This window comes from Phyllostomus hastatus, unplaced genomic scaffold (assembly GCF_019186645.2).
Source record: "Phyllostomus hastatus isolate PE091 unplaced genomic scaffold, TTU_PhHast_1.1 phas_scaffold_39, whole genome shotgun sequence".
Classification (NCBI taxonomy): domain Eukaryota; kingdom Metazoa; phylum Chordata; class Mammalia; order Chiroptera; family Phyllostomidae; genus Phyllostomus; species Phyllostomus hastatus.
The window spans coordinates 27675677-27793352 of record NW_025334028.1 but is presented as its reverse complement, the minus strand read 5'-3'; the positions used below and the strand labels follow the sequence as shown (position 1 = coordinate 27793352).

The window sequence follows — 117676 nt, the reverse complement described above, 5'->3', positions numbered from 1 at the left end:
AAACTACCTTAAACATGTCTCTTATTACAAGCACTTATACCAAATAAAGCTGGAGTTAAAATTTAGTAGGTTATGTTATCTTTATTTTTATTGTTGTCTTATCTTCTTTTCTAAAGAATACCTACTGACTGACCCTATAGGAACTTTGCTTCCCCAAGAATACTCTTCTGTGTGTTGAAATGCCTTCCTAACAGTGGAAGAGGAGCCGCTGCACATCTTGCATCTGCAGACCCACCCTGGGGTGGCAGGCGGAGCAGCCTGAGGCACTGCAAAGGTCGTGTGCAGCACAGCCAGGAGGAGGGCACTTTGGCTCTCTCCTTCCTGGCTGTACGATCTAAGACATTCATTTGAATCACGCTGGACCTCAGTTTCTGTTATCAGTAAAGTGGGTTTAATAATTATGTGTGCTTCACAGGGTTACAGTGAAGACAAATGAGATAGTAGTAATTTAATAAAGTACCTGGCACACAGGAAAGACTCAGTACGTAGGGTAGCTAGCATTGCTAATAATGTAAGATGCCCCGTGCCCAAGTGGGTGTATGCTTTTTCTACATCCTCCCACCATTGAAATGCAAGCAATGGTGAAATTGGGCAAGCAAGATTTTTGGCTGGTAGAGGTAGCTTGCTTTGTTCATGGTGTCTATGGGCCAAGGACGGGATAGGGAATACAAAGAAGATGGAAAAACAGCCAGCAATGCCCTGGAGGAATTAGAACATGGCCAGGCAGAAGCAAGTGTCAGTACAGCCGGTATAGAGAACACTAGCTGGGTTTTCTGGGACGGCAGGGAGACCCTTTCACTGAAGCCTAATGAGGGGTAGAAGTTTTATTCCAGTGGGTAGAATAGGAGGGCATTGCAGGTAGAAGAAAAAGGATCCCTAGCAGCTCGGAGATGAGGGAATGTGGGAGCCCGTGGGAGGTCAAATGGGGGAAGCAGTGGGGAATGCAGGAGGGGAAATCTGCCTGCTTCTACTACTTCCCAGGCTTGTGCAAGAGCACAGATGAAGGCACTGTGTGCAGACCAAAACCCAGCATCTGGATTCCTGGACTGGGGTTACAAGCTCAAGTTGGGCACATCCCCCTGATCCCAAGGCATGGCCAGAAGAGGACTGGGGCTGTGTAGGGTATGGACTGTAGTATGGAGTAAAACCCAGAGCAGGTGGCATTGAAGAATTCTGAACACCAGCATGATCTGATCAATGGTAAATGTTAGGCACGCCACTCTTACAGCACAGAAGAGGGTTGAGTGGAGGAGGAAAGACTTGGGGGCAGGGAGCCCACTAAGGTTCTATCATTGTGGGGGAGGGGCATGGAGAAGGGAATGCGGAGCGTGCGGGGAGCTCGTGTCTGAGCAAGAGAAAGAATAACAGGGATGGAAATGGAAGGACAGAGACAGAACATCTGAAGGATGTAGAGTCAACAGGACTTAGTGCTTTTTTAAATGACTGTGTATGGGAGTGAAGGGACACAAAGGAAGACAGAGATGTCTTAGTTGGAGGGGTTTAGAGGAGACTGGGTTTAGCTCTGGACTTGAGCTGCCTGCAGAAGCCAAAATGGAGTCGTTTGAAGGGAGTTGAATATGTGAGCTGAGGGCTCGGTAGCAACCTGGAGTGGACGTGCAGGCTTGGATGCTCCGTGTGGCGGACTGGCCTCCTCCCAATGGAGGCTGGCTTCCAGAAAGAAGCATTTCAAGTGGCCAGGGCCTTCTGGGAGCCACCTTGACAATGAGGACCAGGACCACATGAATGGCAGGGCAGAGACATGGAAGGATGAAGCCTCCCAACCCTAAATGCCCACCACTGAGGGTCTTGTGGCAACAGAAATAAATGTCTCCTTTACTCAACCGTTGTTTTGGTTTCTTCAGTCCTTCTGTAATATTCAGCCAAACCTAAACCTAATCTTTGTACAACCAGTGAATAAGAAGCAAGCAGAACTTGTGGCTTTACTCTAGCAAAGAAAAGCAGTGAGGCTCCATCAGTGTTTCTCATTGCTACAGACAAATGTCCCCTTGTTGTGCATACACTTGACTCTGAACAACATGGGTTTGAACTGCATGGGTCCACTTATGTTATATAACACATATAACACAAAATGCATGTCAATTGATTGTTTATGTTGTCAGTGAGGCTTTCAGGTAATAGTAAGCTATCAATAGTTAAGATTCAGGGAGTCAAATTCATATATGGATTTTCTGTTGCATGGGGAGTCAATACCCCTAACCCCATATTGTGTGAGGGTCATTTATATTTTGTAACACCTATTTTACTCACCTGAAATTAAAATGAGAGGTATTATTGCATCAATAATTAAACATACACACTATATATGTGTGTATGTATGTATGTATATATGTATATATAGGCTTAACTAGCATAAAAATGGTAAATAAGAGTAAAGCAGCTCATAATAAAATATCATATATTTCAACACATAAACGCTGAAGCAGGACCACATTAGAAGACCTGAAGCTTGTCAGGTGCTTGCACCTACATATAATAAATAAGCTTGGGTTTCAGAAAGGTAAAAGTACATAGCACTTACATGAACATCACACAGAACACTGCGAAGGCACGTGGGGGCGAGTTGCAGACTGCCCCACACATGAAGGACATCAGACATTTCTGTCCATCAGTTGTCACAACCAGAACTGCCCCAGAGATTTCCAAAATGGGGCCGCTGGTAGCCACTCCTGTTTGAGAACCTATGCTCTAAGCTAGTCAGGAACACCTAGGCTCCCTCCTTAGCACAAAGCACCCAAGGGTGCTGCCTCGACTATGCTCACTGCCTTCCTGCCTGCCTGCCACTGAGGGCCCTTGCTTTCCTCTTCTCCTCCTTTAACATCCAGAGCAGCGGTAGTGAAGGCTCTCACAGTCAGGGGTGCCAGATTTAGCAAATAAAAATACAGAATGCCCAGGTAAATTTGAATTTCAGATAAATGACAAATAATTGTCTTAGTATAAGTATATTCCAAAAAATGCATGGGACATATGATGCTAAAAATTTATTTGTTTTCCCGAAAATTGAATTTAATCAGACATCCTGTATTTTACCTATCAGTCTTACTTCCAGTGCACCTTATGGCTGGGTCTCAGGCTAATCTGCCCTAAAGGGAACTGACCCAGGTCAGAGACTGTAAGAACTAGGTACATACTACAGTAAGCCCCAAAGGGAATTCCATGGAGCATTACTTCTACAAAATGCTCGAGGGTAAAAAAAAAAAAAAAAGGCTATCATACCTCTTCTTGGAGATTCAGAGTACACATCTCATACTAAAGCTTAAAGAGGTCTTACCACAAAGGTATCCATTTAAGGACTAACCTGGTATTTCACAACCTTGTTTCCCTAGCATCTCCCAGCTCAAGGCAGCTCTAATGCCAGAGCCCTAGGTAGCCCCAGGGGGCCACACTCCAGCTACGTGCTCACACTGATGTGCTGGGCCTCATTTCTGGAAAGGAGGAGTTGAATGAGATTAACTTCAAGATTCCTAGAGTTCGTCAAAGCTGGACAATCCAGCTTTCACACACTTCTTTTCCCAGAGCTCTGCTCTTGTCCCATTGTTGCCAAGTCACCTCCAGCCAAACTCAAAAGTTGGAAGAAAGCAAAAGATTAAACTTCGCCCTGTGGACGAGCTGTCTCCAGCAACCTGGCTTCCCCATCCAAACTTCAGCTGCGATCCATCTCAGGCCCAGCAGGTGCCATGGTGTTGATCTCTGTGACTCACGGGGACGCACGGGAAACCCAAATCTAACAGCAGTAATTCAACAGCTAGCAAATGCCAGATATAATTTGAGCTTCCCCCATAACCTGATGAATGATGAATGTATGAGAGCAAAGGAATGTTCACCTATGACAGAAGACCTTTAGCACATTACTGGAATCTCTCATTTGCAGCAAGTTGACTTCCATCTGGAAGGTAACTTGGTTTGTGTGTTCTCACAACACATTTTCCACAGAAATGTTTGACATGGTTCAGGCTCACTCGAAGACCCCTGGATCCCAGCCCACTTGATACAAGATGAAACTATAGGTGTACCTTGTTTCACTGCACTTCACAGATATTGTGGTTTTACAATTAGAGGCAATATCCTCCACCAGCAAAAAGATTACAACCCACTTTATTGTGACACTCTGCTATGGTGGTCTGGAACCAAACCTCAACCTCTGCCTGTAGTTCCTCTCCGCGGTGCACAGCTTCTCTTATCTCACCTTCCAGAACTCTGGTCCAGCAGTAACTTATCAGTTAACCAAGGAGGGAAAAAAATGTGCTATCTGCATGTAGAATGATTTCTGTCATCAGAGGGAGAAGGCCACACAATTGTTCTTTAGCACTGAAGGGAGCCTCACTCCCGGAGTGGCGTTGGTCAGCAATTCATATACAAGGAATGTGCAGATTGGAAGTTCCTAAATCAAATCCTAAGTTGCCACAATGCACACAAGTAATGCCTGTTTTTAAAGCGAACCTTTAAAAGTATTGTCTCATTTTCTGTGATTGTAATGGAAGTGCCAGCTTGAACCTAAAGTGGGTCCTCTGCTGGGATACGCACACATCTAGGCACGCCCATCCTGTCTGGACAGGGGACCTGGGGCAGCGCAGTGCCGATCTAGACAAGGGCTCTTGAAAAGTGGTCCCCAGACCAGCAGCATCAGCATCCCCTGGGAACATGGTAGAAATGTAAAGCCTTGAGGCCCACTGCAAATGTACCTAATCGGACTTACTGAAACCTTCTGTGTTTGAACAAAGCCTTCATGTGACTATGACAAGCATTAAAGTTTGAGAAGCACTGGTCTAGAACAGGTCTGAACAAAAATTCAGAACTGGCCTGAATTTTTATCTGGACTGCAAGAAAAGAGTGGGCTCCAAGCAGTCACGAAAGAAATGTTCTTATGAAGTTATGCACGACCTGACAGCTTGATCCTGCCTACTGAGGAGGCAAAAGTGACAGAATGAGGGGGACAGGTAGCCTCTGCCCAGTGAGAGCTCCTGAAGTGCAGCACCTCCTCAGTACCTTGCTGATCTGGCCATAGGAAGAAGGTGACCCTCCTGGTGTGAACAGCTGGACTGTCAAGGGGACTGCTGGAGCTGATCAGAGGTGAGGAGAAGCACAGCCACCCTCAGGGGTCTTCTCCCTCCCCAGCCAGGGAGCCCTGAACAGAAGAGCATAAAAGGGATGTTCCAGAGGTTGCATGAAGCCCCCCTGGATATCCAAAAGTGAGTGAGAATTCAATGGAGCACGAGTCTCCGGGCCATGAAGCTGGGGGAAAAGGCTGTGATGTTTAGATTATTACCATTAACTTAATCCTGTTAGGCGAGTGAGGTCCGGGGGAGCATGCATTACAGGAGGAATGGGAATTCATTCTTAGTGCAGGATTTAGCTCGTAGAAAACTTTCATGCCTTAATCTCTCTCTGTGGTATAAACGCTAAGGAGAGAAAAATCTTGGCCTGGATTTAAACACACAAAGGGGCCATCCTTCCCCTTACGCCCCGCCTCCAGCACACACATTCACACACGCTCACACACACACACACACAAACACACACACACACACGTGGTTCTGGACGGCACAGGGCGGTGGGTAATTACCGAGGGTTTCCTGGCTGACAATGAAAGTCTGCCTGCTTGGACATCAGTCAGATCCACAGCTTCCCCTGACAATTACCCCATCAACTTCAGCCCCCGTAAAATAAATGAGCCATTCAAAGGTTTCTGGAAGCTTCAGTTCAAGCAATGTCTCCTGGGATACAGTGGTTTGGCAATTGGGGTCGCCTAGGCTCTCGCAAAAAGGGTGTCACATTTCTGACCACTTTTCCTGTGGTCAGACTTACTCCTCCTTCTTTGAAGGTCGTTAACTTTTAAAATGTTGGCCTCTCCCTTTTTTCCCCTACTTGTTTGCCCTCTTATAACTTAAAGGCAGTGAAGCCCAAAAGTCACGGAAATTGTGAACTGCGCCCTTCAGTTTCACTGAAGGAAAGAGCTGGCGAGGCCTTTGGCTGGGGCTGCCGGGAGACTCGCAGCCGACTTGTGTGGCAGAGCCTGGCTGGAGCCCCCACCAAACCTCAGCTCCTCTTAGGGAGCTGCCCCCTTCCCAGGATGTCAGCTTAATGTTGAATACTGCTACTTTTTAAGCTATGGGTCTCTGGGAATTTCATTCTCCAGAACGTTTTTCTAGAAAATTAACTTTGAGGAGTATCATGTTTTCACTAATTCACCCCAGACACCCTTAACTTGGAAGTGAAATCTCCAGGCATTCTGTCAACACTGGTTGCTAGTGAGGGTATCACCTCCCCCAGGGCAGCGAGAGATCAGACCCACAGAAAGAGACAAAGATACTAACATTCTTGGCAATGGCTCCATGCCCACTATTTCATGTCCCATGTGGCTTTGTGCCACTGGGTCCTGTAATACAAGCCTCATCTTGCCTGCTATCTTTCCTTATCAGCATTTAACTGAACTTCCTACACCAGGTAGCAGGAAAGTCAAAACACAAATCTTTTCTAGGCCTGTCAGCCCAAAGGACCTACCTCATTCCAGAGGGCCCTCTCCAACTGCCCACCTCCCAGAAAACCCAAAGCAAAAATTCTCTCTGTCATCTGCCCTTCAGTCGTTGCAGTGAGGGGAACTTAATGCTGGAAAAGAGACTCAAGGAAATGGTGGCAGAGGGAGAGAGTAAGTGAGCACCGAGTTGCAAACGCCACAGTGAACTTCTGAAGACGCCAGAGCTACAGTGTCCAGCGAAGGCCACCCCGGTGGACGTGACCACCGCCCAGTGTGTATCGGAGACTCACCAGAGCCCCGCCCCCAAGCCAGCCGGCAGAGTGCGTGTGCTCTCCCGGTCCCTCCATGTCTGCACAGAATGCTTTAGTTCTGCCGTGGAAATAAATTGCTAAACTGGGATCAGGTGACTGCTGTCGAAGCCAAAACAGAGTTGGTAACAATGGCTTCTTTGGTGTTCTGGAAAGGCAAGGCTCCTGCACACTCCCCCGCATCCCTTTGTGAGGGACGCAGCTCCGTCTTCCCCGTTTCCCCTTCCTCCTGCCCTGGTACTCTCTGATAAACAAACCAACCGGTGTCATCCGTTTCACCTGGAATGAGCCCTCTTATCCTCCCGTATCGATGTCACTGACATTCGATTCTCAGGTACAGCGATAGATGATAAACAACTTTGCCTTTTACAGAGGATCTAAGAAGAAAGGATCATAAGAATAAGCGGGCTCATTGTTGACAGAGAGGCGGCCTATTCACCAGGACGCTTCTCCTTCCCGACAAAGGCCTCACTAATCTGGCAGAGCGCAGTGATAGAAGGGCCTGGTGGCCCACGAGGGGAGCTAGGTATCCTCCAATTCGAGAGACTTTATTTAAATTGGCTGAGGTGCTGCCCCTCCGTTGAAAGGTTTTCTGGCCTGGTGTCAATAGTAGTAATGTTAATTAATGGGCCAGGTTCCCTTTCCATGTTTCTCCTCCTAATCAACCTTAATCATATTTTACTCATTCATGATCTCATATAACCGAGTGGTGAAATAGACAACATCCCCTTTGTTTTCAGACTAATAGTGGAAATAGTTATCAAGTAATAGATATTTCCAGTTATGGCTTCCCTCACCCCATCTGTTGGAAATCAGTCCAGTCTCTCCCTGGGACCAAAATCTTGCCCTCATAAAGAAGTGTGCCCTGGGCCCAAGAGATGCCATGGTTCCTATCCTCTGAACTAACTGTTGGACCAGGGGGTCTTGTCGGGTCAGAGGAAGGACCTGGGCTCCAGCATTAGCCAGCGGGTCTCTCCACGCACTGACTCTGTGACTTAGGGCAAGTCAGTAGACCTCTTCGAAAGGTAGTTTCCCCACCCACAAAATAGAGACAATAACCCCATCTTGTGAAGATTTAATAACCTGATTTAGGATGAATATCAGACACTCACCATTCATTATACTTCCTAGACCTTAATTCTGCTCTCTGTACTCTTCCCTGTTTCACATTTTAAATTCAGTTTTGTCAACGAGCACTGAACAGGCAGGACAGCTATGTGCTTAGAAACGTTTTTCACACAACCCCTCAGGTTAGGGGAGAGGATGGCTGAAGACACCTGCCCCTCCCCAAATTGAATTCTTTTCTTGTCCATTTGCTATCAGCTGATTCCTGAGTATACACTTCCAAACGAAACCTATCATTTAAAAGCCAGCCTCAGTATATCCAATAGTCTCTTTGACATCTCAAATGACCGTCTAATTGGCATCTCAAACTTAAATATCCAATGAAGAAGCTTTCGGTCTCCCCTGTTAAACCTGCTCCTCACACGGCGTTCCCATATCTGTTAGTGGCAGCCATATCCCTCATTGCTCGGTTCTAAAATCTCACACTCATTCTGGCTGCCTGTCTTTCTCTCACACCACACAGGCAGTCCATCAGCAAGTACTTCTGGCTCTCCTTTCACAGTATTCCAGAGTCTAATGACCTCTCACACCCCGACTGCCCCCGTGGTATTTCAGCCACCTCCATCCTGTCGCCGGATGGGCACCTCCTAGCAGGTCTTTCTGCTTTCACACCCTGCAGTCTGCTGTCCACACCACAGCCAGAGGAGTCCTGCTAAAGTCTGAGCCACATCGTGGCACTCCAAATGACTGTCCTCCTCACTCACAGTAAAAGCCAAATCGCCCTCAATGTCCTATTTCACGTGGCCCCTCAGTGTGGCTCATTCTGCTCCAGCTGACGCTAATGTTCTAGCAGTTTCTCCAAGCTCACCAGATACGCTCGCGTCTCAGAACCCTTGCACATCCGATTTCATCTCCCTGCAATATTTACATGCCTATTTACAAATACCTCCACACCTCACTTCTTCACCTCCTTTACATTCAAACACTGACTTTTTATTCAGACCTTCCCTATACATTCCATTTAAAATTGTAAACTCTCCCCCATTCTGAAGCCCTTCTCATACCCTTCCCTACTTCATTTTCTTTTTAGACAGCCTTCATTACCATGTGAGGACTATATATTTGGTTTGTCTATCTGTCTCTTCCCATTAGAATGTTAGCTTCATGGAGCAAGAATATTTTGTTCAATCCTATGTCACCATTACATATTTGGCATTTGGTAAAAATGTTTTAAACAAATGACTTCATGAATGAAACCCCCATGATTTCTTCCTTTTTCACTCCATATACCTTTTTCTCGTCCCATGTTCTAATTCCCCACCAGGCTTCTGCTTCTGGCCGAAGTGGAATAACAAGATCCTGATTTATCCTTACATCTTATAATAGGTTGGATACCATCCACCAAAGATATCAAGTCCTAAATCTTGGACTAGCAAACAGGACCTCACTTAGAAAAAGGGCTCTTGCCAACGTAATTAGGTTGATGATTTTGAGATGAGGAGATTGCCTTGGATTCTCTGGAGGGGCCAAAATGTCACAAGTATCCTTAAAAGGGAGAAGAAAAAGGAGTTAACAGAGTCACACAGAGGAAAAGACTATAGGGAGATACTGAAGTGATGTGGCCACAGACCGGCGGTGCTACCTCAAAGGCCACCAGAAGCTGGAAGAGGTGGGTTTGGATCCTCCAGCAGATGCATCAGGGGGAGTGGGGTCGGGCAGACAACTGGACTTCAGAGCCTGGCTTCCAGAATGGTAGGAAAACACACTGCTGTTGTTTTGAGTTGTTTCAAGCCACCCCGTTTGTGGTGATTTGTTACAGCAGCCCTAAGAAACTAATACACACCTCAAACAACTAAACAACTGGACAAAATAGGTGAAAAAATGGTTTTCAGATATTGATTGACAGACAAGGCAGGACACTGATCACAGACAGAAGGGAAAAAAATCACCCCAAAGTACTTCCTAAAGAGCATCCAGGCTGCAACACAGGGAGAAGAAACAGACAGTCCATGGTCTCCCTGAGTTGCAGAGACAGAATATTCACAGGGCAGAAAACAAGAGAGGGCCCCACACAGAGAGAACTCAGCCGAGCCTTCAGCTGAGTACTGATCAGCACATACCAGAACACTGCAAGAGGCCGGGAGGGGAAAGCACCGGAAAGAAGCAGGTGGCACAATCCCCAGAGCTCATAAGGGCCGGTGGACAAACCTCATAACAAGTGGGGCCTCGAGCAGAGTACTCAGAAAGTTGTCACTTCAGTCATAGAGCCAAATGGTCCTGAGAAGAAATAATTTCCCCTAATTAAGTGTTCTCTTCAGTAAGTGATTATAGAGAAAGTGAGGGTGAAAATTTCTTCTCTCAGGTGGCCGAGAAGGTGGAGGGGCCGCTGCAGCCGCATGGGGAGCCATGCCCTAGGCTCTGTGCCCTGTGCGGCTCTGCTGGGCGTGCGCTCAGGGAGGAGCCATGGTCCTCAGGGCCAAAGGAAATGCAACCATGAGAAAAGATTTGAAAGCTTGGGAAACACTGCTGTTGCCCCATCGAGGGATGCTCTAGAAGCCCAGACAAACCCTCTTCTTAATGCAACCATGAGAAAAGATTTGAAAGCTTGGGAAACACTGCTGTTGCCCCATCGAGGGATGCTCTAGAAGCCCAGACAAACCCTCTTCTTTTATAAAACTGCCCTTTGTGAAAATGCATGCTGGCTGGGATGGAGCACCAATGTCCTAACCGGATATGGGGCTGGATGGGACTTGAACCACTTCGGAGCATTATGGCAAGACCTTCCAGTATACACGTGGCTGTCCTGGGGCCAGTGGAGCCACATGACAGTCACACATCTTATGAAAAGGGGTGGAGTCCCTGCAGAACTCAAGGATCAGCCTAGAAAGGAAAAGAAATTGGGAAGCTCCGACCACAACCAGAAATTGTGAAATCAGACATTATCTTGTCATGTGATCTCCATGGTCAGACATTGGATAATCTAAGTCTGCTCTGACATGAATGCTGGACCAGCACACAGCAACCATCTGAACCAACAGAATCCCAGGATTCACTTTTATATCAAAGAGTTCTTCTCAGCCTCCAGAAATCCAAACTCAAACTGGAAAGCACAGTTCACAGCACGAACACAGAACTAGCTCTGGAATCACAGGACATAGGAACCCTGACTCACTTACCTGCATGTGTCTCAGTCCTAGAGCTTTAGACGAAGGCCTAAAGTCCTGGACCTAGAAACGTTTGATGCGCAGCACAGACAGGTCTAAACCCCTGGGAGACAACTACCCCTTCTCTGCCTCTGGGACATATTCGGAAACACTTTGGCTTTCTTGTGAGTGCTGATTCGTCTGACACAGAAACAAAGAAGGAATCACCACTGCCAGACACATCTGCTCTAGAAAGCAAGGTTCAATGGACACAAACACAATGAGTGCTGGTTGTGCAAACTTGGGGAGTTTGTTCTTCACCATCAGTAAAACCCCAGCAATGGATGACTCCCTTTTGTCCAACTTTATCTCGAACATGCTGGCATCTCAGTTCTCTAGAAGCTCAGACATGTGCGGATTACCTGCAGTTCTAGCTTCTAAATGTCAAGGTCACCTATGTGATGACATTTACAATTTTCCCCTAAAATTGAAAAATAGAGAACAGGGCCAACATGGTTATCTATATTGAACATAGTTGATTTATGGTTGCTTTGATTCTTTGTGGTTCTTTGCCTTTTGTGCTTGTAAACATGAAAGTTGTATGTAAATGTGTGTTCTGAAGTGTAAGATGCATATTTTAAAAGGTTTCCAATTGGAATAATTCTGGTATCCAATCACCAGTGCCTGCAAATTTCTATCCCCTAAGACTAAGGAAGCCCTGAGATCCTTAATGACTGCAATAAAAAATGCACAGCACACGCTAAAGGCAGCCACCTAACACTCATTTATTTTAGTTTCTTGTGTGTTATATTATATGAAATGTAGGACAGGAGGACACTCAAGGTGCATCTTGGGTTTTATTCCCAATCTGCACCAATAAGAAGCCAAAACACAGTCTCTCAAGCAACCCTCCCCTGGGGACACTGGTTAATGTTTCTCTAGAAACAATCACCTTCATTTCAGAAACACACAGGCTTTCTAGTCTACACCAGCTCCCACCTGTTCACTTTGTTCACAAGCAACTGGTTATCGCAGAGGAAAATCTTCCCTGCAGTGCTCCGGGGCTTTCTCAGAGTTTGAGCCGGATTATCTGAGGTCTCCGGAAAGAGGCCGTTCTTGGTTATAGTAAAACCTGAGTGTCCAAAGGTCTTGAATTTAGAGATAAATTAGACACCTAACAGAGGCTCTTTGAGAAAGCTTTTCTCTTTGGCAGTCCATTAGAAAATAATTTTATTAACGATTTACTCTACAGGCCACTGTTTGTTCAGAAGGACATAAATTGTTTTACATGTTTTATATACAGAAACTTGGATAGAACACAAATGTAAAATTAACAAATAATTATAAAACAAATACCCCTGTAACATCTCCCAGGTCAAGTCACAGAACATTGCTAGACCCCAGAAGTTCTGGTGTGTTCTTTCCCTCCCCACTATTCTGACATTTATGATAATTACTTCTTTGGTTTTTGTTATATCCCCACTGCCTATGTATTTAGACATCCCTAAAATCATAATTTAGTTTCATTTAGTTTTGAACTCTATATAAATGCAAGCACACAATATGTATTATTTTGAATTTACTTCTTTTGTACATTGTATTTAAAAAATTTACATTGCTGCTTAAAACTATATTTTTTTTCTGTAAACATTTGGGTTGGTTCCAGCCTTGCATAATTATAAACACTACTGCTTTGAACATTCTCATATATATATGTTCTAGGCATGAAATTCACTAGAAGGGGGACTGCTGGGATACATGCAAAATATATCTTCACCTCTACCATACAGTCCATTTTCCAGAGGAATTTGTACCAATCTACACTTCCCATGGCTGTGGCTGAGGGCACCATGGCTCTGCAGCCTCCCAACCATGCTATGTAGCACCTTTCCAGCCTCAGATTTGATTTTCCCAAAAGCTTCCACCTTAACTTTTAATGAAACAAGACTGTGAAGCTTCATGTGATATCCTCACTGCATACCCTCTCTGCATAGCCTAAAAGAACAAACACCTGCATTAGTGCCATTGCCTCTTTTCATACAAGTGACAGAATCGCCCAGAGTCTGATTTCATTTAATGTAGTTCCAAGGTTCTTCACAGTATACTTCACTTAGTTCAAATTTCTCTGTTAGAAAGTTATTCCCAGAGCTGACTATTGTCCTCCCCTACTAATTGAATACATGTAGAGAATCAGGGTTCAGGAGAAATTGTTCTGAAGCATCATAAAGCCGCGTCAAGAGGAAGGCCACCCGCCAAGAGAGCAGAAGTGGAAGCAGAAACAAGCTATGGTACCACCAGTCCTTGCACGGTGAACTCAATCTGATCACTTCACTATCATGAAATTCTAGGTTTTCCCTTTCAGATGGACAAAAAAGTAATAGAACTGCTAGTGAAGAAAGCTAGAAATACTCAGAAAACTACTAACATCTGTTGCTTTCACTTGTGAGGACTTGCTCTGCCTGCCACTCACCTACTCCGAAGAGGAGGAGGAGAGCATCCTTTGTAGAACTGTTCAGGCTTCAGTCAGAGTGCAATCACGTTCTTCAGACAATCACACCTAAGATACTGTGGGTGAGAGTCAAGAAATCACTGGAGAGTTAATAGGAAGCATTCATTTGAAGCTGGAAATGCAGATAGAAAAATAAGCGTATCTCAAGTGTCCTAAAATAGGAAATTATGATTGTTCATTGAGTACATACAAATTGCTGGGCGCTCTATTAAGCTATTCATATACATTATCATACTTTGCCTTCCCAACAATCTGAGACCTGAATACTCTTTCCTCCCCCTGTTTCTTCACACCCCTTCCAACTGGATCACTCCTACTCATGGTTCAGTGTTCATCTTAAAAGTTTCTCTTCCAGGGAGCCTCCTCTGAACCCCCAAGCCCAGGCTGACTCTAACTCCCATGCGTTCCCATTGGCCTTGTACTTCTCCATCTGAGAACTTCAAGTACAATATTGTGATCTTTTTTTTTTTTTTGGTCTCTGTTTCTCTACCAGATTGTAATTTCTGAGATAATGGAGACTATTATGTTTAAGGTTGTAACTCAGCATTATCTCAGCATACATGGTCCCAAGTGAAGGCCGAAAAGCGTATGTGGAATACATGAATGAGTATCCCCTTTTTAGAGAGAAAGTGAAAACTAAGGCCAGGTTGGAGTCCTGGTCGGCCTGCACTCTCAAGCCTGGGTCCATATCCGGCACTGGGTCCTGTTTCCCAGGAAGCACCTTCTCCCGCTGTGACAGGCAGGGTGCTGGGCTGGGCACTTTTCACATCGTGGCTCTCCTAACCCCCACACTGACTCTGGAACACAGCTCTCCCCCACCACCTTTTTACAAATGAGGAAACTGAGGCATGAGGGATTTAAATAATACCTTTGATACCATTCAGTCTGCTGCCAGGAGGTGAACTTCATAAGCGGCCCCACCATCCCCTCCTCCATGCCACCTCCAGCATGTCTCTCTGGTGGTGGTTGCACCAAGTTTGGCTTTTGGAAAGAGACCAGTGTTTGTGCAGTGGAGGGAGGACGTGCTTCAGAATAGTGGCTGGATTTACCCTCAAATTCTTTTTTTCCCATTTACTAATAACTCTTAGATCAAATACATCAACTGAGCAATCTTCTACTTAACAATAGATCAGAAACATGATGGACTCAGACTGGGGCTCTCCAGTCAGCTGGTCTGCCCGGAACACAACCCTACGCCTCCACAGCTGTGTAACCTGGGCGTGCTCCTCGACCTCCCAAGGCTGCTGTTCCTTCCTAGTTTCCAACTGAGGATGACAATGGCACATGTGTCCTGGGGTTGTGTGAGGCCTGAATGAAGTAATACACATGAAGCCGAAACACAGTGCCTGAAGCACACTTGGGTTCATTAAATGTGGGTGGAGTCGTTAGGCCGGTTTTGATGCCAGTAACAGAAAACCTTGATTCAACTAGTCTAAACAACGGAAAGTACTAGGTCAAATACTATGACAAAAGCTCAGGTGGCTCCGTAGTTATTTCAGGTTAATTCCTCAAGGGCTTCGTGGCTCCTACCTGTCCAGCCTCCACCATGATCCCTGCTACTTCAGTACTTCCTCACAGAGCTTACACCCCACCCCACCCCTATATTCTGAATAGTTCTGGATGGACCTAGGTCCAGGATTTGACTTTACCACAAGGCCAGAGACATACTTCACCTACACAGGACCCATTATCACTGTAAGACTACACACAGACCAATTGCTGAGGCAGCTGCAGGTCCCGGAGGAGTCCTGCTGCTAGTGGCTCAGCCATCCTTGCCCCCATCACTGAGATCAGGCCCCGGAAAACACTGTATTGCTCTTCCTACCGCCCTTTTCCATCTCCTTCCTTCTAAGATCCTTCTCAGGCCCCACCTGGAAGTTCTGTCCTCCCTGAGAGCGGCCCCTGTACCTTGGGGCAAATGTGAGTTTTCTTCAGGGGCCTGCTCTCCATTTTTCCAGGTGAAAGTAGGTCTGATGAGGGAATGTGAGCATGGGGTTTAGTGGTGCTGCGCCATGGACTCGTGCCTTTTGAAGTAGATTTTATCCAAAAAGCGGTAATGGGAGAAATTCCAGACACAGAAAAATCAGTGGGGTGAACATTTTAGCACTGGTAACTCAGCTTTTTCTGGAGAGTGTCTATTTTTTTTCCCTTTTCTATTGATTTTTAATTCTGGTTTCAAAAGCAAAATCTCAAACCAAAAAATTTAAAGATACAGAGAAACAGAAACAAGCATAAAAATATACACAGTTCCACATTATTTATTTTATTTATATATGCATATATACATATATACATGTTAGTGCTATTTGCTATCCAAATACTTTTTTATTAAAGCAGAAAATCTTACCCTATATCAGTTTGGTGAATGCTTTTCTGATTAAGTAATATAGCATGAATATCTTTTATATTAATTGACATAGGTCTACAAAATAGATTTTAATGGCTGCTGAGTATTCTCCTGCATGGGTGCACCATGCTGTGTTTTAGAAATCCAAAATGGGGGAGAACAGTTTGTCATTACAGACAGCATCTCAGTATATGCTTGGGCAGTTGCATCCTTGGGTTTGTTTCTTAATTCTTTATATAAATGAGTACTTACATTTCCAGCTGACTTTGGGTAAGGAATTTCTTCTCACTGACACCCATTTTGCTAATCTTAAAATGGAAGTGAACCTTACTGCTCAGTTACAGGATTAATACAAAGAAAGGAATATAAAAAGCTACAGAGTATTCTAGAAAGAAGCTGATATTATTATGGTTACTCCTGCTATGTTAGAATACAAATTAAGGTGACAAACCCTGAGGATCACTCTGCTTTGTGTTAACTTTTAACATTAGTGGGATGGCATTCCACTTCATCTGGGTAAGTGGGTTTGCTGTATTTTAAAGGCATCTTTATCCTGTGGTTTCTCTCGTCTTTCCAGTGTCTCAGGTCCAAGAAATCTCCTTTCTAGGCCCAGACTGTGTTCTAAGGCCAGGCTCATGGCTGATGCCCTTTTCCTCCAGAAATCTCAGTGTGTGAGCTGACTGGTGTGCCCTGGACTAATGTTTAACCCAGCACTACAAGCTGTAAGTCATTGTCAGGGCCTGGGGGGATTGATCTGGAATGTAAAGTTTATTTATTTACTGGCTCCCTAACGTGCAGGTTATGTTACAAATGGTGTTATCTTGCCATGCAGGAAATGTGCACACTCTTTGGGGCCAAGGCTTAAGTCAGGGCCATATTATTCTGACCCCCGTGAATGGTGATTTTCCACAGCAGCAAAAAGGCTTTAAAGATACAGTAGCAGCAGAAGTGCTGGCTTTCTGAGCCAGGAGCTAGGGCAGGGCAGAGCAGAGCCTCAAACATTACATTTTGTCTTCACTCCCTGAGCTGCCTCCACACATACGCGCGCGCGCGCGCACACACACACACACACACACACACACACACACACTCCCCAAATCCTTCTCTTTAAGGACCACCTGAAGCCCATCTTTAGGGAAGCTCTCCTGACCTCTTCAACCCTCTCAGATATCCCAGTTTTCTAAATTCTGGCGGCACTTCACAGCCCATGCCCTCTGCATCAGCACTGAACTGTGAGCTGCCCCCTTCACCATTCCGTGTGCACCGGGTTTGTCTCTGTAGACAAACTCCCTGAGCTGAGGGCCAGGCACACTTCTACTTCTACCCCCAGCAAGAGTAAAGCACAGAGGTAGTGCTCAAGCAAATTTTTTGGTGGATTCATCCAGACGGCTTTTCTCTTCTTGCTTAAATGCCATTGAGCCAACATTTGCAAAGGGTCCCCCAGTCCCCTGCTCCAGACAAGGCCTTCATGGCCGAGGGCAATCCCAACCACTTCTAAGTCCCTCTGAGAAAATGCCGTTGAATATTCACTATGCTAACCGTGCACAGTGAGCATGTAAGTGATTAAAACGGAAGCCTTTCCTGAGACCTGTTCTCTCATTTTACAAAGGAAGGTCTGACCCAGAGAAATTAAATCACCTGCTCAGGGTGACACATGTATTTTTTCCAGGCATCAAAATTCCAACCCTGTATGTAAAAAATTGTAAAACTTTTGCATTTCTCAATGATGAGTACTACAGAAAAATACACTGCTCAGTAAAATAGTTATATTTCAATATTCCATCATAATAATAGACTCCAAGCATTTAATTCCTCTAGTTGTATAGAACATTCTAATTCGTTAGAAGCTTGTCAAAAATTATTTTGAATATGGAAATTATGCATAGGGGAAGAAACCATGAAAAAATGTATACATTCACACAGCTTTCTCTGAGTGCCCCCCGCGGTGCTCAATGTGAAGGCCAGAATGACTCCAGTTGAGATCAACACCGTACAGCCGACGACTCTCACTTTGAACGTGCTCCCTGCCTGCAGCGCGGAGAGTGTGCTGGAGCCTGGGAGTGTGCTCAGACCTGCTGTGACAGGTTCGGGTCACAGCTCTGACTGTGAAAAAACATGTGTGTATCAAGGAGAACAAACTATATGTACAACAGCAACAACACAGGCTGGTTTCACAGCTGCAGTGAGTTCTGAATAATGAAAGAGTGTTGTTTTGCAAAAGTGTGTGTTATTGATTCACAATTCCTTTACTGAACACCTAGTCTGAGGGAGGCACGATGTTGGCAGAAGTGGGGGAAGCACAGACAAAGGCACATGGCAGCAGCCGGCCAGGACAGGGTCTGGGTTACAGGGCAGAAAACTGGAACCACAGACACTGGCCTGGCTCACAGAATTCAAAGGCCAAGGGAGAAGTCTGGCCTCGAGTGGGGCTCAGCCACGTCTCCAAGGACCTATATTTTTCCATCCTTCTCTCTATTTCCTGCAGGGTTACGTCTACTGTGAGGCCTCAAAGTTCTTGTGACAGCCTCAGATGTTCCCCTGATGGTGGCAAGCAACTGCCACTGCCACAAGACTGCCACCTTCACACACAGTGTCTGGGGAAGGGAAAGCTCATGCTAATTTCTTAGCAATCATTGAGAGGTCTGCTTGGTTTTGACTAGCTTGAGCTGCAGGCCCACATTTGTAGCCATCACTAGAGCAAGGGGTACGAGGTTTTCTGCTTTGGGGGATCTGTGTTATAGGCCTCCAACACTCACACTAATTGGTCAGCTTAAGCTGAGCAGAGTCTGCCTGGCCTGCAGCTAGGGTGGGGTCCACTCCATCCAAAGCCCTTGTCAAGGATGGGGACGGAGTGTTTTCACCTCAGTCACGTCAGGCCTCTGTAGTCTAGAAAAGGGGAAATGGGAAGTAGGGAAACAACCACCAAATGTCCTCTGACAGTTGCCCAGGAGTGAGCTCAGGTGAGGTGGATGGGAAGGTGCCCATGATCAGGACCTGTTCGTGGCACCTTAGGTGACATTTTCACTGACAGCCAGCAGTGCCGCATCAGCTGTGGCGAAGGTGTTCACTTGTGACAGGACTGCGTCAGCTTTCGTTTGGAGGGGCACTTTTGCTGAAAGGCAGCTATGCTGCAAATGCTGGTTTTTGCTCCAACCAAAGAGCAAGCTGCAGTCAGTCATCTGAAGAAAATCAGGTTTGGGGGCTACCATCAGCACCAAAGCCAGTCAATCTATGTCCCTAACACCTACCTCAGCAGCTATTTCTTCAACTCACAGTAACAACAAATTCACAAAATTGGCACTGAGGTCTACTGGCGAAAGGTGAGGTAACGTTTGTTCATCTCAGGGAGACAATAGGGCAGTAACGAGCGAAAGCTCTGAAATGGAAGCCGAAAGGTTTGGCTTCTGGCCTGGCCTGTGCCACTAATTCACGAGAGACACAGTCAACATGTGGGCTCTGGAGTCACTTGGCTTCACAGTTACTGTGTGACTTTGGGCAAATTACTTAACCTCTCTGATCTCAAATGTTCTCCTCTATAAAATAAGGCTAATAATACTCCTCATAGTTAGTGTAGAATCCTGCTATGTCTCAGTTTGCTCCCATGTGAACAAATGAAAGTTTTACCCAGCAGACTTTAATTGCCCAGTGGATATGAGAGAGGTGGTGTTATATCTGTGGAGCAGAAAATCATTGGGAAATGAATGTGGTTAACTGAGGCTCACTGGGCGCAGGGGGGTTAGAATTTGGAGGTGAACCTAAAACTGCTAATCCCATGCGCAGGTGAACCCGCCACTCTGCTGTCCCTGGGAGCATGGGACAGGATCCAGCAGTGCCGGGGTGAACTGAGGGGTCTCCTCATCATCATTTGAGGATTTGCTGTCTCATTAGTAGCCACCATTTCTACTCTAACAGGGTGAAAGTCAGAAGCATCAGCCCCTGTATAAAGCAAAACCTTGTCTTGGGAAATTTGTCAATCACCACAAGAAATCCTCCCAGGCTCTGGTCTCTTTCCTCCGCAGGCAGTTCTGGCCTCACTTAGGACATACCTACCCCTTGGAAACCAGCCTAGTGGTGCGGCCAGTCCTGCAGAACCACAGTTTGGGGTGCATTTCTGGTTCCACCACCCTGTGTCACTTTGGACTAGGCATCCACGCGTTTCCTCCTCTGTAGAAGAGAGTATGGGTACCAGTCCCTTGCAGGGCGGTTGTGAGGTCAGTTTGATGAAAAGTACTTGGCTCCACTCCCGGCACAGGGATCGGGGTGGGCTGTGTTTGCCAAAGCCCTAGAGGTGAGGTTTAACCGGAGATGTTTTGCTCATACAGGATCCTTGCTGTGTTTTGGAATGCAGGCTCTGACACCTATACTACCTTTTAAATAAGAAATGTATTTAAACAGTGAAATATTTAGTGTTGTTTTAAAAGTGCCAGCTGGTGAAAGTGCCTGGAATTATTTTGAAATATGGCTTGCGGGTTGGTGATGAGCCAAACATAAATGCCAGTGGAAACAAGGACCAAGAAAGCCATCGCAGGAGTTCTGAGGAGACAGTGTCCCAAGGAGTCATGCAGATGCCCTGCCCACAGGCTCCCTCCACGCCACGCAGTCCACATCGCCTCCATTATTTGCTTTAAACAGTGTGTCTGCCCATGGTACGACTGGCTGGAGAGGTAACGGTGCCGACAAGATAAATAGTGAAGAGGGACACAGTTTATTTGAAAGAGTGTGAGCACCAGAGTCCCACTGCTACTTACTAACTAGTGCAGCTCTGGCCAGGAGTTTAAACTCTCTGAGTCTCAGGTTGCTCATCTCCAGAATGGCAATAATGGTTTTTCTTTGAAGGATTGCTGAGAAGTTCAAATAAAACCATGTTTTTCAGCAGCTTGGCCCATAGCGAGCACTTAATAAACAACTGTTATTTTTTGTGTGCTTTTTTGGCTTTCTGATTTTTCTCTGGTTCTTTTCAAGTGTTGGGTAGACTACAGGGAGGCATTCGCACTGTCCCTATATTACCTTGACCAGGTTCACACAACATGAAAAATGTGTAACTCATCTCTAACACTCTGTCTTGTCCAATAGGTTAATTAATGATTTTAGTTAGTTTGGATGCCAAAGGTTTATGCTCTTCAGGAATCTGAGCCCCGCCCACCCAGATGGAGTTCGAATTCCCTGTGCCTTTTGACTCAGGGGTATCTAAGCTGACTGAGCACTCAACAGGCATTACTGGGTTATGATAAGAGACCGTGACAGTGAAGATAGTTGGAGCCTCCTGGGCCATAGGCCGGCAGAACCTGGGCAGCTGGATGAGGATGAGGCACCTCAGGGAGAGGCAAAGGAATGTACGGTTAGCGCCAATGGGGACAGGATTCTCTGCCTCCGCTTTCTCCTACTCCATCCACTCCTGCTCCTGAGATAAGCAAGCTCACAGGGCAGAGGGCTGGGCTGCAGAGAGTCAGTTGGAAATGGGTCCTGTGGGGCTGTAGCCACTGCCATGGTGACACTGTGGTGGTGACAGGGCCCAGCAATTCCGCCATTGCTCTGGATGCTTATGGAGACCCCACTGCAGCACCCAGGAAAAGATGCTTTGTTTCTGTGGTCTTGAGGCATCTCATTCAATAAACTGGCTTCCAACACCAAAGAGGAAATAATAAAGACTCATCTTTCCCTTCTCTGCCTGCCTGAGCAAGCTTGCTAAGCCCCATCCACGGCCAAATGCACAGGACTTTGGGAGTTTTTTCAGATGCATGCTTTGGGTAAAGCAAGACATTTTACGTCCTGTTTGGTCAGTTGGTTCTCTACATCATGCCGTTGGCCTTACCGCTTTCCTTGTCATAGAATCAAGGGCTTCCCCCCTCTCTATAAGGGAATCTTTGAATTCCAATATAAAAATATGTTCACCTCACTGGAGTCTGAGTGGCCCACATCATCACTTTCAATTTGGAGCACAGCAGTTTGGGGGCACATTGTCACTCCCGTCTCCAATACATGGAATCGCCCGATGGAAGCTCTGACTCAACACGGCGAGCCATAGGGGCCTGGCCAGCTATCCCGCCTGTCAGCATGCCTGACAAAGGGTGCCCACCTGTTGGGTCTCTTGAGCTGTGCCCTGGGCACTCGCCAGGCACATTTTTAGCAGGTTCCTTAAGCCTGGCATCCAGCCCAGAGTCTCCATTGAAACCTTGGCCGACCTCCTGTGATTTGGCTGGGAGCAGGAAGGACTAAACTTGGCCGACTGGCCCACATCCCAAGTGCCCTCATTCTCAGGACATCTGGCTCTTTGTCTGCCTTCCTGACCAGGCCTCATGAAGTTGTTTACAAGCTCTGCTGACCACTGAACTCCCCTTCGCTCTAGTCTCTCTTCCTTCAAGGTAAAGGGGAGAGGAGAGCCAGGTATGTCACACTTTATTAGTAGTTATGAACATTAATTCATAGCACTTTTTTCTCCTTGAGATGCAGAATAAACTGAAAAAGACCCAGTCATCAGTTAGAGAGCAAATACTAGTTGTATCACTTCTAAAGCAAATTTTGGGAAGGCAGCTTGGACTTGCAACCCAAATGGCTTCCTCCCCCTTTACTAAGAGATGTCCTTAGCCTGAGCAGCTAGACCGCTACAGGATTTCATACATTCCCTACCCAGGGGGCTTACAGGGTGGAGAAGGACACATGGAGACTGCAGGGAGGCACAGAGAGGCAGAAGGGAGGCTGGTGAGTTCCACCCAGTAAGGAATCATGGGTCGAAAGTATGGCCTGATACCAGTTCTCGCTTGTGGGGCCAAGGGGAGGGAGAGGAAAAGAGAGAGAATGCAGCAACTTTCTTGCTACCTCAGAAAACGCAAACGTCTCTAAATTCATGGGCTGGTAGGAACCCAGGGAAGGGGGACAGCTATCAGCCCAACCCCACTCCGAACCCCATCTCTACACACATCTGAGAGTTGTATGCACAAGCAACAAAGGATAAGACTCTTGAGGCAAGTGAAAATTACAAGGAAGAAAAAAGTGGCCAGAAAAGTGTAAGGCAATGTTAGAAATATGCAACATCCTGAAGAATAATTCAAGGATCCAAATATCTACTCTGTTCTAGACAGTTTTAAAATTACTACACATTATACATTATGACCTGAACACACTAAGTTTATAGAAAAGGAAAGAAAAAGAATGGTTGACCTCAAATAATAATCTGTTTACTCAAAAATGTACCTTGCATTAAGTTTTGCTGAGATTGGATTTTTTTTAATTTATTTATTTTTAGGGAGGGAAGGGGGGGAGGAGAGAGAGAGAGAGAGAGAGAGAGAGAAACATCAATGTGCAGTTGCTGGGGGTTATGGCCTGCAACCCAGGCATGTACCCTGGCTGGGAATCGAACCTGGGACACTTTGGTTCCCAGCCCACTCTCAATCCACTGAGCTACGCCAGCCAGGGCAAGATTGGATTTTTTTAATGACTGATACTTTTTATTAAAGTAGTTAAGAGCCTTATAGAATATAAACAGATCCTATCTTCATTACTCAATTCATTCAGGATTTTAAAATTACTAAAATAATGAGATTAACTCATTTTTCAATATGGTGCTATTTTCATCTCCTCTGACAATGCTGGGAGGTTAGAAGTGGCAGTGCCGGGTCAAAGGGAGGCCTGGCACCTTGGACAGAATAGCCAGTGATCTCATAGCAGAAGCTGCCAACCACTCCCAAGGAAATCCCAGATTTTGTATAATAGGAGAACAGGAGGTGGGAATCAAACCAGTGTTTAACTGTGGGGGTTAGCAGGCCTCCCAAGAGGTGTTCTAAGAAAGCCACACAAGCTTTGGAGCAAAAAGAACTTGTTTTGCACAGCTGGCCAATGTTCTTGCATAAATCAAGTTGGAAGCAACTTCGTAAGAATAGGAGTGAGCACTTGACAGAATTCCCCATTAATGCTATTTTTAAAAATACATAGAGACTTCACATTTTTAGCAGTTTGGTATTCTTTGCATACAAGTGTGACCTGTTAAAAGAGAAATTTATTGCAGCTCTGTTCCTCAGTGATCTCATAAATATATGACTAGAAAGACATTTGCTTTTGAATCTCGGGTAAAAGCCAGTACATCAAAGTGGAAAGAATTTTTGCAAAGTTTTCCTCCCAGGATTTAGCACAGCTCCTTGAACATTTGTTGTGTGCAGAAGGCCTGTCTTGTGATCTTAGAGGAGACAGAGGAAGAATTCAAGGTTGATGACTCTCATACAGGAACAATAGACACAAATCACATTTAAGCATATTAATAGGCAGTACTTAGGATACTCTTCGTGCATTACAAATCAGATTTAATCAAAGGGACCACTGGATGGTTCCATGTACATGATTACATGATTTTACGGCACAAGATTTCTGTACCCACCTGGGGTTTCCCTCTACTTTGCTGGCTTTAAGGAAGGAAGAATTCATCTGGGAGAGCCCTTGTGTCAGACACCTGGGGGAGGCCTCAAGCAATGGAGAGCTGCTTTGAGTCTCCAGCCTTTAGCCAGCAAGAAAAGGGGCCAGATGCCAGGAACTGAATTCTGCCCAGAGCTGGGAAGTGCTTCCGTCAATAGTCAAGCCTCGACTGGGCTCCCTGCCTTGTCAGACGCTGAAGCAGAGAACCCAGTCACACCGTGCCTAGACTTCTAACACACAGACACTGAGAGATAATAAATGTATGTTGTTTTAAGCTGTTAAGTTTGTGGAAATGTTGTTAGACATAGTAGAAAACTAATATAATCTCTCTTCTAGAGTGGAATGACTGTCAGTCATTGATGTCAGAGGACATCTTTAAAGTCCGTCAGAGGATCAAATGAGCAGATGGTGGTATGAATACCTTAAGTCAACTTTAGAGCAGTGCCAGAGTGTCTAACGCAAACCAGGACCTAGGACCCACATAGCCTGAGGAAGACTAGGCATTTGGAAGTTCTTTGTATTTTGAATGCCGTGTGTGCCTTGGAGACACAGAACGCCGTACTCCCTGAAGATCAGACAACAGACTCTCTGCAATATGTTCGTATCATGCTTCGAAGTGACCTTGGAGAAAGTTCACTTCCCACATAGTTTTTATTAGACCAAAAGGTACTTTTAAAATTTAACCACCATGCAAATGCAGCAACAGTAGGTACATCTTTTTCATTCCTGAAAACATAGAACAGACTTCATAAAAATAGAGGTTCAAAGGTCGTTATTTTTCTTTCTTAGCAACATAGTATGATGTGGGATGAAAAAGCTAAGTTAAGAAGAAAAAACTGCTCAAAGCAAATTTGCTTCACCCTATTTTGTTTTCTTCCTCTACAGTATGACTTCAGGTTGATGATGAGGCAGTAGGAGGTCCCATACAGCTGAAAACAGCTCTGACCGGCTGTCCAGGACCATGAGAAAGGGGAGCAGAGGCCCAGGGGACCCTCATCTCACATTACCCTGAGAGAGATCAGATAGCCAAGCTTTCTCCTAACCTGAGGGAAGATATATCACAAAGCTTGATTGCATTCAATTTCTAAATGGGAAGCAGGATCTTTCATTTGTAAAGCGACATCTCCTGTGCTTGGAGAAAATCAAACCGTATGTGATATGAGGAAGAATGAGGGAACTGACCAGGATCATCCTGAATTAAAAGTAATGCCAGAGCTCAGGACCAGGACCCCTAGCTCTTTGAAAGCCACAGCACCTTTTGGAGCGTTGTTTGGAAATGAAAGTACAAACTCTAGCTCCGGGATGGCTGACAGGTCTCGGTGTGTGATGCTAGCTTGAACTAGCTTGGGGAGGGCTGCTGAGTGCGGACTGAAGCCTGAAGGTGGGTCCCCCCGGATGGAGGAGTGAGACTGGCTGGTGTGCTTGGAGCCCAAAGGAGGAGGGAGCCGAGGTGCACAGGTATCACACACACACTCAGAGGAGAAGGCCTGACGACAGCTCACTACAGAGGCCTGATAGCAGGGGAACAAACTGCCTCCTGGATGAATTTAACCTGTGTTGACAATCCTTCTTTCGCTCAGTGAACACAGTCAAGGCTAAAAGTAGACCTTTTTCCATGCTAAATAAGGCAAGGTGTTTTGTTTTGTGTTTGTTTGTTTTGCTTATTTTGTTTTTGCATATTATTCAGAAGCCCCTGGACTTAGTGGCACTTTTATGAAAAATTCTCTTAGCATTTAATCCTAAGCAATCCAATTTTCATTAATGTCTAGTTGTTTAAATAGGTGTTGAAATAAAATGCCATTTAAAAGCAAAGCCAATGTAGAACACAGTATACTGTACCTTGCCTATCGGAAGGGCTGTACAGTCATTCAGAGGCACGACTGCAAGGTGCTCTTCCAGCACTGGTGCTGGTCTGGCTACAGGTTTGCTTGGTGTTCCACGTGCAATGCAGATGGCAGGCATTTTGCCTCCTGTATAGTAAGCTTCCAGAATGAAGCTGAATTATCCACAGAAGCATCTAAGGTTTGATGGTAGCCTCACTCTCATCCTGCTTTCATAACCAAAACCTTAGCAGAATGACCCCCTGAGTACAACCGCACACCCCGCACACCCCGCACACCTGCAAGCTTCAGTCACTGCCCATAGCTGAGGCCCCTTCAGGTGGCCTCAGCTGGGAGAGAGTGGCAAGGTTTGCTGCCTTTTTTCATACGTTGTTTTTCAATGAAATGTTTTCGGATCCAAAATGGAAAACACCTATTGGTCTGTTCCCCCTCTTATTTCTATTTCTAAAGGACTACCAACTGCTCAGCCTTGGCTTTTCTGGGAATCTAACCTCCTGCACTACACTCCAGGCCTCTAGGGAATGTTTCCGTGGTTCACTGGAGCAAGAAAAGACAAGGGAAGAGGCCAGTGACTAAACACGAAGTGAGAATCACTTCCTGCAGCATAATTAGGCTTCTGGAATGTCGAGGGGGACTGTCTGCAGAGGCAGTCCACAGCCCGAAGAAACAGCTCAGTAGAATACTGAGTAGAATACTGAGTATTCTAGTGAGTATTCCACTCAGTAGAATACTATGCAGCCATTCAAATGAGGTAGTAGAAATGTGTTCCACTTCAGGGAAAGGCCCTCATAAAGCAGTGTGAGCTCTATGCCTTCACCTGTAGGTTTGTAGAGCATAGGTATAGATTAATGAAAAGTGAGGGGACATGTGAACAAAGCAAGAGCCGTGACTATTTCCAGGTTGGGATAGAATAAGACTTCCTTTCTTCCCTTCCTCCCTCCCACTTTACTTCTTTTTAAATCTCCTCAATCGTCTACAATAGGCATTTATTACTTTTGGCATTTCCAAATGACCTTTGGGAATTTGGTTGTTCAGTGACCCTCAGTGACCCCTGTCTATAAAACGAGGAACCTAATCCTACATACACTCAAGCACTGTAGACACAGGAAAAATCACATATTATCAAATGCCAAATGAGAGGCTAAAGAGAAAAGTATCTGTGAACTGTAAACAGTGTGTAAATGTGAACTCTTATCATAAGCCAAAAAGGCCTGAGCCCAGTGTGGCCTTACAAGCAGGTGAGGGGTAGGTAGATGCAGATCATTCATTTTTGACAGAAATGCTCTTATCTAAACCAAATTTCCCTAGTTGTCTCAATGTCTTTCTCATTATTTTTTCCCAATCCAGTATTTTATAAAAAAAAAAAGTCCATCAGAAACAGTAGCTGTCACACAGGAGGAAAGTGGCACGCAGGTAGCCCAGTTTACGAAGTGGACTGGATGAAGCCACATGTGGCCACTGCCACAGAGTCTGAGAGTTACGGCGGCAGGGCACAGCGCAGGAGGAAACAGGCACTGTGAGAACCCCCACGGCTTCTCTGTAGGAGACTGGTGGCCTGCCTGAGGTGAGAGAGAGCACAACCATACTAATAACAACTGCAGCCCAGGATTGCCTTTGTGGCAGTGACCCCAGTGAACAAATGAATAAGTTTCACTGCCAAAGGAAAAAAAAGGGAAGCTACTTTCTTGTGTCTCATACCTGCTTTCCCACAGTGCAGGCATAGCTAGGTTCTTCTGTAAGTAGAAGCTGTTTGACAGAGTCCTAAACATGCGATGACAGGTAAGTGGCGTCTAATCTACTAGAACACACAGACAGATATTGATGGCCCTGTGGGTTTTGTTTTTTCCTAGAAAAGTTGCAGAAATTGTGCAATGAAATCTCATAAATCCACCTAGATTCACCAACTGTTTACTTTTGCTTCATTTGCTTTAACTCTTTCTATATATTCATATTTTATTGTTGTTGTTGAGCCTTTAGAGGGAAACTTGCGAATTTTATTTTTTATGGGTCTTTCTTTATGCATCCCAGTGCCTGAATTTTATTTCCCTAAAGGTAACAATTATTTAGAAGTTTTTAGCTTATTTGAAACTTTTCCATGTAACTTTTCAAATGGCTGGCAGAAGGTGACTTTGCTGTAGGACTTTTGGGTTCCAAGGCTAGCCCTGCCCCTTAATCTTTATTTTCCCTTTAAAAAGTCACTTAATCTTTCTTTTGCTCACTTTCTTCATCTGTTGAAGTAGGAGATTATATCCACATCCTGTATTGCAGTGAGGATTAAGTTAAATACCATGGAAAATGCTTTGTAAACTATAAATTTCATGTGTATATGCAAAATGTTATTATTCACAGTCCCAGTGAAATAACACCAACTCAGGTTCCCCTGATTAGGAATTAACCCTAACACCATGCTTAGCCCCTGTAGGTATCTGATGGTGCCTGCCGCAGTGCTCCTGTTCTGGGGCACTCCTCACCCACCAGAGAAGGCAGAGTTTGTGTCCACGGCTATGATGCAGAGCTGCCATCTCTAAAGCGATGCTTCTCCACAGAGGTGGGCATCAGGATAGCTACAGGGCTGTTACAACCCAGACTGCTGAGCCCCATCCCTGGAAGTTGATTCTGTAGGTCTGAGTGAGCCTGAGAATCTGCATTTCTAGCAAGTTCCCTGGTAATGCGGAAGCTGCTGGCTCTAGGACCACACTTTGAGAACCCACGGCTCTCAGGCAAGGTCAGGTCTGGCAGATGTGTTTCACAGGGGATAGATGTGGGAGAAAGCTAAGCTCTATAGGAAAGCTTTCTATGCTAAAGACAGGCTTTGCAAACCCTCACAGGCATCCAAGTCACCCAGGGACTATGGTTAGATGTGGACTTGACTTCATCAGGTTTGAGGTGGGCGCATGACTGTTTCTAGAAGTGCACAGGTGATGCATATGTTGCTGGTCTGCTGACTACACTGAGTAAAAGGGCCAAAAAGTTCAGCTCATGGCTACACATTTGATTTCTATTAAAAAAGAAAATGAAAAAAGCTGTTCCCTATTTATTTCTAAGAACCCCAAGCTTCCTGCTCTCTGCTGCTAGCCTGCTCTTCAGGTAACTTGGAGCGTGTGTTCAACTCTCCAGGAACCAAGGTATGTTTTGCTGCTTTGTCTTAATTATCTTATTTAATAACAGATTTGAAGGAGCTTACGAAAGTACAAACCATATGAAAAGATAACTGAAAAATATGCCCTAAACCCACAGCTCTTGCCTGCCACAGAGCCAAAACAATTTCATAAGGGACAGAGCAGTACTTTTCATTTATCAGTTAAAACGCCTTGGGAGATGAAATCCTCATTCCTCTCTCAACTTCAAGTAAAAAAGTCATCTCAAATATTTTTTATCTCTGATTGGTGTGAGACAGAAGAAGCAGCAGAACTATTTCAGAGGCAGAACTATTAGAATTTTTCAATGGTTTGAGTAACTAAAAAATAAAAATAAGTAAAAAATCAAATAGTAGCAAATTTCAAGGATTAATGGCTTTGATAAGTTATTGTTTTCATCCAGAGAAAGGGGAAATTAGCAAGGGAAACCGGTTTGAGGGGAAGGGAGAGGGGAGGATTAAAAATACACCGTAGTAATATAGTTTAGGATTTAGTGAGTTTGGAGCTTATGAGCTTGGGGGATTCTGCCAGTAATTGGTTGGAAACGTGGAGTGTGGCTCATGGAGGCAAGGGAGAAGAGAGTTTCAGGGAAGCGGGGCACACTCCCCACCCAGATGCTGCTGGTGTGATGGCATGTGTGCCTGGAAGAGTGGAATCATAGCCAAGATGACAAGCAGCCTTCAAAGAGCAATGTGGTCGAACGGCAGTGTTACTGTTCAGAGTTAAGGAGTGAGACAGTAGTGGCAGTAAGGCCCTGGAAGATTGGTCTTGTACAGGTCCTGCTAGAGAGTCAGTGGAAAACAAAGAGAGTAAGTAAGGAGATTTCATCTCAGACCCCCGCTTATCGGCATCACTTGGAGAGATTGTTGTACCCCAAGTTGCTGGGCTCTGCTGGAGTTTCTCACTCTCTAGGTCAGACATGGAGTCCAGGAATTTGTATTTCTAATATGTTCCCAGTGTTGATGCTGCTGGGTTGGGGGTCACTCTTTAGCAATCACTGATTCAGAATCATTGATTTTGATCAGGCTGTTTCACCCTCAGCACTATTGACGTTTGAGGCCACATAGTTCTTTGTTTCTCTGAGCCCTCCCGTGATTCATAGGATGTTTAGCAACATATCCACACTCTAACCAATAGGTACCAGTAGCACTCCCAAACTATGACAACTAGGAAGGTTTCTAGGCAATACCAAATGTCCCCTGAGGGTCAAAATTGTCCCCATACAGGAGCCATTGCTTTTAGATCATTCAACACAGCTGAAGAAACTGTAAGCAGATCCAAGACACCGAGGGGGCTTGGTCTGGAAAATGAAGATACAAATCAAATGGGCAGAGCCTGAAGGGTAGTAATCTGTGCTCCTCCGAATTCCATTTCCACTTTATGAGTGAAGGCCAGTATTTAGCTTTTAATGAATGGACCCAGAAAAAACTAACCACTGTAATTCCAAGTTGCTTTCAGGTCTCTGCCTCCTGCAGCCCTAAAAAGCATTTCTAGTAACTTATCTCCAGCTCATGAATGTCCCTTTGTCCTCCAGAATGTAGTCTTCCTGGGTCACTGCCTCGCTTACAGTTAAGTGTCCTCAATTATGACTTCCTCATTGATAAGGTCCTGCCATCTGTTAGACAAAGCGCCATTCTGTACCAGGTTAGCAAGTTTAAATAGCTCAAGCCCAAAAGTTGGGTTTTCTTATTTGCATCTTGTGGGCAGCATATAGTTGAATCTTTCTTTTCTATCCAGTCTGACATTCCCTTCCTTGTAGCTGGAGTGTCTAAGACCATTTAAAAACAATATTATTATTATTGTTAGAATTTGGTTTAAATCTACCACCTTGCTCTTTGTTTTCTATTTGCCTCATCTGTTTTCCTCTCTCTTCTGCCATATTATTGGACAATTTAAAAAATTCTATTAAGATGAAAGGCACCTGAATAATTACCGGTTTTGAAGGGAACAATTCAGTGGCATTTACTACACTCGAAATGTTGTGCAACCATGACTTCTGTCAAGTTCCAGCACATTTTCATCACCCAGAATAAACCCCACCCACACAGCAGTCATTCTCCATTCCCACTGTGGTCTCCAGCCATCTGCTTTCTATTTCCATCAACTTACCTATTGTGGATTTCCATATAAATGGAATAATTGAATATGTGGTTTTTTATCTCTTTTCCATGTTTATTCATTTATTGACAACTTGGAAGGCTTAGAGTTGAGAAGCTGCAGACTATGGGAGAGTGTGGAGGAACTGGGTGTGAAAGTGCTCTCTTCTCTCCAGCCACGCTGTCCTTTCTACCCATTTTTCACTGATACAAGATCTCCAAGTGCAACATCTATTTGCGACCTCTGTGACTGGCTGCAGGCAGCTTCCCCAGAGGGCAAAAGCACACAGACACTTTAAAACAAATTAATGAATACACAGCTATTACTTAAATTATAGAGAGTTTTAACAAACAGAAGGCACAGAAAATAATAAGCAGACACCCATATACCCAGGTGTAGATTTTTTTTTAAAGATTTTATTTATTTTTAGAGAGGGAAGGGAGGGAGATAGAGAGAGAGAGAGAGAGAGAGAGAGAGAGAGAGAGAGAGAGAGAGGGAGAGAAACATCAATGTGCGGTTGCTGGGGGTTCTGGCCTGCAACCCAGGAATGTACCCTGGCTGGGAATCGAACCTGGGACACTTTGGTTCCCAGCCTGCACTCAATCTACTGAGCTATGCCAGCCAGGGCCCAGGTGTAGATTTTAATGTTTTGCTTTTTCACCTGTGGTCTTCTATCTTTTTCCTTAAGAAATAAGATTTTATAGAGTTAGAGCCCTTCTTCAATTTAAGTTTTCCCACAGTTATTTTCACTGTGATTTCTTTTACATATGCTTACAATTTTTCTAATTTTTTGTATTTTTTCTTCTATTACAGTTACCCCAATTTTTCTCCCTTTGCCCCCCTCCATCCAGCCCACCCCTGTAGCCCATAGTCACTCCCCTCTCTGTCATCTCAGTCTATAGTCATTCACATGTGTTCCTTGACTAATCCCTTCGCCTGTCTTCCAGGGTTCCCCCAGTCCCTCCTTCCCTCCTGCAGCTGTCAGTCTGTTCCATGTTTCCATGCCTCTGCTTCTGTTTTCCTTGTTAGTTTTTTTTTTTTGTTCATTAGATCCCAGTTATAAGTGAGATCATGTGGTAATTGTCTTTCTCTGACTCACTTATCTCACTTAGCATAATGCTTTCCAGTTCCATCCATGCTGTCACGAAGGGTAGTAACTCCTTCTTTCTTTCTGCTGCATAGTATTCCATTGTGTAGATGAGAATATGTGATCTTTTGTGCCTGACTCCTTTCACTTGGCATAATGTTTTTGAGGCTCATCCACATTATCCACAACACAGTAATTTGTTCAATTTTATGACTAAATAATATTCCATTTATGGATGCACCATAACTGGCTTATCTATTCATCTGTTAATAAACATTGTAACTATTTACACCCTTTGCCTATTGCAGATAGTGGTGCTCTGAAATTTGTGTACAAGTATTTGTTCAATTAGTTGTTTTCAATATTTTAGGCATATACTTAGGAGTGAAATTTCTGGCTCATAGGGTAATTGAATATTTAACTTTTTGAGAACTTGCCAAACTGTTTTCCACAATGGCTGCACCATTTTATATTCCCACTTGCAGCATATCAACTGTCTACATCCTCACCTATACTCATTACTTTCTATTTTCTTGATTATTACCATCTTAGTGAGTGCTGAATGATACCACATTGTGGTTTTAATTTGCAGTTCCCCAATGACTTATTATGCTGAATATTTTTATGTGTTTTGACCATTTGTACAAAATTTTTTGAGAAATCTGCATTCAAATTCTTTACACACTTTTACAATTAAACATTGAATTGTAAAAGTTCTTTACATATTGTAGATATTAGAGCCTTATGAAATATACAATTTGCTTATATATTTTTTCCTTTCTACAGGTTGTCTTTATACACTCTTGATTGTCCTTTGCATGAAATGTTTTAATTTTTATGAGGTCCATTTTACCTGTCTTTTCTTTTATTACATATATTTTTGGTGTCATAGCTAATAATCCATTGCCAAATATGAAAGCCATGAAGATTTACTAGAATGCTTTATTCAAGTTTTATAGTTTCAGCTCTTATGTTTATGTTATGATTAATTTTGAGTTTTTATATATGATGTGAGGTATGGGCCCCACTTCATTCTTTTGCTTGTGAATATTGAGTTGTGCCAGCACCATTTATTGAAGAGGCGATCCCTAATTCATGAAGTGATCTTGAAAGCATGATAAATAAGTTCACCAGATGTATGAGTTTATCTTTGGGCTCTTCATTTTATTCCATTGCTCCATTTGTCTTTATGCCAGTACCACACTGGTTTGATTACTGCTGCTTTGTAGCAAGTTTTGAAAATGGGAAATGTGAATCCTCCAATGTTGCTCTTCTTGTTCAAGATTATTTTGCCTATTTGAGGCTCCTTTAAATTTCATATCAATTTGAGCATTGGTGTTCCAATATTTTCAAAACAGGTCATTGAAATTTTGATCAGGATTGAACTGAAAATGTAGATCCCTTTTGGTAGTACTGACATCTTAATACTATGTCTTTTAATTCATAAACATAGGCTGTCCCTCCATTTATTTAGGTCTTCTTAATATTCTTTCAGTAATGTCTTATAGCTTCCAATACACAAGTCTTTTATCTGCTTGGTTAATTTACTCTTAGTTATTTTATTCTTTTGGATGTTGCTGTAAATGACATTGTTTTCTCTATTTTGTGTGTGTTGTTCATTGGTGGTGCATAGGAAAACAACTGAGTTTTTCAAGGTATAATTGATGTATAGTTGACACATGACATTTATTGGTTTCAGGAGTAAAACATAATTTAATGTTTGTATATATTGTAAGGTGTTCACCAAAAGTCTAGTTAACATCTATCACCATACACAGTTGTAAAAATTATTCTCTCATGATGAGAAATTTTAAGATGTATTCTCCTAGCAACTTTCAACTATGCAACACAGTGTTATTAACTATAGTTACCATGCTGTATATTACATCCTCTGACTTGTTTATTCTATAATTAGAAGTTTGTACTTTTTGACTCCCTTCACTCATCCACCTACTCCTTACCTTCCCTTGATCTTTGGCAACCACCACTTTATTCTCTGTGTATGTGCTAGGGTTTCAGTTTTTTTTGGTTTTGCTTTTTTATTTTCTTTATATTGCACATATAAGTGAGATCATCTGGTATCTTTCTCTGTTTGACTTATTTCACTTACTGCCCTCAAGATCCATATATGTTGCCACAAATGACAATTTCATTCTTTCACATTTTCTTTATCCATTTATTTTCAATGGACACTGAGGTTGTTTCTGTGTCTTGGCTTTTGTAAATAATGCTACACTGGCTTTTGTAAATAATGCTACACTGTGGAGGATGCAGACAACTTTTCAAGTTATGTTTTCGTTTTCTTCAGATAAATACCCAGAAATGAAATTGCTGATCATATTACAGTTCTATTTTTTAAATTTTATTTCTTAATTATAGTTGACAGAGTAGTACATAAGTTTCAGGTGTACAACATGGCAATTAGACACTTAGAAACCTTATGAGGTGATCACTATGGTAAGTTTAGTACTTACATGGCACCTTACAGAGTAATTAGATTATTGAATGTACTCCCTAAGTTATATTTCACATCCCTGTGACTGTTTTTATACCTGGAAAGCTTTTTTTTTTATTCTCTTCAACTTGTTCAACCTACCCCCAAACCTACCTCCCATCTGGTCATCATCAATTTGCTCCCTATGAGTTTTTCTGCTCTGTTTGTTCATTTATGTCATTTATAGGATTCCACATCTAAGTTAAATTATACGGTATTTGTCTTAACTCCATCTGATTTATTTCACTTAACATAATATCCTCTAGGTCCATCTATGTTGTAAATGGCAAGATTTTATACTTTTCATGGCTAAGTTACAGTCCATTGTATATACATACCACAACTTCTTTATCCACTTGATGATTGATGGACCTTTGGTTGTTCCTTTATCTTGGCTATCGTAAATAATGCTGCAATAAACATAGATGTGAATGTATCTTTTCAAATTAGTGTTGTGGATTTTTTTGACTATATATACCCAGAAGTGGAATGTTGGGTCGTAAGTTAGTTCTATTTTTTTTTTTTTTTGCAGTTTCTCCTTACTGTTCTCCATCATAGTGGCCTCAATTTACAGTCCCACCAACAGTACACTGGGGTTGGTTCCCTTTTCTCTACAACTTCACCAACACTTGTTTGTTGATTTATTGATAACAGCCATCCTGACAAATGGTAGTATCTCACTGTGTTTTTAATATGCATTCCTGATGTCTAGAGACATCAAACTCTCTTCATACATTTCCCATTTATATATCCTCTTGGAAGAAATGTCTGTTCAGGTCCTCCTCACATTTGTAATTGGATTGTTTTGGTTCTTTTGGTGTTAAGGTGTCTATGTTTCTTATATACAATTCTTGTATACCAAGCTACATTTTCAGCAGTTCATTTTCAATATTATTATTTATTGGTTTCAGTGTACAGCATAGTGGTTAGACACAATTGCATACTGTACAAAGTGTTCCCCCTAATGTTTCTGGGACCCACCTGGCACCATGTGAGGTCTTCCCAGAAAGTATCCAGTCATGTAATATGAAAAACAGAGACATTTATTGAAGAAAATACAAAATGCAAGAAACATTGTACTTTCTTAACACACTCAGAAAATGAGTTTTCTAAAATCTCCTAGGAATGATTAAGAAGGACCTCTGAGATGAAGGGAACTGCAGCTTTTCTTTACCTTTTGCTTAATGTACATACTTACCCCAAACGTGTCCTAGCTGCTAGTGTTAGAAAGAAAAAAGCCATTAAGCATATGTTCTATAATTTTGTAGGACTAATTTTTAATCTTGCATGTCATTATTTTTTTAATTTAATCTTTATTGTATTTTTATAGTTGTTTGATTCATTAGAAAAGGTTATTGGAATCTGAATAAAACCTCATAAATTAACAAAATCAACACTAGTAAAAAAGGCTTTTCATTTATATCTATTTATATGCTTACCTATAGCTTATCCTGCATATCCATAAAAGAATTTGAGGTAAATGTTTACAACTAAGAGATAGAAGAAAACAAAAGCCACGCACAAAGGTGTGACATGTGTTACATGATCTGACCTTTCCCTGTCTGTGCTGAATCAACATCTCACATTCATGACCTAAGAAGCATAATAATGTGTGCAATATATTTGTCCCCAGTCAAGCATGCAGTATGTATTTCCTCAATTAAAAAAAGTCAAAATGAAAAGGAATAGACACCTGGTATTATTAACAGTGTTTTTATTTACAAAGAATTATTTTCATTTGGTTGTTTGGAAAACCACTAACATTTTTCACTTTAGAAAACATTAAATAATAAGCAAGATGTTATACAGTACTTTGGATAACTTCTTTCATCAGTTTAGTGCAATGTATTATTGGCACCTAAAAGTGAAATGTTCAATATTTCCCCCTTTCACCTTCAATTGTGCAGTTAATAAGACCAAAAAAGGTAACAAACCATTAAAAAGACTCTACAGCCATATTTTCTGGCCTCTATTCAAAGGTTCACTGATTTATACTCCCCTCCTGCCCCGCCTCCACCAAGTTCAATGACAAGAGGTATACTATTAAACCTATTTTTCTAAAAACATTACCATTGTGGAACCTGGGAGATTCAATTGATAAGAGAAACTGAATCGCACCAGCTGGGTGAGGGAGAGGGCCTGGGTCACACACTCGGCAGAGACACTGCTCCAGGAAAGAGGCTCTGTAAACTCTGTTATAGTCTTTTTAAAAATCTTAAGTATTGTCCACTGGGCAAGTGAAAGGGTTATACTTATTCAAGGAAAAAAAATAAACACCACCACATTAGGACACTGAGATCCTAAAACATCTGTTTATTATACTCTTTTTGGAATAAATACATATATATATGGTTTTTTCTTCTTTTTTTGTTTTAATACTGCTAGGTTTGCCATAAAGGGAGAGACATTTTAGTGAGCCTAGCATTTGGTGGATTTTCCCCTTTTTGATTCCTCTCCATCAGGAGCCAAAGAGGGAAATGCCTAAATTAAATCTTGGCCCATTCCAAGTGACCTAGTGCTGGCGATTTTCATTACGTGGTAATAGATCAAAATATCTTCTGGGAGGTTCTGTACTCTGTTACTCTACCTTGAACATCATTAACCACCTGATATAGACAAATTTTTATCCAATTTTTAAAAGCCTCAAAAAAGAGAGTGAGACAAAGTCACACTTCTTTATAAGGGATTCCAACTTAACAACTGGCCCCGCCAGAAAATGCTCCCTCGTTGCTGCAGTCTGAGCCTGCTTCCTCTCGTTCTGTTCTTGGTGTGGCAGAGAGCAGCTGGCCACCACCCTCTGTGAACCAGCCCTTGGACACTGGAACACCAGCAACGATTTGCCCCCAGTCTTCTCTTCTCCGGGACGAATAATCCCAGTTCCTTTCATTTTTCATCATAGATCATTTTCCCAACCCTTTAATCATCTTTGTGATTCCTGGCAAAAGTAGCAGAAAATATTTTGATTACTTAATCAGAAATGAGGAAAAGCCTCAGTAGTAAGTTGATTTTAAAAGTTATATACTATTCTTATAAAGTTAAAATACACAAGGAGGAAATATATTAGTTGAGGGTTCTTAAATCTTAGAATTCCAATCTTGTTCCATTGTTCTAGTGCGTAAGTGGATCCTGTCCCAACACATTCAATACCTCAAAGCATGAGACTTGCTTCCTGTCCCACCCTGGCACGAGAGAACCAAAGTTATCAGCTAGGCCTGCCTAAGTTTATACTGATTTAAAATTAGTAAGAAACTGTTCCAAAGGGGCTGTTCCCATGCTTCTCCTCACCCTGTTTCCTTAAACAGAATGTTTCCTCTGAAACAGCCAGAACGTTTACCAAGCTTCTTACAGTTACCAGAGAGGACCAGGCTCCTGGGGGGGAAGCTGTTGGTTTAAAAGTGTAACCAGAAACAGGTTCATATACTAACTTCTGCTTCTTGTCTACCTAAGTAAATGGTTTCTTATCCTTCGTAGGAATCTAATTCAAGGTCATTCAAACATTCATCCCTCCACTACCACAACCTGACACCGCTTCAAATTCCTCTTACTCCAATATAAGGTCACTGAACTGGGTACCATTTCACCATGTATTTTTTAATTCAAGAGATCACAAGCTGCCTTTTCTCTTGCAACTAGAGTCTGTAAATATTAGGAACACGTTAACTATTTAATATCAATAGCACATTTACACAAAACACAATACTACTAACAAGGAATTATGTGCCCACTTTACATAATTGTCTTTAAAAGAAAAATACAGATAACAAGAGTAAATGCATTTTGATATGTTGCACACCCTTCTTTTATAAAATGAATGGCAGGACAAGAGTTCAGGTCAGTCCAGGGAAGAGGAGAAACCAGTTTCACAAGCACATGGTACAACATGTCTTCGGGGAAGTCAATACTACTCAAGGTACAACACTGAACAGATAACAGAATGCCATTTGCACAAATTTCTTCTGAAAACGTCTCCCATAACTTGCTACAAGGAGCACCTTATAACCGGGATGAAGGCATAGGCCACACATGCTGAAGGCCAGTTCCTACGAGGTCACACCCAGAGATGGACTGCATGTGTCCGCAGGTGCCCCTCCCCTTTCAAGGAGAGTGTCACTTGTTCATTGGGATTGCACAAAAGCAGGCCGACAAGACGAGGGTCAGTGACCACTTTCTCTGACCCACTGACGCACTCTTCTCCTAGGCCTGATAAGAGGGAGGAGAAGACAGGAGGTGAAGATCAGAAAAAGAAGAGGGAGCAACATAGGAGTTCATCACTAGTTGTGGAGTCGCTCGCGTTCTTCAGAGCAGTGGCCTTTTCTCAAGCTCACATCATCCAATCCAATCTCCCCGGTGTGACCACGCCTTTTTTCACCTTTGAAGATGACCTAGGGAGAGAACGCACACACCGGTCAGGCCTCTACTGCCCTTCCCAATGCCTGCTTATTTAGCAGTATGAAGGCAAACTTCCCCAAAACTAAATAGTAAACTTACTTAACAGAAGGAAAGACTAGAGGACAGTTTGACCTGAGGCTTGCCATCTGGTAGAAACTTAAGTCAACTGTTATTACTCAGAATCAGTTTTCCTTTAAAAGCCATTCTAAACTATGGACTACTTCACTTTAGGAATGCTTATGATATAGACACTTCTGCCAAAGATCACCGAGGTCAGAAGCAAAGAGTGCGAGGGAGCGTGAGGGAGTGTGAAGGTGCAGAGGTTGAGACCCAGAGATCCAGAGGACACAGTCCTGCAGCCTGATGCTTTCCAGCTCCTCCACTGGGTTCACACAGCTTTGCAGCAACATGGAAGAGAATCAGACTCCATAATCTAACCATGGTGTTGTTTTCCTTGCATAAAGACCAAGGACTTTACCTATCCTTGCATTTTATCTTTTATAGCATCCTTGCTCCTTTGTGGGGGTTGGGGTGAGGTTAGGGGGTGGAGGGATCCAGCAGATAGGAAGAAGGACTCGTGGACATGGGCAACAGTGTGGTGACTGCTGGGGGGAGCAGGGACAGAGGGACTAAATGGTAATAGAAAAAATACAATAAAAAATGAAAGCTAAAAAATAAAAACAAAAGAAACCAGTCTCTTCTGTGATTTGAAATGATTTTATCTTGTTTTATTTCTCTAAAAATATGAATATTAAGAAAAATTTTAAGAAAAATAAGAGTAAAAAAACTTCAAGATTCTGATAAAAGCTGTAATAATGCAGGCTACTTTTTTTTCTAAAAGAGTTTCTAGAAACCATACCTATAGGCATAGATGGAGAATATACTAGTAGAAGTTTTTTATAGGCATCAACATAAATAAGACAGTTTTTCCAAATACATCATTTCAGTGAGGTGTTACGGATCTCCTGATTGGTACGTAACTTGGTTACTTAAGATAAAATGTATATATTTAATCAAAGCTTTTCCCACATGCTGTCTTACTTAATAAGGCAAAGAGGGAAAAATGGAATTCAAAGGAATATTTTGGTACAAAAAGCAGTTTAGGGTAACTCGTGGTCCGAGTTTGAAGTAGAAGGAATGAAGGGAGATACCCTTTGAAGTTCCTCTTAACATATTTACTTTTTCAGTTACTTTTTTTTTTTTTAACCAGAAGTAGGGGATCTACCCTAGGGTGGTGGGAGCGGTGGTCATGGGTTAAAATGAAGAGTTACAAAGACACTAAAAGTGATTAAAGAAAGAGGCAGGAATGGAGTTGTCATATCCAGAAAAACACTAACTTTTGTCTGAACCCGAGTTAACGAAGAGAACAAGACTTCTCCCAGCTCAGACCCCGGAGTTCTCCTGTAAAAGGGAAAGCTCCCAGTCTGCGTTCTACTTACGTTCTTGACATCGGCCCCTCGCAGTGTGATCTGCGTTTGCCTCCAGCCACGGCCCCCGTTTCTTCCCCACAGTGCTGCTCCGTGGGCACCGTGTTTTCTCACAAACACCTGGAGCGTGCCGGAGTGCAGCCCAGTTACCTTGTGCCTGAATGACAGGCACAGGTCCCCTGAGTGCATGAGGTGGCCGAGAGGCAGCACCAAGCGTGCAGCTTTCCCCCCTGGGCCCTTGGCGGCTGAGACGGTCAGGTACTGTCCACCTACAATGGGAAAGCAGGGCCGTGGGTGTACGCACAGACATCCCTTGAAGCACAAAAGTATGGACAGGAGTTGCACATTTTTTGTTTAAATAAACTTCAAACTGTGGCAGTCACTTGTGAAGAATTTCAGATTACTGAAGGAGAAAAGTATGACTTATTCTATGCCTGCCTCAAATTCCATAGTTTTGTGTTTACAGAAAACACACACTCACGTGCTGATGGAAAGGACGAGCCATGCCAGAGACACACAGCGATTAGGAACCCGAACACTGCCAGCACTGCCGGGGGGATATGATCAGACACACACAGGCATGCACAGACGCCCACCCGCCTTTGCCACCTCCCGATCCTCCCCGGGTGATGATTATGTTGTCAGGTCGGCTGGCCGCCTGGGCGGGTGACTCTGAGTTGCCCGGACAATTTTCTGTGTGGATAATTAACCTCCAGGCAGCAGGGCAGGTGGTAGTTTAAAGGGTCCTAAATCTGTTTATTATCTCTTCTGATTTTTTTGTAAATCTAGAGAAAACAGTCCTTTAAAAATGTGAGAGCTTGCTATGCCTCTCCCACTGAAAGCACCTCACCGCGGGAATAGGCAGAGGTGCTCTGGAAACCCTCCAGTTTCTGGGAGCATCAGTTTTATTTGAAGATAAGTAGTTTACAATGTTTTCATATTGTAACAATTATATAATACATAATGTAATATAATATACATGAACACAAAATGTTAACAAAACTGTCACTTCAGACAGGTCACCTTGTCCTCAGATCCTTTGGGCTACAGCGTTTGCCTTCCCCATTGTTAGATAAACTGCAATTAAGGGGAAGAACAGTTTGAGCAGCAGGGAGTGGGGGAAAGCTTTTTCTCAAGGGGGAAAGTTGTAGGTAGTATTCTGAAACTCAATCCAAGCACAAACAACATTCCTCTCAGGCTGTTTTACTGTAGCCAACCGAAAAACACCCTGTGTTTCAACACTGATTTAGCCACAGGAAAATGGGGTTGGAATGCTCAATGCATGCATCTGTTCTGGTAGTAACCCCATTTATTTGTCAATGAAAAGACAACCATTTTTTTTCCTATGTGTACTCTGTATCAGACATGATTGAGGTTTGGGATGTCCTCCCATTTTTCAAGTGAGGTCTCTTTTAAGTGCTCTCTGAGCAGCCAAAGGACCAAAGAGATGATTTCTGGCCACATTTCTGCACCAAGCAGCGCTGAGGGCTCCATGGTGGCATCCCATGGATGCTACTCACAAGCCTGTGGAGCGAAGGCTTTGAGGGGTGAAGTCACCCAGGGTGTGGATAAAGGTCTGAGTGCAGAGCTGACTGGGCCCCTATTCAGTACTTGCTACCCTCTGATTGGATCGCTGGTTTGCGTGCTCCTCTCCCCCCAGATGCGCACTCTTTGATGTCAGAACCAACTGTTCCCCCAAGCCACCCCATTACACTCCTGGCATATGGTAGGAGTTCAATGCCATTTGTTGAATAAATGATGTCCTAAGAATTCAGAAAACAAAACCCCCTGCAAGGAAATAGGTCCGTGAGTCATATACTTGAATCATCAACAACAAACACAATTTCTTATCATCATCCCACTACCCCCATCCTCCCAAATTAATCCAAATGGTATTTTAGGCCAAAATATTTAGATGGATTTTATATGTCTTCCCATAAGTTAGCTTTTGAATCATCACAGGTATTTTGGTTAAGACTAAGATATAAGGTTGTTACAGTTAACATGCAAGTTTGAAGAAAACAAGGATTATCTTAAGTCTCTGTGGAATGTATACTAATGTCACTGCCAGACGCTGCCTGTGAGTCAGGAAACCTAACAAACCAAGGCACCCTAACAAATGTCTACCCTAAAAGTGTAAAATGCGTGGTCAGTGAGGCCACAGTTGCTCTTCCTCCACAGACCTGCTCTGTGAATGTTTATTTGGTGTTATAACTAGCTTTTTTATAAATATTATCAGCCATTTTTTATGTCAACAAATAGACATTTTTCACAGCTTCAAGTATGCCATTGATAATTTAGCCATTTTTTGCTGAAGAATATTTGTTTCCAAATTCTCACTCCAAGATAACACTGTGAAGTAGTAAGACAAGCCAAAAAATATTTGCAACACATGAAAAAGGACTGTTTCCCTTTTACCCAGAAGTTACAAACCAACAGTAAAGAGAACACAAAAGACAAATACATAGCATCTCAGAAAAAATGACTTAAAATGTGAAAAGATGGTCACCTTTTCACAACAAAATAAATTAAAATGAGATGGCTTTTTACCAATAAGCTTGGCAAAGATTTTTGAAAGCAGTTGAATAAGATCTATTGTTGGGATGGCCCTTAAACATTTATTTGTGGGAGTCTAAACTGGTATAACCATCATGGAGGGCAATGTAGTGAAATCTATCAGAATTCAAATGCAAGTTCCCTTTGATTCGGTAACCCACCTCTAGGAGTTTATTCTACAGACGCATTCTATTTGAACGTACATGAAATGACACGTATATGAGGTTTCCATGGCAGTATTGTCCGAACTCCCAAAAGTCTGGAAACAACTGAGATGTTTTTCAGAGATGGCTGGCTAACTGCAAGGGCACATCTGAGGAATGATGGAGGGACAGTCATGGATAAGAGTGAGGGTGTTGACGTAGGACCGTCTTCAGCAGCAATGGCTGACATTATTTTAATGGTAACTCTGGAACAGGCACTGCTTTAAATGCTTTACATATGTTGAATAGGTACTTCTGATTATCTCCCTTTAAATGACTTGCTCAAAGTCAAAGCTAATGAGCAGTGGTGCTGGGTTTTGGCCCAGGCATTTTGGCTTTAATGTCCTTGTTCTTCATGTGAACTCTTACAATAATATCCTTAAGTGACAAAAGCAAGGTACGTAAGAGGGTGCTTTGCTGTCATATGGACAAATGCATCTCTAGGAAGATAACCATGGAAGTGGTTGCATCTGAGGTCAACTGAGAGCCAGGGCTGGAAGGAGGCATTTGTCTTCACTGTTGATTTTGCTTTCCACTCACAAGTGTTTCAAAATAATGCTGCTTATTGCTGCATCAGACATACTTGTATGTACACGCTGGCATACTTATTCTATATTTAAGTGAATTCCTTGTAACAAGCAGCAGGCAGGGCACTGAGTCACCTTTAACCACCGATCCCCAGTGATCAGGGTTCTAGGAACCGGGCCCAGGTCCAACCTCGACATCTACAGGAGAAGGGCATGTCTTCAGGGCCTCAGCATAGGCCTGCAGTGAATCTCTGCATCTGCTGGCAGCACAACTTCCCATTCTTCAGAGCAGGGGTCTGGGCTTGTTAGGGACAGGGCCCCATGGCAGGAGGTGAGCTTGAATGCAATGCTGTTGAATCAGCTGGAGACCATCCCCCACCTTCCAGTCTGTGGAAAAACTGTCTTCCATGAAACCGGTCCCTGGTGCCAAAAAGGTTGGGGACCACTGCTTTAGAGGAATGTATTAATTTCACTATCTCACAAGTAAGTTCAAGATTGAATGTGATAAACAGAACCCAGTGAGCACCCGGCAGGGCAGCTAGCAAAGGCAATTATTTATAGCTGTTTCTCAAATTTGTAAGTTTATTTAATTCTGGGTTTTCTCTTCTCAGAGATATTAGTATATAAGAATATTTGCATATTTGGATCTTGGATAAGAAATGCACATCAAAATCAGTCTTAACTGTGGAAATCCAAACATATGCCCCTTTACAAATGGTATAATCTAAATAGGAGCAAGTAATGAATTAGCTTGGTAATTAGATAATACACAGAAATAATTCATTAAATTGCTTATATTTATATACACATAACCTCACTTAAATGTCCTAGAAGGAAAATGGGCATTTTTCTTAAGAAGTTTTATGAGTATTTCTCCATCAGTATATGGTTGGAATTCCTCAACATACTCTAAAAAGCCCATCTGCAATTCCACCTTGATCTGTGGCGTGCCCTCCTACCCTCCTTCCAACTCTCTGCCCTCTTTCTGTCTTCCCTTCTACTCTCCAAGCTGGGGCCCTGCTGCTCACTGCTCTTCTGGGGATGACCTGGGGCATTCCATTCTGAGTCAGCAGCTCTCAGAGCTGGTGCAAGAGGATTTCTAGCCCAACACTAATCCAGTGCTCAAACCAACATCCTGCTGTCCAGTCACCTGCTCCACTGACAGAGAGCTCCTTACTTCGATGCCAGCCTGAGCTCTTTGCAAAACAGCTCTGACTCTTGGGAAGTTCTGTCTGAAAGTGAAGCAAAATCCATCTCTCTGTTGCTTCCACCTACTGAGCTGACATACATCCCTTTGTGATCACAGAACAAGGGTGATAGTTGTCAGTGAAATATTTGAAAAGCAGCCCTGATCCACTATTTATTCTCCAGGATAAACATGCTGGCCTCTTCCCCTGGCTGTGAGACACCTCTCCATCCAGGTCATTCTGCATGACCTGCACTTATCTCTATTCTTCTCAGACCAGAAAGAACCCACCAAAGTGGAGTTTCCATTCTGTAAAAAATAGCCTATTTCAGGGAAATGACCCAACTTTTTGGCAGCAACAACACAGGGCTCACTCACTGATTTTTTATCCACTAAAAACCTAGTCTTTCACACTTACTACCGAGGTACTTCTTCCCCTCACACGGCTGAGTAAGTGGTGTCCAGACCGTGAGCTATGCCGCGTGTTCACCCCCATTAGATTTCACCCTCTTAGATGAGGCCTGACGATCTGATCTGTGGAGCTGACTGTGTCAGCACTTTCTCCTCTGGCTTCGAGCCCTCCACAGTTGGAGGAGAATGCCTTAATAACCACAGCCAACATGCAGTTGATCCATGTCGCCGGTGAACACCCGGAGCAGCCCCTGGGAGAGCGGCCCTGGAACATTCACCAGGAGCTCTCCAGTCACATCCCAGCAGCCACCGCTTCCTTTCCCCATGTTCTTCATGGTCATGGCCAAATCACCACTTCTAACTTTTTTTTGCCTGACACTTTAATTTCCAATCCTCTTCTCTTTTTTTCCATCAGAGAGCAAGTGGGTCACAACAAATTTAAACATTCACAAATGAGATGAATAATAAAAAGAGTTGAAAAGTACTAAATCGGTCCTATAAAATAGTATGTGCATTCTATCTAAATAGTATGTAAAGTCAACTATTTCTCTGTCTACATAGACTTTTTACATAGATCTGTAGCAAATTCTTCTGAGTTGATTTAGCATGAATTACTCTCTTCAGTGTGCCTTACTTGAAAGGTTATTCATTATGACCATGAACGTGCATGGCTGCTCACGATTCTTCATTCGGTAGAAACTACTCCAGGCGAGCGGCCAGACAAGCCCACAGGGCTGAGACCTCCTAATCGGGTCACGCACTCTACCACAGGAGACGGGGGCCAGGCTGCGGGGGAGTGAACACCCCGAATCCTGCGGCAGGTGTCCTGGACACTGAACCGCCTGGGAGGCCATGAGCAGCCCAGGGAGGTCTGGGTGTGAAGTCTGCTCTTTTGCTCTGTGGCCTTAGGAAATGTATGTAAACTCTGGGCCTCAGTATTTCCTTTGTAAAATAAAAACAATACTACCCGCTTCACAGGATGGATAAGAGGATATTAAATAAAATTAATGAGATGATGAATGACTCAAGACTACAGTAGGTATTAAATAAATGTTGGTTTCTAATTCACAGATATATGTGACACTAATAATAATGTTGTCCCAATAGCCACAGGGATGTAAAGTACAACATAGGGAATACAGCCAATAATATTATAATAACTAGGTATGGTGCCAGGTGGGTACTTGAATTATCTAAGTGATCACTTTGTAAATTACATAGTCTACTGTTATGCTATACAGCTGAAACTAATGTAAAATAACATTGAATATCAGTTAATTAAAAAATAACATTTAATTCTATAACATTTAAAACTATATAGCCCTGGCTGGATAGCTCAGTTGGTTAAAGTGTCATCTGAATACTCCAAAGTTGTGGGTTTGATCCCTGGTCAGGGCACATACAAGAGGCAGCCAATGAGTGCATGAACTACGCACAACTCGGTGTTTCTCTCCCTCTGAAATCAATAACTACAGCCGTCTGTCACAGTAACAGCGTCCTGCTCACAGCGGCCCGCAGTGCACCAGAGCTGACAGCAGAGTGAGAGTGAGAGGGGCTGGCTGGCCTCTGTGCCTGCATGTCATTAACAATTATTGTACAGCTAAAAAAAAAAATCTAAAAAAAAATTTGAATCTGAAGAATATTCATATTTTTGAAAGCTTACCTCAAATTTTTATTTTAAAATATCTACTATTTTCAATCTTGGGGATCTAATGAAATATTTTGGTCTAATATTGTATTTTAATACCTTGCTGCTCAAAATGTTAATCAAGGGTCAGGAACACAGGCATCCCCAAGAAGCTTGTCAGAAATGCATCAAAACCTACATTTTAACCAGGCATCCAGATGAATTGTACAAATGCTGAAGTTTGAGAATAACTGGTTTAACAGAGCATATCCTCTCTCAAGTTAACTTTTGTGTTTTGTGTTCTTCTGTATAATACCTGGGATGGTATTAAGAACTAGGCTTTTCATTAACAGCATACTTTTTAGTTAACACTATACTTTTTCTTCACATCCAGTCTCTTTCATTCCTAATTTTAAAACCAGGAGTATAAAAAGGACAAAAACGAAACCAGACTCCTCATCCTTCCATGAGTTGACATCATCCATAAAAGATTTAATTACTTAGGGGAGGGAAAAAAACCAACAATATGTAGCTTTACTTTCTGGAACAAGAAAACAAAACAACTTACAAGTATTAAAACCTCAAAGTGTGAGATTGAAAAGCCTGTTAATTTTCCAAGGAACTATGTCTAAATCTACCTTATGAAGAACATTCTCTAGGAATAAGTAGTGGTACTTTATAACTAATTTTTCCAGCATCCAAGTTAGATTGAATTTTTTTTTCATAGAGGTATTCACAACTTCACAGAACCGTCAGTCTCCTTCAACTATGTCTCAAATCTTTAAAAAAAAAAAAAAGACACAAGTGGGAAAATAGCCAGCAGCTTCTACCATGGCTGATAAACTTCTTTTACATTTGGGAATGAGGCACTACAAGTAAGCTAGAATAGGTTAGAATAACTCCACTTGTTTTATTCACCAAGCTTTTTGAGAGGTACTTACTGGCCTTTTAATGAACTACTCATCTTCCCACAGTATAATTCTTATTGACAGCTAACATTTTTAGTTCCCTTAAAAAATGGGACATATGAAGGCTGGGCAAGTTGTTTCTTTACCCTCGTTACTGGGCAAACAGAGATGTGGCAGTACACTTGGTCAGCAGCACTAGGGTCTCCCATCAGATGGAGGTGTCCTTGAGTGACGTCACCCGTCTTACCTGCTGGGTCCCTCACTGGCTCCCAGTGCAGGTCACTGTCTTTTTCCCTGATCCACCCGCAGAGCCCATGGTCAAAACTGCAACTGTGTATGAGGACACCTGTGAGGAAAAGACCAGAAAGACAAGTAAACCACAGACTAACAACAGCATGTATTTGTTAACAAGGTTATCTGTACACGTGCTCCCTTCCATCCACACTTAACTAATCTACCAGAACTTCTCTCCCAGAGATCAAAAGGAAATCACATGCATCCTTCCTCAGCACAATTGTGCCTGCATGCTCAGCTGTAAAAACACAGCACACGAATGTTGCCAAATTATGACCTTGTTTCATCATCACTTATAAAATATGATTTCCTCCCCCGAGTTTCTATTAAATGCAGTTTAATATATTTTTAAAAAGATAAATAATGATGACTCGATTATCTGTGCCCAGCTGATTTAACTGCAGAGGAAATCAAGTTGTATAAAAAAAAAAAAAAGATCTAAAATTTTCCCAGGTGCAACCTCACAATTTACAATTTAAAAGTTAGTTTCATGAAAAAAAGGGAAATAATACAATGCCATTCTAATGGTACTAAGAATAGAAGTGTCTACCTGGATCATCCTTTGCTTCATCCTCTGCACTGACTCCTCTTTCAATTTCAAATATTTCAAACAAATCATTTGAAGGATGCCGTGGGACTGCAAGAGAGGGAGATGCTTTGTTTTGATGAAGTTTTCATAAGGAGACATTACCTTTAATGGCGGCAGGGGAGAAAAACCTGGGCATTCACTCATCTGGAAGAATGCAAAATAACTGCATTTCACATGAAGATTCACAAAGTTTGTTCAACAGTGATGTATACTGTAATATTTATCTAGGTACAAACAAAACATGGTTTTCAAAAGTTTCTAATCTCAACATAAAGTGTATTAAAAAGGATTTCATCTGGAAAATACACTTTAAAAGAGCCACCAATTACAAGTAAAATATTCATCTCTATGAAATTCAAAATTGCGTCTCTATGAAAGATGCACTTTGAACTCTAGATTAGGGATATTTTCCCCAAAATGCCTGGTTTGGCTTTTCAACCACAGCCTTGACCCCACTCCAGCAAGCACTGTGCACCGGTGCACACTGATCTGGATTTCTTACCTGGACCTGCCTTGCTTAAGCAGGTGCCCTGGCTCCTCTAAGATCAAATTCAAAGGCCTTGGTGCAGCATTTACAATCCCACCACTCCCACTCCCAACTGAATGTCACTCATGTTCAGTCTCTGACCCTGTCCCCAGTTTGAGATGCTCTTCCTGCTAATTAACCCACCAAACTTCTCTTCGTTCATGCCCCAGGCAAACATCACTGCCTGTGTGAATACTTTTGTGCCCAGGCAAATTAAATTCTTCCCCCTTTTAATTCATAGACTCCTGTATTCACACCTCTATTCCACTTTTTCATAGACTTGCACTTATTTACATACATGTGAGTCATACAGGTGGGTCCCTCTGCCAGTCCCTGAGGTCCCAGAGGGCAGCGGTCATGTCTTATTCACATGGCATTCCCAGGGTGTGACCTGGTGACAGGCACTCAATAAGTGTTCACTGAACAAAGGTGAAGATCTTGTCAAGAAACCCAAGGACTCTGGTCAACCCTTTTCCTCATGGAAACAAGTGGGGCAGAGCTTAAGTAGACACTTTTTAAAACCTGGATGAATTTAAATCATTAGCTTTTCATTCCTTTAATGTGTATTTGATTACCACTCATATGCCTGCACATTAACGGGAGGGGCAGGCATGAGCTGGAAGGTCAGTGAACACAATGATTCTGACTGTTGGCGAGGGCCGGGGAGGCAAACACCAGATGACGTTTGCCTCGATGGGCACTCACAGGGAGTGGCTAGGGTGAGACTGGGGAGTGCGGGAGCCGTGGTGGGGGTGGGGAATTCTTGGCCAAAGACCAGGGAATACTCCCTTTACTTTGACAGAACTTAAATGAATTATCTATTTTTATAAGGCAGAGAGTGAAAGATGTGTAGAACACCAAGCAACAGATATTAATCAAAAGGGTTCTTTTTTCGATGATGTTCCTATTATTTTTAGCAAGAATTTTTAAATGAACAATTTCATAATATTTACACGGATATTTTTAAAGCTTACTGCTCTGAAGTTTTTTCCTGCTTGTTTCAAAAGTCCAGCCAGTAAAGCCCCTCCCACACACTCACTTATTCTCAGCCTGTGAGGGACAGAGAAGAGAAGCCAGTTCAGACAGAAGCTCTAGGGCCACAACCTGATCCCAGATGCTCTAGGGCTGAGGCAACTGCCTTCCCTCTTTCACACCCAGATGACTGACAACAAAGACATCCAATTACAGCTTTTCTTTCTTTCTTTGGGCCTCTGAGAGGGTGACTGCCTTTTATCTACTAGAAATACTACAAAGTTGTAGGCAAGCATGCTTCATTTCTGATGACAAAGAAAGTTAGAAAAACTCTATAGAACCATCATTTTATTGTTTCCTTAATCTTGTAATTTATGCAGATTATCTCTGGATTGGAATAGCTCAAATCTTAAAGTGCCATATTTTAGGGACATTATGAGAGTTTGTTAGCTCCCTTTTTTCCACACAAAGAACTGTCAGAGGGCAAATAGTTCTCGGTGCAGGGAGATCAAGGAGGTCCTTTCTGAGGAAGCTCCTTTTGCATGGAGAGAGGAAGAACATGGAACCTTCCCAGCAAAGTGTTGGGATGGGGGAAGGGCGAGCGTCTTAGGCCTCTAAGGTAAGTAAAGTGCCCAGAACAGTTGGGGAAAGGTGTTCACAGTGGCTGGAGGATGTGGAGAAACAAAAAGCAGCCTAGGATGAAGCAGAAGGGAAAGGAAGGGAGGAGAGCACACGTTTGAAAACAGCAACCCAAAGAATTAGTCATCTAACAACTTGCCAAGTGTCAGCTGGTTCATTAGTCTTTTAAGCACTGGGATTCCAAGAATTATTTGATTCAGCAGCGGATGATCATACACACCTTTATTTTAATTCACTAGGAAGCACTGGGAGGCATTTAGAGACCTGAAATGCTCCACATCTATTGGTTCTTACAACCGGGTGCACTCTACTCTGTAAGAGTTAATTTAATTTTTTCCTCACACACACCAGTTTGGATTGCTAACAGCATCCCACTGCTGTGTCAGGAGAAAATACTAAGTGAAATAAGCAGTGGGAACAAAATCAAGCAGTATGATCTTCACTGGTACAAGAAAAACGAACAAACCAAACACTTGGACTAGAAAAAAGAATGGTAAAAAATTCACCAGTGTGCTGCCCCGGCTGGTGTGGCTCAGCTGGTTGAAGCACCGACCCGTAACCAAAGAGTAGTGGGTTCGATCCCTCAGGGCACATGCCTAGGTTGTGGGTTCAGTCTCCTGTACAGACACGCACCATCCCCAGTCCAGGCCTGGGCGAGCTCTAGTCTGGTGCGAGCGGGGCGGAGGACACTGGAGTGAGGGGTCGCGCAACGGTCTGTGCTTCCCTCCCTCACTGATGTCTCTCTCTCTCTCTCTCCCTTCTGCTCTCCCTCCTCGCTCTCCAAAAAGCAATGAAAAATGTCCTTGGGAGAGGATTAAATCAATAAATGTAAATCCACCAATATGCTAATAGTGGTAGTCTGATTTTTGGAAAGGAAAGTGATATTTTGTCATTTGGGGGGGTTGTGTTGTCTTTTATAATTCTAAATTTTAAAGATTGTTTATAAAAAGAATTTCTATTGTGGAAAAAACTTAACCTACAACGCTGAAAGCAAGGACAGCTCTGTCAGAACCTGCGTCCGTGCCCGCCCCCAGCAGCTGGGTCTGCTGCTTCTGTTGGGCTGCTCTGAGGGCTCTGGACGGCAAGTCTGATAGCAGTTGTTAAATATGAGGCTGTGAAGCGGCAATGTATTTGTGTAGCTTGAAAATATTCTTTAATCCAGAGAGCTAGTTGAGTCAATGCAGAAAGTTTTAGTTAAAATGACTAGCCATGCCCGAAAACACAAGTATAATCAGGATAGAGGCTGATTCCTGATTTTCCGCCTTATCCTCCCCAGCATCATATTTTGGCTGTAAGCACATTTAAATACATATATGTATATTTTATAAAAACAAATGCATATCAACTGTTCTCTGTAGTTGGACCATAATTTTCAGAATTAGCACAGTACAACTTCAGAGATTAAAAAAGGGTAAGAAATCTAACAATATGATTCCTCTCTTCAGCCATGCCCCTTGTTCTATCCACAGGCTACAGCAATCAATCAAGAAAGCGGTCATCCATTGCGTCCGGGGCCCTGGGCTAAGAACATGTTGTAAAGCAAAATGCATACTCTTGCCTTCATAGGATCTACATTCCAGACGTGAAGACAGATATCCAACCATTTCTCCAGGAAATGAATGCTTTAAACGTGGGGTGGAGGAAGCTATGAGAGCACAGGGGTGAGAAGAAAGGGGGCTGGCTGTCTGAGCTAGGAGGGGGAGGACGGAAGCCTGAAAACCTCTGTCAAGTGCTGCTTACTCCAGGGCGCGAGGGCAGGCGGGTCACTGCGCACTGGCACCCTGGTGGTTGAAGGGGTGTGGGGCTGAATCCTCACTGCAGGGGTGCAGCTCGCAGGAGAAGAAAGGCACCCAGTGACTGAGGACTGAGGCAGGCAGACCACTGGGCATTTAAGAGCCTCATAAAGATTTGGACTCTATTCTGGTAGAAACTGGAAGCGCCTGGAAGATTTTAACAGAAGAGTGCCAAGACGAGGTGCACTGGCTGTACTGGCTGTGACATGGAGAATGGATGGGAGGGAGAGGATGTCAGAGGACAGTTATGACCAACCTGAACTCAAGAATTAGTCTTGAAAACATGTATTGCCTACAGCTTTCCTTCCATTGGCCAATGTTTCCACTTACTAAAAATACCCCTTGCCCAGTGCTTCCTAGAACCCTCTGCATGAACTACAAGGGAGGGGGTGTACAGGCACTGAAGGAGTCAGCTGGATAAAAGTGGGGTGGGGTTGGGTTTAGGGACCTAGGATGCTTCCTAATGCCTGGGAGCCCTGGGGCCTGCAAGAAGAATCAGCCAAAGCAAATAAGCAGAAAACTTCTTAAAAGAAAGTCTGGCCCAGCACTTGCTATTAAATACATTTTCCCCATGAATATGGTCATATTAATACATGACCTGAGTTCATAAATGAGGTTTCCCAAATGGTCAGTTGTATATTTTACTTGAAAAGTGCTAAGAGTAAGCACAGCGAGGTGAATGTAAATATTATCACAGGCGCCTCCCACGGCCAGCCCGCTACCACAGGGCAACTAGGCGGATGGAAGCGCGGATGTTCCTGAAAGGCAGGCCTGCAAATCCTGTTCTGTTCTAGGTGACTCCCGTGACACGACCCAGGCCGGTTCTGGCATCTGCTGTTGAACTAAAAGGTTAAAGATAACAGTGTCCTAAATTCTCTGCTTCGAGGTTCAGTTCCTCCAAAGAGAATGACACATGTTCCTAATGTTCCCACGGCACGTCCTGGTGGCAAAACCTGGGGATTTTCAGAGACTACAGCACAAGGACAAACAACAAGGGTTTTACGAAGCAGCCTTGCCTCTCTCCCCCACTCCTTTCCCCTCTTCCCTTTTCCCACTTCCCTTTTCCCACTTCCGCCGCTCCTCTCTTCCCTGACCCAATTTTCCCTCTCAAGATGAAGAACATATGCATTACAGCTTTAAAAGACCAGAGAGAAGCAAACAAAAGGGACAGGAAAAGACTTTCTGAAATTTCCTTAACCACATTAGAGAAAATTCCTAGTTATCTGCTCATTACAAGCAAAAAGGAAAAGGTTGCTGAGCTCCACAGAAATAAGTCCTGTTTGTCAAAGCTTTCATCCCACAGTAGAGTCTAAAAAGTTCAAAAAACACCTTTGGGTAGAGGGTAAATAGCAGAGCTAGAAGAAATTACACCTCCAGTGAAAGGTGGCACACAGACACAGCCACTCAATAATAAACCCAGTTTTTGTGACTCTCCTATTTGTCCTTCAGTGAAGTTTCAGAACTACCTCAAGTACTGCCCAGGAGAACAGAACATCTAAAAGATGGTTCTTCTGCAGGTATGGCCATGGGGATGATAATGCAACTTGTCCAGATTAAGGGAGCACTGTCTCTCTTCTAAGCCAAAGGAACCTTAGAGGTTTGCTTCTGCCAGGACCGAGTCCTGCACACCAGAATGCAGGGGGCAAGCAGAAGCCAACGGGTCTGCTGGCACTGGGCACAGCGTGGTCACCGGGGGTGTTCCACAGTCTGCCTGTGGGCTGTCAGGGACAGGTGTCAGTGCCCTCAGGCCACTTTAAAGGAAGAATCACTTTAAGAAAGACTCACTTTAAAGGAAGAAAGGGGGCTTTGATTTCTGATATTTATCAGACCCATCATGTAACTGTCCCTTCTGGACATTATCTGAAAAGGCTGTTGTCACTATTTGCACAGCAGAGAAGCTGCTGTGATGGTGCCTCCAACATCACAGCTGTTCACATAGGTACTATAAACACCTAAACTAATAGGACAGCCCACTTATTTGATCATAAGAAAGGATACATGAACTTGCAGCTTTCTATTTTCATTTTGTCTGCTCACCTAATAGTTTGTACTTGCAAATCAGCTTGTTGCAAAAGAACCTGGTTAGCCAAAAATAACATTAAAATTTGAACAAACCATAATAAAAGCATCAGAAAAATACAAACATTTAGAATAACACAAAATAGGGCTGTATTTTTCTGAGGTAAGTAGGAAATGCTATCATTACCATTTAAGTGAATTCAACAACGTAAGTGGAAGAAGTAATAGCTAGAATGCACTGAGTTCTTATTATATGCCAAGCACTGGGGTAGGAGTTTTCCATGCACTCTCTCATATCTAATTTCACAACAGCCCAAAGAGGCAGAGACCATTCTTATCCCCACGTCCGGATGAGGAAACAAAGGTGTAGAAAGACTTAGTGACATGATTCGAATAGCAGAGTGACTATGAGCACAATACTTTTCATGACAACACTGTGGACAAATGTGCATACAACTTTAAAAAAATCTAATTTCTGCCTTTGGTCACATTCACCAAGAACTCAATTTATTTCCAGAGAGAACAATTACTTTCCAGAGAGAATTTTTTTTTTTTTGCCAGGCACTATAGGATCCAATTAAAATATAAATCAAAAATCTTGAAAATGTTCAGAATTCACAGCGCCAGATCCTGACCTGTAAGCATTGACAACTTACTCCTTCAAAACACTGGCAGAAATTTAATCTCCAGGGCGATGGCAGGCATCTTTCTGGGGTCTCTGCAGGCCTTGCTGTTTACTAGAAAGCAAACTAGTTTGAAGACCTCTTCAACCCTCAGCAGAAACAATCTTTTTACTCATCACCACCGAGAATCAGAAAAGAGACTGTATTTCCGTGACTAAGAACAATGTAATCAGCCACACCAGCCACAGACTCTTGTCAAATCTGTTGAAGGGCAATGAGAGACAGGACCTGTGGACAGCAGGCTTGCAACAAAGCAGCCACCAGTGAAGAGGAAACCACACTCTCCCTCCTGCATGGCACTTGGAATTCCAACCTGTCCTCCTGATTCAGAATAACGTAGCAACACTGAGTCTGGTGTCCCATAGGGCCACTCCTGAAAGCATCTGATACATATTACATTATATTCTATACATAACCTTTATCTGTAATACTTTCTCACTTTCTATGAGCCAGATGCCACATGCTACATTTTAGGAACAACTGCTACATTTAAAAACCTCACAGATGGCTAATTCTGTCTCCACTGAGGACCTGGTTCTACTGGGTCGGGCTACCATTATGGTTTTCACAGCCCTGCTATTCAAAATGTGGCGGGCAGGTCAGCAGTGGGACCTGTGAGCTTGTTAGACATGCGGAGTCACAGGTCGTACTACAGCCTCACTGGGTGGGAGGTTTCATTTTCACAAGTCCCACACAACAGAGACTGAGCAGTACTTCCCTAGACAGTCTGATGTAGTATATGTGTTGCAATGATTAGGAATCTACACTTCAGATCAGCAGTCCCCAACCTTCTGGGCACCAGGGACCGGTTTCGGGGAAGACAATTTTTCTGGGGAAGACAATTTTTCTGGGGAGGTGCTCTCGCCTGTGCTCACCTCTCCCAGTGGATGAGGGGGGTGGGGCGGGGGCAGGAGGAGGAAATCAGGCAAGGTTTTCCGCAGGTTCCCAACAAGCTGCTGACCCGTACTGCCCTGGGGCTGGGAACCCTGTTTCAGATAAGCATCCTAAATTACCGAGGTTCAAACAGGCTGTGACAACACTGACAAAAATCTGCTTCCTGGGCCAAGTGATACTATATTCCTTGCAGTAATCTGAGCTCCCCAGCTAAAACTGGGCACTCCTGACACTGGATTGTACAGAAAAATTTGAGAGGTTAAAAATAGAAGTTAATAAAACCTTTAATGAATTTTTATTTTTATTTATTTTTTGAACTCTAATCCTAGCAATAGCCCTTATGCTAATTTTGTTTCTTTTCCTTTTTTTTGAAATTGTTACTGAGGACATGCTCATTGATCCTAGAGAGAGGGGAAGGGAGAAGACAGAAAGGAGAGAAACACCGATGCTAGAGAAACACTGACTGGCTGCCTCTTGTGTGCCGGGCAACCTAGGTAGACCTGTGCCCTGACCAGGAATCAAACTTGTGACATTTGGTCTACAAACGATGCTGTAACCATCTGAGCCACAATGGCCAGGGCCTTTTATACATTTTTAAAACCAGTATGTTCTAAATACAATTAACAATGATTAAGAATTAGAATCTATTGGTATACTTTTTCAAAAAAAACACACAAACACACTGCTGGAGAGAGTGGAATTCAAGTACCACGAGCCTTTCTCCCAAGGAATTAGCACTGTACTGAATTACTGTGACTAATGACAGTGCAGATGGAAAAATTAAAAAAAATACCAACTCAGCATGAAGAAAATAGACAATGAAAATCACCCCAAATATCATAAACTGGATAGACCCATGGTTACCATTTTGGTCTCTTTTCTTCCAGACTTTCAAATTCATTCAGACATATGTAGGCCTGCATTTTATACAAAAATGGGGTCAAATGGTATTGTACAATTTTGTGTATTCTTTTCACCTAACATTTTTTACACCATGGGTATTTTTCCAACTCATTGTTTTTCAAAAAACATCACTGCATAGTATTTCATTATATTGCTAGCCTAGAATGCATTTTCCTCTATCTTCCTTTACTTCAGGTTCTGCAGTAAAGTGTTCCTTATTTTCTTTGCTCTGGGATAGACTCTACTTGTTCTGATACCAGATTTTTGTCTTTGGTTCTTGATTTCCACCTTTTTAGCAATTTACAGCATACCTCTGGTATCCAGACAGGCATACCATAAATTAGATCACATTTTCTTGCTCCGTCTGCCTACCACCTTCCTGCCCTCCCAACTCCACCCCTCCACCAGTGTCTTCCAGAGTCCAAGCCCAACCCACTGGTGCCAGAAACCATGCAAACGAAAGGTAATGGGAGAAGACTATTCAGTTTTATGCAGAGCGGTCTCTACACTTCTTAGTTCAGCTTAGCCTGACCTGACGTTGGTGACAATGAACTCTAATCCCACCAGTTAAATTATATACATGATATGCCACTCTGAGAGATTCACAATGATCATTAGCATATTAAGAAGTCCTACAGTTAACAAACCTATTAAGTTTACTAAACCTAGAATCTCTCAAATTGATTTGATCTCAGAACTTTGTTGGGCACACACTTGCATACTATCCAAGAGAAGCACTGTTTAACTAAACACACTTTGAGAAGTACTGGTTTGTCCCATAAGTGAAAGAACAAGAACTTCATGTTATCTGGGGACTTTAGAGTTGCTCAATCAGGCCTATGGTGCTAGCATTGCAAATACATGTGATTATAATTCTATTCACACAATTTTAAAGACCTAGGGTCCCTCAAGTTGGAACTATTTTTAAAAGACGTGCTTAATATTTCATATCACACATAAAAGCTTATTTCTTTCCTTAATCACATATTATTTCAATGTTCTCCAACATAGTTATTCCTATAAAATACAGTAATCTTTTATATTTCATAGTAATTAAAAATTCACAAACACTTTTACCTGTATTATGTTTGATCTTGGAAAGCACTCAATGCAAATGGAAAGCTAGAGATGTTACCTCCATTCTTACAGAGGAGAAAATGGAGGTGGAAAACACAGTAGTTTATCCAAAGTCACATAACTCATAAATAATAGGGGTGGGAATCAAACTAGATCTTTGGATTCAGGGTATTCCATCCTTAGCAGTAGTTTAAAATCCTCAGCTTCAAATGCCTCAAGCTTATTTGCACATTCCCTTTGAAGCCTCTTCACTATTACTCAACATGCTGTTTAAAATTTAGAGTTTGCTAGAGAATGCTTCTTTCAATGGCTGTATTAAACTGTATCAAGATAAGAGAAAGACCATAAGCTGAAATAACTATGATGATGTGAGGAGTGACTATCAAATGAACATGTTAAATTTAGCTAGTCTGGGCATATGAAGGGTTACTTAGAATTAAAAAAATTGAATCCAGTATGAAATTTCATTTCACTCCATTCAACAAATATTTTTCTGTGCCCACTGTGAATGTACTGGGCATTGTCTGCCTGTTTGAGGGGAAGTATCTGGGGGTTAAGCAGCTGCACTCCAACACACTGGGCAACAGAGAGTAATGATGTAGACCAAAAAATCAATTTCAAAAGATCCCCTTTGCAATCAATATTGGGTAAGATCTGACTATTCTGTATCTTTAGGCCGCAGAGTCTGGGACAGATTGAAAAACAAAGAATATTCAAAGAGCAAGCCAAAAAAGATTGCTAAGTGAGTTTTAAAAAAACAGTATTTCTAAGAAAAGCTTTATGAAACCAAAATTACTACACCCCATGAAAAAACAGGTAGTTTCCTGTGAGTGTTCCGAGACTACACTGAGTGTGGGGCTGGGTGACAGTGGCCAGCTGAGCCCCTGACAGTAACCAGGAGAACCGAGACAGAACTGCAGTTCATGACTTTGAATTGAATATATGTAAGAATACCCCAACAGTGCGATGAGTTATTGGAAGGGACTTTAGTCACCTTAGAGATCTGAATATAATTGGAACAATTTTTTTTAAACCTCATAAGAATATCACACTTGGGTAATTAATTGACGTTGATTTAGATAAAAGTTCTTAGGCTGTAAATTAAAATGCAAAAAGCTATTATAACCAAGCCATCTGTGCCATTTAAAGTTTAAACAACTTTTTTGCTGTTTTGAACTCCTTTCTTAAGCAGGAGTGGTGAAGACAAAAACTCTAGCTTCAATGATATTTTGTTTATGCCTACACAAAGCATTGTTTTAAAGGATAGTTTCTTAAATATTTCTTATATTTAAAAATGTGTGGGCCTTCACACATGCCAACTTTCACATAGTAAAAGCATAAGCAAAAATTAGGTCCTAGCTGGGTAGCTCAGTTGGTTAGACATCCCAATATACCAAGGTTGGGGGTTCGATCCCCAGTCAAAGCACATACAAGAATCAACCAATGAAGGCATAAATAAGTAGAACAACAAATCAGTATTTCTCTCTCTCTGAAAAAAATCAATAAATAAAAATTTTAAAAGTTATTTGAACTACTTTCAGAACCTAGGAAATAGATACTTTGAGACATTATCTCTGAATTGACATCATTTCCCTTCTCGTTAGCATCAAATTTGCAGATTTGATAATCCACTGATAGACTCTACATACAGAGATCAGACTGGCCCAGGGCAGGGGAGTTTGAGGGCTGGAGGAAAAGGTGAAGGGATTAAGAAGTACAATACAAACTGGTTGTTACAGAATAGTCACGAGTATATAAATCACAGCAGAGGGAATGCAGTCAATATCATGATAACTGTGTGTGCGGCCATTCACATACTTGATAGATCAGAGGGACTACTCTATGAAGTGCATGATTATGTAACCACTATGCTGCACACCCAAAACTAATACAGGATAATATTAAGTGTAAAATAAAAGTACTGATATCTATTTAAAAAAATCCACTGAATAGAATACCAATCTTCAAAAAGAAGGAAGAAAGAAAGAGAGTGAGGGAAAAAATGGTGGAAGCATAATTTAAAAAAAGCTCTCCATAGTATAAAAATAAGTAACAATCAGAAAAGAATATATGTTGTAATTCTTAAAAATAGATTAATGCATTATTATAATAAACTAGGTTTTATATGGAAAATATAATTATATGAAGACTATTTTATTTAAAAGGTTATGAGTGATCAGTCTATTCACTCATCTCTTGGTTCCACAAACAGTGTTTAAGTGCCAATCATGTGCCAGGAATTATTTGAGGTTTGGGAAATGTACCAATGAAGAAAATACACAGAGATCCCTGTCTCAAAAGCTTACATTCTAGTAAGGAAAGACAAAAATAGACATAAACAAGTAAGCAGTGCAGTATATTATAAAGTGATAAATACTATTTAAAAGAAAGAAAGAGTGAAGAGTAGTGAGTTCAGGTGTGCTGCTGGTGGTTAGGGAGGTTGCACTACTGAATGAGGCAGTGGTCAGGGTAGCCTCACTGATGAGCTGAGGTCTGTGTGAGGAGGTGAGAAAGCGAGCCAAGCCGATAGCTGAGGGGGAAGTGCTGAGCAAGAGGGAACAGCTGGAGTACAAGCCCTTAGCTGGGAGAAGTGCGAGGAGCGAGGAGCGGTGAGGAGGCTGGAGTGGCTGGAGTGAAATGAATAAGCAGATTGCTAGGAAGTGAGACCATTTAGGACTCTGAGACAACGGCAGGCCTTAAGTTCTTCCTGAACTAGGGGGTGCTAATGCAGAACTTGGAACAATGACATCTCATTGAACTTTTAAAAGATCATTCTGGCTGCTGAGTTGAGCAGAGACCACAGAAAAGGGCAAAGGTGGAAGCAGGAAGAAACTGTTCTTCCCTGTAATTCTGAAATCCAAAAGCTGTTTCTGTAACACATTAGTATAGTAACACACTAGTAAGTGGCAAAGCTCACCTACACTTAACCTAACCTCAAGGTCTTCAGTAGCCAAATTATTGTAAGTATTCTTGTGTTTCACTGCAAAAACATCGACATGCATCAGTATATCATACATAGCATATGCAGCTTCTTACATTTCTAAAATCTGAAAAATGCTATATTGCACAATTCACATGGATTGAGGAATTGGGACATGTCCTCTAGGACAGGGACAGCTTGGGCCAGAGTGGCAGGCAGCATTGGAGATAGCAAGCAGTGGGCACAATTTTGATATCACTTAAAGTCAAGGCTAACTGGGTTTTTTACAGAGTGGATGTGGGTATAAGAAGACTCCGAGTTCACTGGCTGTAATCACTGCAGGATGTAGTAACTGCAGGATGACGGTGCTGTGTCTCAGGGTGTGAAAGACCAGAGGCAGAATGTGTTGGGATGAAGCTGTGGCACAATGCAGCCGGTCGTCTGAATATCCAGTTTCACCCAACGGGAGAGGTTTCATACACGTCTGGAATCTGGGGAGATGTCTGGGCTGGAGCTGTAGTCCTGTTATAAGATTTTCTTTCTTTTTTCCTTTTAGAATATCTTTACAGTCTTTTCTCCAGAGAACAATAACACACACATACTATAAAGAAAAGCACCATTTAACAATCTCTTCCATTAAAATAATGTATCTTTTAATGTAAAGAAAAACATAATTATTGAAGTGTGGGGCTACCTGGAGCTAGACAGTGTCTGTAATTAACATCACCTGAAAATTCATGAAATGAGGAAAGCCAAATTTTATTCTCAGACCTGCGTGGCAAACAAAAACGTCTTAAGAATGCATTGTGCCAGAAGTGAAGAAAACACTAAATAAAGAAATGGTGTTGAACTAAAATAGTGACAAGGTTTCTTTCTGTTTTCATGGTGAATTAATACTGGTTATTTGCCCTAAATTAAAAACTTGGAACACTTACTTTATTCAGAATATACCCTACAATCACAAGACAGTGAATAAAAAAGTGTCCAAAGTGTCCCGATTCATGCTCATGTTCACCAGCAGCTAGAGCCGAAGGGGAAATGAGAGGGCATATAATTTTGGGCAGGAGTGTCCAAAGGCAGCAATGCTACTATCCATGGCATGCAACGGCCTTGGCACAGGATCAGTGCAATTCTTTCCCAGGGCCTATCTCTAGGATCACAGTCTCTTAGTATGAGTGTCCTAACATCACTGAACTCCAGGTTTCCCCAGTTTTATCCTGCTACATTCTGTTGGTGAACTTCAGTGTTATTTTTAATTCATATGTGTGTTGGTATGAAGAAGAAAATTGGGGAGAGACCTTTTAAAAAAGAAAACAATAAAAGATTCAGAAAAATGTTGATGTCTATGTCAGAGTAACTTTTTATATTAAATAGCCAAATTTTTATGACCCTACCTTAAGCAGCAGAATAATATAAATACTGTACTTAAGCAACCATTAATAAAAACTCCACTGTATGATCACAAAGAGATAATAAAAAATAGAGTGAGAAAAAGAGGGACAGGAGGAAGAGAGGGGGGGAGGAAGAAGGGTAGAGAGAAGGGGGAAGACACAAAAAAGAAAAGGTGAAAGGATAAAAATTACAAAAAAATATGCTTTTCAAAAATAAAAGATATGTGCATATAAAATATATTATTAGATCTACCATCTAATCCCTCTAAAAACTGTACCAAAACATACACAATTACAACTATATCAAAATTTGAGAATACCAATTTCCTTTCAAATTGTGAGTCACATATAAAGAAAAAAACTTTTTCTCTTTCAAAAATCACAAATGTTAGTATTCTTTTCCTATAAAAACCTGGTAAAAAATTGCAAGTGTTCAATCTAAAAGGGGCAAAGTTTAGTTCCATCATGTGGGAATGGGGAAAGAAAAAGAAGAAACTAGTAATATCAAAAGGAAAAGAGGAGAAAAGAGAGAATGCAAAAGTAGCTAAGAATAAACAAAGTGAAATGTGACAAATGGAAAAATACAGGGAACAGATGAAGTAGTAAAATTCCACATTTTGGTCTGGTAATAAAGGAACAACCTCTTCTTCCTTCAAAGCTTGTTTGTTGCCTATAGCCTTTATCTCCATTGGTGGCACCACCGTTTACCCAGTCACCCATTTATAAATCTGGGAGTCTTCAATCTAGCTCCACTCCAGATCCAGCCACCAGTTTTCAGAAAGTACAGGGATAACTGTACAGTTTTTCTCATTGATCCCTAACTCAACCCTCCAGTGTACTGGCAGTTTATCACATATGCCATGCTTCATCCTACCTCTGAGCCTTTGTTGTACTGTCCCTGTGAACTCTAATGCCTCTCTTTCTGCATCATCTTTGCCCCATTTCACTCACAAAGTTCCCCACACCAAACAGTCCCTGCCCCAAAACTGACTAGGTCCCCGTCTGTCTACTCTCAGAATGTCCTACACAAATCTCTTTCACTAACAAAGTACGACAGTTACCTTCTGCGTGACTGCCTCTTCTACCAGACTGGAACCTTTTCTGTTATATTTACATCAGCTCAATGTGTAATACAGGGCCTGGCCTTCTAAAACTTGCTAAAAATGTTTACCATAAAATGAATGGACAGTTAAATGGCATGTGATACAGTAAGTTCCCCATCTCTGAGAGTTTTCACATAAATCAATATATTAGGACATTCTCATCTAGATAGGAGGTGTGATCTACTACATGACTGTGATATTCTCTCCATTTCTACACACATTCTTACTTGTCCAACCCTCTGACTTTTATTCAGCCCTTTATAATATTTAACAGTGGGGGTATATGACTTATACTTTGTACAGCATGGCCTGTGGCTAAAATGTCATCATAAAAAGCTTATTAAAAATGTGCTAACACAAAACACAAAGCAACTCTGAGAAAAAAAGGACAAAATGTTAGGCATCATGATCCCCAATTTTAAACTATACTGTAAACTATAGTAATCAAAACTGTATGGTATTGGCAAAAAAAAAAAAAAGACACAAGAAACCAATGGAACATAATTGAGGGTCCAGAAATAAACCCAAGCAAATATGGTCAACTAATTTGATAGGGAAATGAAGAATATTCAATAGAGTAAAGTGAAAAATTGGATAATCATGCAAAAGTATGAAACTAGACCTCTATCTTATGCCACTCACAAAAAATTGGCCTAAGAAACTTGGACTAAAACCTGAAAACATAGGTGAAAAGCTCCTTGGCATGGGTCTTAGTAATGATATTTTGGAGATAACAAATAAAGTACAGCAACAAAATAAAAAATAAACAAGTGGACTACATCAAACTAAAAAGCTTCTGCATAACAACAACAAAAAGAAAAGTCAACAAGCCCTGCCTGTCATATCCAAATGGATGGGGTAACATCCCACAAACTGAGAGATCACTGGTTCGATTTCCAGTCAGGGCACATGCCTGGGTTGTGGGCCAGGTCCCTGGCTGGGGGCTTGCAAGAGGCAACTGATCAATGTTTCTCTCATACAATGACATTTCTCTCCCTCTCTTTCTCCCTCCTTTGTCCTCTCTCTAAAAATAAATAAATAAAATCACAAAAAGATAAAAAGACAACCTATGAAATGGGGAAAATATCCACAAACAATATATCTGATAAGAGGTTAATATCTAAAATATACAGGGAACACATACAACTCACTAGCAAAAAAAAATAATAATCCAACTTAAAAATGGATAAAGAACCTGGATAGACATGTGTCTGAAGAAGATATGATGACCAATAGGTATATGAAAAGATCCTTGACATCACTAATTATTAGGGAAATGAAAATCAAACCCCCACAGTGAGATATTATCTCATATGTACAACAAAAAGACAAGAGTTAACAGATGTGAAGAGAAAAAAAGAACCCTCATGCAATGTTGGCAGGATTGCAAACTGGTGCAGCCACTATAGAAAACAGTATGGAAGTTCCTCAAAAAAATTAAAGAGAGCTACCATAGGATCCAAGAATCCTATTTCTGAAAATATATCCAAAGGTAATGAAGACACTATGTCATAGAAATATTTGCACCCCATGTTCCTAGCAGTATTATTTACAATAGCCAAGACATGGAAACAACCTAAGTGTCCATTCATGGATAAATGGATAAAGAAAATATGGTATATTGTTGGGGACTGCCCTGCCTGGTCTCAGGAAGCTGTAACCCCCTGTGACTTAGGCTGAGTGAGAGACCTCTGGACCAGGAGCCACTAAGGAGACAAAACTTATTCCCTTGGCATGAACGCTGCCTGTTCTGTGCCTGGCCTCCTAGGCTTGGTCAGTTAGCCAATGACAGGTAAGATTTCCCATGGAGGGAATTGTCTAAGACAGGCATGATCACGAGGAGGCCTCAGGGAAGAGACTTGGGGCTGTGGAAATGAAGGGGTGATGGATATCAATCCCTGCCCCCTCGGCTTTGTCAAAGCCTGAGTCCTTGTTCTTAGATGTGAGAAATCCAAGTCTCCTGGCTGCCTTTGTCTCCTCTGCCCAACTCAGGCCTGAGGAAATAACAGGGGCGGTGCCGTTCAGACTAGGGACGGCGGACCCCCGGGGTAATCAGGCCTGGGACATAGAATATACAAGATCCTGTGAGATCTGTTTGCTGGAGTATGATTAGATTAGAATTTGAAGGCACAGACAGGAAACCAAAACGAGCCCTTTGAGCCCTGTAGTCCTTTCAAATGATAAAACTCCAAACTTTGCCCAGAATCACAGAGGAGATTCTGTCAGCATCTTTGAAAGTCACCTATTTATTTTGATCTTTTCTGCCAGACTGTGAATTCATGAACTAACTCTATATTCTTAATAAAAACCTGCTTGGGAATGGAAATGGAGCGCTCCCCACTAGAGAGAGTGGCCGTTCTGTCCCTACTTCCCCACAGGACCTGGTTGTCTCTGTGTATGTTTTTCTCATGTTTTGATGAGCCACCCCCAGTGTTCCACGATCACTGCAGGCCGGTGAGTACATACCAGTATATATATAGATATAGTTTATACAATGAGACATTATTCAGCCATAAAAGAAGGAAATTCTGCCATTTGCAACAACACAGATGAACCCTAGGGGCATTATGTTAAGTGAAACAAGTAGAAGAGAAAGACAAATACTGTAAGATCTCATTTATATGTGGAATCTAAAACAGAAAACACAGAAAAAGAGATCATATTTGTGGTTAACAGAAGAAGGAGCCAGGGGAGGAGGAGTGGATGAAGGCGGTCCAAAGGTACAAACTTCCAGTTGGAAATAAGCACTAGGGATGGAATGTGCAATGTGGTGACTATGGTTAACACCGATGCTTGGTGCATAAGGAAATTAAGAGAGTAAGTCCTAAGAGTTCTCATCACAAAGAAAAAGCTTTTCTTTTCTTTTGTATTTATATGAGGTGATGGATGTCAACTAAAGTTATTGTGGTAATCATATCACAATATATGAAAGTCAAACCATAATGCTGTACACCTTAAATTTATACAGTGCTGTATATCAATCATATCTCGACAACACTAACGAAAACTCAGAAAGTATGCAAACATTTGTATGACTTACTGAATACATCTCCTCTGGGTTTCTGAGGATCTGTCTGTATCCTGTTGTCAACCGTCATCTCTCCTGGAGATGTGGTGGCAGGTGGTGCTATAGTCGTCGGTCTGAGGACTGGTCTTTCTGGGGTGGGTGGTGGTGCAGGGGTTCTGAGCTCTGTGGGTGGGGGTGGGGGTGGAGGTGGGGTAGGCCATGCTGTTGGCTTTGGTGTAGGTCTTGTTGTTGGCTTAAAAGTGGGCCTGTTGGTAATGACAGGAGGGATGTATGGTGTCTTCTGAGGCCACCTAGTACTTCCGACATCAGGAATCCAATTACTGTGTCCTCCATCACCCTTTGAAATGGTACCATTTCCCTTTGGTCTATGAATTGGACCTGAAGGTTCAATCATGACTTTGGGAATATCTAAAAGAATCAAAAGGTTTCAATCAGTGCTGAACCATCTCTTCCCCCAAAGGAAAAACATCAAATTATAAAAAACAAACATATCAAAATATGTGCCAAAGAGGCTTACTTTTCACATTTAGAATATTCCCCATCTGTAAATCATGCTGTTTTCTAAATAACAAATATGCATATATATGAATGTGATACACATTAAACCAATCAGTGGGTGAATGCAAAAGTTATGTTTGTGTTTCTATAATGAATATGTACTATTTGAAACAAAAAAGTTGTATTTGTAAAGTGGAAACAAATGACAATTGATGATATTTTTAAAAGTGCAGAGATATTCTAAAATTTTTAAATGAGAAAATTTTAAATAAAGTCTTTGTTAAGTATCCCTATGGTATATCTATATTATAAAATCAAGCTTAGAATTGTCTAAAGACTAATTTCTCTTCTTTACAAATATTTGACTCATACAAAACATTTTTATTCAATTTTCTGCATATTGTTTTAGTTGGTATTTCTTTCCTCTTATTAATTTATATAATAGCTTTTTAAAGGAAATTTTAAGAGGTCACCAAGATCAGCTGTGGAATACCTTTCCTTGATTTTCTTCACCCAAAGAAATGAATATTTAATCTACCTGGAATGATGTACTCCTGGGGCAGCACGAATACATGACCTTTCAAAGATCCTTAGTCCACATGATTTTATGCCCCGTGATTTTCAGGAAATATTTTACTCCAGAAATTTAATAAATTCTTGGTGCATGAAATATATGCTAAATTATGGCTTTGGTTTGTGAAACTTTCATCTTGGAGGTTACTTTTTACATGTTTATCTACTAATACACACATACTACAAACAAAGCTTATGAAAACTTAAAAAGCAAAACAGTACTAAATGTAGAGAAAATAGATAAATATGGGAATTTTTTAGAATAGGAGGAATAATAAAACAGAGGAACCAAAAATGTGGAATATATTCAGATTATCCCACCATCATAATCTAATGCTAATGCCAAGCAAACATTTATTTCTAATTTTAAGAAAATCAAGTTCTCTGGGAGGACTCTAAAATTTCTTGCCAGCTAAAGGGAAGCTACTGAGAAATTTTAGCCAAGGACCTGAATGCTTTTAAGAATAGAATGTATTACTGAGTCTTTAAATTTTAAAAATACCTGAACAAATGACTTTTTTTGTTTGTAGAAAGCAGAGACTAATATTACCAGTTATAAAAATTGTATTTCTTTGATAAATTAATTGTGCTCCTCATCTTCCCTAGTAATGGCCTTTGGGCGATGTGTATACCGGCCACAGCTTAGAGCTGGGAGATAAACATTACTCACATACGCAACTCAGTCCATCGCCGTGGTACCCGTCTTTACATTTGCACTTGTAGGACCCGTGCACGTTGAAACAGCGTGCGAAGCTGCTGCAGTGGTACTGACCGAGGGAGCATTCATCTATATCTGTATCGGGATATAGAAAAAGAAGAGCTTTATTTGGTAGATAAATGTGAAGGCATAAAAATATACATAGAATTAAAAAAAAAATTTTTGCCATGTGAATGTCTATGTAAAATTGGCAGGTAAACAGAAGAAATACAGTACCTGTGCATCCAGAACTACTAGTGGTTGAACTGGACTTCTGTTTGTCTGATGCCAGCACCCTCCCCGCTCCACATCCCAGGCATCAGCACAATGAAGAGGCCTTTCTACACCATAGGAAGAAATGGCAAAACGCAATGACTGGGGCTTATTACCGTGACATTGGTATTTGCCTCCGATGTACATGAGGTCGAAGCCTGTGTGACACTTGCAGATGTAACTCCCGAAAGTGTTGACACACTGCCTAAACCTAGGGCAGGAGGCTCTTCCAGTAGCACATTCATCAACATCTAGAAACACAAGTCAGTTGTAGTTTAGGTGGAGCGATAACATGTTCCGATGGAGCATATTTTAAAATAAATAACTGCAAACAGTTCCCTCATGGCACACAGTGATGCGTCATAAATATTATCCAGCTGTTGCCCCCAGAGGCACCATAAATTCTACAGCTCCATCCTTCACTCCATCTTCCCAGCCCAGGCTGCGGGCTCCTCCCCCACCATATCTCAGCGCACACTGCTCCTGCATCCACCTAGCTGCCCGAACTAAAACATGAGTTGTCCTTGACAGCCCTATTTCTCTTTACCCTAAATCATCAGGCCCAGTTACTTCTACCCCTGAAAGATTATTTGAATGTGTCTCCTCTTCTCTTCACCCATGGCCACTACTCTCTTATAACCGGCCATCTCCCAGGCCTCCTAACCTGATTTTTTCTCAGCCAGTCTCACCCCCTCCAAAGCATTCCCACCCACCCATTGAAATGATTTTATCACAATATAAAATGGAGTAGCGTCATGCCTAAAACTTTCGTACTGTTTCTACTTGCTTTTTTGAATTAAATCCTCATTCCACATCACAACCTTGAAGGTTCTGTAATAAATAGCCCCTACCTACCTCACCGGTTGTATCTCAAGCCACCAACCTCCATACTCCCACTCTGTACTTAGCCACCTTGGCCTTCCTTCTCTCAGTACCTCAAGTAGGCCTTGTTGACCACAGTGCCTGCATCATTTCCGCCTGCTTGGCTGATTCTTCACATGACCAATGGTCCAGGTCTTAGCTTAAGGCTTTCCTTGACCATTATTTTTTAAAATAGACTCTGTTTCTTTCTCCTGTAAGTCCTCATACTTAGAAGTATTTGTAATTTTATTGTTTTTTTTTTCTGTCTGCCCCATTAGAATATCAACTTTGTGAGGATCAAATTCTTGTCAGCATGGTCCATTACTGCATATCCTGGCCTTAGCACAGGGCCTGGAATATAGGAAGTAACCAATACATGTTTCTTGAATCACCAAATACCTCCATTCATGGAGTACTTACTACATGCTGGGTACCATGTTAAGCTCTTTCCATACCTGAGCTCCTTTAATCTTCAAAATGGATCAATGTACCATTACTCCCATTTTAAAGATGAAGAGACTCAAGGTCAAAGACAGGAAGTCTCTTACCTAGGTTACATATCATGTATATGGCAGAGAAACCCTGACTTCTGTGGCTCAGTTGGTTGGGCTTCATCCCTCAAAGTGAAAGGTCACCAGTTTGACTCCTGGTCAGGGCACATGACTGGGTGGCAGACCCAGGCCTGGTTCCCATTTGGGGTGTGTGTGAGGCAACCAATTGATATTTCTCTCACACATGAATGTATCTCTTCCTCTTTTCCTCTCTCCCTTCCCCTCTCTCTAAAAATAAATACATAAAATCTTTTTTAAAAGTATATGGTAGAGGTAGCTTTGAAACCAGAGCCCTGACTCTTAATGACAATTCTATACTACCTTCCTAATCTACTGAGTGCAATATATACAATCTAGCCCTATGTATCTTTTCAGCTTTATCAGTCATTGCCCCTTACATGCCAGAAATACCAAGTTCTTGTTTCCCTCAACATTGTGCTTCTTCCAACTCCAGTGCCTTTGCACATATGCTTCCTCTTGCCTGAAGCTTTCTCCTGTCCCCCATTTTTAGAAAAAATAAGGTTTCCATAGTTGATTCACAGAGAGAGGTCCTCTTCTGAGATAGCTGATAGCTTCTGAAGGACAGCTAATCACCTGACATAAACAGCTGCCTTTTTTTCTCACTCCCATCACCTTTCCCTTTCCTTCTTTTCCTAGAGAGCCTACTGACAGAGACACTGGGTTCACAACTCACCCACACAGGTCCGCCTGTCGGGAGCCAGCTGCAGGCCAGGAGATGGGCACTGGCACCGAACCTGTCCTTTGATGACATCACAGCCATACTGACAGTTGGCCATGGAGCACGTCAGGGCACCTGGAACGAGTATGACTGGCTGACTCAGGGAACAGGCTCCGCAACTGAAATAACTATGTCTCTAACTTGTCCTGAAATCTGTGTCACTCGGCTGACAATGAAGACAAAAAGGCCTCGATCATTCAACAGTCTAAAGAAAGTCAAAAAATAGGGAGAGAGACAGAAAGACTTTCCTCCTCCAGGGATTAAGAAGATTCAGAAGCGAACCAGCCCTGTTATCATCTGGGGCAGGCCTCTAATGCATTTGAGGAATTCAAAGGCAAGTGTAAAACTTGATCTCACATAGATTATCTGGAAATTTTTTTAGTGGCCAAGGAAAGTGGAAAATGAAAGCATGTTTCCAGATTGCGCGTGCTAAATGCTGGCCTTAAGTGAAGCACCTGCCAGATTGTCTCAGCCTCACCTTAGCTTTCCCGAGGGACAGCAGATTTCCCACTGAGCTGCGCAGTGTTACAGTTTCCCAGCATCACTGTCTCATGTTGTTAAGCATGGAACACCTCACTTCGAAATGCCCCATGCTAAATATGCAATACTAAATAAAATTAGCTAACCTTTTTTATTTTATAAAACACAACCCAGCTAGAGAGATAATTGATAATTAACTGACTGATAATTAGCTAATTTAACTGATAATTCTACAAAAATCAAAATCAAGCCATCAATTACTGGATATCCTATCAGCACAACCTCAATGCAATGTTTGGCTCTCAGAGAATTTTAGGGCATCACCTGTCTTATAACACAACCAAATGATAGCAGCACACACCATACATTTCTTTCCTACAAAGAAACAGATGGAATCTACTTTTATGTTTCTAAATCATTTTTTATTTTCAAATTCATTTTTTTAATTTGAAGTAGTTTTTTAAGAAAAGGTACATAAGTTAGTCCTTTGATTATTATAATGAAATGTAAAAATGAGGGGAGAAGGTATTTGTGAGTGGTTTACAATCAAGCGACAAGCTTAATGGATGCTCTACCAGCAAACAGTTTACAGTCCATCTTTATGGACAGCTCACAGTCCTGAAAGTGTCACTAATGTTTTTTTTCTAGCTGGAATAGCTCTATGCCCACACTGACAAAAGGGAAAAACATTAGAAAACACACTTACTTTCGTTATTGTCCTAAAATCATGTCCAAATCAATTTAACACTGGCACCCATGGTAAAAAAGTGCTAGCCATCTAAAAGGGACAGCTCCTATTTTGATTTTCAGTTCCTTAGGGACACATAACCCCCCCCCCCCAAACACACACACACACACACACACACACACACACACACACACACATACTCACATCCATCCTGTTTGGGGGAAGGCCTGGGAGGCCACTTTCATTTTCACACTACCAGCCCACAACATGAGAGAAACCAAGCCCAAAGCACTCAGAAAACAGTTAGGATTCTTGACATACTTGAGCAGGACCCGTCTGGCATGAGCATGTACCCGTTGAGACAGTAGCACTTGTAGCTGCCGTAAGTGTTCATGCACCTGTGCTTGCAGGGGCGCGGCTTCAGGCCACACTCGTTCAGATCTGAAAAGAGCGGAAGTTGGAGCCGAGTAATCACAAAACCTCTGCACAAATGTAAACCATTTAAAATACTTCTTTATATTGAAAAATGAAGGAGAAAAGTAGCTCAAGCTACACTAGCCAGTCATTTATAGCAGAGAGAGAGAGAGAGAGAGAGAGAGAGAGAGAGAGAGAGCCTGTTCACACTGTCTTAATTTTAATACTGTTATGCTAGAGGTGACCAAGATTTTATTTTCCTTTCACAGGTGATCAAAAGCCTAATAACAATGAAGAGACTGTATGAATTTCTGGAGCTTAAATTATATAGTAAATGTGATCTCTGCCCACCAAGGCCAGTTAGAGTACGCTGTGCCTGCTTCCTCATCCCTAGAAAGGGCAGCATCCTGACTCCTCATGGTGCTGAATCATCTGTCTGACTTCCGTACCCTCAAAACATCTGGGGTCTACTACTGGAGTCCCTCCTGACAATGTGTTCTTCCTCTATTGATTTCTTCCTCTCTTTGTTTAAAGAAGATACTAGAAAGTATCTGGATTTTAATGTTAGACTGCTTTGATGTTCCCAAAATAAAGCTATATTTTCAGAGGATAAGAGCTACTTGAATTAGAATGATCACAATTGTGGGTTTTCTTGTTCAGTTTTATAGATTATATACTGATCTAATATTAAAGAAGAAAATTTTAAAAATACTTCAGCATACTTTCATTCATTGGGTAGTTAAGAAGGACATATGAGAACACTAATGAATAATACATAATTGACTATCACTGTATAGCTTAGGGTTATTGATTTAAATATCAATATGAAATGAACTAACAAATTGCACATTATGAGAATTTTTCAACCCAAGCTGAACACTGCCTCAAGTGAACATAAAACCCATAACAACATATAAGCACTTCAACAGTGATGCCCCAAATACAGACTTCATTAAAAAGAAATATGACCACATGTTTATTTGGAACTGCCAGCATGATTTCATTATCAATCTATGTCATGAAAGAAGAAATATGGACAAATCTAGTTGCAAGTTGTCTTTAAATCTAATCAAATATAAACCTGACTTGATGTTTATTAGAAATCTATATATTTCACTTAATTAAACCACCAAGTTACTTTGTTTTCTAAAATCTTGAAACTAAAATTTTAAAAATGTTTTACTGACTCCCCAACTTGGTCTTTTTTCCTAGCCTGAACACATCTGTAAACAGATCCCCAGCTGGGTGAAATCCTAGAATATTAAATAATAAACATTTATGATTTCCTATGCTTTACTCAATTTTATACTTTATTTTGTCTTGCCCAGTCAGGGGTATGCAACACAGAATCACATTTAAAGATAATTCAAAATAATTTCCTCAAAGAAGGTGCTCTGCAGATTAGTCTCATCAGAATTTGATTTCTTCCTCTGTTAAATGAAGTAAAAAAATTTAAATCAAGAAGACAAAGAAATTCACTCCACTTCTCATATTCTTCTACTTTGCATTTTAATGTTTATTAAAAATTAAAATCAGAAACATCTTTTCTCATGTTCTAGGAGGAGTGGATTATCCTTGCTAATATTTCTCTGCCAATTCACACCTGGCTTTAATGAATCCCTGACTGATATTCTAGCATGTAGTATTTAAATCTGAGTACATTGTTAGAGAAAGGCTTTGTGTTTTAAATATATTTCTGCCTCAAGCAAAGATAAAATAGTACAGTACAACAAAACAGAGTTAGACTGAATTCTGTATCTCAAGGGAAGGATATTGATGGATATAAAACATGCCACTTAAGAAACCTTAGGTTTGCCTTGGCTGATATGGCTCAGTGGATTGAGTGCCGGCCAGCAAACTAAAAGATTACTGGTTCAATTCCCAGTCAGAGCACATGCCTGGGTTGTTGGCCAGGTCCCCAGTTGGGAACATGCAAGAGGCAACTAATGGATGTTTCTCTCACATATCCATGTTTCTCTCCCTCTCCTTCTCCCTCCCTCCCTCTCTCTCTAAAAGTAAATAAATAAAATCTTAAAAAAAAAGAAGAAACTTGGGTTTATTGTAAAGAGCCACAAAAACTCCTGTGGGTTTCTGGATGGGAACTGGTCAGATATTTGTAGCTCTAGGCAGCTTGCATACAAGGAGTACTTATGCTGATGGAAATTTCTTCAGACATTGTTTCCTTCAGACAAAGGAAATAAATGTGCACAATTCAGTGGGTAAATGTAGAGACATTTGTTGACTCTTTTACTGGTATGAAACTGACATGTAAATATTCAAATATGTTGGAAGCAATCTGAGAAAGCTGTACCCTACCAGCTGCTGATGGATTGGTTGACTCTGCTTGACAGGCCACTGGGGTTGATGGGCCCAGAACTGCCATTACTGTCCCACCTGCCACAGGCATCTGTCTCCTAAAACCTTCACAATAACCCTTACAAAACCCACTGCACAAATTATGAAATAGGATCCCACAATCCACAATTATCAATATTTACCAAATATCAGACTTTTGTTCAAGTAGAAAGCTTCAAAAGATTAAAAGAGCCTGATATTCTGTTGATGAACTTTTTTTTCAATTTTTCATCAGGTTTCTTTCTATTCTATGATTATTATATCTTATTTTCCCATTGATATAATGCCTTATATAATTGAGTTAATACAGGCTGCTTCCAAAATCTTGTGGACTACAGAACCAGTAACACTTGTATTACTGTCAAATTAAGTCAGAAATTCAAAAATGACACTTTACAGTAAATGCTCCTATAATAATAAGTGGAACAATATAAAAAACATGAAAAGTCTCCTTGATCACATTTTAGAAATCAATATTAAAAGTTGATAAAAGAACCTAAGAAAACAATCTTTTGTGTTTTTATTTTAAATTTACTTTAATCTTGCTCTTTCTCTAGAAATTTATAATATAATATAAATTAAAAGGAAAATCTATAACAAAAAATTAATGAATTGTCATGTACCTATCTTATCACACAAGGAATAGTACTTTACAATTAAACCACTTACATTCAAATGCTTTAATTATTAAGTATACAATTCTTAAAGAGCATTTATAAGTCAGGAGTATACTTAAGCAGGTTGGTAAATTCAGGAGCTTGGGGGAGGGAAGAAGGAGAAAGAAGCTGGTCCAGAACAAAAACACAAGCTGCGTAGCATTATACTGACACTTCAAGGGAAAAAAAGAGAGTCAGAAATTGTATTGGCATGCAGACACTGAAAAGTAGCTTGAAAATTTGCAAGAGAATCATGGAACAAGACAACCCAATGGATTTTTTAAGGGAAAAACATTTCATTTGTTTAATGCACTTATAGACTTTTTTCCTTTGAGGCTTGAACTGGACAATATCTCAGAAGCCTAAGCTTTCACATTTTATCTGACCAAAGCAGAGGTCACAGGGAAACAGATGTCGGTGTGTCAGCTGCCGTAACTCTTACACTTTAAAGACAGCAGTGACACATGACTGAAATTAGTTCTATGGCCCTATTCTTTGTGCAGAAGAAAGACAAATGCATCAAAGTCTGTTTCAGCAGAGAGTATTTTCTGATTTGTAGGATTTTAATTCCATTCTATGCTCCTACATCTGTCAGTGAGGGGGGATAGAGGTTTTCAGAAGAACTGTGAAATCATGCTGCCCCCTAACCTTCCTACAATGCTTTCCAGCATAATGATGACACTAATATTTCTGGTGTTTCTATTCTCACTCCAGCCCTGCAGAGAAACAGGGCAGGAATTACTGTCCCCCTATTACTAATTGTTTTCCTAACACAGACGTTTAAATGACTTTCTCACCTGAGGGCTATAGTGGAACCAGAGCTTAGGCCTTCTAACATGAGAAGATGAGGCACTAAAGGAAGGAAGCTAAGATACGGTTTCATTTCTGGTAGCCAGAACTCTATACCCTTTATTTGGTGGTGAAGAGGATTGATCCCATCTAAAATCTACTTAGAAAAAGCCATCAGAACACCATCTCAGTTGCTTTGATATTCCGGACTTCACCTACAAATGAAAACAAAAGTTCTTTTGCTATCCTATTTTTAGAAAACATTTTGAAACCCAGAGAAGAAGAAAAGCAACGATACTTGATGCAGTGAAAGGACAGCGGAGGCTCCAGGCTTTTTAGAGCACAGAGAGTCAGCGCGGGTGACAGTCCCCGCTGCTTGCGCGGAGGCAGGGCACCCCAGGGGCTCTTCTTCAGGATATTTGCGAGAAGTGACACAAGTGCAGGAAGCCGTGCAGGTGGGAGGCGCAGGCCCCCTGAGACAGTGCACGCTCACCCCTTGAAGGCAAACTTGTGGCTTGGTGGTCCTGGGGTTGGGAAAGAGGCTGCTCACTGCCTCGGTCGTGAGGAGTTGGGTAGAAGTGTTCGTCTTCACACCAGGAAGAAGGTAATAAGAGTCAACTTTGAACTGATGTCATTTTTAGCCCTAAAAATCTTTATAAGTATATATTAAACAATTACATAAAGTTGGTGGAGTTCAAAAAGAATGCTTTAGAATATAGATACTTTACAAAAATTAGTTTCCAGTTCTTCCAGTTTCTCTGTTTTTAAAATTTCTGTTTTCCTGCAAATTTATCATGGTCATCTTTCTCCCCAAGAACACACACACACTGTACAAGTCAATAATCCATCATTCTCATATAAATTAAAAATAAAAACAGCAAAAAAAGAGATGGTCATTTTGTAAAAGCATGATTTTAGTTATTGACAAAGACAGAAAACTAAAATAACAAATACATTATATAAATATTATGATCAACCTGCTCTGTTTCAGGACACTGAAGTCTTAAATGACCAACTTAAAACTTCTTGCTCATTATTATGTGTACAATAGTTTAAAATACTCCAAAATTGCACACAAACTTATGATTTGCATAAATACCTTATTTAAATAAATAGCATGATCAATGTTTCACTCAAATGTAAGAGCTTATGTTACATTTAGGTGACACTTAATTAGAATATATAAGAAGCTTTCTCAAAAAAAAATAAAGAATAAAGGTAACTGTCCCCATGCTTAGCTTACCAAAATATTGTAAGATGGGTAAGACTGAAAAATAGAGACAAAAATGCAATTATATCCTATTTTAAGACTATTATATTAGTAATAGTTAAAATTCCAAATTAGATAAACACTGGTATCTGGGGTTAAAACTGCACAGCCGTCAAAAAGCAAGGCTGTAAGAAACTACCTGAATATTAGGGTGAACACACTTAGGCCGCTGGGCGTAGAAAAGCAATCCACTCTCAGGTTTAACTCATCCACCAGAGTCTACTGTCTGATTGTGTGCTATAGGACTCTAATTCTGTTCTTGGGATAAGGAATTCAGCATATGAAACACAAACCATGTCAACACATTAGTAACTGATATTCATAAATTGTTTCTTCTGAACTCATTACAAAGCACACCACAAATTCAAAAGAATATCTTGCATTCCTGAAAAAATGCAATGCTATGATATATTACATGCTAAAAATAACTGCTTAGTGGAAAAGTTATAAAAAGATAATTATCTATAATAGTATCCTTTCTTGGCTGAGGGGAAAGGGGACTTGTACGGGTACAGTGACTCAAAGAGGTAGAAAATATACAAGAATAAAATCACTAGAGAAAGTAAGGTAGAAAACAACACCAAATCTTGCATTAGAATTTCACCTACTATGGAAGGGAGGTACTGTGTGTGTTATAGAATAAGCTAATAATCAGTCATGCCTATGATATTACATGTGCTCCATTTATAGCAAATCCAGGAGATGACTCAGTGGGGAGAGCGGGCCACCAAGAGCAGATTACACATATCTTGTGACAGGCTGTTAAATTAAGCCAGTTCCAAAGTGGGCCTGCCCTGCTATGCTGGCTGCTCCCCAGGAGGCTCTAAAAGCACCCAAGTGCTTGTCATTTACTCAAGCTGTTCACTCAGCCAAGCAAGTTTCCTGGGGGGTGGGGGGGATTTCTTAAAGTACACAATTCAAAACGATATTGTTTTGCAGATACTTGTCTTATACCCAAACCTGCTTTTTAGTCAAAAGCTAATATCCAGCTCTGTGAAATTACTTCAAAGGACCTCTTCTTTGACATTTCTCCCCTCAAGAAACAAGAAACCTATTTGTTTTCCGATGTCTCCAAGGCACGTTTTCCAGTTTATTAAAATATATGGTCCAAATAAAATATCTAAGTTAATTTGTTATGTAGAACAGATATAGACGATCCAGTCTAACATTTCTGGGGGTCTCTTGGCAGCTCTCTGACTTACCCAGCTCATCCACAGCAGTCTCTCTCACCTGACAAATTCACAGTCCACACATTCAGAGACTAAGGTACTAGAAAACTCCACAGAACTCTTTCAAACTCCTGTGGCTTTCAGGACCAAGAACTATTATATGTAACATTCACTCAATAAATATTTAATGTGCACTGATCGTGTGCAAGTTTAGTGATCGTTTTCAGGAGATCCACAAAGGACTTCTGCTCTCAAAGAACATAAGCATTTCCATCAGGAAGTGGCCAAATGACTGTTTTGGTCAGGAAGGCAACAAGAAAGACAATTAAAACACACAGGTGTACTGTGAGCTGGAGTTCTATGTTCAAGGTGCATTTGAAATTACATTATCAGTGTCAGCACTATTTTTGCAGGTGTAAAATCCCATTTTGCTACTAAAGAAATCCTTTACACCTAAGGAATATTGTTTTGGGAGGCCAGATTTCAACTCAGTACATTTCAATTTTTCTTTAGAGAAACAGGTATGTGCTACTGGAAGAACTGGTTTTTATGAAAATAAGAGATAGCCAGAGATGAATCCTTGCTCCAATAATAGTGTATTTGAAGCATATTAAAGTTGATGAAACTGTAAATAAATTCAAATGCACTTCTCTGCAATTCAACTTAGCTTCTTTTAATAATCTTCTTTGTATAAATTCCTGGCATCAGGACAACAAGTGTTATGGTGCTGACATAGTAATGAGACCTGTGCTGGTTTATGTTGATCACTTCAAAAAAGAAGCATGCTGGGACTCTGCGATGAACACTAGTAACTCAATAGTCAGAACTGAACATGCTGCTACTTGAAAACTTAGACAGGAGAAAGAAAATCAAATGGAATTTTAAAAGAGTAAACTAAGATAGTAAGAACCCCATTTATTTTTTAAAACTACTACCCAGGTACACTAGATAAATCCCAAGATGAAAAATATTATTAGAGAAGAAGCACTGGGAAAAAATCAGTTATCAATCAAATATCAGATCATCTAGAAGACAGGTTAGAGTAACAGCTTGTCCGGCCATTGGACACATCACATTTCATGAGCATGGAGTTCATCTGATAGTGCAGGAACAATTGTACACATACCTTCAAACATCAGTGCTCTGGATTGTTTGAAAATTATGTCTACAAATCACCAGTTTACATGGCATACCTCAAGGGGTATCAGATATTGAAGAACAAGAGTATTTCCACAATATCATTTCTGTATCAGGTGAAGTCAAGTAAGTATCTACAGGACAGTTAGACCCCCATATGATTGTTTCATTTGACATTTAAAATGAGAGGGAGCATTACTTTAAGTAATAAATAAAGCACTGACCCTTTTATCCTTGTATCTTTCTAGTGAAATCTAACCATAGCTTTTCTTAATTATAATAAATACTCTACCTCCTGATGTCGTTGTAATGATGAAAACAGATAATATATATAAAATACCTGGGGCACTGTTAGTGCTAAATAAATGTTTGCTTTTATAACCAACTGATCAATTAAAAGTAACTTATTAAGTTAATCAAAATCTTTATTTCTGAGAGGAACATTGCAAACTGCTCAACAATTAAACGAAATTTAACCACAAAATCAAAGGGCTCAGAGTTTGAAGGGACCTCCACATTTCATACCAAATTTCCTACCTGACTTTGATTATTAAAGTATTTTCATCTAACTGGGTCCAAGCAGCCTAGCACTTTGTGAAGACTTCTCCACCAGTTAGTGGAAGAACAGGATGTAAGGATTCTAACATTACTGACACTGCAATGCTCTTTTTCAAAATGCATTCTAATTATTAGCAGTAAATATGAGGATGAAATTCATTCAACTGTCCGTCCATGAAATAGACTTTAAAAGATATACCATTATTATATTTGTATCTTTCAGCAAATGGCAGGTCAAACACGTAGAATAATAATCATAGAAAAGTGGTTGGGCATGAGAACTCAACATTTTTTTACCAGGCAGGAATGGAGGGGGCTTCTGATTCTTTACTTGTGTCACACTGTCCCCTACCTTGATTGCAGGTTTTCCCGGCATATCCAGGATGACACTTGCACTTGTCTGGTCCGACACATTCGCCATGTTTGCACTGTGGCTGGCACACAGCTGTGACAAGAGAATATCATGCATTACTTCTGGCTCAGCAGGACATCAACCATATAGTATCAATGTCATGTGCTAGATTAATAATAAAAAATCTCTAAGAATTTACAAAAGAGTAGCACCATCTGTATATTTTACAAATATACAGAAGCATCATGCCCTGGAGGGGTAAACACTGTCTAGAATACACACTCATACGCATGTACACTGTGTATCAGTGAGCACATGTATATATCACTTCAGGCTGGAAAGTTTGCAAACTTGAACACAATGCTCTAATAGTGAGAAAAACATATAAAACTATGCATGAACACAACTGATGTTTGCCAGTAGTGATAAATTGACAATGACCTGTACTCATATTTTCAAACTCATTAAAAGACTTTCTCTCAAATATACTTCAAAAAGTTGTTCTTAATCCAAAGATATTAACTCCAGATAAATTGTTTGAACTCCAGATAAATTTCCAATTTAATAATAAAATACTGTTTTCTTGGAAATAGTATTTCTAAGTATAAATGGTTCAAAATAAAATAAACATTAAAATTCAGTATTTTTGGAAATTCAACTTAAGAATACCTCTATTGCCCTGCTCTACCTTAACCTTAGGTGCATCACAACTGCTCATCAGTTTCACGAATGGCTTTCACAGCAAATAAAAAGATCTATCTTACATTTACTATCTTCCATCAACTCAAGTCTGTCTTTCCTCAAGACACCAAAACGCTAAGAAATCATCACTCAAAGCTTTTCCAGTCTTTGATTCCTGCCAAGATACTGCTTAGAACTTTTTGTTTACATTTGTGGTTCTCAACGGGGGAGTTTTGCCCCCACAGGACATTCGGCAGAAATGGGGACATTCTGGTTGTCACACTGGGGAGATGGTGCTACTGGCACTGAGTGAGGTAGACTACAGGAATACTGCCACACATCCAACAATGCTCAGATAGTACCCTGACCCCCCTGCAAATTATCCAGCCCAAACTGTGATGGTGCCAGATTGAGAAACTTTGCTCTGTACAGAACATGTGCACAGTGCTCCACCAGACACTAAAACGGATGAGAAAGCACTGCATGGTGTGGGCACTGCAGTCAGAGGGCTTACGGTCTAGACAGAGAGACAAAACAGGCATGGTTTTAACTGAAGGCAACATTTACTTATGAGCAAAATTAGTGACATACAAGAAATTTGTAAAGAAATCATCACACAAACATATCCACATAGATTTTTACAGAAAGCCGTACAGAAGAGACACTAGTTGGATCCTGAAGCACGGGCAGACAAAAAAGGGAGAAGACTGTCCAAAGCAAGTGGCCATTTATTCAGGCGACGTGAGGGGGCTTGTCAAACAAAAAAGGGAGGGTATGCACTGGTCGAAGAGTGAGGAGTAGACAAGCATAGGTGAGAGGCATCACATGAAATCGTTACCTCGATTTCCGAGGAATGTAGACTGAGGAATGCACACTCTGTCTATAGGAAATGGAAACCTGATCACCATCAGTAGAATTAACTGATAAAAATCAACACTTTGGTGTTATTAGCCTGATAACAATATGTAGAAAGGACTGGAAAGAGTCTAGTTGATATGAAGAAGGCATGATATGTTTTCGTGACAGGAAAAGATGGGCTTAGGTAGCCACTGAGTGATGAGCTGGCACGTCTTGAAGACAAAAGGAAGGGGGTCAGTGGTGACTCAAAGTTCTCAAGTCCCTGACACCGGATCCTTCCCACACTGGCCCAGGCTGTTCTCTGTCCTGGGATGTGCTCCCCGTTTCTGACAATTCTCTAATATTCCTGGGAAACCGACGTGCATGCTACTTTTGGTGCTTTCTACAATTCCTCACTCAGCCCTCACTAACCCTTCCTTCACCTGGACTCCACAGGCTTATCTGCCAATTTTACTTTCTGGCCTTTCTCACCCATTTGTCACTCCACCCAGACCCTGCACCACTACTGATCCTTGCCCAGTGCTGCTCAGATAGCACGTAATTTAAAACTTGCTGAAATAAAGGACGAGAAGAGTAGAAAGTGTAAACGGTAGAGAAATGTGCTTGGAAAATTCTTAAAATCTGATGATGCTAGACATCTCATAAAATTCAGAGAAACAACTTTTCAGAACTGTAAGAACAAATAAACTATCCAAGAGTACCTTCCAATATAATTTTTCAGTCAATTCTACACCTTGTAGATGGTTCAGATGCAGTTTTTAACACAAGTCTCAGAAATAAGCCATTTTTAAGGTCCTAAAACCAAGAAATGCAAGTCAAAACGAATTTTTTAAACTTAAAAAAGATGTTCCCTAAATCTTAAGAATTATATATAAACTTACAAAAGTTACAACCTTAGTGAATCAAGTATCACTGAGGTACCCAGACTGCCATACTCAAAACAAAAAAAGGAAATATCTCAAAATCAGTAAATGTAAGTCAAGGAAATCACCTCCCAAAATAAACAGAACTTGAAAATATCTCTAAACACATGAAAAAAGCAGTTTAGAAATCACCAGTTAAAAACATGGAAAAGTCCACTTGAAGAGACACTCAAGAGTGTCTCTTCATAGAGTGGACACTCTATGAAGTAATACGACCTGAGGTCCCCGGGTCTCATGGCCTTCTGACCCCTGACCAGCTGGAGGGCTGCCCATTCATAGTGCTGTCAGGTACTTTGTAGAAACAGGAGTTTTTATTGTCCCCTCCCTTTTTTGCTGTTTGCTCTCAGTGGAGCGCCCTAGTCTTAGGACATCAAATGCACACATTCCAAGAGGCCAAGGCTGTTAATGTGTCTTTCATGTTTACAGAGGCAGTATTTTCAAACTGCTGTTTGCACATCTGCCCAACATTTATTCACTGAAGTGACCAACGACCCATTTATTAGTCAACAGCTATTAAGTGGGATAGGATACACAATGTTGACATAAGCATTTTTTTTCTCTTACAAAATAAATGCCCTTAAAAATGCACAAAAGTACTTTTTCCTATTATCTTGCCGGCAGTTTGCAGTGAAATTCAATAAATATGCATTGAACATTTGTTATATCTAATGTATTCTACTAGACAGTATGGGCAAAATAGTCACAGAGGATATGAAAAATTAATTATGAAACTATAATATATTGGCCAAAACTTAACAAGAGCTGTGATAGAGAGGTGAGATCAGGGGTAGGGGTAGGGGCAGATAATAACTGACTACAGGTTAGGAAATGTAATCTGAGCAATACCTCAGAGGTAAGAGGCAGAGACACTAGGAAGGGAGACAAAGCCTTTGACAATGGAAGCAAAATAAAGGGGAAGGACAATGAAGCAGGTTCCCAGTGAGGGCCAATATTCTAGTTAAGCTGTGATGTGAAGTGCTTATAACAGCAGATGAGATCAAAAGACAGGCTAGAAAGATTATGAAGGGCACAAAGAAACTGATAGGTGCTCACGAATTTCTGTTTTTCTCTTCTTTAAAATAGAATGTCTGTCTGTCTGTATCCCTGTCTGTCCCTCCATGCATGGGGAATGAGTTAGCAATGGAAACTGCATTCCTTATTTGACCTGGCAGATGTGGGTAGCCAAGTGACTAAATTCTGGTCAGTTGTGTGTGAACAGAAGCTACTGGGTGGGACATTTGCAAGGCTATTTAAAAAGGTCCCGACTAGGATGCTTCCTTTGTCCTCTTGCCTGGAATAGATAAATCACGGTGAACTAAAGAAGCCACTCTGTGACCCTAAGGTAATATTAAGAATGAAAAAAGGGCAGAGCAAGAAATCACAATATTAACCCCAAATAGCAATCCTAGCAATGTGGGACACTGTTTGTGTCACTGTTACTTGCAGCCAAATACAATTCCTAACAGACTATCCTTGGGGAATAAGTTACACAGGGCTGCGGAACCTGAACTTAATGTGTATTCTTTATTAAGCCAGCAAATGTTTATTCTGAATACACTCTTAACATAGAAATGTTATGAGCAGATCCAAGTGCAGAAATATAACTCATATAATTTTTTATACTTATAATGCCACAAAATTATAGAAGTATCTAAAAATCTTCATTTCTATAGCTATAGAATTAGATTAGAAAATACATGTATATTCATATTGAGACTAGAGAAAAATGATTCCTGACTTCTGTATAAACTGGCCCACCTTTGATAACCTGCCATATTTTGCTGTGTATAATGCATACCCATGTTTTTGGCCCAAACTTTCAAAAAAAATCTTTCATTTTAATTTTTAAAACTCAATTATTTATTTATTTATTTTTAGAAACAAGACTGATTATCATATTCCAGGGTATTACTTGGCATAAGGATATTGTTATTGCTTTCTAGAGTTATACTTTTAACACAAAAGCATAAATAAAAGAATTAAAAACATGTATTTAGATACAGAATTAGTACTTACCCATGTATAATGCACATCCTTATTTTTCCCTCAAAAATTTGGGCAAAAAAGTGAGCATTATACACAGCAAAATATGGTACTCTGCTGTAACGTGAGCTCTCGGTAGCTAGCCAGCACACACCAACCTTGCAACCTGCTGGAGTAGCAAGCCATGGAAAAGAAAAGAGTAAGTGCTCCCTTCTAGTGGTCTGTTTTCGAGTGTTCTAAAAACATCAAAAACAGATTTGGAGGAAATAACGTTGTTTGCTACAAGTTAATCAGAAAATGCAGCATTGCTTCTCCGACCAGCACACAGGCCAGAGACAAGAATTTGGGGCCGTGTCTGACGGTCCCCTGTCATCCCTATGTGATTTAGCAGCTCAGTAATTAAAGTCAGGCAAGGACCACAGCTAGTCAACAAATGGCAGATTTTCTTACCCCCAAACTGAATGCCAGAATTAAACCAAAAGAGGCAAATCAGACTTGAAATTTACTAACATTCCTCCAGGATAATCTCCAAAGTGCCTTTAATATAACCTCTAAATTGTTACTTTAACCAGAAGAAGAAACAAGTCTCAACTGGCAAAGCAAACAGTGCTCCTTGATGTCACATGCCCAAGCCTCTTCTGTTTGCAATCTAATAAAATTTTACTCCTAAAAATTCTTCCTAATGGATATAACTGGGGTTCTGGGAGTTGGACGTTTTCTCATACTGATGTAAGTGGTGAGTCATCAAATAAGTTAGTGGACAATTAGATACACATCAGATATATACAATACTTTTCTTATAAATTAACCACACTGGGAGGCAAGTGACAATATTTGAAAACATATGAACACATTGAGATGCCCAGGCAGATCATGGCTCGGGAGTGACCATGGGAAAGCCCACTCAACCTCAGGTGTGGTTAGTAACTTGAGAAGGGTTTTCTTAATGTGAATAAGATTGTCCTTAGAGTCCTAAGAGTCATTTGTAATTGTTGCAATCTACATCATGTTGCTATTCATACGTGGCACCACTAAAAGCAGAACAAAGGAGCTTGTCCTCCAGGGCATGTAATTTAGAAACAAAAGTGACATAGAAGTATGCAAGGGCTGGGCAGAAGAATGAATGGCCACAACAGTGGGAGATTTCAGAGAGGTCTCCTTACATCTAACATGTTTCAGAAAACTCAGATATGGACAAATGCATTTGAGGCAAACGGGAACATACAATGGGGAATATCTATTTCAAGGAGCAGCTGACCTTGGAAGAGAGAAAGTTGCTAAATGAAGCATGAAACAACTCCTTGCTGGATTAACAGGATCTGGGCGGAATGGAGGCAGAATTTATAGGGCTCCCCTGGAAAGGGCCTCAAGCCATCCCAGATCGTAGGTACACGAAATTCCAGAGAAAAGGATCCTACAGATTCCCGGATCTCCAGATGGAAACAACTCTCCAGCTTTCCTAACATCCTGTATTCTAGTGCTGATTATCCTATTTTCAAATCTAAATTCCTGCAGCAGTATAAACTGAAATACAAGTGCCTCTGATTGTTATTGCTATAAAACTATCCATTAAATGCTCTCATGAATACATAACTCAAAACCATTTTATATGACTGATTAAATTTATCTTCACAGTATCAGTTAAAGCAGGAGACCAGCATTTTCCTCATTTTACCTGCAGACCAGTGAAGACACAGAAGGTTAAGTGACTTGCTGATTTCAGTAAAAATTGCTTAGCCCAGTTCCACAGACAACCAGCTAGCTCAGATCAAGGCCGGGAAGCCCAGCAATGTGAGTAGCTCGGAAGGGAGAGTGAGATTATAGTAAAACACTAGGCAGGAAAGGATGAGACTGGTAGAGAATGTCAGTGGTAATTAAAGGCATAATGGTATTAAAGCTACATTTCCAGGAAGGAAAAGTTGCAGGTAAGGACACAATCTACAATTTAAGGAAATTAGAATAACTGCCAAAATATTTCAACATGAAAAAATCTCTTTCTCCCTTGCTTGTTTTGTACCAAATCAAAAATAAAGTATATAATTGCTCTCTCTTCTGAAGTGTTGTTATATATATAATTTTTTTGCTGTCACATTTTATTTAACATTATTTTATTAGGAACTTAAACTATTTTTGAACTATAGTCAAATATTAAGTCAACCAATTGATTTTTAGGTCATGAAGACAAAATAAATGAGGGTTTCTGGTCCATATACCATAATATTGTCTTCCAAGAGCAGTCTGACAATGACTTGTTTTATTTTTCTACTAGGGAACATCCAAATCAGATACATTCCAACTCTCACTGTTTAACTTTTAAGCCCAGAGAAAATGAGTGCCTGTATCTGCATCTCTGTATCTCAAAGCAACTTTTATTGGGTTGCCCCCAAAGTTTGTTTTTTTCTGTAAGATGGCTCTAGTAGCACTTGGTTATCTTTAACTTCATTCAAAACAATTTTGCTAGATTGTATTGTGACAGCTGTCATATCAGCGTGGATTTAAAAAAAATCAAAATTAGTAAATTTTGTGTATTCATTTTAATATTGAAGGAAAAATACACAACATTTTCGGCATATCATGCTTTATTATTTCAAGACAAGTAAAAACACAACTGAAACACAAAGAAAAGATTTGTGCAGTGTATAGAGAAGGTGCTGTGACTGATCAAATGTGTCAAAAGTGGTTTGTGAAGTTTCATGCTGGAGATTTCTCACTGGACAATGCTCTATGGCTGGGCAGAACAGTTGAAGTTGATAGCGATCAAATCGAGACATTAATTGAGAACAATCAATGTTATACCATGCAGGAGATAGAGGACATATTCAAAATATCCAAATCATTAAACTTATTGGTGAAAATGAAAAATGTCTCTTTTATTTTATGGAAGAATCTATAAGCACTTTTTGGCCACCTCAATATTTATCATAATTAAGCACTATTCCTTTCTACTGAAAAATCTTCTTCTGAAGTGTTGTCATTTTCAATTTCCTTGGAAATTTAATTTTTCTTTCTGTTTCCATTGCGATATGAGTGGAATTTGTATTCATGCCAAATGAGGCTTTAAGAACAGAACAGAAAAGAAAATGTTACTACTTATTTGGAAGTGTGAAGTAGGTTTTTGTTTGTTTTAAGTTGGGTAACAGTAGCAAGGTGCACACTCGGCACCCACATCTTTGTTTCTAAATACTATTCCACAGAGAAAGAAATCAGGACTGGGGCAAGGAGGCTAAAATATTTTGCTGTGATAAAAAGCAAGAATGCATTCAAACAATAATGAAAATGAGCCAAAAGGTCATAGGAGCTGGCTTGGAGGTGTTCCCACTGGCCAATTTGGGATAATTTGAGAACCAAGAAATATATTCATAAGACTTAAATTAAAAAAAAGAATCCATTGGCACAAAGTGATTCCAAAAGAAGAGAGCATAGCTCCTCTTCCCAGAAGGACATCAGTGAACATGTAAAGAAATGATATAATTTCAGTGACAGTTTTACAACTGTCACTGAAATAATTAATTGATCAAAAATTATTTATAAGGGGTTAAAAATTTCACTGGTTTTAAGTTTATTGGAGAAAAGGATGCTCAGTTTCAATGTATCACCTCACAGATTACTTACTAATAATAAAAAGAAGTCGCCTTTTAGTGGAAAAATATTGTGGACAGAACTTGAATCATGTGGTCAAACTTATCACCAGTAACAGAACAGACTGGCATTACATGCAATGGGGGTATCATAACATATGATCACCTATGTAATATGCTTTAAAAAAAGGAATCACCTGAATCTAACGATGATGAAGCCATAGACAAATTTAGATTGTGAAACATTCTACCTGTGACTCTTCAAAAATGTCATTGTCCAGAAGAAAAAAGTAGAACTGTTTTACACTAAAGGAGACCAAAGAGGAATGTCAAGTAAATGCAACATGAGATCTTTGATAGTCTCTCAATCAAGAGAAAAAAATCATGAAACTAATTATTGGGACAATTGGAAAAATTTAAACAAGGACTGTATGTTACATAATACTTGTATATCCACATTATCTTTCTTAAGTATGATAATGATACTGTGGCTTGTATGTAAATGTCCTTGTTCTCAGGGGTGCATGCTTAAGTATTCAGGCATGCAGTGCCATTACATCTGCAAGTCACTTTCAAATGGTTCAGATAGACAGACAGACAAATAGAAAGAAGGATAGAAAGCAAGCAGATGTGTAATATTTTAACAACTGTAGATAAAGAGTATAGGGGTATTCACTTATCCTATACCTGCAACTCTTCTGTGGATTTGGAAATTTTCTAATATAAAAATGAGAAAAATTTGTAAACACAAGAAGGATAGAATATATACCTTGGCAAAGATTACTGCTGGTGGGCTGTCCACTCCCCGGTGCACCCTGGACACGGAGTTAGGGGCAAAGGGGTTGGAGTGGGACTGCTGAGGCCCTGACTCTGCCTCGTCGGACATGTGTGGCTCGTGCAGGCCTCCCACCTTTGCTCTGCTCTAAAACTGAACCAGGTGAAGTTGCCAGTACAGCTATTTTTTTCTTAAAAAACAGTAAATCCACATAGTGCATACAGAGCTTACATATAGTTTTAATGAAAAGATTAAATTAAAAATCCCCCCAAAATCTATTTAAAACAGTACCTGTCTCATATTAAGACTTCAATAAAATGCCAGTTATAAAAAGATTCAGAAGAATGATGAGAGAAAAAGCCCCAGTATTTAACACACCATATTAAGAGCTGGGGTATAAAATTCAGTAAGATATCTCATCATCGAGTAGGTAAATGCAGTAAGGAGAGATAGAAGTAGACACAGATGTCCTAACAGGACATAGAAAGGATGCATATGAGAAGGTGATCAGGTATCTAGATTTAAGAGTCAAAAAAGGGCCCTGGCTGGTGTGGCTCAGTGGATTGAGTGCCAGCCTGCAAACCAAAGGGTCACCAGTTCAATTCCCAGTCAGGGCACATGCCTGAGTTGCAGGCCAGGTCCCCAGTAGCAGGGAGTAAGAGGCAATCACACATTGATGTTTCTCTCCCTTTCTTTCTCCCTCCCTTCCCCTCTCTCTGAAAATAAATATTTTTTTAAAAAAAAGAGTCACAAAAGGTATTAGGAAAAAAAGCAGTGCCAAAACTTTTTTTCTTAGAAAAGCAAATTTACAGCACATCTGGTTTCATAATGTAAGAATTTCTTAGGATATAGCCCTGGCTGGCGTAGCTCAGTGGGTTGAGCGTGGGCTGGGAACCAAAGTGTCCCAGGTTCAATTCCCAGCCAGGGTACATTCCTGGGTTGCAGGCCATAACCCCCAGCAACCGCACATTGATGTTTCTCTCTCTCTCTCTCTTTCTCTCTCTCTATCCCCCTCCCTTCCCTCCCCAAAAATAAATAAATAAATAAATAAATAAATAAATAAATAAATAAATAAAAGAAATATATTTGCATCTGACTAAATTGTATAAAAAAAGAATTTATTAGGATATAATAAAACACATTAAAGTATTCCTTTTAGTTAAAAATTATATTTGTTTTAGCTGAAGAGATGGTGCTCCAATTTTGAGCAACTTTACTGGGCAATCATCAAAAAAGGCAAGAAAAATTCTAATGTGACCATCATTACTTCTTTCAGTAACCAAAATCTCTATGTTTGAAAGAGTCACTGATACAGTGAATTGAGCCATATATTAACTATTTGAAAAATAGAATCATTTTATGACTGTGCATACACTTACATGATGTGAAGCAACTGTCAGTTTGGTATACCGTTTTTTAAAGAAAACATTAATTCATGAAGTGTTTTAAATTTATCTTACCAAGAACCTTAAATAAAAAACTAGAAAAAACCTAAATGTCCATCAGTACAGGATCAGTTAAATAAATGACAGCACGGTGGCCTTCTTGCTCCCACTATGGACCTCAGCAGGCCTACGCTACCATTGAAGGGCCTGGACCACAATCTTACCGCGCCATTCTCCTCCTCACCCTCGCTGACTCTTCTTCATGTTCACTTAGCTCATCACAGGAGACCAATGTCTCAGCATGGCATTCAGCACTGCATTTCATGATCTGAGTCCCGCCTTCCCCACCAGGCTCATCTCCAATCATGTCTACAAACACACCAACAAATGGAAGTTCTCAAAAATAACACTCTCTCTCTAATACCTCCATACATTTATATGGAATGTCATTCTTCCCCTTGTCTGCCAAACTAACACCTAGACAGGCTTCAATATTCGGCTTAAACAGTACCATCTCCAAGGGCTGCACTGGCCCTGCATTCTCAGTTTGGAAACCTCCCTCAGTGCTTTCAGAAGCCTCTGTGTACCCCTCTGTCATAAATTATTTATACATGTTTATATTCATATGTACATACACCATGCCTTGTATCACAGTTATTTTTCTTATCTAGTTCCCTCACTAGACTTTGAGCTCTCTAAGTACACAGTCCTTGCTCTGAAATTCTGAAATAGCGTACTGTCTCTTGACAAAGACAGATATGGCAGGTGTATGAGGTATTTAAAGAATATAGAAGAAGGAATTTCTCTGCAGAGAGGAATGAGTAGGGAAAATGTCAGGAAAGGCTTGCCAATGGAAATATGAGCTGAATCTTAAAGGGTGAGTGAAAATTTGCCATCTGGATGGGTGAAGGGCCTTTCATCAGAATGAGCAGAAGGGGGTGAAGCAGCAGAGGATCTAGAAATACAACAGCAGTCCCTGTGACTGGGTCCATATAGCACACAATAGTCCTTCAAAGATAAGGGAGTTGTCAGCCTGGACAGCTTCATAGTCTGAGAATCAAGATTCTAACCGTAACTGCGAACAGCCAATGGATTGTAAGCTATAGATGACACAATCAGATTACATTTCATATGTTTCAAGCATGTAAATTGATTTTTTGTAGAACTTTAGTCAAGATTAAGATCTATGATATGTAATAAGGCCATAAGATAGGCAGAAAAACTCATATTCATTTTCCCAATAAATTATCTTTTCTGTAAAGCACAATCTGCTTATTAAGATTGCATCTTCATCTTTTTTATCCCTTTTATAAAGAAGTATGTGTGTGGTCTTTCCACCTTCAAAAGCATACTGAACTGAACCAGACTAGGCATTGCTGAAGCTATTGCACTGGATATAAGGATGTGTAGGACACGGCCCCAGGTTCATGGAACTCTCAGTCTAGCAGAACAAATGTCACAGACCCACAGATAAGCATGCTGTGGAGCAGTGTGAGATAGGCTCCGTGTGAGTGTCCCAACTAAATGGGGAGAAAGGAGAGAAGACTTCCTACTGCTGACGAAAGGAAGGCAGGGGGGAGAAGGTGGAATTTCAGATGGGACTTGAGTCAGGGCTGATTTTTGGTATGTTCAGTTAAGAGAGAATACAAGCTTCAAAAAAAAAGTGGTCATTCATTCCTAACAATTATTCACTTTGGTGTTGAACCCAATCATGTATCAGCTTCTCAACTTCATAGTCACAGAGTACTTCCATGTACCACATCCAACCCTGAAGTCAGCATCTGCACGTTCTTTTCTGTTCTCTAGCTCACCCAGTAGCACACCGAAGTTGGAAGGTGGACAACACACCAGTTGTGGAGTGAGGGCTACACAACCATCATCACCACAGCTTAGTTCACAAGTGAGTGTGAACTAAGAGGAGCCAGTTACTAAACTAAATGCTCTGTAAGTATTCCCTCATTTGATCCTCATTAAAAAAAAAAAAAAGACCCTATGAGACAGGCCTCTTATCTACATCTTACCAAAAACAAAGTTATTGTCCAGAAAGGTAATGTACGTTTCTCAAAAACACAGTTCATGGTGGCAGCCAGGTCTCTTGGTCTCCCAAGTCCACACTGGCATCCCTGTGCTGATGCATGCCTCCCTCTCCTTTCTCCTTAGTGACCTTCTCTCTGTTCCCACCATTACTACTTAAGATAAAACCTAATTTTTCACCAGATTTACTGTAATAATCTCTAGCTCCAAGTTTCAAATGGCTCTTCTCTAAATTATCACTAAAAAAAACATTCAGAGATGGACCCTGGGAACTCAAAGGCCTACAGGCCCCAGGCATTTGCCTGGAAGACATGAGCCGCGTGATAAAATGAAGTATGTGTCCCTTCTTGATAGGGCAGCTGCTGAGCAACTCCAGCCCAACTCCTTGCTGTAATGCAGAACTACTGATTTTTCATAAAGCCTGACATCTACCCTGGCAATTGTTTCAAAAAATGTTAAAACACTCTGAGCAAAACCAAATCCACCTATATGCCAGATCTGACCCATTAGCCCCAGCTTATAAACTCTGACACATAAGTCTGATTTTATAATGTCCCTGCTTACTCTACAGCTCTGAGATAAAGGCTGGGCTACTCAATATGACACCAAAGGCCTTCCAGGTCAACCCATCCCTACTTCTCCCACAGTGCTCTCATCAGATGCCCTGCACACACATGCGCAATGCTGGATTAGAGGTCTTACATTCCCTGGAATGGGCCCCTCACTCTGTCTCCTGAAGCTTTAATGCATTTTTCTCTCTGGTCAGGGTGCTCTTCACTTGACTTATCCCTCAAGATTTAACTGGGTCACCAGCCTTTCATTCCTGGTCTGGGCCATACACACACATTCCCCCTCCCTGAGGTATGCTCTTGCAGTGTCCTATCTCAAAACACACCTGTACTGAAACACACCTCTCATCAGCTTTGTCATCATCTGTGGGCCTTCAACACTGACCATAAGCGACATGAATGCCCACAGCTTCATCTTACTGATGTGGTGTCTGTAGTGGATGGCCCAGGGTCACGCAGGTAACAGCACTCAAGATGTATCTGTTGAATGAATAAATCAACTGAACACCACTAAGAGTATGCAATCTTCCTTGATCCTCTCTAGTTGGAAGTGATTCTTCCTCTGAACAACCTGAACTCTTTAACTCTTTCCTACTTCAGAATACAGGAAGGAATGAGACAACCATCTTACCAAATCAGCTCCTTGCAAGCAAGAAGCCACATTTTACTAACCTTTGCATCTCTCCCAGCACCTGCCTTAACTCCTTGCCTCCAGTAAGCTCTCAAAAGTTTGTCAGATAAATCACAGTAACTCTAAAGGTAATTCGGCAATTCAATCCTAGTTCCTTCAGTTCCTTTTCCTTTGGTTAGGTAACCAAAACCATACTCCACTCTGAGGTTTGCAAATGGATACCAGAGAAGTGGAAAAGGAATGGTTCGAAAGCACAGACAGCTATCCAACCAAAGTTCACATTGTAGAAATGAACAATTTGAGAAATTTTTTACTTCCAATTTAATTATTTTCAAAAGATGGGCAGGGTAAACAAAATGTATTTAAAAATATGCTAAAACTATGGATGCTGCGATGGACCCTAGTAAACACTGTTCAGAGCTTATCTGTATTCTCTATAATGACCACACAGTAATAACAGAAAACATTTACCAAGAACTATTCTGCAAGAGGTAAGCAGAGGCAGCAACAATCTTGCAAAGGAGGTTTAAAGAACAGGAAATTGTGGCTCAGGAAAGTTAAATAAAATATCTAGTATCTCATGGTTGGTGACAGGAACAGGTCCTGTACCCAGATCTGTTGGTGACAAAGCCCACATTCCACTCTACGGCACTGTCTCCCTAACTCAGCCATAGCTCTGCTAGTTAATTCTGTAACTGTGTTACTATGAGATACCCATGGTTTCACTTTTTTTAAGTCTCCCTGAAGAAATCCCTTCACTTTTATTTCTAGCACTGTCAATTTTTATTTCCAACTGTTGTTATTAAAATCCTCTCTTTCCTCAATCAGGTGAAACTATGTTGTCTTCTTGGCCCCAGTTTCATTAAACAGAATTTGGAGTATTTCACCAAAATACACCAGATTTCACCAAATTTCACCAGAATTTTGAGTATTTCCACTGAAGTGTCTGTAGGGTGATTTGTCAAGTGACATTATTCACTTCCAGAAATACTTTAAATAAGGAACCCTTTAGGTAACAAAAGAATAGCATGAATACCGTTGGTGCTATTACAACATCTTATTTCTTTTATACAATAAAAATACTTCTTACCTGTATTTTTCCATGAAGAATTAATATGAATACAATTCCCTCAGGTTAATGATAGGCTGGTGTTAGTAATTTCATTTGGTGAACTTTGGTATTTTTATTTTTTATTTGCTTCCTTAAGTATTAAACATATAAACTGTCCTTTAGGTTAGAATGAAGGTCAATTTATTAGATTCACAAAAGAGGAAAAAGAATTATAAACTGAAAGGGAAAAGTTTAATGTAATAACTGAAATAAAATTAACTTAGCATAATTATGAACAAAAAAAAATCTCTGAGGAAAATCATTTCCCACCCCCAAAAGCAATTCAAAAAACCACAACTAAGGTTAAATTTTATTAATTTTGTGAAGTTATTATTTAGAAGTTATGCCTTTCAAGCACATATTAGCCAAAATTATTTCAAGAAATATATTCATCTAACCTTTGAGCTGGCACCTTATCCTGGCTATTCTCTGCCTTAAGACGTAGAAAGCTGCAAAACAAATGTCCAAAAAAAGAAATTCCAGATCTTTTCTCTGTAAGGAGGCGGGACTTGGGTATTTATCAACTTGTTACATTCCCGGAGACTTACACATATTCAACTTTCAGTGTTTTTCTGAAACAAAAAAAAATTCTAGGACATGTTTAAAATAGAATATTTTAGTCACCATTTTGTCATTAGAAAACATTTTGTAACAAAAATATTAACCAATAATTGAGTTGTGCTATTCTTTCATAGTCCAAATTCTAAGTTAAAATATTGCAGACCTTCTGTAACACTGTACCTTCTAGTCCAATTTTTCATTTTCAGAATATTAATTTTTGGTTCCAAGAGACAGTATCCTTTTATTTAAATGGGTATTGGACAAAGTATCTGAAAAAAATTAAAACTTTTGGTCAATAAGTAACCAGTGCTGATAGCTTTTAAATTGATATATCTTTACTTACCTGTTTCTTACATACTGTATGTTCCCTTTTCTCTTCAACTTTGGGGAAAGAAATAATAAGGTTTTTTTTCCTTTCCTTCCACAGCATTTTCTTCTTGCATGGCTGCTTTGGTTGTCAATAGCAACAAGAATTACCCTGAAAGCTCAGCCACTTCAATTGAAGATACATAAACAACCCAGTTTAATGAAAGTAAAAGGAAGAAATGTGACAGACGAATAATAATGGTCAGGGTTTGACCACAGCCTAGAGATCCTAGAGGTAAGGGAAAAGATGACTTTATTACTTCTCTTTGGGATTGACATCTTCTGTCTTTAAAGCATAAAATACTCACTTCAACTTTTTATTTTTGCATTTATTTATGTAATTTAAAATTAGGTGGATGGAGCCTTCTTTCAGGTAATAACCAGAAGAAAAAATTCTAAGTATAATTTGATTCAAATAAAGTAGTAATTTAATTATCAATCTAGAATGGTTGTTCTGTATTTTTAAAGGCACACACTACATTTACTTGTGAGAATTTTTTCACGTTGGTTAGGTTGTAAGAAATTAATGTTTTTCTTTGTACTATTGTTGTTAACTTCAAAAGAGTTCACCATACACTGATGTTGATACATTTCTTAAATGAGAATAATGAAACATATCAGGTACAATCTAAGCAAAAAGCTGAAAGTAAATCAAAACATAAACTAAAAATTAGATTCTAGATCATATGTTAAAGAAAACTATTTGTAACAATGGTTATATATGAGAAAGTAAAAATATAAAAGGATACCGTTTCTTTAACACTCTTTAATTGCCAATTTTGAATAATCTAATTTATCAAGAAAATATATTAAATGACTTTAAACAAAGATAAAACAACTCAATAAAGAATAGCAAACATCATTATTTTCTAACTAGCTATATTAGTACCAAGCAGCCAAACAGTTCTGTATAGTTTTTTCACTTTGTAGTATCTTAAAGTTGCATCACATTTCTCCTACTTAACGTAAGTCAGCCTTGACACACATTGATTTAGTGAGTTTTATGCTATCAATATGTATATGCATTGGTAAGACTTTCAGCATGACGTTTTAACCAATGTTCCATATTTTAGCATTTGCATCTTAAAACTATACAAAACTGCGTTTTAAATCAAAGGAAAGTTAAACCTGGAATAGATTATTTCCAGGAAGTTTCTGGGGTCTATTTTCTATTGACACATAAGGAAATATTCATAGGCAACCATCACCATGATTTTTGTGAAAGTTGCCAAAAATAAATGCCCTTCATATATTTTTGTGGTTTAAACTCCACTGTGAGAAGCACTAAAATAGGATTCATTAGTAGCACCTAATATAGAAGATTCTGCCCCATGTTCTTCTAAGAATGTTTCTCCGCCGCTAGTGTACAACGGCCATGGCAGTAAATACACACAACGTTACTGTGTAGCCCGCTCAGTCACAGTTTACAAACCTAGACCCCTCCCCTGCCACTGGCCCAGGGCCGCTGCTCACATTCATCAGAGGCCTCGCAGTGACACGCGCACGTCACTGAGGGTTCTCCGCGAGATTAGGCACAGTTAAAGATAATAAGCACTCTGATGATTTCATGAAATCGGGACTAATATAAACCAGAGAATCAAAATTATTCAGGGATCACTCCTCCTTGCCTGCTACACATAGGTTTACAGATTTGGAGTCAAGCGTGGGCTTTCGACAGTGTTAAAGAAAATAAGGGATAAGAAACGCTAAGGAATTGAGACCACTTGTGATCCAAATGTATGCCTATCCATTGGTGTATAGTTTAATTCACTGTAAAGGACTCTAAAGATGCCGCAACGTTAGGTCTATCACAACCTGTGAAAAGGAAATAATAAAGTGCTTCAGGCTGAGGTAACGGATGCAGTTACCGCGTGACTCAGCCTGGAGTCACACAGCTCTTAAGCACAGGGCATAATACGACACATGCGCCTCCTTCCAGGTGACCAATGTCAGGTGTGTGTGCAGAGGGAAAGGTCCACCCTGACACTCTGTATCTACCTCTCATTGTCAAAAAAGTTAGTACCGGCCCAGCAAACACTATTCATAGACAACTGTTCAGCTCTGTACATTTGTAACACCAACAGACAAGACAACAGGTCCCACAGAGAGCATCTGGAATAGGAATGTGGATGGCCCCAACTTCTAACCCACTACTCTGCACAGTAAGTATTAAAGCTGTAGAATTCATCAGACTTTAACAAAGATTAGAGAACAGAACATTTGGCAAATCTACAAAGTATTTCTTTGTAAATTTATGTTCTCTTCTCTCAATTTTATTGTTTCAAAAACAATTCTGCCTTATTTAGGAAATTAAACTATACATGAAAATGTCTTAATTCTTGGCCATACATAGACACCAAGATACAATAAATCTTTTAATTCATCAATGATTTTAAAATTCAATCCAAGGGACAAAGGACCTTGAACCATTACCCAGTAGAAACTATTACCAGGTGTATATGATAGAAAATCAATCATAAACATGCACATACATTCAAAAAATACAACTAAGCATGAGTTGCAATTTGTGTTTTTCTATTATTTGCTATTTGTTGAAATACAAGCATATGGCAGATAATTACCAAGTACCTACAAAATCTTAACACTGAAGTAATGTAGAAGGTACTGGGCTTTAAAACAATATTTTGAGTGGCAGGAAGCTTATATTTGAAAAGTCTATCCATGAAGTTTTTTGTAAATTTAGCAACATACACTTTTGACCATTTAGGGACCTTACATAGAAACTGATTTTGAGAACTCTGATTTATGAAAATAAGGCTAATGATTTTGAAAAACAACATTGTTTTTGGCAAAATAACCCTAAATCCAGAAATTCCTAATTGTTTCTTCCTTTGCATACATTAGCACAAATTTAAACTGTGATAACATATTTCCTAAAATTTCAGAATAAGACAATAATATCTACAAAAGGCAACCCTAACCTTGTGATCTGATGTTACAATAGCAAAACAATGTTTTGAAGAATTTATATCCTTAATCTATGGTAGTGATTTTCAATTTTTTTCATCTCATGGCACACATAAACTAATTACTAAAATTCTGTGGCAAATCAAAAAATATGTTATATTTTTTGCTGATCTGTCAAAAATAGGTATAATTTTGACTCATTCACACCAGATAACTGTTGTTGTGTTGGCTGCTGTCATTCTCTTATTTGACAATCTAAGGAAAAAGAGGTCAGTGCCCCTGACTAAATTGTCAGGTATTGCATGTTCTAAACATTCTTGCAGCTTACCAATTGAAAATCACTGGTTTTAAAGAATGTTTAAAGAGGTACTGACCGAATGAGGTGTACAGCTTTAAAATTTAGTTGACTCACAACCTGGCTGGCGTAGCTCAGTGGATTGAGTGCAGGCTGCGAACCAGGCATCACGGGTTTGATTCCCAGTCAGGGCACATGCCTGGGTTGCAGGCCACGGCCCCCAGAAACTGCACATTGATGTTTCTCTTTCTCTCTCTCTCTCTCCCCCCGCCCTTCCCTTCCCTCTCAAAAAATAAATAAATAAAAATCTAAAAAACAATAAAATAAATAAAATTTAGTTGACTCTAGATTATCCACATGCCAATCACCTAGTAGCAAACCCTTAATCTCAAACTGGCTCTCCCCTGGCATCTAGTACCTACCAAGGCTGTCTCCTGCTTTTAGGTAATGTATGGCAGGAAATGAGGACTTCTAATAAAATACAACTAGGGAAAAACTGTTTCTTCCCACAATCTACCACCATATTTTAAAGCTAAAAAATTGTTTTGATTATTTGTATTTTTTCTTTCATGAGAGTTAAGAGTAACAAGTTAACAGTGTTTAATCAGACTAAGTTAAATCTAAAATTCTTGAGAGAATCTAAGAATATGGAATGAATATATAGATATCTGACACTATTTTACCACACATATTAATACATAACACTTTATCACATCTAGCTTTTAATATACTCCTGTATGCTTGCTTTATTAGAAATTTTATTATGAATTCTATTATGGCCATAATTTTCCCTTTAATTATGCACTAATAGGAATTAAGTGATAAAATCAGAAAACTTTAAATCAAACTTTAGTGTACTAAAATCGAAAATTTCTTTACATTTAATATTACTTAACAAAACTCTATGTCTTGTAACACAACAATTTTTTAGTAAATATGTGTACATTTTGCAAGTTATTTGCCCTGGTAGATACCAAGGTGCACTGTCAATCATACTAGGCCTATGGTATCAGTATTTTTCTGTGGCTGTAGTCAGTGATTAATATCAGCTTGAAATTTTTTCAAGCCAAATTATCTTGTCTACATCTTTGAGAACTGATCATTTATTTGTTCCCATGAAGAAGTGAAAGACCTGAGCTCTGCCAATGTACAATCCTCGTTTCCCCTTCAGGTTGATAAGGGGTGAGCACTCTTGGACAGGTCAGACTCTTGGGTGGTGCTGAGCTCCTAGAGCATGTGTGCATCAGCGGTTCAGGTTCCAGTGTCGCTGGGGCTTCAGGAGTGGATGGAATCAGCCCCTCCTTGCAACACAGTGAAGAGGAGTTAAGTTTGGGTTTGGAAGGGGACAAGATGAGAACTTACCACAGGCTCTGCGTTGGGTCTATTCATGCATAAGTGGTTTATTTAGAGCAGCCCTCCATGAGACCCAGGTGAACTAGGATAGCAACTAAGGGTCAGGTTGGCTCCTCTGCATGCCTATGACAATCAGGAGCTTTGGGGAAATGAGCACTGGTCAAGACTTTGTTTCTCCTGGGCTTACTCGGCTTTAGTCCATGTAACAGCACATGTGGGATAAATTATGTGTGAAAGCAGTGCTTGTGCCTCACCTCTTACCCCAAGTCATAATTTCAATGGAAATAGGAACATAGCAAAATGGCAATGAGCTAACATATAGATATCCAATGAATATGAAAATAATAAATCATACAAAACTATATGAAAATTTTCCCATTGATTTCTTTGCAGAGCCTCATACTGGATCCTAGGAGACACCTATCTGCACTCCATTCACAATGCATCTATATACCAACTCCATCAATTGACTGATTAGGCAAGATCTTCAAAATATGGACTAAAAAGCAAAAATATATGGACTGGTCTTTAATTAATAATACAACAGATTCAAGAGTTAGAGATCTTAACTTGAAACTGTCTTATCTAACCTGGAAAGCTCCAAAAAGCCCTAAACAGTTTACCTATCACAGCTAGATATTCTGGGCTAGATCCACCTGAGGAATCAGAAAGCTAAGTGCATAGATAACACTTCTTAAACTGCATGCAGAATAGCCTTCCATAAACAGTACTTCTAGAGTAAGGGCCTCATGTAAGGCTGGGGGATCTCCTATGAAACAGCTTTACAAACCAATCCTGGCCTCATGGTAGAAATGTCACTATGCCCCTTCCACTCTGTCACTCACTCTCACTCTATGAAGGACCACATGAAAGTCTTCTTTCAAAACTAGATGTGGGAAAAGCCTTAATTCCTCCAAATAAATGCTTCTTTTTATCCCTACAAACAACATGAATTACATGAGCAATTACACATCTCTTTTTTCTTTGGCTACCAGAAGTGAAGAGCCAAATTACAAAACATATTGGGGGTCCTATGGCATATATACCTGTATTTTACAACCCTCTTCCTGACATTACCTTTTATTCTATGCTTTCTCTTTTTTTCCCTCTAGACCTTGTTAGTTCTATTTTTCTATTTCATTACATGCATTTCTGGTAGACACATTACATCCTTCCCCATGCAAGGTAGGAGGTAAACAAATTCAAACAAAGAAATCAATTCTATTTACCTCTCAAGGTACCTTCTAAGAAATCAAAAACAGAAAGTGACTGAACAGAGGGTTTCCACTTTGCAATATTATCAATGATTTAATCTCCATTAAGTTGCATATTTTATATAAAAATTATAAAAAATAAAATGAAGTGTCGCAGGTTCGATTCCCAGTCAGGGCACATGGCTGGGTTGCAGGCCTCAGCCTCCAGCAACTGCACATTGATGTTTCTCTCTCTCTCTCTTTCTCCCTCCCTTCCCTCTCTAAAACTAAATACATAAAATCTTTAAAAATAATAAAAAATTAAAAAATAATAAATAAAATGAGACCTCTTCAATTACTGTACTTACATAGAAATAAGATGTCTCTAGAAATCTCTCACATCTAAATGTATATACCAGTAATGATGAATCTGCAGAGATATTCAGTGCAGCATATTTCATAAAAACAAAACATTGAAAACCACCTAAATGTGCATAGAGGATTTTAATATTAATTATGGTATACTGTGCAGTCACTTCCAAGAATGAATTAGATTTACATGAACTGATTAGGACTGGTCTTCAAAGTGTAATATCATATAAAAAAAGTTACAGAACAGTTCTTACTTTGTGCTATTATTTTATGAACAAAGAAAATTTTGAAAATGCTTAGAAATTATTAGATGTAAAGCATTTCTGTAAAGATCAATAGGTAACAAGTCCTCAGGATCTGAAGTAGGTGTCAGAAAAATAGGGAAGTCAGAAAGACCCTCACTGCCTTCTCTCTCTCAACCTGAGTCTTTTTTTTTGTTACTTATGCATGCATTTCTTATTTTGTTTTAATTAGACAATTTAAGTAGGTAATTGGGGTAAGGATCAGAATAAGTAATGGGAAAGTATGCTCCTATAGTTTTAAAGTCACTTTTTAAATCCCATTTTGAACATTTTATTTATTTATTTTTTAGAGAGAGAGGAAGGGAGGGAGAAAAAGAGGGAGAGAAACACTGATTGGCTGCCTCTCCAATGGTCCTCCTGACCAGGGACCAAACACACAACCCAGGCATGTGACCTAACCCAGGAATCGAATCGGTGACCCCTTGACTGCGTGATGATGCCCAACCAACTGAGCCACACCAATTAGGTCTAAAGTCACTTTTTAAAAGTATTTTAGTACAAAAATATTTTACTATTTGCTGAAATCATTTTATCCTAACAGGTGTCCCAACAAAGCGTTATTTAGATAACAAAATTCTACATAATCCTCCCTAATAGGTCATGGGTCTAGTAGAAAAGCAAACACTATCTACATAGGCATAAAAATTATGGCTGGCCTATAAAGAAAATAAAATGTCAATGAATTAAGCAACTCATAAAAGACACTTTTGATGGGTGGGTTGGGATGGGAGTAAAAGATAGAAAATTGTACTGCAAAAACAATTTAAATAAAGTTTTAAAAAAAAGACATTCTTGAGTCTTTCTTAAATATAAGAGAAATTCTCATCCATAAAAAATACAAAACTGATATGTAAGAAGCCAAGTAGAAACCCTGACAAGTGGACAAACCTTGCCCCATCCTCCCAATGTGAGCCAGGTACCTCTGGCCCAAGAGGAAACAGGTGGAAAATGGGGGTAAGTGGTCCTTCACTAACTTGTCAGAGAGGGTTGAAGGAAAGAGCAGACTAGAGAATCCTTGAATTAGGCAACAGATTAGATTCTCGATAAAGGGTTGCCAGAGCCTTATGTCAGCATTGCAATCCAGTCTTTCCCATTACGTACATACTGCCGAGTAAGAAACCACTGGCCAACTAGTTAAAGTTACAAATGCATGCCGTTTGACCTCATAGAAAAACGTGATCCTGCAGAAATACTAGAACACACACAAAACAACATTTTAAGGTGTTCTAAGTTGCTTATTTTAGAATTTTAGTATTAATAAAAGATCACGATCAACATAAATGTCCATCAATAAGAAACTGGTTAAACAATTACAGTATAGCCATATAATGGGCTACTATGAATCCATAAAAAAGTGAGCAGGCTCTTCATGTGCTAGTGATAAAGAAAGCCTTTTAAGATGTACAGTTAGAAAAATAAGCAAGGCACAGAACGGTATATATACAGTGTGCTTTCATTTGTACAAAAGGGGTGGGGAAGGAGATATATAGGAATTTGCCCATGAGTATGTAAAATATTTCTAAAAGGTACACTAAAAATTGATAATACCCATTGCTTTGAGGAGAAATATTTAAGGATATAAATTCATTTTCTCTTACAAAATAAATATTTTAAAACTGATGAAAAATTTTAAAACCTGCACAAAATTGGTGGGAAAGGGGCATAAGTACTTGTGTGTGGTGGTGGGGAAGGAGGGGAAGATAATGAGAACTAGGCCATCGGAACCCTTCTCTCCTTCCTTTTCATCCCCGCCTCCCACGATGAAGGCCCAGCCTTGCAGTGGGTTTCCTCCATTAGCCACTGAAGATGCTGCATGGAATCACTCACCATCGCTACTATGTATGGTGCCAGTTGGGTTGGGGAGCCACTTTGTAAAGTGTATGATTGTCTAACCACCATGCTGTATACCTGAAACTAATACAGAGTAATTCAGATTATAAACTGTTATAGAAAAATAGAATAAAAAACAAGAAAATGTATATAACATGAATTCTACAGATAAAAAGCATCATACAGAAATGTTGCCCATTATACTTGCTATAATGGGAAAAAGCGGGGAGCATACCTATACTTTTCAAAGCTTATCAGAAAGTTTCCAACTAGAAAACCAGGGTTATTTGTGGGGTCAGATATGGCAGGTGTTTGAGGGCAACTCTAGCAGCTGAATTTTGAGCAACTAGAGTGCTTCCCTTTACTGGGCCTAACCTCCCATCTTGGGAGGTACTAAGAGTTTAAATCCACAGAGGTTAAGATCTGCTCAGATTAACTTTATGAGGTAATCTTAGGAAATTAGTAGGTCTTAATAGTAGTATATAAAGCTCAGTTCTAATGGAGGCAAAGAATTGAAGGAATGAAGTAATTTCTGTGAGACTTAACTTTCAAGACTATACATGCTCAAAAACTACCTGCTTAAAAAGGTCAAACTCCTTCAACACTGATTTACGTCTGGAATTTGCATTCCAAGACCACTTGAAGTTACCTGAAGTACATGTTCTTAAATAGCCTTGCAGAAAGTGGTGGTTGAATAATCTTAACCAAAAATTTCACTTCCTTACCAGAGGGGTCAAGGGGGAAGAGGGGAAATTGGAGGAAGGTGGTCAAAAGGTACAAACTTCTGGTTATAAGATAAAGAGGTACTAGGGATGGAATTACAACATGATGACAATATTTAACACTGCTGTAGGATATATTTGACAGTTGTTAAGAGAACAGATACTAAGAATTCTCATCACAAGAAAAGTTTTTCTTTTGTATCTACCATATGAAATAATAGATACTTATTGTGGTAATCATTTCACAACATATGGAAGTCAAATCATTGTTGTATACCTTAAACTTATATGGTGCTGTATGTCAATTATATTTTAATAAACTGAGGGGAAACTACTGAAATTGAACTAAAAATGAAACAAAACAAAACTCCCTAAGGGTATGGAGATTTCAGGTTTAGTACTCAAAACCCTTCTGTGATTGTCCACCACCTTGCTTTTATTCCTACCTCAGAAAAAAAGCTGTTTCTGCATTCTCACCCGAAAATTAGAGGAGGAAGCCGATCAACAATAAGTTATAGTGAAGCCAGCTCAGCTGCATTAAGGAGGCCCTGGGACCTTCCGGCAGTCTTAAACACGCGTCTGGGCAGCACAACCCACCTGAGACTCCCAGTTACCCCCGGAGTGCATATGATTGCACAGGTATTAAAAAAGCTTCATCTATCAAGTACCAACTCATGTTCCATGGAGGCTGCCACAGTCATTGACTGCAAATGGAAAGCAATTCATTAGAAGTAATGTCTTTGATGGGGACTGATATACACGGCCTTCAAAGGTGATTCCAACATTCCTTATTTACTGCTGATTGTGTTAAAGAATATGTTCAAAATCTAAATAATCAAAGGTGTAATCTACATGAATTTGTGACTAGGGGCGGTGACTCAATGGCCACTGTAGGGAGCAAACATTATTAAATCATGTTCCATTGATGAGGCTGGATTTCTGAGCCAAGATAGAAGTAGGAAATGGAACATGAAGTTTAAATGTTTCATTTTTCTAAATCAAAATTCTCTGCTTTTCATTTGAAATACAGAAAGAATTCAATAATTTGCTAGTCATTCTTTCCAATGATCCACTATCATTAGCCAGTAATATGGATCATCCAACTGAAATCATTTGATAACTCCAAAGTGGCTGCAGGACAGATTACTATTTCTCAGTCCCTGTTTTGAACTAACCTATAAATTTATCTATTGTTGATAAGAATACAAACATTTCACTTTACATGGCAATTGTACAGTTGTAGCCTTTATTAACTACAGGGAGAGGCGGGAGATAATGAGGTTTAAAGCTAATGAAGCAAAATCAAACTCTAGGTGTCAGTTTTACCTTTCCAAAATCTCCAGAGGAACATAAAACATCTCCATTTTGCCTGGTGTTAAGTAAATTGATGCAAAACCACCCCAATTTACATAATTTCCTTCAGAAACCACAAATTGCTCACTGACAGCCAAAGAAGGCAGAAGCGGAATTGCTTTGTTGAAACCTGGGACTAGTTGTATTTTGAGTTCTTCACTCCTCTACGAAGCACTTTCAACAGAAATGCTATTGTCGTAGCCACATATACAGCCAAATCTCCAAGTAAACAGACAACCATATAGAAACACCACATCTAGATCCTACATACTCTTTTCTACGTGATGGAATCTTAGAAATCTGCTTGCGAATAAGAAAACTACAGTTGAGAAATGTTAAATAGCTCATCGGGTAGAGAAGCCAGGGCTGGGCTCAGATGTCCCCATTTGTCCAGTGCTTTCAGTCCAGTGCTTGGAATTGCTTCCAAGGCATACACAGCTTTCTAAAATACACACACCCTGAGAAATCTTGATGATAGAGATCTCCACTTGGTTGGAGTAGAAAAATTGTTAAAATAATGACAATGAAGCATGCCTTAATGTGATGGAAAAGTTAAGGAACAGAATAACTACAGAGCAAGAAACAAATATTTTGTGTCAATCTGAGTGATTAGGTACTGTGTACTTTAAATATGTCACCATCAGTGTGTTATGAACATATTAAGAAAATCTACTTTATAATAAAGAGCCACATCAATAGTTAATAAGGCCCAAAACAATTAGAAAAATCAAATTTGGAATCCTCAATATGTGGAGGTCTGTTTAGAAGTCAAGAATACAAAACAAAGAATCAAAAGACAGAAAGCAAGCCAGGGTATGACCTCTAAAAGAACTATGAAAACACAACCTGCCTATTTCTGGAATAGGTCATGGTTTCCCAGCTGGCGGGAACATTGGAATGGAGTCTTGGGTGGCACAGGCAGGAAGCAGGAGGACAGCTCCTATTTCTGCCTGGGTAGCATCTCTGATCTTTCCTTCCTCAGTTCCAGATGGGAGGACGGGAAGTCTGGTTAAATGTAGCTTTGTGGCCAGACACAGTGAGCCAAGAGCAGAGGCTAAGCAGCGCTGGTGCCCTGTAGCAGCGTGGGCCTCTCCAAACAAGTCAATGAAAGTGGGTAGTAGCAATTGGAAAATGCAGCATGTTTTGTGCAAATACATATGAGGTCTGTCCAGAAGGTATGCAGCCATATCATATGAAAAATAAAGACATTTACTCAAGAAGATACAACATACAAGAAACACTGCACATAGTACAATGATGCCTCCGTCTCCTTCGGAATAGGCACCGTGGCACCTCACACAGTCCTTCCAATTACCATCAGCTGGCCCATCATATTTTCTTGAATCTCATGAATGGTTGAAATCTCTTCCCATTCAAAGGTGATTTTAGTTTTGGGGAAATGTCAAAGTCACAGGGTGCCAAATCTGAGTTGTCAGGATGCTGAGTCACCTGAGTGATTTGATGTTTTGCCAAAATACTCTTCACGAGATGTGATGCATGAATGGCACATTGTCATGACAAAGCTGCCAATCACCAGTTGCCCATAGCTGCAGCCTTCTTAATCATCCAAAGTTTCCACAGAAAAATGTTCAAGCTTAATGCAAAATTTGATGCATATTCATTGCTACTTGCTCAGTCATTTTGAATGTGACAGTCACACAGTACACATGCTCACCCAAAGGCATCTACTGCCCCCACTGACTAGTACAGTGAGGTCATCATTGTTCACGCACGCACATTCCAGTCCACTCTCCTTGGCTGCCAGGTTACATCGATGTTGTGCAAACCATTCTCATTATATTAACAATGGCTGGACTTTTTCTGGGCAGACTTCATATATTTAAGCCCATGAATACTGAATCAAAACATCTCACATATGCTCAACCAAATGGAATAAACACTGACCACAGGATCCCTGCACTAGGGCACAAGACCTGATAAATAGTATTCAGTATATCAAGGGAACAGCCTCCCCAGCATACACACATAAATTCTAAGTAGAGGAGTCCAACCTTTTGCTATCTCTCAGCCACATGGAAGAAGATGAGTTGTCTTGGACCACACATTAAATACACAAACACTAAAAAAAAAAACCCTGATGAGCCAAAAAAGAGGTTTTAAGTAAATCTACAATTTAGTATTGGGTAACATACAAAGCCATCCTAGGCTACGGGTTGGACAACACTGTAGGGATACATTGGGAGGTCCTGGGTATAGGTGGGAATAGCTTCCTTTTGTTTTGCTGTGCTGATTTGAAGGAAAATTCCAAAGCAAGTCATTCAGAGAAACAAGAAACTGGGCACCCTTGATAAGAAAGTGAGAATGAAAAAATGCTCAACCTCACTAGCCATGAGAAAGATGCAAATTAAAACCACAATGAAATATCACCTCACAGGTGTCAGAATGCCCATCATCAATAAAATCAACAAATAACAAGTGCTGGTGAGGATGTGGAGAAAGGGGAACCCTAGTGCACTGTTGGTGGGGATGCAGACTCCTGCAGCCACTGTGGAAAACCACATGGAATTTCCTCCAAAAATTAAAAATGGAACTGCCTTTTGACCCAGTGATTCCATTGCTGGGAATATACCCTAAGAGTCCTGAAACACCAATTCAAAAGAACCTATGCACCTCAATGTTCATAGCAGCACAATTTACAATAGGCAAGTGCTGGAAACAGTCTAAAATGCCCACCAGTAGATTAATGGATTAAAAAACTGGTACATTTACACAATGGAATTCTATGCATCAGAAAGAAGAGGAATTACTATCTTTGCAACAGCATGGATAGAACTGGAGACTATTACGTTAAGTGAAATAAGCCAGTTGGTGAAAGACAAATACCATATGATCCCACTTATAAGAAGAATCTAATGAACAAAATAAACCAATGAGCAAAACAGACCCAGAGATGTGGAAACAGGAAACAGACTGATAACTGCCAGAGGAAAGGGGTAGGGGGCACATGGTGGAAAGAAGGGGAAGGGATTAGTCAAAGAACATGTATGAATGATCCGTGGACATGGGCGATGGTGTGGGCATTGACTGTGGGAGCGGGGGGTGGGCTAGTAGGAAGAGGGCAAAGGGGGAAAATTGGGACAACTGTAATAGAACAAACAAGAATAAATTAATAAATAAATAAAATGGAAAAAATTAAAAAGGGAGAATGCTTCTTAGGAGAAAGAACACTGAGATTATCTAATTAAGGGTCAGAAAGGCAAAAACATTTTTCACATAAAATTTCCCAGAAGCTCTTTGGAATTTTTATAAGTAATCCATTACCAGATGTAACTATTAAAAAACAGCAAATGTATTTTCCTTAAATAAATACAGTGACAAATATTTTAATTTCACAGAGACTTGCTTTGAAAAAACAAGACTAGTTTTTGAAAAAACTAATCAGAAATTTTCCATTTGTTCCTAAAAAATCCTCTATCAGGGCAGTTCTTCCCACTTTGAGCTGACCTCTCACCCCTGCATTCCTCTACCTGTTTATAGCAAAACAAAGATGGTGGGTTCTCTGATAAGACACATTTGGACCATCTGAGATTCTGGAAAAATAAAACACACACAAGGAAACATCCATCTTTGAACTCGATTTTACAACTTTGCCATCTACATTATTAATGGTAAAGATCCATCTGGCCCTTTGTAATTTAAAGGCATTTTATTTTATTGCAACAGAGAAGCTTGGGACCATTTTTTATTTTGGCAGTATAAATGCAAAATACATATATCATGCCTAGGCAACAAAGAATCTGCGAGCACGGGCACATCCCACCCCACAGCACTGTTTCAATAGCAGTATTCCTTTGCATTTTCTTAATTTCACCAAACACGTATGTAGTATTTGCTGTGTGCCAGGAGTAATTTTAAATGCTTTAGAGATAATTGTTTAAGCATTGTTATGGTTATACCTACAAGGTAGCACACTATTTCAGATCCAGTTTAGAAATGAGGAAAATAAAGCGCAGAGAGAATGAATGACTTGGTCAAGGTCACAGAGTTTGTAAGTGACAGAACTAATTTGAACCCAGACAGTCATGCTCCAGGGTCCCTATTCCCCTCCAATATTCTGCCCCACAAACTGTCACCAAATCTAAACAAAGAGAAATTGTGATTTGTGCAGATCATCTAACATTTTTATAACATTACCATTTCAATAATTAACTCATGCCATGTTGCAGCTTTCTCAGATTCTTAAGAAATAACAAGAAGGAAAAGGCAAATACTATCAAATACTATTTTTGATCACTTTAAATCTTTTGGAAACAAAATAAAGATACGGAAAATAATAAAATAGCACCCTGTATTTGTTGGGAAAGCTACTATGCAAAAAGTGATTCTTAGCAGGTTTAAATTCTGTCATGCCGCTGAAACTTTGAAAGGCCTTTACATTCAGAATCCCCAAGCTGGTGTATATTAGAGAAAATTTAACGACACGGCAAAGAGACATAGAACAGCTCCTCAAGGTTCTTTCTGGGGAATATCTCTAACAGATAGAGTTTTCTCCGTGGAATTCTTAGCACATCTGGCAGAGAGCTACGTACTGCTCTGCCTCTGCCCACTGCTCTGGCGTTCTGCCTTCAGGGAAGGTGCACACCACTGTGCTCAGGGCTTTCTGCCAGGGCAGCCTTGTCTGGGCAGAGGCTGGGGGACTGGACCCACCCCAAAGCACTTCAACATCCCCTTAGGGAGTGTCCCGAAAAGGCAGTAAAGAAGGAGGGAACTATCTCCATTCCTGCAAAGAAACTACTCATTTTTCATTTGGGAAAGATGATCATGTTGGGCCAAGAAAGGGGTCCTCTCTTTCCCCTTTGATTTTCAAAGCCTGATTGCATTTCAAATTCCACACCTGTGGCCTCCAGTTGTGCAAATACTTCTGAGAAAAAATTGGCAGAAGACTATATCCCACCAGGTACCATTCTCCCTTTTGACCATATTCCCTTAACAAGTGTTGAATCAATTAAGTAGTGTGTGTGTATATGTGTGTGTGTCCACTGGGTGGTAGTGGTGGGTGGCAGGGGGAGGTGATGGGGAGGGAGTACAGGGGAGCTTTGCCTAGTTCTCTTGTTTACTAGAAACTGGAGTTGCCACCATCTCCCTTTACAATAGAATGCAGTGGCCCAGCTGTGCAAAATATCTGGCACAAAGGCTTGCAGGTAGCAGGTAGCTCAACAGTAGTCCCCTTTACCATTCCATCCCTAACCACAGATATCAGCCTGGACCTGGAATTACAAAGTCAACCTGTAACTGTCCCTCTGTCCTTCTCCTTCCTTTAGGAAGTTCAGAATAGATATCACATGCAATTCTCAGAGAATGAAATAGCTGAAGGAACTCCTAACTCTTTGGAACTTAATAAGTACTCTATTCCTCTCACTACCAACACATCTCTAAGGCAGGCTCCTCCCCTTCCAGCTGCAGCTTTGTTAACTACACTTCTCTATTCCTCTAAGCCCCTTTCTTACTAGTAGTAAAACGCCAGGAACCCACTTTCATTCCCATCACTTCAACAGACTTGCCAACCTAGTACTGTAAAGACGCTCCTGAAATTTACTTAGTTATTTTCCGGGGGAGTGTTTTTGTTTTTGTTCATTTGGTAGGAGGAGTAAGGTAAAATTGAAATCCAGATAAAATTCTGGAAACAAATTTCTCAAACTTCTCTGATGTAGCTTTGATTTTCACCATAAAAGGTATTCATTTGTGATCATGGAAAAGGTAAAAAAAATCAGTGTTCTGATTTTTTGACACTTATTATATAATTAATTATAGAACTTAAAACATGTATTTTTCAGAGGTGTTGTTTGATTATACTGGGTGGTCCCTTTAGAACACAGTCAATACAACCGCACTTTGGAAAAAAAAAGATTTACAAATAGGCCTCTTTACACAACAGCTATGGTAAGGATTTTGTAAGTGCTATAAGGTTCAGAGCTTACTTAGTGTAAATACAGTCTAGACTCATTATCTTACCCCCATCTCAGAGCCTGGAGCAAAGAAAAGAGTGAGAGTGATGAGAAAACAGAAGCTGGAGATACTGGGGATGAATGCGGAAATGAGCATCCTGTGAGTAACAAAACTGGCTCCTTACTGCATACAGGTGGTTCACTTTGGAAAGAGGCAGAATAAGGAGCTGGGGACTGTGCCTGAAAACTCCCATGTCAGAGCCACACCATCAAGCCATGCTTGTAATGAGCCCTCCCGTGTGCAGAGTGAAGCCCCGTATGAGGGTGGAGAGCCCCACCTCCCGGGGAGCTGCAGTCCCCAGGGTGATGATACTCACGCTGACACTGTCCCCAGGACCGGCGGGCCCAGCCCCAGCAGCAGTCAATCCTCCCACCATAACGACACAGGCCAACTGATGACACTATTTGCCTGGGCCACCTATCAAACAAAAAGATGCAAAATAAATAAAAACATGTTTGAAAGTAAAAGTAACGTCCTCTGTTATTATTTTAGAAAAAAATAAATCACATCCAATTTTCTATGAACTCTTTCATGCCTGCACAAATTTAAGGATAAAACACCTTCAGGGAAATAGTTCTGCTATGATCTAATTTCAAGTTTCAGACAATTAAACACACACACAACACACCGGAGCAGGGCAAAAAAAGAGGGATGATCCTTTCTTAAATGGAAAGAACACCAGCTCAAACCAAGATTCTCAAGGCTGCCACTCACAGGGTGGTTTCTGAAGCCTGAGATAAAACAGATTCCTCAAAGACCCACACCTACTGGCGGGGTGGGGACAGTTTTTGACTGATTCATCATAAACTGAAAAGTATTAAGACATGTCAAAGTAGAAAGAAAAAAAAACTCTGCCTTACATAAAAGGTAAATGTGGGAAGGGGTGGGAAGGGGGGAGTTTCCTCAAAATCAAATGAAACAGAACTCTTTTTGAGATACGACTCTTTGGCAGAAAAAGTTCCCAGAAAAAAAAAAAAGTGTACTAGAAAAAGAAGTCTAAGTAAAACCAAGGGAGTCTAAAGCATAGCTAACATCTCAAGTGTTCTTGTGGTTTGAACTTTTCTGGATCAACAATTCATGTTATCTTCCTCTGTAATGTAAATAAGGACTAAAGAAAGTATTCGATTTCAGGGTTCTGATTCATCCACCAGATTGCACTTTGGTACCTTATTTGGTGAATTGCTTACTTGTTTAGACACCTAAATGACCCCTCCACAGAGGATCAATATTTTCACTGGCTGTTTTAGACCTCTTTTTAAAGCTACATTCAAAGTTTACACTTAATCACATGATGCACTTCTTGCGTGTGCAAGAAATGCACAACATACTCGAATGTGGGAAATAACTGCTTCAAAAAGTAATACAGCTTTTGGCCGCTACACCCGGTCTCCACTAACCTTTTATTTTCTTTTATCTCCCCTCTCCCATGCCCGCGAGCCCAAAGAACAAAATAACCCAGAACTTTCTATTTCCTCCGACCAGGTGGTAAGCAAGACGTTGCGCTCCACTGGTTCCCTTCCTTTACCCTCCAGGTACAAGAAAGATAATCAATCAATCGTGGAATTGATTCGTTCCAAGACTGCCGGTAAAACAGGTGCGGCAGTCTTTAGCGCCCCGCAGGGAGGTAATCGGTGAGTGTTGGCCGCTGGAAGAGAGCAGCTGGGTAGCGGTGTGACCCAGGTGAGGATCCCTCCTGGTGCCTCCTGCTGAGCTGCGAGTCTGGTGTACACACACACACACACAGTCACACACACTCGCCCAGCGCACCCGGCGGCGCGGCGGTAGGAAGGGCCCGGAGACAGCGGAGACGGAGTCTGGTGGTTGGAACCTGTCACAGCACGCCGTAGTCGGGCTCGCCCGAGGTCCCGGGGGTGGCTGTGAGTGTGTGTGTGCGCGCGCGCACTTACACAACTCAGTCCTTATTTTGAGTCTTTCTGGAAAATCAAGTGGAAAGGCAAACAGGTCTCCCCTGGAGCCCAGTGGCTCCCTCACCGCCACCCTCGGTGTGAGCGGCCCCGAGAGCTCCAAGCCCGGATGCGACCCTGCCCCTTGGGAGGTTTCCCCACTGAGGAGCCGTCTAAATCAGGAGCCGGAGTTTCCCGGCCAAGGGATGTCCTTGCGCGTCACCTCAGAGGCGAGATGCTGGTCTCAATATTCCCTTCGCCCCTAGCCCGAGTCCCCCGGCCGGGAGCCCCGGCGGGGTCCCCCCGGGGGGAGAGAGCGGCTCGACGACCCTCCTCCCGCCGAGGCAATGCGGTGGCCGGGCTTCCAGGACCGCGCCGCCACGCCGGCGGAGGGGACCTCAGGACTCCAGGTGATGAACGTGGGAAAGAAGGCGGAAGGCTGGTCGCGCTGGGGCCAACTCACCTCCCGTCGAATTCGGCGGCCGCGGGCAGGGAGAGAGAGAACCCGAGCACCAGCGCCAGGAGGAGATCCATGTCGGGTGGCCAGGCCTGGCGGCGGCGCGGCTACACGTGGGGACCAGGTTGGGGTACTCGGCGCGGGTGAAGGCGCGCTCGCCTTCTTGCTTCCCCCGAGGAGCTGCGGCAGCCCAGGCTGCTGCTGCTGCCACCCTCGGAGGAGAGCGGAGCGGCGCGCAGCCCGATCAGGTCTGCTGCACAGCGCCTGGAGCCCCTCCGGCTCCCTCCCCGCGAGGGAGGCGCTGCAGGGGGAACCGCCGCCTGAGGGGAGGGGCGGGGGTGCGCGTGCGCTCCACTCGCAGCCCTCCCGGCCCTGGGCGAGGGGTGAGGGCGCCTGGCCCGGCTGCGGGGAGCTCGCGGGCGGGGGTGCTCGGAAAGGCAGAGTCTCTTGGGGGCCAGCCAAGCTGGGCAAGCGCCAGGCTGGGAGGAACGTTGTGCGCCGGGCCTGGACGAGTGAAGCAGGGTGCTCAGCAAGAAAGGGTGAGCCTGAGACCAAAAAGAAAGAAAAGAAAATGGACTGGGGCGTAGGAGCGCGCTCTGCGGGTTCCGCCCCAACAGGTGATGAACACGGGGAAGAGCCACAGCTTTCACCCGACAGTCGAGAAGTCCAAGACCAGAGAGGTTTATGGCGCTGGAACGGAGCATCATCTGCATTTAGCGAAACCACAGCAAGACTTGGGCAAATTAGCCAAAGGAAACTCCAGGAGTTTGCTTCTCACACAGAGTTGGCAAAAGCATATTTTTTATTTGGTAACCAACCGAAAGAAACGTTTGGCTCTCCAGTCGAGTTTTAAAGAAGAAACGTGCAGACTTTCCATCTCTGCCAGCTCAGCTACCCTCACATTAGGATAGCGACGGGTGCCTCTCCACGCGCACGTGCCCGCCAGAGAGGAAAGGCTGTTACTACTTAGCAGTCTTGTGGTGCCTGATCCTCCAGAGATGTTTTAGAAACCATCTTAATCAACCATTGCTCTGTTGTGGCAGAGTAAAACATATTGTACTAGAGAACTGCGCTCGAATGAAAACACGCAACCAGTATCCTAAAATGCACATTTAAAACATAAGTCCAATCGAGTCAGCCCTCTTCCCAAACCCTACCCCTGAAAGACTCCCCAGGGCAGTGATCTGCCTTCTCCCAAACCTCTCAGACCCTATCTCTCTTCTCCTAATCCTTGGCTTCCTTGCCTTTCTAGAACATTCCAGTCATGCCCCTGCCTTAGTGCCACTGACCTGTTACTTTTGCCTGGACTCAGATGTCTGCCCTGCTCACGTTGTCACTTCATTCTGTCTTTGCTCAAACGTCACCTCTCTGAGGAGACCAACCTTGAGCACCCTATTTAAAATTGTGGCCGCCCTCTCCTGCTCCCTCCTGCCTGTTCTACTTTGTTTCTTTTCTCATACCGCTAATCCAATAGTTTCCTATATAATTTGCTTATTTCTTCTTTGTAGGTTTTATTTCTGCTACAATGCAAACTCTACAAGGACAAGTTTCTTTGATTAGTGCATAAAATAGTGCCTGGTGAGTAGTAAGTACTCACAAACATTTATTGCATGGATTTGTTGCATTGCAAACTTTTCTCCCCATCTTTACTTTCTTTTTGAGGCTTCTCAACATCAAAATTTTAATGGAAAGTTCTGTGGCAGAGTGACCTCACTATCCTGATGTCTTAGCGTGTATAAAAACAGGAATTTTCTTTGAGAGAGGAGAAAATAAAGGTTTCAACTTAAATGACTCTTTGATTTCCAAGTTGTTTTCTGTTAGCCAAACAAGTTTCTATTTTAATCTCAGGAAATATCCATGCCAATTCAGACTTGGGACATTATTTTAGGCAAACAGCTTGGTGTCATCCATTTCAGATCTTTCTAATGAAGTCCAAAAATGTAAGAGTCAAAATATTTTTTTTGCAGAAAATCAAATTTTTGTAAGTGAAATGTGGGCTTGGTTCCAGGCTCCAGTGGCTACTCCTCAGCCATTTTCTTTGTTTATTGGTTCCTGGATTGAATTTGCAAATAAACCTCACCAGAGCAATGATGATTGGGGTAAAGGGGCTAATCCACAGGCTGAAAACTGGCAATAGAAAGAAAGGAAGAACAGTGGTGAGTGAAAACAGAACTACTTGCTATCTAGAATAAAAGAGCAATGCCCCATCTGCATTCCTCTTATTTTTCCATATCTTTTCTTTGGCCTAGAAAACACTCCATTCATCTTCCTTCTTCATTTGGACACTCTCCACTTACACTTCGAGTCCAAGCTTAGCTGTCACCAGGGAAGCCCTTTGATTCTTTGCTTGTTTGAAAAATCTGTGGTACATGCTTCTACAACCTTGTGCATTTCCTGGAGTAACTCTTATTAAAAAATGTTTTATTGATTATGCTATTACAGTTGTCCCAAGTTTTCTCCCTTTCCCCTCTCTACCTGGTACCAACCAACCATTCC

The 117676-nt window shown here is 41.0% G+C and overlaps 1 protein-coding gene across 4 annotated transcripts; it reads right to left on the bottom strand.

The window, feature by feature from the left end:
• Window positions 1-36621: 36621 nt before the first annotated feature.
• NPNT (nephronectin) lies at window positions 36622-115619 on the bottom strand. 4 transcript variants are annotated; one of them, XM_045820308.1, is made up of 14 exons: window positions 115187-115619; window positions 113136-113236; window positions 95976-96026; window positions 81050-81142; window positions 77057-77149; window positions 72671-72790; window positions 71137-71256; window positions 69147-69281; window positions 68731-68853; window positions 67002-67397; window positions 49003-49089; window positions 48406-48504; window positions 40753-41009; window positions 36622-39306 (listed from the first exon to the last, which is right to left on the bottom strand). In XM_045820308.1, the coding sequence occupies exons 1-14, from the start codon at window positions 115255-115257 to the stop codon at window positions 39196-39198; spliced, it is 1857 nt and encodes a 618-aa protein (XP_045676264.1). In that variant the 5' UTR covers window positions 115258-115619; the 3' UTR covers window positions 36622-39195. The 4 variants fall into 4 exon arrangements, with proteins under 4 accessions (XP_045676264.1, XP_045676266.1, XP_045676267.1 ...); XM_045820310.1 differs by lacking the exon at window positions 95976-96026; XM_045820311.1 differs by lacking the exon at window positions 77057-77149 and having other exon boundaries at window positions 115187-115617.
• Between the last annotated feature and the right edge of the window lie 2057 nt (window positions 115620-117676).

Bases quoted from the DNA above. Each gene is read 5' to 3' on its own strand.
- NPNT (XM_045820308.1), bottom strand. From the start codon at position 115,257: ATGGATCTCCTCCTGGCGCTGGTGCTCGGGTTCTCTCTCTCCCTGCCC. The intron at 77,150-81,049 runs GTAGGGGACAGT...CCTGGTGTGAAG, and splicing joins CGGGAAAACCTGCAATCAAG to ACGAACACTTCTACCCAACT. The intron at 69,282-71,136 runs GTGAGTTGTGAA...TTGTGTTTCTAG, and splicing joins CGACAGGCGGACCTGTGTGG to ATGTTGATGAATGTGCTACT.